General features: G+C 41.7%; 1 protein-coding gene across 5 annotated transcripts; it reads right to left on the reverse strand.

Annotated features, from left to right (window-relative positions):
• Positions 1 to 46,852: 46,852 nt before the first annotated feature.
• On the reverse strand, positions 46,853 to 117,192 carry Ppa2 (inorganic pyrophosphatase 2). Of its 5 annotated transcripts, none has more exons than XM_085677693.2 (12): positions 117,030 to 117,192; positions 105,493 to 105,557; positions 103,603 to 103,647; positions 99,646 to 99,699; positions 95,682 to 95,801; positions 84,289 to 84,375; positions 75,903 to 76,029; positions 60,035 to 60,162; positions 57,651 to 57,736; positions 52,503 to 52,572; positions 48,292 to 48,331; positions 46,853 to 47,039 (listed from the first exon to the last, which is right to left on the reverse strand). In XM_085677693.2, exons 1-12 carry the CDS (start codon positions 117,169 to 117,171, stop codon positions 47,014 to 47,016), a joined length of 990 nt encoding a protein of 329 aa, XP_085533819.2. In that variant the 5' UTR covers positions 117,172 to 117,192; the 3' UTR covers positions 46,853 to 47,013. The 5 variants fall into 5 exon arrangements, with proteins under 5 accessions (XP_085533819.2, XP_085533818.2, XP_085533823.2 ...); XM_085677692.2 differs by having other exon boundaries at positions 99,646 to 99,702; positions 117,030 to 117,191; XM_085677697.2 differs by lacking the exon at positions 99,646 to 99,699.
• Between the last annotated feature and the right edge of the window lie 26,987 nt (positions 117,193 to 144,179).

The raw sequence follows: 144,179 nt of genomic DNA on the forward strand, positions 1-144,179 counted from the left end.
AATGCTTTTGTTAATATAGCCTTTATTATGTTGAGATATGCTCATACTGAAACAATCTTGTATCCCTAAAACAAAAGCAATTGGGTCACGCTGTATGATTTTCTTAATGTGCTCTTGAACATGACTAGCAAGAATTTTATTGAGAATCTTCAAAAGTATGTTCAACAAGGAAATTTGTTTATAGTATTTTTTCTTTGTAATGAATTTCTGTATCAGAATAATACTGACTTCATGGAATGAGTTTGGTGGTGTCCTTTCCTTTTCAATTTTGATGGATATTGTTAGCTCTCCTTTAAAGGTTCAGGAGAATTCAGCAGTAAACCCATCAGGTCCTGGGATTCCTACCCCTCCTTTTTAAGGTGTATTTTATTTAAGTTATATGGTGGTTATGTGCATATAAGTGCAGTCCATGGAGTCCAGAAGTGTTAGATACCCCCAGAACTAAAATTCCATACAGTTGTGAACCTCCCAATTGGGAAGCAAGCTTGAGTTTTCCACAAGAGCAGTATGAGGTCTTAACTGATGAGCCATCTCTCCAGCTGCCTGGGCTCCTGTATGGAGCAATTTCATTACATTTTTGATTATTGCATATTATGGATCTGCTTATTTAGATATAATATATAATTATATAACATATATTATATCATAATTATATATAATATAATTATATATGATCATGATTTAACTTTGGTAGGCCACAAGTTTTCCTTTGTTGTAAAAAAGCTTTTTAGTTTCATGAGCTTCTATTTATCAGTTGTTGGTCTTATGTCCCATGCTATCAGAGTCCTATTCAGAATGTCTTTGCTTAACAAAAGCAGTCTAAAAATGTAATTCAACTTCATTCAAAATTCCAGGGTCATTCTTCACAGACACAGAGGAAACAATTCAAAAATGTATATGAAAGCACAAATGATGAAGGGTAGCCAAAAATAATGCTGAACAAATATTAAGCAAGTATCACCATATGTTATCTCAAGTTCTACTACAAAGCTATAGAAAGAACAGCAGATACTGGTACACAGACACACACACACACACATGTACATGCACACATGGACACATGGACACACACACATACATACACACCAGACAAACAGATCAACCAAACAGAATAGAGAACCCAGGGGCTGGAGAGATAGTTCAGAGGTTGACAGTGTTGGCTGCTCTTCCAGAGGACCTGGGTTCAAGTCCCAGTATCTACAAGGAAGCTCACATCCATCTACAACTCTGGTTCCGGGGATCTGACATACTCACACAGACATACATGCAGTAAAACACCAATGCACATAAAATAAAAATAAATAAATTTTAAAAAATAGATAACACATATATAAGCCCACTCAACTAAGGCTGACCTGGAAGCACATGCCTATAATATCAGCACTGGTGGTGGGGATGGGAAGTGTAGGTAAAGAGGTAGAGACTATAGACAAGCATACCATATCTCTGTAAATTCAAGGCCAATATGGTTTGTATACAGAGTTCTAGAACAGCCATAACTAACTAGAGATATCAAAAATCCACAATGGAGAAAAAGAGAGCATCTTCAACAAATAATGCTTGGAAAACTGGGTATCAACATGTAAAATGAAACTTAGCTCTCTCCTGCTTCCTTCTAATCTGAATACAGCCTCTTTGGTACCTCTGAAGCACCATATCTCTCTGTGTGTTTTCATGCTTCCTGTCATGACAATGGACTAAATCCCTGAACCTTCCCAGTGACCAGGAGCAGCATCCTCCCCACATGCACCAACCATCCCTGGTCACATCAGTGGCCACTGGAGGCACAGGCCTCATCTGCACAGATTGAAGGAAGAGAGATCTCTGGAGGCACAGGCTCCACCTGTACCAATTGGATAAAGAGATGGGTAGAGGGCAGTGTCAAAATACATCTAAAAATATAAAGAGCTATATGGCAGCACCAGAACCTAGTGGTTCTACAATAGTAAGACTTGAGCATCCCAACACAGATGAAGCAGAAGAAAACGACCTTAACAATAATTTTATGAAGATGATAGAGGCCATTAAAGAGGAAATAAAAAATTCCCTTAAAGAAATTAAGGAAAAGACCAAAAAATGCGAAAAAAAAACCCAATAAATTCCTTAAAGAAAACCAAGAAAAAAAACAAACTAGTGAAGGAAACATTCAAGAAGTGAAAATTGAAATAAAGACAATATAAAACCTAGGGAATTCTGGAAATGAACAATCTGGGTAAATGAGAAAGAACTACAGATTCAAATCTAATCAACAGAATGTAACAGATGGAGGAGAGAATCTCAAACATTGAAGATATGATCAAGGAAATAGAATCATCAGTCAAAAAATGCAAAATACAACAAATTATTAACACAAAAGATCCAGGAAATCTGAAACACCATGAAAAGACAAAACCCAAGAATAATAGGAATAGAAGGAGAAGAACTCCAACTCAAAGGCACAGAAAAATATGTTCAACAAAATCATAGAAGAAAAATTTCCCAACCTAAGTAAGAATATCCCTATGAAGGTACAAGAAGCTTACAGAACACCAAATAGACTGGACAGAAAAATAAACCTCCTCACCATATATATAGTAATGAAAACACTAAACATAAGGAATAAAGAAAGACTATTAGGAGCTGCCAAGCAAAAAGGCCAAGTAACATATAAGGTAGACCTATCAGAATTACACCTGACATCTCAATGGAAGCTCTGAAAGCCAGAAGATCTTGAACAGACGTTCTGGAGACACTAAGAGATCACAGATGCCGGCCCAGATTACTATACCCAAAAAGGCTTTAAGTAAAATAGATAGAGAAAACAAGATATTCCATGACAAAACCAGATTTAAACAATACATATCTACAAATCCAGCTCTTCAGAAAGTACTAGAAGGAAAACTCCAACCCGAGGAAGTTAGTTGCACCTACAAAAAGACAGGCAATAAATAACCTCACAGAAGCAAACAACAAAGAAGGGAAAAAGACAAAAGCTACCAACAACAACAACAAAACCACAAAAACAGGAATTAACAATCACTGCTCATTAATGTATCTTAATGTCAATGAACTCAATTCACCTCTAAAGAGATACATGGTAATAGGATGCATATGAAAAGAGGAACCATCCTTCTGTTACAGCAAGAAACACACCTCAACCACAAAGACAGATATTACCTCAGAATAAAGAGTTGGGAACAGATTTTCCAATCAAATGAACCAAAGAAACAAACTGGTGAAGCTATCCTAATATCTAATGAAATAGACTTCAAACTAAAATTAATCAAAAGAGATGGAGAAGAACATTACATATGCATCACAGGAAAATTCCATCAAGATGAAGTCCCAATTAGGAACATCTATGCCCCAAATACAAAGCACCCACATTTGTAAAAGAAACATTACTAAAGCTTAAATCACACATCAAACCTCACATACTAATAGTGGGAGACTTCAGCACCCCAACTCTCACCACTGGATGGGTCTATCAGACAGAAACATAACACAGGGAACTAACAGATGTTATTACTTAAATGTGATATGGGATGCCCCTCTGTATGTATGTATGTGAATATTTTATTGCCATTGGTTAATAAAGAAGCTGATTTCAGTACATGGCTTAACAGAATAGAGGTAGGTGGAAAAACTAAACTGAATGCTGGGAAAAAGAAGGCAAAGTCAGGAGGAAGCCATGCAGCCACCTTCAGGGACAGACTCCTCCACTAGAGCCCTCTGAAACTTTGCCAGTAGGTTGAAATTTGGTGGTGATACACAGATTAAAAGAAATGGGTTTTTAAGATATAAGAGCTAACCAGAAGTATGCTTAAGCCATTGGTCAAACAGTATTGCAAATAATATAGCTTCTGTGTGATTATTTGGGGACTGAGCAGCCAGGAACGAACTAATAGCCTTCCACCTACACAAATGGACTTAACAGACATCTATAGAACATTTACCTAAACACAAAAGAATATAGCTTCTTCTCAGCACCTCATGGAACCTTCTCTAAAATTAAACACAAACTCAGTAACTCAACAGATACGAAAAATTAGAATAACCACTTGTATCTTATCAAATCTCCATGACTTAAAGTAAGAATTCAACAGCAACACTAATTGCAGAAAGCTTACAAACTTATGGAAATTGAACAATGCTCAACTGAATCAACACTGGGTCAAGAAAGAAATAAATAAAGAAATTAAAGACTTCCTAGAATTCAATCATAATGAAAGCTCAACAAACCCAAACTTATGGGACACTATGAAAGCAGTGCTAAAAGGAAAATTCGTAGCATTAAGTGCCTATATAAAGGATTTGGAGAAATCTCACACGAGCAACTTAACAGCACACCTGAAAGCTCTAGAACAAAAGGAAACAAACTACTGCTGAAGTAGACAACAGGAAATAATCAAATTGAGGGCTGAAATCAATAAAATAGAAATAAAGAGAACAATACAAAGAATCAATGAAACAAAGAGTTTGTTCTTCAAGAAAATTAACACGATAGACAAACCCTTATTTAAACTAACTAAAAGGCAGAGAGAGAATATTCAAATTAACAAAATCAGATATAAAAAAGTGGGCCATAACAACAGACACTGAGGAAACCCAGAGAATCATTAGGTCATACTTCGAAAAGCTGTACTCTACAAAATTGGAAAACGTAAAATAGATAATTTTTTGGCTAGGTACCACATACCAAAATTAAATCAAGATCCAATAAATAATTTAAATAGACCTATAACCCCAAGAAAATAGAAGCAGTCATCAAAAGTCTCCCAACCAAAATAAGCCCAAGGACAGATGGCGTCAGCACAAATTTCTATCAGAATTTTAAAGAAGAGCAGGAAGAAAAACGGAGCCAAAATCTAGCAGAAAATCTAGCAGAAAATCTAGGTTAGCCGGTTCAGTGACTCTGTTTCAGGAACTAGCTGAAGATAAAGTTAGATTATAATCTTGAGAATAATCTTGAGAAACAGGGAAACACTTGTGATTATCACTGGTATTTTCGGAATTTTCCAATGACACCCTCCCTCCCCCCTTGGATTACTGGGCTGTGGTTTCTTCCCTTAAATACCCCTTCTCCCAACTACTTGGGGTTGAACTCTCTACTCCTGCATGGGAAATGAGTTTCAGCCCCAGTGCACTGGCTCCTGTCCTGTCAATAAACCTCCTGTGATTGCAGCAAGGACTGTCTCTCGTGAGTTCCTGGGGGGTCGTGTTATCCCGAGACTTGAGTGAGTCTCCCCGCACGGGGGTCTTTCAAGATTAGTGACTACCCTAATTGTCATCATAGAACTTACATTCAGAAACTGATAGAATCTGATGCACTGATCCACAGGCAAGAACTGGCCAAGCTCCTGGAGTTCAACTGAAGAGAAGGAGGAGCAATCACATGAGCAAGGAGCGGGGAGTCAAGATCATGATTGGGAAAACCCCAGAGACAGCTAGTGCGAGCTCACAGACTCTGGACACCTGGGGAACCTGCATGTAACCGAAGTAGGCACTCTGAATGTGGGTGACAGTTATGTGGCTGTATCTGTTGAAAAGGGACCTGTCAGTGGGACCAGGACTTATCCAGGGTGCATGAACTGGCTTTCTGGAGCCCATTCCCTAGGGTGGGATACCTTGCTCAGCCTTGATATAGGGGGAGGGGCTGCCTAACTTGGTAGACCAGACCTTTTTGATTCCCCAAGGGAGGCTTTATCCCCTCTGCAGAGTGGATGGGGGGTGGGATAGGAAGCAGGGGCAGGCAGGAGGAGGGGAGGGAAAGGGAACTGAGGTTGATGCGGAAAATGAAAAAATTTAAATAAAAAAGAACAAAACTAGATCTTTATCTCCAGTCTGCATGCAATTTCAAATGGGACCAAGGATCTAGTGAGTTCTTTTGTTGATTAAGATAGAGCCTCCTGTAGCCCAGGTTCTGTATTTTCTATGAGTCTAAAGTTACCATTGTATTCCTGAGCCTGTTTCTACCTCCTGAGTGTTGAGATAACATGTATCATGAGATACACCATGCCACATCTCATCTACTTTATTATTCTTAGAGGTATAAAAATTAATCAAGAACATATCTCTTGCTATGAATATTCAAAAGCTAGAAATTAGTTCCATCTGGGAAAATGTAATAGAAATCTAATCATGGGTATTAGACTTTGAGCACCAATTACAAGTAACAGAACTACCTATCTACTGTGGTTTAGTTGGATAGACCTCTCTCTGAGCACATATCTTTTAAAATATATACAAATATATTATTGTAAATGTACTGTAATATATGTGTGTATATGTATGTATATACATTTTACAAATGTATATGTATATGCATGTATATATATTTTACAAATTCTTTAACAACTATACATATATAACAATGTATTTGATTATATTTAACTCTAATTCTCTCTCTCTCAGTTTTCCAGAGTCCCAGTGTGCACCTTTTCCACCCTCATCTTCTTCTTTTTTTGTTTCTATTTTTTAAATAGTTTAGTGAATCAAATTTGCACTTATGCTTGAGTATGGGCAACACACCAGTGGCCACGTCTCTGGGGAAAAATGACTCTCCTCTCCCAGCGGCCATCAATTGCTAATAACTCCTGGCTAGGGGTGGAGTCTCATGATCAACTCCTCCACCAATGCTGGAATTATTAATTGGCTTGATCAGATGCAGATGTCATGCAGGAAGCCACAACTAGAGCATCCCATATTTGAGAGTCTCCTACACCTACCACCCTAGCATAGCTCAGAGACATTACTTTCTCTTCTCGTCTTGAAATGTTTTCTTCAAGAAAGGGAGAGAATTAAGGGACTATATAGCAAAAAGAACTCTTTGAAAGAAAGGAAGGTAGTTTTTAAATTATATATACGCACATTACCTCTCCTTCATCCTTCACACATGTGAAGACTTTATTTGTGACACCAGGAAAATGCTAGTAGATCAAAGGGAATCAATGAGCATTAATTAAGACACATTCAAAATTGCCCAGACATCTACTGATTTTTACATTTTAGACAGATGGATTAAATTCTCGGTAATTCAAACGCCCATGCCCTATGTTCCTTTAGGAAATTTATAGGATCCAAAGCATTTTATTAGTTATTTTCAATTGTACACACAGAGATCTGGTTGGTCTTATGAGTACAATCCCAGTTTGTGGTTTCTGACAAATTTCCCACATTATCCCCTTTCATCCTTTCCAGTTCATGCTTCCCTTGCTAGGAGAGAGTTTTGTTGTCAACGTCCAAGTCTGCTTATTGCACACAAAGGAAGCGAAGGATTTCTTGCCCCCACTTATCTTTCTCAGAGCATCTTCAGGCAGGGACAAACTGCACAACATTGTGGGACATGGTTTTCTTAGAGGGATAGGGAGTGCAGATTTAGTTTAGTAAACAAGAGAACTGTGCTTCGCCCTTGCTGTCCAGGATGAGCAAGGAAATGGGAGAATCCTCAGGGTATATAAAAGCAAGGAAGGAAAGCACAATTACTCCCTGAAGATGGCTCACCAGGCCAGTAATTGGACATTAATCACAATGATGAAGAACCAGCACTGCACTCACAGGACACATTCTGGAGTTAAGGACCTGGGTGATTTTGGAATTGATTTTCCATCATATAATCAATAGGATGCTTCATTACGACTCACCAAACCCCATAGACATTACCCGGAGACATGAGTGATGCCTTGCCTGAAACTCATTTCCACAAAACAGAGAATGCAATTGCATGATTTCACCATATACTATAAACCCAGAGACAAGAAAAAAAGAAACAAAAGTAACTCCTCATCCCAGTTAGTACTTCTTCTTTAGTATAGAAAAACATATTATTTATCATCTTTCTAAACATGACTTTCATTTAATGGATCATGCTCCATCATACGTACCTCCTTTAAATTTTGTTTTAAGTTTGGATCAAGTGGAAGAATCATCAACAAACAGAAAATCATGAAGTGTAGCTATGTTCGCTTACAGCACAAGGGGAGGAAACCAAACATGTCTGGTGCTTTAAACAGACTCTGCCTAGTTAAATCTCAAATATTACCCATACATGCTCACGAAGAGAATATGAATGTCATGCCAAAACACCAGAAGATATGCATAACACAGAAGGTAAGGCTTGTCATTCAAAAACATGAACATAAGAAAGGTAACTCAGATTACAGGCCAAAGCTTGTGGACTTGCATAGAAACAGAAAAACATGTTCTCCTATTGAGGAAAGGGCTAAAAATTAGGCCAGTCATGAATTCTATCACACTGAGTTGATTAACAAAAATTAGAATTGAACTCAGCGAAACAGAGTCACAAGAATATGTGGTGCAAAACTTATTGAATCAATATCATGGAGGTGAGAACAAGGATGGGAAGATGAACTGTGGAGAGCTGGACTCCATAGCATCACTGATTACTGATGAAATCATTTAAGCTCAAAAAAAAGATATTGAAAGAACAATTCTCAGTTTCATATTGAAAAACAAAAACAAACAAACAACAACAACAACAACAAAAAAAAAAAAAAACAACCCAGGCTACCTACCACAATCTTGACTAATAAGAGAACTGCTGGTGGTATCATCAGCCCTGGTTACAAATGGTTCTACAGAGCTATAGTAATGAGAACTGCATGGTATTGGCATATATTTTTTATATGTGAAGTAGAATTGAAGACCCAGACCTAAATCCACACACCGATAGATACCCGATCTTTGATAAAGAAGTCAGAAATATACAATGGAACAAAGAAAGCATCATCAATAAATGCCGTAGAACAAACTGGATATTTCCATGTAGAAGAATGCAAATAGATCCTTATTTATTTCCTTCAAACTCAAGTCCAAGTGGATCAAAGACCTCAACATAAAACCAGATACACTGAACCTGATAGATGAGAAATTGGGGAATAACCTTGAACTCACTGGCACAGGAGACAACTTCCTGGATAGAACACCAATAGTCCAGGAACTAAGACTGACAATTAATAAATGGGACCTCATAAAATTGAAAAGCTTCTGGAAGGCAAAGGACATTGCTGAAAGGACAAAACAGCAGCCTACAGAATGGGACAGTATTTTTACCAACTTCATATCTGACAGAGGTCTAATATCCAAAATATATTTCAAAAACTCAAGAAATTAGATATCAAACACTAAAATCCAATTAGAAATGGGGCACAGATCTAAGCAGAGAATTACCAATAGAGGAGTCTTAAATAATTAAGAAACACTCAAAGAAATGCTCAGCATCTTTAACCATCATGAAAATGCTAATCAAAACTACTGTGAGATTCTATCTTATATCTATCAGAATGGCTAATACCAAAACCACAAACTCATGATGGTGACGATGTAGAGTAAGGGGAACACTCCTCCATTGCTGGCAGAGGTGCAAACTTGTACAGCCACTATAGAAATAATATGGTGACTCCTCAGAAAATTGGGGATCAATCTACCCTAAGACCTAGCTATACCACTCTTGGGCATATACCCGAAGGTCATTCTATCCTACCACAAGGACATGTTTATTGAGGCTTTATTCATAATAGCCAGAAACTGGAAACCACCTAAATGTCCCTCAACCAAAGAAGGGATAAAGAAAAGGTGGTGTGTTTACACAATGGATATTACTCAGCTGTTTAAAAAATTATATAAAATTCACAGGCAAATAGACTGAACTGAAAAAAAAATCATCCTGAGTGAGGCAACCCAGGTCCAGAAAGACAAATATAGTATGTATTCACTTAAACCTGGACATTAGCTGTTAAGTAAAAGATAACCAAGCTACCCAGATATGTTAGATAAAGAAGAGGGCTCTAGTGGGGGGTGGGACATAGATCTCCTAGGGAAGGGGAAATAAAATAGATTTTGCAGGTAGACTAGGGGTAGGTGGGGGCAGGAGTGAAAAAAATCAGGTCAGGGGGAGATGGAAATGGAGGGAGAGACTGCAAAGAAAGACAGCTGGAATAGGGGTACATTTTGAGGACAATGTGAGAATCAAGGCAGTGAAAACTTCTTGGAATCCGTGAAGGTGATCCTAATGAAGACTCCTAGTAATGGAGGATATAGAGCTGCAAATGGACAGCTCTCTAGTCAGGTGAGGCTTCCAATGGTGCTATCTAGGTTGCATTAATTTGAGTTGTTGACTAAGGGGGTCCTTTGGGAGTCCTCAGACACCAAGGATGATGCTATGACAAAAGGTTGCTCTCCAAAAAACTAACAGACAGGCCCCAGTGCTAAGGACAAATCCACACAACTCATTGAACATGGAGAAGTCAAGCTGGTGCCTACCTGGGGCCTTCATCTCTGTGTTCTAGTCTTTTTGTTGTGGGAAGGTACTCAGCAGATAACAAAAAAAGAAATGTGAACAGCAACTCAGCCACAAAACCTTTCACTTACAATCTGTCCTGCCTGTAAAATATGCTAGGGCAATGTAGCACAGAACTTATGGGAATAGTCAACCAATGTCTGATTTGACTTGAGATCCACTCCACAAGAAGGAAACCCCTACTCAAACATTGCTTGGGTAATCAAAAGCCAAAGACTAGATATCCCAAAGACCCAGGATAAAACCAAACATGACTAGTCAAAAAGACGATAAAGAAGAAGGAGGAGGAGGAGAAAGAGGGGGAGGAGGGGGGGAAGAGGGGAAGGGGGAGGGAGAGAAGGAGAAGGGGAAGGGGAAGAGGAAGGGGAAGGGGAAGGAGAAGGAGGAGGAGGAGGAGAAGAGGAAGAAGAAGAAGAAGAAGAAGAAGAAGAAGAAGAAGAAGAAGAAGAAGAAGAAGAAGAAGAAGAAGAAGAAGAAGAAGAAGAAGAAGGTCCCTAATGATATTCTGCCATACTCATAGATCAGTACCTTATTCCGCCATCACCAAAAAAGATTTCTCTGGCAGCAGATGGGAACAGATGCCAATGCACACAGTCAGACATTATGCAGAGAGAGTATAAATGGGAAGTCTCCACCAAATCCCTCCTCTCAGAGCTCAGGGAACCCTGTGGAACAGGAGGCAGAAAGATTATGAGTCAGAGAGAATGGAGAACACCAGGAGAACAAGACCCTCTGAATCAATTAAGCAACACACATGAGCTTACAGAGACGGAAGCAGCAAGCACAGGGCCTACATGCATCTGCACCAGGTTTCTGTGTATAGTTTTAAATATAGCATTTTTATGAGATGCGTAACTGTGAGAACGGTAAGAGAGTCTCTGGCTCTTTTGCCTGCTTGTGGGACACTTCATTCTGTTGGGTTGCTGTGTCCAACTTCGATGAAACAAGGTTTTTTGCTTCATCTTATTTTAATTTATTTTCTCATGTTTGGTTGTCATCTTAGAAACCTGTTCTTTTCTAATGAGAGACAGAAAGGGAATAAATCCAGAAGGGAGAGGAAGTGAGGAGGAACTGGGAGGAGTGGGGTGGAGAACTATCACCAGGATATAGTATATAAGAAAAGCATCTACTTTCAATTAAAAAAAAAAAAGAAGCCATGATGAAAAGAACATGCAGACTTAAATAACAGAAGAAGCAGTTCCCTTTATAAAGGCTCAACTCTAGTTTCTCCGTGGCATTGCTTTGTTTTGTTTTCTATTTGGAAATGCCCATCTTCCACTTTAGCTTACAGAGACTTTAATTCACTGTATGTAATAATCCTTTGAGAACACCAGGCATAATCCACCCAATTATCAATGTGTTATCAGTGCACATGCAAAGGCATCTACATATCTGATGGATAAGAGACATACTAGAGAACTAGCAGTCACATGCTCTCGTGATGGGTATTTCTCTACTTAAACACATTAGAGAATAAAACATTTCCATCTCTTTTTTTTTTGCCAGTACTGGGGATTGAACCCAGACCTCACTCATACTAGGCATTTGCTCCAAAACTGAGCTGTATCTCAGTCCCATCTTCTCTCTATCACCCCTCAAACCATTGTGGGGATGTGCAAGTTCTAGACAAGAAAAATCCATATTGTGTCTGCAGACACCATCCCTGGATTAACCCCACTGTACTTAGTTTTGCTAGTTTGTCCTATTCAGTCTACACCAGTAATTCTGATGAAGTTTCTCAATTAAAAAGAAAAATCTCTTTTTCTGTTATTCACTTTATTCTCCTAGAACTTAGGACTCCTAACTAGTCTTAGTTCCCCCAAATTTATCAATTCTTACTAACATAGCACAAAAGTGACATCAGAAGAAATTTGGGGTGCAGTCAAGGTGAAGCATTATCAGGTATGGGAAAGAGTGATATTTTATTTTCCCTGGTGCGGGAGAATTATCTGTATTCTGTCAATCATGTATTTTAATAAAACGCTGATTGGCCAGGCAGGAAGTATAGGTGGGTCAACCAGACAGGAAGTAGAGGCGGGGCGATGAGAACAGGAATATTTTGGGAAGCAGGAAGCTCCCTCCGCCATTCCTGTGCAGACCACCGAAGAGGCAGCATGTAACTTGCCCAGCTGAGAAAGGTACTGAGCCATGTGGCTAATGTAGATAAGGATAATGGGGTAACATAAGTTATAAGAGCTAATAAGTAGCCTGACCTAATGGGCCAATTAGTTTATAATCTTATGGAGTCCTGTGTGTAATTTTCTTTGGGGCTTGCGGGCTGTGGGGTACCGGGTGGGACAGAAATCCCAACAAGCCAGCCCTCATGTTACATTTCCCACTTATTACAACATGTATTTCTGAGCAAGTTTCATCGCTATATTTAATCGATATGTGGTTCATTGTATTTTATAATGAGCTTCAGTCAATAGCTGTAAAATCTATATCTATATCTATAGAGTGCTAAGATATTTTCCTGCTTTTTGCAAAATTACTTTAATCGGATTCAGGTTCCTGTTTAATGCTTTATATTATCAGCAATATTGCATATATAAAGCAATTATTTATCCCTTACATTCAAGTTATTTATAAACTACTTTCTTAATTGAAAAAATTTAATAACATGACTCTTTATTGATTCTCTGGGAATTTTATATCATACACCCCAATCCTGCTCACCTCCTAGTTCCTCCATATATGCCCTATCCCTGACCCACTCTCCCAAAAGAAAATGCCTCAAAATTAATTAAAAACAAAATAAAACAAAAGACTCACCTTGCTCCTCTGTCTTTCCAGCACCTCTTCATTTATCCTAGTGGCACTGGAAGCTGTGGTATGTCACACAAAATACCCTTTTGTCCAATCAGCCCCCCCCCACAAAGTTTTCTTTATAGTGAGTCATTGCCCTGGTTTAAGGCCTTTGGCACACCATCCTCACTGGACCCTCATCAAAATGCCTCTCCAGTAGCCTGCTGTTGTCCCGAGTCATGGAGATCTGTGTGCTATTCTGCAGGACCGGTCCCTTCACATGCTCCAGCAGGTTATAGATGGAGTGGATGCTAGGGTTGGCCAACCCAAAGCCCAGAATGTGGGTCTGGGTTGTAGCTGAGCTGGTTAGTCTGGGCCACTGGAACTGCACACTTCAGGCAAGGGAGGAGGCAGCTCTCCTATGCCCATGGTAAGGGTTCGGGTCACCTCTCCTGAATGTAGGGCCAGCTCTCCCATCAGGGGCAAGGCCAGGTCTCCTGCTGCAGTGTCCAGCAAGGGGCAGGGCAAGTTATCCAAGGGCCAGGGAGGGGCAGGTTCAGCTCAGCATGGCCCTCAGATTTCAACACACATGGCTCTTATGACCCCCTGTAGTAATACAGGCCCTAGCCATCAACACAGACCCTGGCTACTGTAGGAAAATGGACCCAGACATAGCTCTCAGCAGCAGCCCTAGACTGAATGACACTATGGCCCCAGGTGACAGCACAGGCCACTCAGATCAGCAGGAACCTGGGAGCGGCTTGGCCTTTGGACACAATCATGGCTGCAGATTATGGCCTAGACACCAGGCATCTGTGTGGCCTTTGTTGGCATCATGGACCATGGATACCAACACAGATCCCTGCTGTGGTAGGACCATGGACCCAGACATGGTCCTTATATTTTGATCATGTTTTCCCCTCCTTCAGTTCCTCCCAGGTCCTCCTCAAGTCCTTATCCACCCACTTTATGCTCTTTTTTCCCTCTCTCAAAAAAAAGACCTAAGATACACTCAAGCAAAAATTATATTTTATAGTTAGCTCTTTCACTTATATTTTTACTGAACATTTCCAATTGATTAGTTACAAACAATAGCCATATTTTTTTTAATGTTTTATTTGTTGAGATGTATGGTTTGCCTTGAACTCATAGAACTCCACCTGTTTTTGTCTCCAAGTATGGGATGAAAGGAGTGTGCCACTACCACTACACCTGCCTGAATCTTGGCTTTTATTTAGCCACATTTAGGGTAGCCAAATAAGACAACTGAAAAGGATAGGTTCAGGTAGCCGAAAAACATTTTAATATAGTTTCTGTGCAATATTTTAAAATGTACCAATATTGAAAATATTTCTTGTTTATCTGATATACAAACTGAGTTTTTATAGGATATATCCGTCCACCCTATTTTTCAACTCTAACATTGCAAGGATCAAGCCAAATAATGACCCTGGTGATGCTATACTAGCTCATATTTTACTTGCAATTACTTTATGGAGTAACGTTCTGTAAATCAAATAAAACCAGAAATTATTGTAAGGGGAGTCCTAGAACAGCCTGACACACAGTATAAACTCAATGGCTATCAACTAAGTAAGCAGTTATGATTTATTAACAAAATTCCTTAAATTTTGACAAAATTATATTTCTTACATTGAGTTATTTTGGTAAAGTATGATGGATGTTTAACTCAATAGGAAAAATAAGATAAACAGATTTAAAGTAATATAGGAAGTTAATAGCAATGAGTCTAGATTGAGCTGGGCATGTACCTTGGTCTTAACTACTCAGGGAGCAGAGGCGGCAGAATCAATTCAGCCCAGACATTTAAGAGCAGCCTGGATAATGCAGTGACCTGTCTCAATGCATCAGTAGAATCCAACCATTTAGGTTCACATCGAGCCTCTACTTTCAAAAATGACTTTCTGCTTCTAGATGTTTCTGCTGAGTCTCACTTTCAACATCTATAAAATGAGAAAAATGATTGTGTCTACCTCACAAGGTTGCTATTGACCCTAATGGGGGCAGTTAGAGAATAGTTAGCACAAATACCCGGCATACAGCATTTTAGTAAATGATAGCTCCTCAGAGAACTCAAGATACCTGCTACTCACTGAACACTTGGTAAGAGTCCCAAGTATTTTTATATATTTTTAACACTGATAACACCATCCACCTCTTTTTCTCTACTTCAGAAAATCAAAATCAAGAAAATAATTAGACTTTTCCCTAGGTTTGTAAATTGGCAATGGCAGAGAACTTGAAGAGTTTTAATTAGGCAGTTATTTTCAAATTGGATGCCAAGAAGTTTCCCCAGGTGAGCGGATTTTCTGTTCCTGTCTGATCTTAACAGATCAACACAAGGACAAATGGCCTCAACAACACAAAGGATTACCTCCCAGCTTCCAGAAGTCACCTGGGCCTCTGCACAGCATCACCAGGCTGAAGTCCTTTGTGCGGAACAGTGCTCTTTTCCAGATGCTCAGGAGACGAATCCACATCCAAGCTCATTCGGGTCATCAGAGCTCCTTCACTCTTAAAGCCAAGGTCCCTGTCTCATTGAGTCCTAAGGGAGTCACTCTTGGCATCTAGGGCCAACTGTACGTCTTGGCTTGTCACCTTCTCCTCCATCTTCAACACCAGCAAAGCAAAGTGGCCCTTCCTCCTCTGTCACATCTCCCTGATCTATCCTCATCCTCTCCCTGACTGCCTTTCCTGCTTCTAAAGGCCTAGTGATGTCATTGGGCGCTTAATCTTATAGCCAGCCGATACATGCCTTAATGCCATTTGCAAAATCCCTTCATAGCAGCACTTAATTGGTGTTTAATACTTAATTATGGGTATTCTTGATAGGATATCTTTAAAATTCTGCCTGTTACATATGGAAACTTTCAGACATTCACTATCAATTATTATTAATTTTAGTGTTATTGGTGATGAGACTCAGTTGGATTTTTAATTGACACTAGTAAAAAGTTTTATTTTTTTAAAAAAATATTTATTTTTATTTAATGTGTGGATGTTTAGATCGCATGTGTGTCTCTGTACCACATGTGTATCTAGTGTCCACGTACAGACCAGGAGAGGGTAGCAGATCATCTAGAACTGGAGTTGCAGACAGTTGTGAGCTACCGTATGGGTCCTAAGAATCAAACTCTAGTCCTCTGGAAGAGCAGTGCATTTACCTCCAAATCATCTTTCCAGACCTCAGTTTTGCTTTTTAAAGCAAAAATAATTATATGTACCTTCTGCAAAAGGAGTCTAAGGAGTCATCCTTAATCATGAGCAACAACAACGAAAAAAGCACACTTCAGAATGCGTTGGCAGGGCTCAGGTGTTTAGCATGTTTAATTGACAAAGTGCCAGTTGTACAAGCATGAGGGTCTGAGTTCTAATCCCCAGCACTCACATAAAAGTCAGATATTTGGAGGGACAGAGGCAGGTGGGTACCCAGCACCCATATGTGACCCGTTTAGCCAGCTGGTGAGCTCCATATTCAGTGAAAGACCTGGTCTCAAGAAGTAAGGTGGGGAGTGATAGGGAGAGACACGTGCTGTTAACCCCGGGCATTCGAATGAACACAGCCACACAAGCATGTACACTGACCACACACACACACACACACACACACACACACACACACACACACACACACCAATAAACACATACACGTGAAGCCAGGTGTGGCTTTGCATGCTGGTCTACTGTCAACAGCTTTGGGAAGGTAAAGCACGGGGGTCAGGAGTTTGAGGCCAGTCTGAATTACTTAGCAAGATCCTGTCTCAAATGAAATGAGACAAAAAAACAAAACAAAACAAAACGAAAACCAGAAGTGCGCCTGAGGAAATCCATAGTGGAACCAGGATTCTCCTCCACGTCTAGTCAGCGGACAGCTCGGAAGGACTGAGCAGGGCCTTGGGCCCTGCCTGCGATGTTCATTCTTTGCCTCCTTCATTTGCCCTTTTGCTTCTCATGGCTCCAAGCATGTAAGTCTCAAGTGAAGTGGGATCCGTGTGAAAGACTGTGTGGTAAATAAGGGTCAAAAGGAGGAGCAACCACAGGAGGAGCTGGGGAAACAAATTGGAGTTCGTTTCCCATCTACCCCTACTACACACCGTAGGGTGCAAACTGCAGGCTGGAGGACTGCCTTCCTGCATACCCATTTGGATCCTTTGGTACCCCGGGACTGTATTAAGTGCTTTAAAGTCATTGCTACACAAAGAATAAGGAGGCATAACATGTTCTTGTGAATAGCAAAGCAGAATGCAGTTCTTCCAACCCACTGTCTAATTTGCTTCATCAGCTCGGTTAGATGAGCCATCTTCACTCAGTCTTGCCAATTATCCTTAAACTTTGAGCAGAGCGCTCACACTGGGTTATATATCTGATGTGGGAATCAAAGTTATCTCTCATATGCCTTACAGCCTCAGCAGAGTGTGGGCATATGGGTGACTCTTATCATCCTTCCTCCCAGAGGATCTGGATTTTAGATCACACACCAGATCCAACACATTGTCAGCCTTATTGGCCCACACTTTAGTTAAACCAGCCTATTGTCACGTTTGACTTTACTGAGGTTTTAAGACACTCGTTTGAGGTTAGATGATTATGAAAATTGCTTTTGGGTATAACTGTGGAGGGCATGTCCTTCCAATAAGTATTAAATATACCTCTACTGAAGCAACCTGGCCGCTAAAACTGTTCCTCGAGGCTAGTTTGAATAGCACCAAATGGTCTTTGCTAACCTTTTTCTCTACCTGTGTATTTCTGAAGCTAAAAGTTTTGTTTCTGTTTCAAGCCAGTGATGCACATCAGAGAAGGCTGTGTTAGGCCCCCAGCCTTGGACCTGGGTTACCCCTTTATCTGTTATTTACCCTAGAGGATCAGCGCCAGGGTGGGATGTCAGTAAGTTGTGAATCTCAGAGCAAAGGGCTATCAAAAACAATTTAGGCAACGGCAGTTAGCTCTCCAGAGGAGTCTCGGGTCTCCTCCGGAAGCTGCTGTATGTGAGAGGAGAAAATATGAAAAAGCCAGGACTCTTTGCGCAGAAATCTCCAGGTCTCATCGGGTCATGCTGGCTCGATTACCGGCTTTTTAGCTCAGTGGAAAGTCAAGCCCCTAACCTCTAGCCCCAGCCTGCGGTGCCCCAGGCGTTTTATTGGCTCATTAAACAGAGGCTTTTGCTTCACTGGCTAAGCCAAACCTGATGTGTTATCCAAACAGAAAGTATGATGAGACCTAAAATACCAGATGCCGGTGCTTCTCTTTCCCTTGTGTGAGCAGCTCAGGTCTCAAATGTCCCCTCTGATTACAGCTCAGGACCCCTTCAGAGAGGACCCGCGAGGCAAACCCTGCAGGCTGCCCCAGCTCATTCCTTTTCTTAGCAATGTTTCCACACCTGTGTCGCATAGATGGCTCTGTCACCGCAAATGACTGACAGAACAGATGACGGCGAAGAGGTGTAGAGGACTTAACCGACTGAGACAACCGCCTAGGACGGGTAGCAACTGCTCTCACTCAGAAGCCAGCGGTCAACAAACTGAGAAGCTGCTTGATAACCTCAAGGCAAGTTTAGAAATTTCCACCTCGGTTATCTGTCCAAGGAAGAGTACATTGGTCCCTGGATTGACCTTCTCTGTGAAAAACATTTGGCTGGAAGTCAGGACCGCGAGGGGTGCGTTCACCCACTGATACAAGGGGACTGGTCTGGTGGGAGCTCACCAGGGCCAGCTGGACTGGGACTGAACGAGCTTGTGATCGGGCCGGATTCTCTGAATGTGGCTGACATGGGGGCTGACTGGGAGGCCATTGACAATGGCGCTGGGTCTTGTTTCGTCTGCATATGCTGGCTTTCTGGGATCCTGGTCTGTTTGGATGCTCACCTTCCTGGACCTGGAGGGAGGGGGGAGGAACTTGGACTTCCAGAGGGGCAGGAGGCCCTGACTGCTCTTGGAACTGGAGAGGGAGGAGAAAAGGGAGTGGGAAGAATGGGAGGGTATTGGGAGGAGGGGAGAAAGTGGAAATTTTTTATAAATAAATAATAAAAAAACAAGAAAAAAAAACATTTGGCTCAGTTTATGCCGGTGGCTGACTCTTTTCACATATAACCAGGGACCAGCGGATGGAAAGGTTCCAAGTGAGCCTGGCACGATAGAGCTGGCGGCCCATCCCAGAAGGCCCGGATTTCCTTCCTGTACACCCAGATTCCTCCTTCCTTCTTTCAAAGTAGCAGTTTAGAAGAGGTGAGAAAACATATCTTAAAGCAACGGGCTCCAACATTTGGCATACACAAAATCCCACTGGGTTACTTAGAAATAATGAGTGCTAAAACGGTGTAACTACCGCAAGGACGGAAGAAAATGGAACACACGCACAGGCTACCGCAACCCTGTAGCATCGCACTGAAGGGCTGGAGCCCCAATAGCAAGAATGTGTCATCAACGAAAAGGATGTTTGTACATTTCACTGAGGGATTCCCATCTTGTGGAATCTGTCCAATAATAAGTAAATAAAAGAGAAAGCCATAGACTGAATTTTTGTAAGTGCTTGAAGGGCTGGGGAGATTGGCTCAGTGGAAAGAGTACTTACTGTCCTTAGAGAAGACCTGGTTTGGCGCTCAGCACCCACATAATGGCTCACAACCAAATGTAAGTTCCAAGGGATCCAATCCCTTAGTCTGGCCTCTGCAAGCTTTTGCATGTAATGTGGTGCACATAAACCTATATGGGCAGGCGCGCACACACACACAGAAACACACACACCCGTCATCATCATAACCACCATCATCATCATAATAAATTAAAAATTATTGAGCACTACTTCAGCCCTTTACTTCACATTCATCTTACAAATATGAAAAATAAAAGTATTTACTTACAAACTTCTACCCCTCCACTACCTAGTGAGGAAAGATAGAGACCTAAATAATCACACTATAATAAAGCAAACACCTTAATTATACAGGAGGTGGAAGAAGAAATAAAGGGTCATTTATTTATTCAATACAAGTAGCCTGGCAACTTTTGGGGGCTGTGCTGGGTTCAGAGAGGAGGAGAAGGAAGAGGCAAAGAAGGAGGAGGAAGAAGAAAAGGAGGAGGGGGAAAGCAAGACAGATGGTGGCTACACTCATGGTGTCCACGGTGATCTTGAGACAGGGATGCAGATGGTTACTGTGGAGGATCTAAATGTACACAGAATCTCTGGAGCCCACAGTCAAGGGTTAGCGCCAAAGGAGGAAAATGAGAAGAGAAGACCGCTGTAAGGGAACTTGTTGGCCACACACAGAAAAGCCTGCAAGTGGGGTCCAGCCTCTGAGTGTGGCACGGTCACAGAAGGATATGACATGTGAAGCAATGATGGAGGGTGATGGTTAATCTAATGGTCAACTTGACTGAATTTAGAATCACCATGGAAACATGCCTCTGTGTGTCTATGGCAGTGTTGACAGGAGAAAGAATCTGAACGCCCACCTTGAATGCGGGAGGCACCATGTTGTGGAATGGGGACCTGGAGTAAATACAAGGAGAAGGCAAACTGAAAATTTGCTTTGCTCCCTGAATGTGAATATAATGTGACTAGCTGCCTCATGCTCCTACCACCAGAAGGAATTATACTCCCGAGCTATGAGCTACACCAAGTTCTTCCTTCCTAAAATTGCTTTCATCAGGTTTTTCTCACAGCAGCAAAGTAACCAATACACGGAGACAGATCTGCATTTTAGATGGGGATTTTGTTACCAGTGTGAACAGAGAGAGAATCAGGTAAGCCTGGACAGAGGTGGGCAGTGAGAAAGGGGTCAACAAGACCCACTGAGAGTCTGCGACAGCAGTCCAGATGAGACACAAGGACTCGAAGCAGGTAACTGACAAAGGGGACAGGCAGAAGAGAAGTTACTGGAAAGTCTGATAAAGCAGATCTTCGGCTGTCACAGTGGACTTGCCCTGGCAAATCCTCATCCTAAAGAAGATGGCTGTGACTACAGCAGTGCCTTCCTTTCTCCCAAACACCTTTCCATTTAGAGAGCTCTGCCTGTGTCTGTCTGAAGCCATCAGTTAGGACGTCCTTTTGCACTTGAAAATTTTTAGCATTCTGTCACCGTGCTGATGTTGGTGACAGGCTTACCTGAACCGCTGTCAAATCTGACACCATGCTCTCCTGTGTACTCAGAGATGCTCTTCCAGGCACGCCAACCTGCAGCGTCCGGCCCTCACACACCATGGTACCCTGTGCAAAACTGTCAGCTTACTTAAAGCATTATGAAATTGTTGTGCATTTTTGCCAGGGACAATTGTGTCATCCTTGAGCCTGGAGTTTGCAGTTGGGGACATCATAGTGCAATGTCAAAAAGTTGTACACGGCTGTCTATTCTTCTGTCATTAACATCAGGTACCATGTAGTAAATTCTTTACAGGATCACATTTATTAAGAAATAAATGTTTCTTTTTGACATAAAGATTAGGACACATAAGCCACTGTAAGCCCTAGAGTAAGGGCAGGATGAGTGACACCGTCAAATTACCTGAAATAACAACCTAAAGAGAGGAATGTGTTGTAGCAGATTAATTTAAAATGTGTTACATTCATTTGTGCTGTGAAACATTTGTTTAATAATGCAAAGATGCATTACATTCTTTTTTTTCTTTCTTTCTTTCTTTCTTTCTTTCTTTTTTTTTGGTTTTTTGAGACAGGGTTTCTCTGTAGCTTTGGAGTCTGTCCTGGAACTAGCTCTTGTAGACCAACCTGGTCTCGAAATCACAGAGATCCACCTCCCTCTGCCTCCCAAGTGCTGGGATTAAAGGCGTGCACCACCACTGCCCAGCCACATTGCATTCTTTTATGTTGCATTTGTTTAACTCTGTAAAGCTATGTTACTGTGCCTGTCTAAAACACCAGATTGGTGTATAGACAATAATAAGGCAGGAAAAAGGATAGGCGGGGCTGGCAGGCAGAGAGAATAAATGGAAGGAGAAGAAGAGAGATCAAGGAGTAAGAAAAAAAAAGGGGCCAACCACCCAGTCACACATCCAGTCAAGGAGTAAGAAAAAAAAAGTGAAAGAAAAAAGAGAGAAAGTAATATATACAAAAGTAAGAAAAGGAAAAAGCCCAGAGGCAAAAGGTAGATGGGATAATTTAAGGAAAGCTTGCTAGAAATAAGTCAAGCAAAGGTCAGCCATTTGTAAGTAAGAATAACTTTCCGTGTGATTTATTTGGGAGTTGGGTGGCAGGTCCCCCAAAAGAGCAAAGAGCAAAAAAATAAAACAACCGATAGCAGGAATGGTTTAGTTTGATTTGCGGTTTCAGGAAGTCCAGCCTGTCATGGGCAGCTGCTTGAATCTATACCAGTAGTGAGCATTACAGCGGTGGGAACATGTGGCCAAAGCTACTGGCCTCATGGTGAACAGGAAGCAGAAAGAGGGACAGGAAAATGTTGGTGATAATAAGGCCCAGGGAGCCTGCTTCCTCCAGCAAGGGCCTACATCCGGAAGCTTCCGATATTTTCTAAAATATCACCATAAGCTGAGAACCAGGCAAGCATTCAGTTCAAGAGGTTATGGAGGGAACATTTCATGCTTAAATCATCATGCCACTATATTAAATTGTGTCCCAGGGTATAATGAGATTATGCTTATTAAAGCAGTTTGTAACAGTATATAGACAGCATTTGAGAACTATTAGTCATACAGAATAACTTAAAGCAATGCAGGTATCAGATTATTTATCTTCATTTTAATATTAATGAAACAATATATACATGTGGAACATGAAGAACCTCAGAACTACTGTAAAGTAAAAAGAAAAAGGTGAAGTCACACATACATATCATCTTTTTCACGTAAAGAAGTTCATGAATGGTTTTGCATAAGGAAAGCAAATTCTGCAGCTCCTGGGATATTTCTTTGCATTTTGAAAATCAGATGATGAAAAGAAGCTCAATTGTTCCAGGAAAACAAATGCATTATTTCCAGGATAACGCAGTTAATATCGCCTGACCTTTTCACTGTCCTTTGCTGGAAGTAAAAGCTCACATGCTAAGGGCAGCTAAGCATGAAACAACACGATTTTTCAGATGTTCGGAAGGTGTTTTCAGGTTGCTATCCTGCATATGTGGATTTCCGGGGTGAGTTTGTCTCCTTCTCTTCCTTCTCTTCATCTAACCTTTCAAAAGTTTACATGTCTACCAAAGGTCATTTAATGTCATGGGGATTCTTGCAAATTGAAGTTTTACCTCTGCTATGCAAATAAAGGTTATCACCTACCATGAACAAACAAGGATGGCTCACCTCTCTGAAAGGTTGCTTCACTTCCTTCATCATCACAATGTTGGGAATAATTGTTTTCTTAAAGGGCGAGATTTGAACCATCTCTCAGGAAGAAAAGTTTCAGGGCAAAGGATCCTTGAGATGCAGATTGAGATGAATGAGAACTCTTAAGCTAAAGCATCGCTCTGAAAACATGGTCTTGAGATAGGCAACATCGGAATCCATGGAGCTTGTTGGAAGCACAGAACACCAGTCTCCATGGAAGGTCAAGTGAGTGTGAGCCTGAGCCTGCATTCTAACAGATTGCATGGGGACTTCTAAGCACATTGAAGTTTGAGTCTAATTGCGCTTAAATCTATGGCATATTCCTATAGATTTTTTATTTATTACTTCCATTACTACTATGTAGACATTAATTTAACAATTTGAATATATATATATATATATATATAGCCTCTTTATGATAGAGTCTCACATAGTCAAGGCTGGCCTTAAGTTCAATAATTAGCCAGAGATGACCTTGGATTTCTGATTTTTCCACCTCCATCTCCAAAATGTTTCGTTTACAGATATGCCCTACCACGGCCAGTTTTATGGAGTGCTGGGAATTAAGCACATGGCATTTCATATGCTAGACAAGCTCTCTACCACATGAATTACATTCCATGCCATTCGAATGCATACTTCTATCATTGCTACTTTTCTTTTCATTTGTTTGCACATTCATATGTTCGCATATATTTTTAACAATGGGGGAAGCATAACTGCTGTGGTTTTGATTATGAAATGTCCCCCTTAGGCTCGTGTGTTTGAACACTTAAGCCTCACAGTCTTGTTGTTAGGGAAAGACATGGAATGTACAGGAAGTTGAGTCTTGCTGGAGGAAGTATCTTACTAGGAAGGGACTTCCTGTTTGTTTTCTGTGTCCCGAGTACTTATGAGATGGGATCAATAGCTTCTTGGCACTGTGTCTTCTCTACTGTGCTGTGCTCCATCACTCTGAGACTATAAGTCAAAATAAACACCTTCTTCTTTAATTTGCTTTCTTCATATTTCATCACAACAGTAGTAAGGAAATTAATACACTAACCATTGCTTGGATCAAGAGAGGAAAAAGCTGAGAAACACCGATGGCCTTTCTAGATGGTGAAGGAATAGTGCAAACCACACAGATTTGCAACAGGCACAACTGACATGGTCTAATGGCACTGGACACACAGGGAAATGGAGCAGGAATTACTACACATGACGAGGAGATTTCTGGCTCAGGCAGGAGAACCAAGCTGGAGCCCATGGAAGATACACAGTTTGGGAGGGAAAAGCTTTGAATTTCACAGCATAGATGCTGATTCCCATGTAGTTTGAAAGATAGCGGAAAACAAGGGTTGTGCTAAGGAGAGAAATTTGAATTGAAAAGATGATAAAATGGGTAATGAACTGATGCTTATGCAAGGCCCAAAGCAGCCTCCTCCAGTATCCGCAGTAAGGTTGTCATCATCATGTGATTTCTGCTCAACCCTTGCTACCCGGGAACTGGGCCCAGATGCTTAATGTCTATGCAACTGACAGACAGGTACATCTCAGTGAGAACTGATGTGTCCACCATGACTTCACAGCAGGAATAAAAGAAGATTTGGCCTCATTAAGGCAAATTTGGGCAATTTCATAAAGTCAGTAGCAGAGTTGATGGAATCCATGATGAATGAATACAGATCTTTGACACTATGCTAAGTGAGGCTGAAGACTAGAATTTCTCAGCTTTCAAATCTCAAATTTCAAAGTTGCCCCAGTTTTCAAACCTAGCAGTACAGGTTCTCAGTCAACTGCCCAAAACGCAAGAACACACCTTTCTTCTCATGGTGTCCCAATCAGGGCTTTTTCCGTGAGACACTGTCCAGCCACAGCACGAGTCTGCTTACTGCTAAAGCAAATACTAAAAGAAGAAGTTAGCCTCAAAGGGTAAAGTGTGAGAAGTTTCGAGAGCGAAAAGAGAGCTGTGCATTAGGTAATGTCTCCTACCTGAATATCTCCTACCTGTGTGAAATTAATAAAAAAAAAATCTTTCAGAGAGAAGTTCGCTTTTTGCCTTTAAAATTGAAATCTCCTAGCAAGCGAAGAAATTTCAAAAGCTACATATAGCAATACATCAAAATACCCAAAGAAAAACTATGTGGCATTTCTTTTTAAATTTCAAAGTCACCTGTATTTAATACAACTTTAGAACTGAGGCTTATTGGGATAATTCTTTCTTCTATAGACATTATCACTTCTAGAACAGCAACTCCCACAGCAAAAAAAACCCAAAGCTTTTCTCATGCCCGTTTCATCTTGTTCTTCTGACTAAATGGAAATATTTAAATTCTAAATATAGCTAGGCTTACAAAGAGATAACACTTCTTTGGTAGTAGCTTGGGTTTTACCTGTGCTTGGCTATATGAAGACCGTACTCCTCTCTTCTTGTCAGGTGCTTTTTCAAGGGCAGGCAAGAGGTGTTAAAAGTAAATATGACGTCATCACTAAAATTCGGATCTTCCATTATGCTCCCTAGTTCCTGATCCCAAGGAACTCATCAAAATCAATGAAAGAGGAAAACATTTTTATATTAAGAAACTGGTCAATAGCCATATGTCTTTTACATCAAGTTGAGGAAGTGACTCAAATGATTTGTGTAGTCGTTGTGCTAGGTAGATTTTCTTTTCTTTTTCTTTCTTTGTTTCCTTTGTAAAACATTTTTCTCATTTTACATACTAATCCCAGTTCCCTCTCCCTCTCCACATCCTGCTCCCCATACTTTCTCCCAACCCCACCCCATTCACTCCTCAGAGAGGGTAAGGCTTCTTATGGGTGTCAACAAAGTCTGACACATCACTTTGGGGCAGGACCAAGGCCTTCCCCTCCTATATCTAGGCTAAGCAAGGTATTCCTCCAAAGAGAATGGATTCCAAAGAGCCAGTTTAAGCACTAGGGATAAACAGACTGCTCAAGCCGCACAACTGTCACCCACATTCAGAGGGCCTAGTTTGGGTCGATGCAGGTTCCACCACTGTCAGTCCAGAGTCAGTGAGCTCCCACTAGCTCAGGTCAGGGGTTTCTGTGGGTTTCCCCATCATGGTCTTGACCCCTTTGCTCATATTATCGCTCCTCCCTCTCTTCGACAGGACTCTGGGAGCTCAGCCCAATGCTAGTGGTAGATCTCTGCTTCCATCAGTTGCTGGATGAAGTTTCTGTGATGACAATTAAGGTAGTCATCAGTCTGATTACAGGGGAAGGCCAGTGAGGCACCTCTGCACTGTTAGTTAGGGTCTTAGCAGGGGTCATCCTTGTGGATTCCTGGAATTTCCCTACTTCCAGGTACTGCTAGCCCCATGGTGGCCCCTCGATCAAAATATCTCTTCTCTTACTCTCTCCCTCTCAATCCTTTCTCCATCTCAACCATCCCATTCCCTCATGTTCTCCTTTCCCCTTCCCTTCAACTGTCCCGTTCCCCTTCTGCCCTCCCTTCTACCCGTCCCCCCCCATTCTCCCAATTTTCTCAGGAGTTCTTGTCTAATTCCCCTTCTCAGGGGGATCCATGTATGTCTCTATTAGGGTTCTCCTTGTTACTTAGCGTCTCCGGGGTCATGGACTATAGGCTGGTTATCTGTTGCTTTACGCCTATGAGTGAATACATACCATGTTTGTGTTTCTGGGCCTGGGTTACCTCACTCGGGATTTTTTTTCCTAGTTTCATCTATTTGCCTGCAAATTTCAAGATGTCATTGTTTTTTAAAGCTGAGTTGTACTCCATTGTGTAAATGTACCACATTTTCTTTATTTATTCTTCAGTTGAAGGGCACCTAGGTTGTTTCCAGGTTCTGGCTACTATGAATAATGCTGCTATGAACACAGTTGAGCAAATGTTCTTGTGCTATGAGTGTGCATCCTTTGGGAATATGCTCATGAGTGGTATTGCTAGGTCTTGAGGCAGACTGATTCTCAATTTTCTGAGAAACCATCATACTGATTTCCAAAGTGAAGAAGATATCAGAAAATGGAAAGATCTCCCATGCTCTTGGATCGATAGGATAAACACAATAAAAGTGGCAATCTTACCAAAAGCAATCTACAAATTCAATGCACTCTCCATCAAAATCTCAACACAATTCTTCACAGACCTCAAAAGAACATTACTCAACTTCATATGGAATAACAAAAAATCCAGGAGAGCCAAAACAATCCTATACAATAAAGGAACTTCCAGAGGCATCACCATCCCTGATGTCAAGCTCTATTAGAGAGCTAAAGTAATGAAATAGCTTGGTATTAGCATAAAAACAGACAGGTGGATCAATGGAATCAAAAACCCTGTTATTAATCTACATACCTATGAAAACCTGTTTTTTGACAAAGGAGCCAAAATTGTACAATGAAAAGATGAAAACATCTTCAACAAATGGTGTTGGCATAACTGGTTGACAAAATGTACAAGATTGCAAATAAATCCATATCTATCACCATGCACAAAACTCAAGTTGAAATGGATCAAAGGCCTCAGCATAAATCTAGCCACACTGAACCTCACAGAAGAGAAAGTGGGAAGTAACCTTGAACGTATGGGCACAGGGGACCACTGAGAACAACAATAAATTAATGGGATTTCCTGAAACTGAGAAGTTTCTGTAAGGCAAAGGACACAGTCAATAAGACAAAACAGCAGTCAACTGAATGGGAAAAGATCTTCACCAGTTCCATATCAGACAGAAGAATCATCTCCAAAATATATAAAGAACTCAAGAAACTAAACATCAAAATACCAATTTAAAATGGGGTACAAATCTAAACGAAGAATTCTCAACAGAAGACTCTCAAAAGGTTGAAAGACACTTAAGCAATTGCTCAACATCCTTAGCCATGCAGGAAATGCAAATCCAAACAACTCTGAGATACCATCTTACACCAATCAGAATGGCTAAAATCAATAACACTGAAGAAAGCTGATGCTGGAAAGGATGCAGAATAAGGGAAACACTCTTCCATTGCTGGGGGGAGTGGCAGCTAGATAGTTTTTCAAATCACCATCTGATTATTTACCCATAGACCAGGAAACCAGAATCCTGCTGTAAAGAATTGGGTAACAGAAACACCAGCTGCTGGAACACCTCTTTCACCTGTGGTCATTTTGGTCTCGAAGGGATGTTTAATAAATATCACATGATTGTTAGTTCTGTGACCACCCTTCTCTGACAGGTGCAGAAAAACTGGTTTCGAAGATGAAGTGGATGAGGACGTTTGCCTTGCCCATCAGCTACGTGATGCTGTGGGTCTCAGTAGTGAGCTATACAGACAGTGTTCTGGATTGTTTTCATGGACCAGGCAGGTGTTATTCAAGATGTTTTCTACACAGCATCTCATTGACACTCATCTTGGGTCAGCTCAGTTATAGGGACCCCTATCACCTTTCCTTTATCCCATTTGCATCACCCCAGGAAGGAGTAAAGTATCACATGATCAAAGCCTGATTCACCAAACCACAGTTAAGTAGATCAGAGAAGGACAGCTGAGGCCAGGTAAGCTATGGCAATGCCGTTTAAATTTGTTGGAATTAACACTTAGTTGTAGATAAAATATTAGAACCATCAAATACCCGAAGGGAGAAACCATGTGGGAGCCATTGGCAAGCCTCTACAGGGAACGAAGTTATTCAAAGTCCAAAGCTGACTTGGCTGTGCTGCAGGCTGACTCAGAGCTGCCATTCCTTCTCAGTTCCTGCACTCACTTGCTTCTGAGGCCACCACAGAACCTTTCTGCTTGGATTTCTAAGATATTCTGTGTCCTTACAGTGGGTTTTCCTTTCTTCTTAAATTGCCAGAAGCAGCCTAAAGGAAACTACTTAATCTATTCAGTACAGCACTATGGTCTCCAAGAACATGCTCTTATCCACATTTGTACTGACAAGCTTTTCAACACATGATGTCTGCTAAGGTCATCTCAGTCCTGCACGCTGCAAACCTTGTGATTTTCAGAAGTTATTACTATCTTCTTAGTTAGACTAAAGATCCAAAACAATTGTTCCCTGGCAACAGGCATCCAACATCTGTATTTGCAGTCTGAGACATGAAGCTTCCTGTTCTCCGGCTGAGTTGGCATAATTTCAAAAACTCTGAGTCTAATGGCTTCTACAGGGTCTTATCCATGTCTAGCTAGTTGGACTCATCTCTTCCCAAGGACAAATTTTGAGTTTTCCATTCAATTTTCTATGCATAATTTATCATCACCAGACCATCCCTATTGTTTATCTTCCTGGACTTTTCCCCAGAAGAAACCGATGTGTGCTCTTCTCTTCCTAAGTGGTCACAGGCCCAGAATAGCTCATGCAAGTCCCTAATTGCTCAGTTGGAGAGTTCAGCTTCCAGCCTTCCTTATGGAGGAAGCAAGCTCACTGATGTGATCCAGCGCTCATGGGTAAACTCTCTTGGATTTTGCCTTGGGATGTGAGGCCTTACCACTATATCCCACTATCTAACTACTTGATTCACATGAATCTGGATTTGGGCCACTCTGTTACATACACGGCTCAGCTAAGATGATTTCATTGTAATACAGGAAGTGAACTACCATTCTTTACATAAATCACATCGATTTTAGTAAATTTGTATATATTCATAACAATATATTATCAACAATAATTTATAAAACAACAACAAAAACGAAAAAAACATAGCCAGGTGATCTTTTGCTGATAGGGATTCCGCATGTACCCATCTTTCTTGGCAGAAATGTAGGCAGAAGATGAGGGGAGCTTTCTTCATAAATAGCATCCAAAGCAATAGAAAACTCTGCTGGGAATCACTGATGTGGCCCATCACACTGGGAACAATGCAGGCAGGCCATCAGGGACATGCAGCACAAGTTGGAGCTAGCATTGTATCTGGCTGCTCAAAATTGTATGTCTCCATGTTTTCACCGAATAGGCCCTAAATATCTTCTAGAGGAATCTATAGGCATTCTTTTCTTTTTTCTTTTTCCTGATGTCAGCTGAGACTCGGGAATACTGGCGGATCTTTCTGGTCCCAGGCATCTTATAGTTCTCTCAGAGAGCCCTTGGTACTTCTGGACCCAGGCATCTCTTGATAGCAATTTAAGCTCAGAGAAACATAAATCTGGGCAACCAAAAATCTACTTCTTATTTTTAGAACACACATACTTTTTGACACAGATATTTGTTTTCTTATAAAATGCAAATGCCATTTTCTTATAAAAGTCAAATGCATGGTGATCTGACAAGACACAGGTAGTTACTAATATTTTTTTGTATCTGTGGAAGTTTGCTTTGTTACCAAGTATGTGGTCAATTTTCGAGAGGGTTCCATGAGCTGCAGAGAAAAAGGTATATTCTTTCCTATTTGGGTGGAGTGTTCTATAGATGTCTGTTAAGTCCATTTGATTCAATACCTCCAATAGGTCTCTCAATTCTCTGTTTGGTTTCTGTCTGATTGACCTGTCCATTGGTGAGAGAGGAGTGTTGAAGTCTCCTACTATTAGTGTGTGTGGTTTGATGACAGCCTTGAGTTCTAGAAGAGTTTCTTTTACATATGTGGGTGCCTTTATATTAGGAGCATAGATATTCAGGATTGAGACTTCCTCCTGATGAATTGTTCCAGTTATGAGTATAGAATGTCCATCTCCATTTCTTCTGATTGATTTTAGTTTGAAGTCGATTTTGTTAGATATTAGAATGGCCACGCCCGCTTGTTTCTTAGGTCCATTTGCTTGGAAAACCTTTTCCCAACCCTTTACTCTGAGTAAGTGTCTGTCTTTGTGGTTGAGGTGTGTTTCTTGTAAACAGCAGAATGTTGGATCCTGTTTTCATATCCAATCTCTAAGTCTGTGCCTCTTTATAGGTGAATTGAGTCCATTGATATTAAGTGATATTAATGACCAGTGGTTGTTGACTCCAGTCATTTTTTTTTAGGTAGTAGAGTGTATGTGTTTTTCTTCTTTGATTTGTGCTTGTGAGTGGTCACTAGATGTTCGAGTTATTGTAGGTCGTGTTGGGAATGTTGGATTCCTTCGGTAGTGATTTTCCTTCTAATATTCTCTGTAAGGCTGGATTAGTAGCTACGTATTGTTTAAATTTGTTTTTATCCTGGGATATTTTGTTTTCTCCGTTGATAGTGAACAATAGCTTGGCTGGGTATATTAGTCTGGGTTTGCATCCATGGTCTCTTAGTTTCTGCAGTACCTCAACAACAATGCTCCCCCCAGGAAGCCAACAAACTCATGGAAACTGAACAGTCAACTACTAAATCACCCCTGGGTCAAGGAAGAAATAAAGAAAGAAATTAAACTCTTCCTTGAATTTAATGAAAACAAAGACACAACATACTCAAACCTATGGGACACTATGAAAGCAGTGCTAAGAGGAAAGTTCATAGCACTAAGTGCCCAATTAAAGAAAGCGGAGAAAGCACACATTGGAGACTTAACAGCACACTTGAAAGATCTAGAAAAAAAAGAAGCTGATTCACCCAGGAGGTCTAGAAGACTGGAAATAATCAAACTGAGGGCTGAAATCAACAAAATAGAAACAGAGAAAACAATCCAAAGAATCAATGAATCAAAAAGCTGGTTCTTGGAGAAAATCAACAAGATTGACAAACCCCTATCCAAGTTAATCAAACGGCAGAGAGAGAACATGCAAATTAATAAGATCAGAAATGAAAAGGGGGACATAACCACAGACACAGAGGAAATTCAGAGAATCATTAGATCTTACTATGAAAGTTTATATGCCACAAAGTTGGAAAATGTAAAAGAAATGGACATTTTTTTAGATAAGTACCATATACCAAAGTTTAACCAAGAACAGGTGAACAATCTAAATAGACCTGTTAGTCGCGAAGAATTAGAAGCTGTTATCAAAAACCTCCCTACCAAAAAAAGCCCAGGACCAGATGGTTTCAATGCAGAATTCTACCAGAACTTCCAGGAAGAGCTAATACCTATACTCCTTAACGTATTCCACAATATAGAAACAGAAGAGTCACTGCCTAACTCCTTTTATGAAGCTACAGTTACCCTAATACCAAAACCACACAAAGACACAACCAAGAAAGAGAATTACAGGCCAATCTCACTCATGAACATCGACGCGAAAATTCTCAATAAAATACTGGCAAACTGAATCCAAGAGCACATTAGAAAAATTATCCATTATGATCAAGTCGGCTTCATTCCAGAGATGCAGGGCTGGTTCAACATACGCAAATCTATCAATGTAATCCATCATATAAATAAACTGAAAGAAAAAAACCATATGATCATCTCACTAGATGCTGAAAAAGCATTTGACAAAATTCAACACCCATTTATGATAAAGGTGTTGGAGAGACTGGGGATACAAGGATCATACCTAAATATAATAAAAGCAATATACAGCAAGCCGACAGCTAACATCAAACTGAATGGAGAGAAACTCAAAGCCTTTCCACTAAAATCAGGAACGCGACAAGGCTGTCCACTCTCTCCATACCTCTTCAATATAGTGCTTGAAGTTCTAGCAATAGCAATAAGACAACATAAGGAGATCAAGGGGATTCGTATTGGAAAGGATGAAGTTAAACTTTCGTTATTTGCTGACGATATGATAGTTTACATAAGTGACCCCAAAAACTCTACCAAAGAACTCCTACAGCTGATAAACACCTTTAGTAACGTGGCAGGATACAAGATCAACTCCAAAAAATCAGTGGCCCTCCTATACACAAAGGATAGAGAAGCAGAGAGGGAAATCAGAGAAGCATCACCTTTCATGATAGCCACAAATAGCATAAAATATCTTGGGGTTACTCTAACCAAGGAAGTGAAAGACCTATTTGACAAAAACTTTAAGTCTTTGAAGAAAGAAATTGAGGAGGATACCAGAAAATGGAAAGACCTCCCCTGCTCTTGGATTGGGAGAATCAACATAGTAAAAATGGCAATTCTACCAAAAGCAATCTATAGATTCAATGCAATCCCCATCAAAATCCCATCAAACTTCTTTACAGACCTTGAGAGAACAATAATCAAGTTTATATGGCAAAACAAAAAACCCAGGATAGCCAAAACAATCTTATACAATAAAAGAACTTCTGGAGGCATTACCATCCCTGACTTCAAACTCTATTATAGAGCTACAGTATTGAAAACAGCTTGGTATTGGCATAAGAACAGAGAAGTCGACCTATGGAATCGAATAGAAGACCCAGATATTAACCCACAAACGTATGAACACCTAATTTTCGACAAGGGAGCTAAAGGTATACAATGGAAGAAGGAAAGCATCTTTAACAAATGGTGCTGGCATAACTGGATGTCAACCTGTAAAAAAATGAAAGTAGATCCATATCTATCACCATGCACAAAAATCAAGTCCAAATGGATTAAAGACATCAACATTAATCCGTCCACTTTGAACCTGATAGAAGAGAAAGTGGGAAGTAGTCTACAAGATTTAGGCACAGGAGGCCTCTTCCTAAGTAGGACCCCAGCAGCACAGACAATAAGAGAAACAATGAATAAATGGGATCTACTGAAACTGGGAAGCTTCTGTAAAGCAAAGGACACTGTCAGTAGGACAAAAAGGCTGCCTTCTGACTGGGAGAAGATCTTCACCAACCCCTCATCAGACAAAGGTCTGATCTCCAAAATATACAAAGAACTCAAGAAACTAGGCACTAAAACTCTAATTAACCCAATTAAAAAATGGGGTACTGAACTTAACAGAGAATTCACAACAGATGAACTTCGAATGGCCAGAAGACACTTAAGGACATGCTCAACCTCCTTAGCGATCAGGGAAATGCAAATCAAAACCACTTTGAGATACCATCTTACACCTGTCAGAATAGCTAAAGTCAAAAACACCAACGATAGCCTATGCTGGAGAGGATGTGGGGTGAGGGGAACACTCATCCATTGTTGGTGGGAATGCAAACTCGTGCAGCCACTGTGGAAGTCAGTGTGGCGATTTCTCAGGAAACTGGGAGTCAACCTCCCTCAGGACCCAGCAATACCACTCTTGGGAATATACCCTAAAGATTCCCTAACATACTACAAAAGCATTTGTTCTATTATGTTCATAGCAGCACTATTTGTAATAGCCAGAACCTGGAAACAGCCTAGGTGCCCCTCAATAGAAGAATGGTTAAAAAAGGTGTGGAACATATACACATTAGAGTTTTACTCAGCGGTAAAAAACAATGACATCTTGAATTTTGCATGCAAATGGATGGAAATAGAAAACGCTTTACTGAGTGAGGTAAGCCAGACCCAAAAAGAGGAACACGGTATGTATTCACTCATAAGTGGATTCTAACCATAATTAAAGGTCTTTGAGCCTATTATTCGTGATCCTAGAGAAGCTAAATAAGAAGATGAACCTGATGAAGATTATTTAGCTATCCACCAGGAGATCCTTCATCTGGCAAAGGACGGCGATACAGTCGGAGACCCACATTGGAGCACCGGACTGAGCCCCCCGAGGTCCAAATGAGGAGCAGAAGGAGGAAGAACATGAAAAACGAAATCAGTACTGCGAGGGATGCTATCACCCACTGATACAAGGGAACGGATCTGATGAGAGTTTACCAAGGCCAGTTGGACTGGGACTGAACGAGGACGTGATCTAACCAGATTCTCGGAATTTGGCCGGATTCTCTGACTGTGGCTGGCCCGAAGTCTTTCTGAAAAGCCATTGACTATGACACTGGGACCTGTTTCCTCTACATATACTGGATTTTGGGGATCCAGTCTGTTTGGACACTCACCTTCCTGGACCTGGAGGGAGGGGGAAGGAACTGGAACTTCCCACAGGGCAGGAAACCCTGACTGCCCTGGGGGACGAAGAGGGAGGAGGAGGGGGAATGGGGGGAGTGGGAGGGTATTGGGAGGGGGGGGGGCGGAAATGGAAACTTTTATAATTTAATAAAATTTACTTAAAAAAAAAAGTCAAATGCAAATACACTGCCTGCCCCTCAGAAAAACAAGACCAGCTAGCAGAAGTTGTTGGGTGGGGTGGATAAGGAGATAAGAGGGACCCAGGGTTTTCTATTGTGCTCCTCATCCTTCAGCCTTAAATTTCTAAATCAAGTTCAGGTGCATAAAAGCCCTGCCATCCCCTACTTTGTTACCGACCTTTCTAAAGCCACGGCCCACCCTGTGCACATGTTTAGAATATTTCTCGACTCTCAAAAAAGACCATTTCTGATGGAATGTCTTCTTGGGGCTTACTTCGTTCTGAGCTGGGCCCCCTCTCTGTGCCAAGTCCTTCCTATAGCAGCACAAAGACATTCTTGCTTTATATCATGACCACAATCAATTGTTGCTCAGGTATCTGGCTGGGATTCAGGGGCTAATAGTCACAATGATGTCACGCTCAACCGTTTCTGTGCCGTTTCCTACGCTCAAGACTAAGTGAATGATTCAGAGTTAGTCACCTCGCCATCAAGAGATTAGAGTAATTTTGAACCATAACTACCACAGATTTAATACAGCCGACACCTTTACCCAGCAGGTAAAAACTGACTATGGGCACGGACAACACCTGGCCAACAAACATTTACTAGGGAGGGGACTCTGTGTCAAGCTTCAGTGAAGCATTACCGATGGCAGTACAATTAGTCTATTGAGGACTGAAGACGTCTTTAAAGTCCCCCTTCGGACAACTCAAGTCACCTGATCTCAGCAAGCAAGCTCTCTCTTTGCCCTGTCCCATTCCTGACACCCATCCATACCTCCCATACCTCTCACTGTGCTGGCCTGTTCTCTTCACAGCTGCCACTGTCTCCTGATTCCCCAGGGCATTCACCACACCCAGGTGTGAGTGCTACAACCCTGAGGGAAGGTTTCTCCATGCAAGTGTTATAGCTCTGGAGGAAAAGTATGCTGGCCATCAGGAGCCAAGGAATATCACAAAGTCACACCGCACAACAGACCTCACACCAGAGAGTTATTGGGAAAGACACAGGACGGTGACTGCCTCTGCTCAGGCAAGAAGCAGCAATGACCTGAGCGGGAGACAGGGTTAGATAGGCTTTCTCAGGGGAGGAGTTTTCAGGGGATGGAGATTTCCATGGTGAGGATTGGTGGGATTTTTTTAGTCAAGCCCAGGGATTGGCAGAATTTCAAGCTCCAGGACTGGTGGGTTTTGTTAGGTTTTCAAACCTGGATGTGGGCTCAGATCTTTTGCCCTACACCAAGCACCTGCAATCCTCTGTATGTGTCTTCTTGGTGTTTCTTGGGACATACAAGTGATGGAAAATTAAGCTGAAGTAGGATGACTTCTATTACATTTAAAGAAAGAAGGCAAGGCTGAGCTTGAGTTTCCGATACACCCATACAGCACTCAAAACACTAAGGTTCTGCAACTTAATTTTTTTTCTGCACATTTCATTTTTTTTTATGTATACTTCGTTTTCCTTTGAATCGGCCTTCTTAAGTTTTTCTCTTTTGTTTTCTTGATACCATGAGACTTCAAACACTGGGCTTTGACTCTGCAAGGCAAGTGTCACATCCTGACTCCTAAATTCTAGGTTATTAACCAAGGACAGTGACCGGCTCAGCTAACACTCAGTCTTGAATACATCAGTTCTTCAGAGTGCTGGAATTATAGACATTTGGCACCACAGTCTGCTGTGTTCAGAGTTTTTTCCTAAAAAAAAAAAAGCAGGTGTAGTTCTAAATCACTCATTCCCGTGTATTTTATACTTATCTCATAACTCAAAAGAAACCTACAAAAATTCATGCTTTAGATGACATAACTCCTTACCAAATACCTTAGCTGTTCATAATTGCTCTGTGTTTTGGATGTAACATACTTCCCCTTGATTAGACAGTCTTTACCTTAAAAATATTCAGAGAAAAGCATTCCCTTTAATGTGTCTCAGTTTTGACTGGTGAATTCCACGAATTTTTATCAAAACACGGTAACTGACCTCTCACCAAACACAACCTTCGGCAGACCCACATAAATTCCCCTCAGAACAGGAACCTTACACTGGCGCCCGGAGCCCCTTGCCTTCTCGTCTCCAACCTTGTATGATTTCTTCCCTGGACTGTAGGTTAAACCTAGTGTTTTGTTTTTAAACAACAGAATATGAAGCAAAGCTGATAGGAGATCATGCCCACATTAGGATCCAAGGGCTGCATTTGCTCCCTTGCTGGGAGACTCTACCTTTTTTGGTTTTTACACTTCGGGAAAGCAAGCTGTTCCACGGTGGAGAGGACAGCATGACAGGGAAATGAACAACACAGAGGAATTCTCTTATTGGCCACCATGTAAGCCTGGGAGCTAAGGCCTTTGCCAGTCAAGCCTTGGTAGAACCTATAAAATATGGAAATCCATTAAGCTCAGCCTAGATCTGAGAGGAGTGTTGCTTAGAGTTCTCACATTTTGTCTTAGTTTGTTACTCCTCACTAGACGATACGGTGACAAAAATTTAAAGGTAAAGTTAATGCAATTTTTATTAGCAAATTACTCTATTTTTATATGAGTCGGACTATTTGTGTTAATCCTATAAGCAGTTCCAGTCACAAACTTCTAGTGTCCCGCACTAGGAAGGGAAAACGGGCCAATTCAAGCAGGGGACTTTTTTTCCTTTTATAAAACTTTTTAAAAAATGTGTATAAAGTGTTTTGTCTGCCATGTATATCTTTGAACCATATGTGTACCTGGAGCCCAGGGAGGCCAAAAGAGGGCTTCAAAATCAATCCCTGATTCTCTTCAGAAATAGTAAGCACCCTTAACCAATGAGTCATCTCTCCACCTAGTTTTCATTCTTAAACTTGTTACTTTTATATTTTGAAAGCTTCCTTCATTCATACGACATATTTTGGTCACATCAACGCCCCACTTCTTTCTTCCAGTTATGTTTCCCTGACTTATCTCCCATCTCCCCCTCCACTTCAAGCCCTGTGTTTGTTGTTTATCACACACTGAGTTCCACCTGTGTTGCCCATATAAGCAGGTGTATATGGTTATCCACTGGGCATGGCAACCTGCCAGTGGCTCTCCCTCCCTCCCTCCCTCTGCAGCCACCAATTGCTATTAGCGCCTCGGCTATGTGTGGGACATCAAGAGTCCCTCCCACCTCAGTGCTGGAAGTTTTTATTTTTTTTCAATTTTTTGTTCATTTTACATACCAACCACAGATCCCCCCTCTCTCCAAACCCACCCACCCCCATCCACTCATCCAAAAGGGTAAGGCCTCCCATGGGGAATCAACTGGCACATTAAGTTGAGGCAGGATCAAGCCCTTCTCCCCCGCATCAAGGCTGAACAAGGCATCCCGCCATAGCAAATGGGCTCCAAATAGCCAGCTCCTAGTGCTGGAATTTTTAACTGGTTTGATCTTGTATAGATCGTGTGCCAGTAAGCACAGGTGCTGTGAGTTCTTGTGTGTGCCAGCCACGTCATGTCCAGAAGACGGCCTTTTGCAGCATTCTTCCCTGGGCGCCGGCTTTTCCAGCCCTATCCCAAGCACGCACACGTATAAGCTATCAGGGCTGATAACGTGAGTTGGATGGTCTTTCTAGGGAAGTGAAAACGATGAGCGGCAAGTGCCATTGGCACATACAAATCGTCTCCTTCCTCCGAGTGTGAACACGCCTTTTAAAGCCATTTAACCAACGTTTTTGTCTGTTGATAAGTCAATTCTTTGTCAAGTCCACCTCAGTTATTCAACTGAAGACCAACTCCAGACACCTGATAGGCTCAGTAATAAAACTGCAAAAAGCTTGCGTGGAATGGACAAGAGGTCGGAGTGGATGAATCTACCACAGAGTACTTGGCTAACCCAGTTCAGCTCCCACATCCCTGCTCTCTCTGGAGCTCGGTCTGAAATCTTTCTTTCAGTATGCTCTAGGAAGAATGCACTAAGGAGTGGCAGGCTAACCTGTCGCACTTCTGGTTGTACACCATGGAAAAATACGCACACAAACAGTTGCTAAAATACCGGAATTGAATGTTCCTTCATTTGCTGAAAGTACCAACACACTATTAAAATGGCAACTCAGGGTCAACACTCACTTTCATTGTCCAGTTAGATGAAAGAGAGACACAGGCTGGCATACATCAATTTCCTTTTGCAGCATAGGATCCCGGGGACCATGGTAAGTGATCAGCAGATGAGCAGAGGGTCTATCAGACTAAGACAAAGAAACTAATGAATCCCCTTCCCATAAGTTGCTGAACCATTCACAATTAGTATCTCCCTTTGAAAATGTTAAGCCACACACAATATCCTTGGATTTACATCAGTCCTTAAACTCATAGTCACAATGACAGGAAATAGTACCAAACTGGTTCATATTAAAAATTAAATGTTGGACGAGAGCCTACCAAGAAATTTTCATTACAGAAAGGAGTCTCCAGATGAAGAATATCGCTTGATCCTAAGACAATCAGAGTTTTAAATAGATTTCAGTAGGGCCGAAACTAATAACAAGGACTAGAGAAAGATAAACGGTGTGGGTCCAAGCAGGCCTTGAGTTTATTATCATCTTCCTGTCTTAGCCTCTGCAGTAGCTGTGACTACAGATCACTACCACCACGCCTGGCGGAAAGACTGCGGAGTCCTGGCTGGTCTGGAACTTGTTGTGTATACAAGCTTATGGTGGTTCCCTTACCTCTGCCTCCAAAATGCTAGAATTCCATGCACTAGAATTAAATGTTAGAAATACTACCACACTCAGAATTTATGCTTTAAAAAAACTAAGTCTCAATGTATTGCCCACGCTAGCTATCAAGGTACCCTTCTGCCTCAGCCTTCTGGATAGTTTGTGGATAGGAACTGTAGGTAAATAATACTGCATCTGGCCACGACACGAAGCTGTTCACACACAGCACAAGGGGGAGGAATAATCAGATAATAAGCCAAGATTGGATTCAGAATGTCATGTTTCAAAGATCCGTCACTGAACGCATGGCTCTAGGCAACCAAGCGTTGTGCATCCTATATTTCTCTGCACACAAGCAAAATCCCTGTTTAAAAAGGTTCTATATCCCAAATCCTCTTTCAGATGCAGAAAAGCAGCCACAAGAGATGGGCCTAGTGGCACATGACTATAATAACAGCATTTAAGTGGAGGCCTGACGATCAAAGAATTCAAGGTCGTAGTCAGTCACTTAGTGAATTCAAAACCAGCCCGAGCTACGTGATGCCCTGTCTTCAAAAAGCAAGCAGAAAAGGCAACTTACAGTCTACAGCTCCTGGTTCTCTGCCTGCATGTGCATGAGCGCCCGTTCACGTGTGAGTGTGCTTCTCTGCACTACGGAGAAGATCTAACACCACAAACTTTAATGTTTAAATGCGTTCTAGAGACAATACTGATGGTATATTATTATAACTTTCATGGATAGGAGACTATTCTGAAAGGTGGAGGGTGTACAGACTGAAAAATGAAACGGCGGTTTGAGAGCCAAGCGCTCGGAAATATTCCTGGGTAGAACTTTTAAGTATTTCTGTAAACGGAACAAAGGTACCAGAGGAATGACATTTGATAGAGTGGGAAAGTGACTTTTCTGTGAGAAAAACATTTGTGGAACAGAGCAGCTTGGAATAAGTGGCTCTAAGTGGGGCAGATGCCCTTAAAAACGACTTTTATGGGAATCTATCAATTGAGCTATTTCTATTAGATCCACATGGATTATGTTCCTCTCATTTTTTTTTTTTTTTTTTTTTTTTTTTACTGTGAGTTATTCTTAGTGCTGTGCCAGTCACTCTCTTTGGTTACTCATAGCCTCCTATTAGCACACTGTTTATGTTATTTCTGATCTGGAAATCTCCTTCAAGGTCAGGGGGTCACATTTTAAACATGGAAGTAATTATTGGCAATTATACCCAAACTCATGAAGAAAGCCATTCTAGAAGAAGAATGTTGGCCTTTGAGCCTGAATCTATTTTTATTTGTCAAGCCTTGTGTGTGTATTTTTGTCCCATATACAAAAGGCAGCAGTAAGCATGTGATGATCAGGCTTGGACATTAGCTTTGTTCCCAGGGGGGTCCCCAGGAATCTTGTGTGCGGACTCTCAGAATGCCTTGACTGCGAGACAAATTCCTCCAGAGTCAAACCCCAGTGGGTGGCACCAACTGACCACCATGCACACAGTATAGGTTCTAGGTTGCATTAAGAAGGTCCAAGGGATATGTCAAGGATAAAGGGGCTGCTGCTGTCTGTTTTGGCACTAGGCAAGTGTTTATCATATTCCCTTAGGCTCCCCAGCAAAGGAGGTCGGTTAGAAAGGTCTTTAAACCAGTGAATCAGATTTCAGATGAGAATAAGGAAACTTGGGGGGGGGGAGAAATACAATATTTAGCACTGCATCTTGAGATTAATGAGCTTCCTGATTCTAGGGATGGAATCCATGCACCTTAAAATAAAACAGACTAACTTAAAGCAACTGGTACAGGGCTGGCAAGATGGTTCGGTGTGTAAAGATGCTTGCCACCAAGCCTGACAACCAGCATTTGATTACCCATCACACACACACACACACACACACACACACACACACACACACACACACAAATACAACTGAAAACCTTGACAAACTTAGACAGTTAAGCTTCCATTTTGAATGCATTCTTCTATTTCAAAATTCTAACATGGGCTTTTGGAATGGAGAGATTCTTCTCAATGCTTTAAATAGTGCCAAAGTACCAAGAGCCTGTGATTTCCAGCACCCCGCTTACCCTTTAGAAACTTAATATGATAAGTCAAACAGAAAAAGTATCCATCTTTCTCACAGGGCATCACAGCCATGCAATTCAACAAATATTAACTGCTAATGTATAAATCAAATGCTCGAAAAACTGTCATAATCAGTCTCAGTGACTTTATAATTCAGTAGGAGATGATATGAACAGTTCTCAAATGAGCCACAAGGACCTAAATACTACTCACCAATTATAGAGCAGAAGAAAACTGCTCTTCCCCCAGAACAGCTGAGGAAAAGGTCTCAGAAGAGGCCACATTTTAGTTGAGTTTAAGGATCAAAACCAGCTCAAGTGGCAACATGGAGACAGTACTATAAGCAGAGTTTTTCTGCCGCACAGCCACTCTCAAATAATGACTCAGAGGCTAATTATGAATTATAAGTGCTTGGCCAATAGCTCAGGCTTGTTACTAGCTAACCCTTATCCTTAAATTAACCAATTTCTATTAATCTATGTATTGCCATGTGGCTTGTGACTTTACCTGTCGTCTAGCGTGTCTTGCTTTCTGGGTGGCTGACTGGTATCTTCTGACTCTGTCCTTCTCCTTCCCATCATTCTCAGTTTGGCTTTCCCATGTAACTTTTTGCCCAGCTACCGGCCTATGAGCTTTTTATTAACCAATGAGAGTAATAGATATTCACAATGTGGAAAAGGGTTGTTACACAGCAGATGGTCTGTGTCTGCAATCAAAGCTCTGTTCCATGACACCACTAGGGAACCTCTTACATGGAGAGGCAGGGAGCAGTTTCTGCGCTGCACAGACCAGTGTGGATCTGACTGCAAGGGGAAGCATGCTCAGTTGACTTGCTGGCTCCCCAGTGTGCTTGGTTGGCTTTGTCCACTTGAAGATGGAGATACACAGATGCTGATGCACGAGGTTGGGATTTGACTCCCAGTTCTATGCTCTGCTCTACAACTGTGAACTCCTATGACAGGACGGTGACTCCTGACAGTCATCAAATACAGGACCACAGCTGAACATCCGCCACCCTGTGTCTGAGGCTTTAGCCAGTTCAGACTATATAGCATTCTTTGGTGGCCTCTTTCAAAACTATTCCCATCGATTTTATTTATTTGTTTGTTCGTTTTTCAAGACAGAGCTTCTCTGTGTTGCTTTGGAGCCTGTCCTGGAATTAGCTCTTGTAGACCAGGCTGGCCTTGAACTCAGAGAGATCCACCTGCCTCTGCCCCCCAAGAACTGGGATTAAAGGTGTGCAGCACCACCGCCTGGCTATTGTATTCACTTTTAATGTTGTGTCTCACTGAGAAGCGTTACAGCATTATCTCATCTCAAACTTTCAGCAGATGATGGGAAGGGATAACTTAGTCCTACAGCAGGCTCTCCCTCAATTGAGGTGTTCCACCAGCCAGTTCAGCACACAGTTTCAGAGCCCACATAGAAATTTGCTATTTGAAGGTGAGACTTGGATCTGGGTATTCAAATCTTAAAAGAAATCACAGAAACCAGTAACGGCATTAAGATCTAATAAAGAAGCAAAGAAAATAGTAGAGAAAATATCATCCATTATGAATAGTACTGATGAAATGAATGGTGATTCTGACAGAGAGCGCCGCAGACCCCACTGGCTATCACCAATCCATACTTTGGACAGAACACTGACGGAAGATGAGAATAACAGAGCCTAAAAGAACGTCTGCAATTGCTGTGTAATAACATGATAATGTAAGGCAAAGGGCTAGACATTAGGCATGCCCTGACCTAGCTCACTGTCCCAAACTCCTTTCTCAGGATAAAGCATCAAAAAATTAATGAGCATAATGACTCCTAAGAGCGTGTGCTCACGGTAAGGGGTAGACCCTTCTGGAGAACAACAGCGCCAATGGCAGCAGGCATGGGGCAGCCAGGAGCATGAGCCAACTGAACACAAGCTGTTAAAGCCCTGACATTTCCAGTTGGAGCAAGTTGGTGAGTCTTGACCTCCTGAGTCATCCATTCATGGGCACTGCCTTCAGGGTACTACCTAACAGCCCATCCGAGGGTCAATTTGGGTTTTCTAATCCATTTTAGATGGTTTTAATAATAACACACTCTGCTATTTTCCAGTGGTTTTCCTTTCTAAGTACTCAGTACAAAATTTATTCAATTTAATTGCCCCACAGGACCGGGCTGGAGAAGATTAAATAATCTACAAGACATTCTAAAGTAATTACAAACTCAACCCAACAAAATGTGATTGTCACCATAATAATAGTGACAATCAGGGTTGGTGTGGCCACCCTTTGCAGAAAGAACATAAGGGACCCCCCTGCTCCACAATAGTAAGATGATTTTTTTTTCAAGGCTGGGTCTTTCTTGTATCCCTGATTGTCCTGGAACTTGCTCTGTAGCCCAGAATGGTCTCGAAAACAGAGAGCCATTTGCCTCTGCCTCCTAAATTCTGGAATTAAAGGCACGCATCACCACTGTCCAGCATAACAATGATTTGATTCAATTTTATACATTATTTATGAAAAGAATTACGGTATGAAGCCAACTTAGATCAGTGAAGTGTCACCTCTTGGAAAAGTCTTGATAAGTAGGTGGCATCTGGGTACTGCCTGCCAGGGGAAAGGGAACCAGGCTCACCTAGATATGCTTCTTTCAACACAGAAAAAATATTCTGCTCTTACAATTTTATTAATCTAGTCCCTCCCTAAAAAATTCAGCTTATTTTTTCAAATTGCAAAGCTAAATGTTCTTTATTCTCCTTTTCCAAGCTTTATGTTCACAGGTCAAATCAGGGCCTTGTTAGGGTTTCTATCACTGTACTCAACACCAGAACCAAAAGCGACTTACAGAGGGGTATTTTAGCTCACAACTCTCAGGCCACACCCATCAGTCAGGGAAGTCAGGGCAGGAACTCATTCAGGGGCCCGCAGACGAACACTGCTCAATGGCTCACTCTCATGGGCCTGTTCAGCCTGCTTTCCTTTACTGGCCAGGACCACCTGCCAGGGGTAGTATTGTCCCCATGGGCTGTCACCTGCTGCCTCACCACCATCAACTAGCAAATTAAGAAAATGTACCACAGACTTGCCTGCTGACAATCGGATAGAGGCATTTTCTGAGGTTCCTTTTCCCATAGAATTCTAGCTTGTGTTAAGCTGACAAACAATAACAAAAAAACAACAAAACCCACAAAATCCACCAACCAAGACAGTCAGCGTGGTATTAGACATAAGTGCTCCCCTTGGGCTCTTGGTTGTCCATCAACAAAGTTTACATATTCCCAAAGACTTCAAGAAAACATTGCTGGGGCTGGGGAGACAATTATGTCAATAAAGTCCTTGCTGTGTGTCAGTGTGAGGACTCAAGTTCCATCTCCAGCACCCATGTAAAAAGCATAGCATGGTGGCATGTGATTGTAGTCCCAGAACTGGGGAGGCAGACACAGGAAGCTCCTGGGGCTCTTTGGCTCATTGAGTCCTGAGTCCCAGCAACAGATTTTGTCTCCAAGAAAATGGTTAACGATGCCCGTGGAGCAATGGTACTTGAGGTTGTTCTGTGACCTCCACATGTACTCCACACACATGCATAGAAAATATTTACTCATGGTCTAACCAATAAACTCTGTCTCATCTTCATCTGTAAAAGAAGGATGCTCTTTGCCTTCATTATAAGCGAGATGCATTATGCATAACAGGCTGGAAAATCCATGTAGAGCTTGAGAGTCAATAGTTCTAATCCTGGCCCTGAAATTTATTAGCTATGTAATGTTGGAAAAGTTACGGAAATATCTCAGGACTTCAAATACCAAGCAAGCAGTATCACTTTATAGTGTGTATGTAGTATGTTGCTTTCTAAAACGATTCCGATACACAAAAGGAGCTCAGTAAATGGAAAACAGTATTGTAATGCAAAACAGTGTTTGGCCAACCACAAAAACACATCAGGAAATACAATGATAATGAGACCAATAGAATGGCAAAGGAGAACAAGCTACAGCCAGAGGGTAGTCAGCCTAGAGAGTAACATAATTGTGGGGTGTGAAAATGCAGTCTGCAGAGTGTGGGTAGCAAGGTAGGGGAGAGAGAGGATGAATATTTGGAGAAAATGAGAATTTTGTTTTTATTCTCAGGAATACAAGAGATATTAAAAGCATTTTGAGAAAAACTAAAAAAAATAACTGCTGGGAAGTTATGGAAGATGAGACAGAAGCAAAGCCAGAGACAGAACAATCACTTGGTGAGGAGGCTTAAACATGAAGCTGAGTTAGAGCAATGTGGACAAGGCAGGGGCCCACAGAAGAGACTGGGGTGGGGATGGGGATGCCCAATGAATGAGGATAGTGAATGTGTATAAAGGGTTACAGAGGACATTTGTGAATAAAGTGGGGCTCATTGTGATTTCAAGAGAGAACTTAATTCCAGCAGTTTGGACAAGAGGGGCATGTAAAGAGATGTCTAAGCAGAGTTCTTCCTCTACGGATCTGAAATCTCCATGGAGATGAGTACTAAAAATCAAAGGGATGGAGCAGAAAGCTGGAAGGGGTAAGGGCCTCTGAAACAATAAATTAGAGGAAAGGGCTTTTGTACATATAACACATTTTTGTAGAAAATGCTAAGAGAGGAGAGCTTGGTTAAGAAAGCCTTTATCAGTGATGGACTTGAAAAGAGACAAGAAGATATGAAAATAATAGTAATAGTATTGTAAAACATTGTATGTGTTAAATTTTTAATTTTGACATTTAACCAATTAGACACAAAATCAAATAAAATCAACAGTCAAACAATGCCTTTAGATTCTGTTACAAAATTTAATCTTTTCTTTCTTGTATGAATAGATATCTAAATGAGAGAGAAGTTCAAAATGTCAGTGTTTATTTACAAGTTTATTCAAAAGTTTCAGAACAATGATGTTTTGACAGGAAGTCATCACATGGAAATCAGTGTGTGCCTCCAGAGCACTAAGGGGAAAGGAGCCTCGGGGTCCTCAGAGGCTGACACATTGGTGCAGAGCCTCCAGCGACCCCATCAGTCGAGGAAGTGCCACCGTTCTTCTGCTCACGTGGGGGGTGGAGGAGGAAGGAAGAACAAGACATGTTTAATCTAAATCTGTAGGAAGCATTAGGCATCAGCACTAGAGTTTTTAAAGTCTATAATCTTAGCATGCCATCTCTCCAACTTAGGCTTAGCCACTTTCTCCAGTTCTCCTATGTTCTCAGTCATACAATACTACACCAAAAATTCTAGAGCCTGCTCATGGTATTTTCTGGGCCCCTTTGGGAGCACTTTAGTTGCTAATGAACAGTGTAGAAGTTAGCCCTGCAATAATAGGAAAGGTTTAGAAAAACCTCTTTGCTGTAAAATTTGATGGTTCACTAAATACCCAAAAGGAGAGGTATGGCAAAGAAAGCCCGGCTGCCAGCAGATGGGAACCACACCTGCTCCCCCATAGGACCGAGTCTAGGGCCACCCTCCCTCCTAAACATTGCATCACACAGCTGTTCTCATTTTCCCTCCAAATTCATTAAGTTGAATACTCTAATATTTTTTATATTCAAAGGTCAAAAGCCTTGTCATATTTTGAAAAAGACATGGTATATGTATATGCTAACATTCTGAAATTGTTATTGAAGAACACTTTTACTTGCTTCTCAAAATGGCTTCAAATAATTAGAACCAAGGACATGGAACTTAATTTTAACCCTATGATACATTTTGGTTTTAAGGCTTTCAGTTAAAATAAATAACTTATAAAAAACCTAGAGTTAATAAAAGTAAATCAGACTCAGGTTTCTGGAGTCATTCTGTTTATCAGACTGGCTGGAATCTCTCGTTACTTTACTCACACAGAGAGTTGCAGTGTGAGAATCATTAAGAGGAAGCCACACTGCAGCACACTACGGCAGCAACGAGGAGGCCTAACCAAGGCCAATGGAGGTTGCTTAATCACCACATAACCGAATGATCTAGCCTCAAAATAACAAATGTGTTCCTCATTTCCTGAAGTTAGGGCAAATGATATTTTATCAGAGCAATTTAATTACTATCTGAAATCTACTTACTTAATTTACATAACTCTTAAACTAAGTTTGTTTATTTATTGGTTTCCACTACTATAAACAGATTTGTCCATTGCTCTGAAGAATTGTAACAAGGCCAGTGAGATGGCTCAGGGTGAAGGTACCCACTACCAAGCCTGACGACCTGAGTTCGACCCCAGAGTCCATGAAGGAAGGACAAAAAGTACAAAAACTCCCACATTCTCTCTTAAAACAACAAATAACTTTTAAAAGAAACATACTGTACCTTCTATATTGCCTTCTTTACTCATCGAAGGTGCTGGGACCTAAAGGATAAGAACAGAAAAGAGTTAATATATTTAATATTTATATATGGAAAGTGATCCTAGAAATACTTTTCATGTGATTATAGAATAAAACTGACATATAACTAAACTCTAAACTTCAAAAAAGTAAAGATTCCTTCTGCTTTGTTGGGCTGTTCATTCTTTCTAAGGCACAAGCCCCAGATGTAATGTTAGATAAAAGAAAGCATGCTCTGAAATATTTTCTATCAGTGGCCCAGGTGGCCGACTGAGCACCCTGTGGCTGAGAGTGTGAAGACATTTTCTTTAGAGCCACACTCAGACAAGAGCACACAGGAAACACGTCTAAGCAGTGGGTACTGCCACCTCACCCACACTCAGACAAAAGCACACAGGAACCACCTCTAAGCAGTGTGTACTGCCACTCTCACCAACATTCAATATGTTCACCATCTCTGTGATGGCACTACCCAAGCAAGGCTCTTGACCCTTCTAGAATTCCATCAGTGTTAAAGTAGGGCCAGACCAAAGGTCTTCTTCAGGTAGCAAGCCTTAAAAGTAGCTACAATTCCCTGGTCTGTTGGATGGGGTCTGGGGGCAGAAACAACACTTTGATATTGGGATGAATATCACTAATGAACGTATGGGAGAGGATCACCTACAGTAAGGGCAGTCTTGGCAGTTGTGCCAGCCCCGCTGCACTTCAGCACACAGCTTTGCAGGGGCACCCTGGGACAGGATGTACCCTCTCCCTGGCTTGCTCAGGCCTCCTCGCTGGGGCTACAGTACACTACAGCATGTGCCTACTCACATGGCGGCGCTTACTCTGCAACTCACAAGGGTTTCAGCCTGTGGCCTACAACACTGTTCTACTTTGTTGGTAGCACTAAGATACTGAGAATTTGAGAATGGCCTGTACTGAATATGAAGGGGGTTCGGAGTGCCAGAATCAGGCAGAGAAGTATATCCCTGTATGCACTGCAACGACCACAGCCAAAGCCAAGCTTGTGACGTTGAGAGAAGGGGCCGGACTTGATGAAGTTAGTGGCAGTCAGGTTTAAACAGTTCCAGAGTTGTTCTTTACACAAACGTGGAAGTGGGGAGCCTGTAAGTACTGATGTGGGGCCACTGGAGAATCTGTGGAACAGTGGGTGAGTGAAGGCAGAGGAAAACCTCTTGCCACAGAAAATCTTTACTATGGCTAAAATTCCTACCCTTGAACCAGATGCCTGGGAGGCTGTGATGCCAGGTCTGGGATGTTTAGGGAATGGGAAGTGCTGACTGAGAAAGCAGCTGCAGGCACTCTGTCCCCGTCTGTCAGAACTGCAGCTGCAGTCGAATGGGGCAAACCTGGCTGGTACGTAACAACTGATTTTCAACCTGGTAACTTTAACCACTTGCACTCCACTCCAGTCAATCATTGGGTACGGCTGCTCAGTGGCAACATCAGCAGTAGATCTGATCTCATTAGGGGCCACGATAAAGCGAGAGAGCAAAACAAGTCCAAGAGAAATAATGGACATAAAAGATTAACAACTAGGGTGTGTGAGGCTGTTGCCAGTGTAACACAGTGCACTGTTTATAGGGAACTCTTCAAAAAATAAGAGTATATTCTACAATGCAAAAAAGCACACATTATGATGTAGCACCATATGAAGCAGTAATGACGTAATCAATTATCATCACTGTCAAGTACAACGTACTGATGTAACTATATGTGCGACACTTTTAAAGGCCTGGAAGAGCAATAGCTTTGGTTAAGCCAACCTCACTTACATTTCTGAGCTCTAAGATGCAATTATAAAACCATGATCATGTTCATGGTCTATAACAGGCAAAGGGTGGCATGAACGTAGATGCGACCCACTGGTTCTGCTCCTCTGAAGATCCCTAATACGCTCCCCCAGATCATAAGTGGTTTGGTTATTTTTCCTTAAAGTATGTAGAAAAGGAGGAGCAGGCAGAGGATTATTCTTACTACTTACTACAGCTTCTTCCCTCACACAAAACACTCTTAACTGAGCTGCTCTTGGGAGTAGCAGGGGAATAGTAACAGCAATGGGCACACATCTCCTACGCAGATGAGCATTTAAGACTTGATGGCAGTATTTATCCACACAGATTACAACCTTCTCACATTTGGACATTGTTCTATCTTTTTAAGTTGTACAATACATTTTACAAAGTGCTTTGGAAAATTCACTGGTCAAATTTCCTGTCTAAAATTAGTATCTGCTTTTAACTGGCACTGCCAAATATTTCAGAGAAAGAAAATGAAGGTTGCATGCACGCACACACACACACACACACACACACACATACACACACACACACACACCACACACACACACATACACATACACACACACATACACACACACACATACACACACACACATACACACACACACACACACCACACACACACACACACACATACACACACACACACACAAAACAAAACAATTGAGCAATCTGTTAGCCTAAACCCCCCCCCCCCAAAAAAATGGGCAATCAAGTTCTCTTAAAACATATATCATGACATTACTTTAAAAAATAATCTCAAGAATGTTATTTCTTTTTTTTCATTGTTAGGACAGATTTCTTGCTTGGTTGAATATATCCAGAACACATTAGCCCCTACTTAGAAGAGAACCACCACTACGAGAAGCCAGATAATGGCACAGAGTTTTGTCACGGGTAAGAAACATCTTTCTCACATTAGTGAAGAGAGTGATATTTAAACCTGAGAGCGACAGCAGCGGCCGCACACAACGCAGCAGATATTCACCTTGTCACTGCTGGCGATGACTGCCTGCTACCCTCCTCGCTCATCCAACCGCACACCTGTCTGTCCGGATTTAGAAACATGACAAGCACACTAATGCACAAGTACAGCTTATTCCCTGACTTCATCAACTGATACCCAGCTTCCAACTTTCCCTCCATAGGAATTACTTACCATTCTTTGAAGTGATCATAACAATTTATATTGCCAAGCTAATCATCGACTATGGGGCTTGAAAACATCGAGTATTGTCAGACTCTTTAAACTGTTGGCAATCTGCGAGCTATGAAACTGCACTGTATCTTGTTATTTATTGGTTTTGTGAGACACGGTCTCATTCCCTAGCCCAGGCTGCCTTGGAACTCAGTATGTGGCTTGAGTTAGTCCCACATTCCCAGCAATCCTCAGGGTCCCTGGCTGGGACACGGCATCCTTCTGCCTTGGGCCTGGAAGGCTCTCCCTTCAGCTGTGCCGTCCTGCGCTCCTGTGGGGCTGACCTGGACCACTGCTTAATGACCGCAATCCCCACCCTCCTGCAGCTGTATCCGCTCTTCCTGCTCACTCTTCATCACAGTATTGATTATCTCTTCAAAGTCTACTTCACTTCGACATTTATTATTTATCTTCCCAACTAAAATGTAACTTTCAAAAGGACATACGTTTTTGTATCTTTTTTAGTATGCACTCCAGCACTGATAAATTATGGCAGAGCAGGCTATAATTGAATAACTGATGAATTAGTGGTGGGAAAACCCAACAAATTAAAAGCCGCCATAATTTTAGTTGTTCATAAAGGCCTAAATTTACTAGTTTCTACTTCATAATTAGTTGAAAGCCCTTAATTTCTAAGGGGGATTTTAAAGCCTGAGATCTCTAGTAAATACACTTTATATACCTAATTATACAAATATTAACTTTCATAATTAAGAATTAATATAGTTATATTAATATACAATAAATACAGTTGCCTACATGCAGCATTATCAATAAGACAGAGAGCTCCTCTTAAAGAAAATCTTGTGAGGTAGGTGATCCACAACAAAATGACAAGAGGGCTTAGGTACTTCAAACTCTTGAGCCAAAATGTACCTGCTCTATGAAGATAACGTGAAGGACCAGCTACTGGGAGAGAAGAACTCAGAGAACAAATATACACAGATGGCAGCAGACTGGGAACAGGAGGACAATCTCAACACCAAATTTCAGAAATAAACTAGAAGGTTTTAATTGTCTCTGATTTAAATTGCCCAGCTTAAAAAAAATAATGCTAACTTCAATAGAATTACTTCATTATATGCTCCCCAAAGGTCTTGACACGTTTCGTTGCTAGATATTTCAGAACCACTGTCAGTGTTCTCAGGAGATCCGCATGATTAAAGGATGCCTCGGACACTGGCTCCTTACCGATTCAACTAATGATCTTGCTTCCTCTGGTGTGCAACGGAAAGGGCTATCACACACATGCACATTTGTGCTGCAGAAGAAAAGAGAATGTTAGTTAACACAGCCAAAAATGAAGCTATTGACAAAAGAAAAACCAACCGCAAACTGTCCACACCTGCTATATGACGTCAGCCAACAAATGAAGAACAGAACAAATGAGAACACCTAAAGCTACTGCACATACAGATATGGAGTAATAGACAACACCGCACTCTTCACAATTAAAACAAGTTGAAATGATATACTATCAAAACCATTTCCTGTTGTATACACACACATCACAACTATACTAAACCTTTATTAGGAGTCAAATCCAACATACAGAACGAGAACTGGAATTGGAAGACAGAGATTCTCCTTCTGAGGGAGATAATGAAGATTAAGGATAGGAAGAAATAACACAGTAACTTTTCTTATAAGTGGGACAGCCCAGAAAGGCCTGTTCTCCAATGACTGAGGGCTTGGAAACTCACACTCTTTTTTGTTTGACAGACCCCAAAGCATGCTACCACCGCCCTTCAGCTGACAGTAGAGACTGCCAACACTCTTACACAGAGTAAGGCCAATCTCTGATAACTTCACAGAAAGGCTGGTAGCTTGAAATGGATGTAGAGAAGGGAGCTAAGACCTTTTCAGTCAAAGGGAAAAGTGACTAGCGATGGCTGTCCCCTATGAGGAGAATGGGACAAACACAATCACTTATTTTCTCTCAAACAGGCCTGACAGATATACATTATCAAACTTATCTTCACAATTGCTTTGTGAAATATGTCCTAAGGAGATCTATTTGTGTGTTTATTTCACAGGCTCAACCTGTCTGTAACTGGTAACATTGTTTACAGAAGGTTTTCATTCTGGTTACCATCCTAACTTGGTGTGGGACTTACTTTCATTTGTCCATGAATGACATTTAATTTTTAAAATGTCTATACATTTTTGAATGACATTATTTACTTTGGTGTTTACTTGTGTGTCTATTTATTTATTCACTTGTGTGTGTGTACTCTTGCCACAGCATGCCTGTGAACATCAGAGGATAATTTCCAGGAGTCACTCCTCTCCGTTTTACCATACGGATCCCAGGCCTGACGGTAAGTGCCTTTACCTGCTCAGCCACTGCGCTGGTCCAAAGCTGATTTTTATATCTGTCTCTTGCTATGTGCCCCATGTTGGGACACAACTTGCAATCCCCCTTCCTCAGCCTTTTCCACTCCGGGATTATAGGTGTGCACATCACACACAGCAATGTGTGAAAAGACTTGGTGATGAGTGGCAGCTGTATTTTAAGACATAACTTCTTTACATTTTCTTCTTCATAACTCAGGTTTGAATAGGTTGGAAATTGAAATCAGTAGAGTCTGAGGTCAGCTGTTTCTCTAACAATCGTAAAAATATTAATAAGAGGACTGAAGAGATGGCTTAATGGCTAAGAGCACTGGCTGCTCTTCCAGAGGACCAGGATTTGATTCACAGCACATACCATGAGGCTCATAACCACTGAACTCCAGTTTGGGGGGAATCCAATGCCCTCTGCTGGCCTCCATGGGCAATGCATGCATATGGTGCAGAGATAAACATGGAGTCAAAACATACATACACATGAAAAGAATATAAAAAAACATAAAACAAAAGGCAGCAGACAAAACAATTAGATCCTGCAAGGTCTTAAGTGCTAGCTGTTCAAAGAAAGCAAGGCGTGGTCTAAGTCCACTCTACAAAACTGTTTACTATGACAATGTCAAACGCCTTCCTTGCAACTGCGGGGCAAATGGAAGTGAGGGCAGACAGACCAGCTTCCCTAAGTAGGGCTGCCAGGCAAAATGCAGAATATACAACTACATTTGAACTTCACAGGACTTTAGTTTATTTTCAAAAATAGAGCATATATTATTTTAAAAACCAGTTCTAAAATTTAAAATGAATTGCATACATTTTTAATTTGTTGAATCTGATACTCCCATTTGTAAAGTAACCCTCCACCCCTATAACAAAAACAGGAACATTAGAAAAGAACAACATTAAAACCAGCATTTGGACATTTTAAAACACTGAATATTTTTATAAATTTCCAAATAAATATTTTGACAAGTAGCTGCTAGAAGCCAACTGACTCTGCTGCTTTTTCAGTATGCATTTTAGTCAATAAAGAGGCATCTGGCACAGGGGTTCTCAACCGTCCTGATGTGGGGACCCTTTATCACAGTGCCTCAGGCTGAAAATTATTTTCATTGTTACTTCATAACTGTAATTTTGCTGCTTTTAAGAATTGTAATGTAAATATCTGTGTTTTCCAATGGTCTTAGGTGACCCCTGTGAAACGGTCAAAACCCACAAGTTGAGAACCACTGATCTAGAGTATAAAAACACAAGTGTGTATGTGTGTGTGTGTGTGTGTGTGTGTGTGTGTGTGAGAGAGAGAGAGAGAGAGAGAGAGAGAGAGAGAGAGAGAGGGAGAGAGAGAGAGAGAATATTTTTCCTCTACCAGGATTTTATAAAGTATATGGGAATCCTTGAAGGTATAACATGTGTCACTGAACTGTTCCATGCTTGTTTAGCTGGGCTTGGTGGTTTAGTGGACCTGTAATTCCATCTCCCAGGGAAGTTGAGAAAGGAAGGCAATTTCCAGGTCTGTCCAGGGCAGAGAAGCCCCAGGACAACATGTGCAATGAGAAAAGAAAGGAAAAGGCTATACAGTTCTGATGTAGATCTATTTGCAAGCTCAATAGTTTACTGTGCGTCAAGCGCTTTTCCAGTTGCTGGGAATAAACACTGAGCCAGTGAGTCCTCACATAACTTGAAATCTCAACTCTTTTAGCTCTCAAACTGGCAATGCCCAGTGGAGAAGCTGATAATGTGGAGAAGCTGATAATCACTAGACGGCTAACTAGGGTGCAGGTACCTACTGCAAAAAATGTGACTAAAAATAGCACACAAGAATGTGCTTTTGTTCTCTTTTAAATTTTGAGGCACTAAATACTTTGTCCTAAATTTATAAATGTCCTAGCACCACAAAACTAAACAAAGAGACAATTTATAAATGTCGAATGGTACATGCACAATCTCACTGACCAAGCCACAACGACAGGATATTGAACTTAAAAAAAAAAATCACCATTATCAAAAATACTGTACATGACAAAAACTATACTTAGAAATCAAAAAATACATTAAAAGTAGATTAACAGTATAAAACAACTGATTAAATAAAAAAATGATCATCTGAAAATAATAGACACAAAAGAAAATTTATAAAGTCAAGAATATGGAATTTCAGTCCAAGGAAAATTAGTTTCTTCAAGTCAGTCCTGAGTCTAGCAAAAGCTCACAGTCATGATCAAAGTCAGTGTCCAGGGTACACTGTCAAGGCTTTTCACTTTAAAGTAACACAACCAAGAGTAAAGGGGGAGATAACACAAAGTGTGAGGCTGCTGATAACTTCAGATTATGGCCTCTAGAGTTTGCAAAAGAAAATGGCACTGGGGCAAATGTATGCAGAACTAAGTAGACCTGGTACTACAGACTGGTGTGTGTGTGTGTGTGTGTGTGTGTGTGTGTGTGTGTGTGTGTGTGTGCGCGCGCGCGCGCGCGCATGCGCGTGCCATCACATGAGACCTTACTCCTGTGCATGAAAGCCAGGTGGGGCGGTGCATGCATGCCACAGTGCATGTGCAGAGGCCAGCAGGCAACTCTGCAGCTGCTTCTCTCCTCTATTTCACGTGGGCCCTGGGGATTGAGATCAGGTCACGAGGCTTCCAAAGGAAGCGTTGTTGACTGCTAAATCATTTATTTCATTGGTGCTACAAAGGGATTTCCAATGAATTCGATACACCTTATTTCAGGAAGTTGAAAATCAAAGCATAACAACATCAAGACATAAATTTGGGATAATTGAAAATCTATTTATTTGGTCAAGACCACCTTCTGTGCCGTGTCCTGCGAATCTGAGCTACAGCTCAGATTCAGTACACAGTGTGGCAACTGACCCTCTAGCTGCCCACCAGGGAAGACATAGCAGTGGGCGAGAGCCCAGGGGACCTGAAGCCCAGAGGTGTTGTTTAAGATGCTTCTGGAATGGAGACATTGACCACAGGAAGATAGCTGGCAGTGGGAGACAGATCATGAGGCTGGAGAAGCAGACATCCTGGGGTTGAAGAGCTGGGTTAAACCCCACAACTGAAGGGACCCACGAGAAGGCATTCTCAAGCATCAATATGACAAAGTCACACTTACACTCTTTGAAAGGTACTTCTGTTTAGTACTCGAGAAGATGGGAGGATTCAGATTTCAAGATCTTTATTTTATATTTCACACAATGCTAGTAGATATAAGGAAAAATCCACACGGAATCTATGCAGAAAAGGTCTTAGCCCTATATAGCCAAGGCTTCGTAAATGAGCATATATTTAGATGTTTCAAATTAAAATGGAATGTATGCATGTTGCTACTGTTTGATTCCTCCTAATAATTTAATGGTCCAGGTCATGTTGGACATGACAATGACCTGAGTTCCATCCCCTGATTCTACAAGGCGGAAAGAGAGAAATGACTCTTGCGAGCTGTCCTCTGACGGCCACATCTGTGCCATGCATGCACACAGACAGATGCACACAGAAAAATACAGGTAAAAAGGGGAACAATAACAGCTTTTACTGTTTATCAGAAATGATGTGGTAGATTTAAAGTAAACAAAGTAACCACATTCTTACATCTTGGAAACTGCTGTTCTTACCCTGCCTTTGCATCTATCACAGTGGATTGCATTAAGCATTTGCTGACATGTCAGAATGCCTTAGTGAAATAAAAATCATTTGGAAAAAATGAACCACGCTGGATTCCTAGCTGCATACTGATAGACAGCACTCAACAATGACCATTAAATACATGCTCCATAAACTAGGCGGTGGTGTCACATGCCTTTAATCCCAGAACTCTGGGAGTTCAAGGCCAGTTTGTTCTACAGAGTGAGTTCCAGGACAGCCAGAGCTACACAGAGAAACCTTGCCTTGAAAAACCAAAAAAAATGACATGTTTTTTTGAAACTCTGGGGTTTGGATGCTGAGTAGAAACTGACAACAATTAACATTGTAACTGCATAAGATAGGCTCTTACCAGTTGATAGCTCCGTGGTCACATTTCTTCATGAGCATTGCTTTCCAACATTCATGTGCGTTGTTAACAACTTCAAGAGCGAAAGCCTAATTCCAACCAAAAACAGACAGAGGGAGTTGCAACCTAGCTCCCACCCGAAGCAGTGTTCCGCCCACACGGGACCAGTGAGGGTTAAGAGCTTGAGCTCAGGGATGGGGCAAACCCGAGCAGAAAGCCTTCCTTAGTTACCGGCTGTGGTGTAGAAAGAGCATATAATGGGGTTTGGGGGGGGGGCAATCTATATAAGGGACAGGCACACGAAAGTCTGTGGGTCAAATACAGGCTGCCACCTGTCTTTGGCCCGTGGATGCTTTAACTGAATGGCAGTGTTGAGAAGGTATTTGGGAACCATACCCTGTGTCGTAAGGCAATAAACATTTACTATTTGTCCTGTACAGACACAGTCCGCCCATCTCAGATCTAAACTACAGAGCTAATGGATAAACAAAGAAAACGCTGCACAGGAAAGGGCTTAAAGCATATATTCATTTCACCATTGCCACGAGGGCACACAGTCTGACTGTAAGTTTGGACACTCGCTGTCTGAAAGCAATACATCTTCTTAGAACAGCCCAACTTTTTCTTGGTACTAATTCATAAAACACCTAAAACTGCATAATCAGGAATAAACATCCGGCTAGGTATGCATCTAGAGACACTACCTAACAAAAATCTTCTTTAGTCTTCAAAGGAGAAAATTATTTTCACTTCTTTCTTCAGACTAGTTTATGTGTAGGTGTGTGTGTGTGTGTATGTGCGTGCGCATGTGTATCACATGTGTGTATGAGCGCTGGAGGTCAGAGAGGCAATCAGATGCCCTGGAAGGGAGCTACAGGTAGATGTGAGCCACCGTGTGGATGCTGGAAGCCAAACCAGACTTCCCTGCAAAAACAGTAACTAAGTTTTTCTCCCCTTTCTTTAAGGAGATCCTTATTTATTAGCTAATTCTTACTAGCTTTATTCTCCTCAATTACAACTAGTTATTATCATACTGAAGAAATAAAGACTCTTGGGCTCTGAGGTAGAATTGTAATGGAAAATTTAACTTGTGAAAGAAAAGTTCTCTCAAGACTACAGAGGGCTGAGCAATGAGAACGACTCCATTCTCAATGAGGTGGTACTGGGGACACTGCTGTGACAGAGGATAGAAATGGAAATTATTCTGTGAACAATACAAGGGAGGACTTTTAGATAAAATTACTCAGGTCATTCTGTTTGTAATAAATTCGAGTGCCTGCTTAATGACATGGGCAGGGAAACTCTAGAATTAAAAACGCGAGCCATTTTCAGCCACAGAAAAGAGGCACAGCTAAATGTTCTCGAGATAGGCTCTGTATTTTAATGGCAATGGTAAGAACCAATGCATAAAATGATTATTTTTGGAAGTGTTACAAGAATGACCCAGTAATCACATAGAAGAAAATGGATGTCCATCAAAAGTCACCAGAACACAGAAGACCCCTGACACTATGAATTCAAAACTCACCAGGCTGCCTTTGAGTCAAAAAAGAAATGGGGGGGGGTGAGAGATTTGCATAGTTTCAAATGATGAAATATAAAATATATTTTGAAAGAAAAGATAAGAATAATTTATTTCAAAAACATCCAGCATTCCATTCCTAAGACAAACCTAAAATACTTTAAATCTCTAAACATAGCCCTGTGGCACCAATAATTCCTTTAACGAGCCTTTCAAGAAAACACCGAGTCTAGCAATCAATTCTTGCAGAGAAATACTTGCTGTCTGTTTTGAGCTTTGTTTCAGTTATAGAGCATACTTTCTGTATCCTCTTAGAAGCTGGCTAAGAGTGTGCAATTTATTTAGTGGTAACAGCTTTTAAAAAATATTCCAAGTTTAGACTTCAGCTCCTTAGCTGATTGTCTGCATTTGTGTCGTATTAGATTAGAGCCATTTTATGGAAGCTTTGTGGTACTCTAATGGGAAAATCCTCCATCAGGAGGATAACTCAAGAGTTCTTTTAATTGTTAAGCAACTTCATTTGGTCTGGAAAAATTCAGTCAGGAGGGAATCCTGGGAGGATTTACATGGAGGGAAAGCAGCCTCCTCAAACCAGGAAATGGAGCAATTTTCTTCACACACAATTTGTAAAGTTTAAACTAATTGCAGAATCCCCTTACTCTCTGGGATGAGCTATATGTAGGCTGACCTTGTTGATTCACTTAAGTATCTGGAAAAATGTTAGCACTAATGTCCTTAAATGTGGAAGCCAGTAAAGGGCACCTTGTCTTCCTTCTACATATGGATGTTCACATCAGACTGTCTACGTGAACCATGCCACCAGATACTGAGAGGTACATTTTCAAATATAGATCCTCATCTTTACCTTGTTTTTGAATTCTCCATTAAAAGCAAACTTGTTTTCTGGTTTTCCGTCTGGTACCTTATAACATCTCAACCAATTAACAGTGGCTTCCAGGTAACCTGGTTTGAACTTCTTAACATCATCAATATCTGTGAAGGGAGAAACAAAAACGTATTGTTTAAAAAACCATATATACTAAGCAATACCGTCAGTTGTGGTCTGAGGAAGGCAGGCAATGTAGGCCAGCTCCAGATCAGATCATTGCCAAATGTGCTAGCGATGCATGACATGTCTCTTATCACAAGCAGACTTCTGATGTAGAAAAAAAAGCAGACTTCCCTATGTAAAACACTGCTCCTTCATTCCACAAACATCTACTGAGTCCCTTCGGGACACAAGTTTCTTTCTGCCTGGAAGTTCACAGGGCCACGCAGCACAGGAAACAGACAGATAGTAAATGGTGATAAAGTAATTGAGGTTATCACACACAGAAGAGGATGGTGATATCAGATAAGGGAGTGCAAGAAAGCACCACAGAAGAGGGAGTCCAGCCAGCAGTCAGAGAGAAGTAGAGAGAAGGGCACAGAGGAACAAGACAATAAAACAGGCTAGGACCGGTGTGTTCGGAGAGAGTGAACTCTGAGAAGGAAGGGCCACTGAGCAGCGCGCACCATGACAGATATTGGCATCTTCTGACAGGCAATGGGAGGGTTTAAACCTGTAAAATCACAGCATCGGGATTCATGCTTTTAGAAGCACTGGTCTAAAAAGAACAAGAGCGGTGCCTGAAAACAGGGCCCTGACGCTGGCCGAGAAGGCTGTGTGATTTCATCTTTTATCCAGTGGTGAGATAAGCAGAACAGATGCCTGCGACTGTCATGGCTGACATTGTTGGAAGAAGCAGACAGCAAAGAAACAAACGTGTTCACCGGCAAAAGTCCTATAAAGAAAAGTGAAGTCGAATGAGGAAAACAAAAATGAGTCGGGGGATTTAAACAGGGTAGTTCCGAAATAGCACAAAAAAATCTTATCGTAATCCAGCCACAGGTCTCAGGATGTGCTTTTGATGACACTCGCTAGAATATACTCGGAAATAAAGTTACTGTATTGAGATTGATAAATCCCTTGTTCAATGAGGTTCCCAGGGAAGCAGCCTTTCTAATATACAATTTAAAAGTATAATAAATCCTTGCCAGAATACTGTAACTAACGGAGAAGTTTAGAATCATCCTGTTATGTACAATATCTCACAGCAAAGAACACACAGACTCGGTCAAACTTGAAAGATTAGAAAGTTCTAACTAAAAACCAGGAGACGGTGTAAACACAGGATAGTCCAGAAACTACCTGGCTCTACATCTTGTCGAAAACCCCCATCCTCTCACTGACAGGGAAAGGCCAGGGTCATACACATAAGCATCATTCCCTTGCTTTTCCCCACTTGCTCCTCCAGGGCTGGAGGCTTCATATAAGTGAGATGAATTTATTGGGATAGAACCCAGGGCAAGGGCAAGGTTCAGTTTGCTGCCAAACGGTCCTCTGATTTAAAGTCTGAAATGCTACCGAAGGACACAAATATCCAAAATATTTTGGGAAAAAAAAGCATCTATGTTACAATTACTCAAAGGCAAAAAAGAGAGACTTGCTTGAAAGGGAACACAGGTTACAGCTGCTTCATTAACAAGAGTCAATATATACTTACTGAGCAGTTGTAACTGACGGTAGATCTTAAGAAAGGGAATTCCACAGAGTGCACCCTTTAAGGAACGCACACTGTGTTTGGGTTATACAATCCTTTGTAATGCCCCAAACTCCAGAATCCAATAAACCCTTCACCTAACACAGCACTGTTTCCTCCTCAAACTCTATTTCCTTTCATATTTTTCTGCTTCTCTGGGAGGTTATTTCTAAGGTGAATTTTCCATTGATCATTTTCTTATATCCTCCTGTTCCTACAAAGTATTCCTTTAAACTAACTAACTCCAGTTTTTCCAACTTAATGTTACCTTATTCACTTGGGAAAATATTTTAGTATACTAAATTCCAATAATTAGAAATATACTTTAATTTCCAAAATAATTTCTTATACTTCAATCTGATTGATGACTCTATCCCTGTACCTTACCCAATCTACTGGTCTTTACTTCACTGTGTAAAACATTTGTGATGAGGGATTGCCCTCTATATGCCTTAATTACCACTAAAGAACTGCTTTGAGCCTATAGCAGAGCAGGGCAGGGCGGAGCAGAGTTATGTAGGGAGGACTGGACTGAATGCTGGGAAAAAGAAGGGCAGAGTCAGAGAGAAGCCATGTAGCCAGGCCGCTGGAGACAGATACTGGAAACTTTACCTGGTAAGCCACAGCCACGTGGCATTACACAGATTAATGAAGATGGGTTAAATTAATATGTAAGAGTTAGCCAATAAGCAGCTAGAGCTAATAGGCCAAGCAGTGATTTAATTAATACAGTTTCTGTGTGATTATTTCAGGGCTGAACAGCCAGGAACAAACAAGCGGCCTCCTTACTACACATTTGTTTGGTTATCTTTATTTGACTCACCAACTTCAAAGAAAGACACTAATTATCCAATACCCTTTTCAGCCTAGGAAGCTCTTTGCTCAGAATTCATGGAGGGGACCTTTAAGATACCAGGGATTAAAAATGTCAAACATTTAATAATGCCAAAAAGAAGCACAAACCTCTAGTAGAAGCTAACCTTGCCAATTCTCAATTAATTACATCCCAGGAGAAAACAGCTGCATTTTTATAAACAACAAAAAACTCAGACAAAATGAGAAGCAAGAAATTTTAACATTTTAAAAACCTCAATAGTAAATGTCCAACCAGAAACCCAAGTTAATGAACTACATTTCTGAAAGCAGGAAACACTGCACCGACAATTGGTGAACTGAGCCACGGTTTACAGAATACATGAGTTAAACGTAGGAAACTATAGCAAAGAGAGCATAACATGTTGGCTAAAATGATGGCAGAGCAGCATGATAAAAACCATGAGATGTTTAATCTTTAACCTGTTTTTCTTCTTGTTGCTTTGTTACACTGTCCAGCCAAAGGTGTTAAAAACAAAGGCAGGTGTGTTTATACCTTTTCTTCCACTGCAGCAAAAATCTGCACAGCGTAGTGCTGTCCCCTGTAGTCACTTGGCGACGTAACTCAGTGATGCTGTGCTCATCTATAATGTCTGACTGGCACCACTACCCATCCGCAGCACGTCTGTCACCGCATCTCTGCAATTTATGCCATTTTTAAAAAAAGAAAAGTAGCAGTTTCCTGGCATCCATTTACTCTCACTCTTAGGGTTCTATGTGAAACTTTATAATGCAGACAATTATGGCATTTAGTGCAAAGATGGACCACTCCATCAATACGTGAGGAGAACCTGAAGTACCTATTTATAAGATCCAGCTGAATATATCTCAGTTTCTCTTCTGGACCAATTATGCCCTTTTAATTGAACTTCAACTTATCACTTTACTGAGCTATTAACACAGGTTCTGTGATGTGTAAAGCATTCTGAGTGCAGTGTGTGCTGAGTCCGGTGGACCCTCTAGAAGGAGGCATGCACCTCACCCACCATCGGCTGGGTTTTATCTTTGCCAAGCGTCAGGTGTCCTCATTCCCAAGGTATTCTGCAATGGCATCAGTTTGGGATTTAACTAAATACCATGTAAGCAGGTGAATTTATTAATACGAAAGTGTTGGCTGCGGTGAAATTAATTTTGAATGTTCGGAAAGAATCCAATAAAACTGGTTCCTGAAAACATCTGTCATCAATTTAGGGCTGGGTAATAAAACAGCTGAGTTAGAGGAAAAATTAAGCATCTCCAGCACAGGCAGATTTCTGTGCCAGTGAAGTGGGAAAGCATCTTACATAACAGGAGTTGAGCTCACTTAAAATGCACTTCAGTGAACTCCTTTTTAAAAAGATTTTTAATTTTCAATTTTATTTTAGGTGATAAGTGTTTATCCACATGTGCACTATATGCAAGCCTGGTGCCTGTGGCGGCAAGAAAAGGAGATTTTGGGTCCCCTGGAACTGGGGATGCAAATGGTTGTGAGCTGCCATGCGGGTGCTGGGACTTGAACCATGGTCCCCTTGCAGAGCATCCAGTGCTCTTACCCACTGAGTCACATCTTCAGCCCCTTCAGGAGTCTCGTAAGAACTGTAGGAACAACTCTCCAGACTTCTTCCATTAATGTTTTTCAGGGGGAAGACAGAAAGGAAAAATGCCTTGAGATCTAAGTGTGCCTTAATATTTGAGGATGGGAAGAACAAAGTCCATGGCTAGAACTCAGTGAACAATGGAGCTCGTGAGAAGGAAGGGGCAGCCACATACTTGTCACAGTGAAATGGTGCAGGGCAGGGCATACATGTTGAAGGGAAACCTCTTCACATGCCCAATGGAGAAACAACCACCCTATACAAAGGAGAAAATGAAGCTAAAGGCCCAGTAAGATACTTAAAAGGCGGGGTATGGTGGAGCACACATTTAATCCCAGCAGTAGTGAGGCAGAGACAGAGGCAGGTGGATCTCTGTGAGTTGGAGGCCAGCCTGATCTACATGGTGAGTTCTAAGAGGGTTTGGACTACTTAGAGAGACTTTGCCTTAAAAAAAGAGAGAGGGAGAGGAGGAGAGAGAGACAGACAAACAGACTTATAAGAATGTCTAAAACCATTTAAGAAAGAAACTGAAGAAGATACCAGAAGATGGAAAGATCTCCCATGCTCACTGACAGGTAGAGAGCAAGCAAGTAGGTGAGAGGGGAGGATCTCTCTAAGAGAGGGAAATAGAATAGTCAAAATATCAAAACTCCATAACATTAAGTAATAATCTAAAATACAGAAAAGCAAAAAGAGTTACCAAAGAGGTTTTTGCTTGTTTGTCTTCTGTTTTGTTTTGTTTTGTTTTTGAGGTAGGGTCTTTCTATGTAGCCCCAGCTAACCTGAAATTCATTATGTAGATCAAGCTGTACTTGAACTTAATGTCTGCCTCTGCCTCCTGAGTGCTGGGGTTAAAGGCCTGAGCCAGCATGCCTGGCTCACCCCAGGTTTTTAAACACAGTTTTCATAGGATGTCATAATTTTTAACAGTCTAAAACTATAATTATTTTATAACAGAGATATGTCCAAATTTAAAACTTTAATAAGTAACGTCCTTGTAGAATTTTTACACTATAATTATAAACCAATGATTTCCAAAGGTCCACACAATCTACATAAAGTAAAAAGACTGCAGAATGTTTCAAGACGCCAGCTAAAAGGCAGAGAAGACAATGACAACCGTAATGACAGAGCCAAAGTTATTCCTTCTGAGTCCAAGTTCTTCATTTTATTTTCCTAACTTGATTTATGTTTTTACAAAAACAAAGAAATAAATCTAAAATACCTCAATTAAAATCTACCATTCTATCTTTGCAGACAACAGAGAATAAGAAATGAGCTTTCCTCTTGGGGAGGGCTGTTATTTATCAGCTTCTGTACTGATTTAAGTTTTTTTAAAACAAAAAAATATGTCAGTTGCCAAATATGAATTATCATCTCTTCAACATCCTAAAATTTTACCCATGAATGCAGCCATATTCAGAGGAAAATCTATAGACTTCTACTTTGTTATCTTTTGAAATAAGAAGATGAATTAATGATTTAGAAAGAAATAATAAACATTTTAACTAATATTAACAGTTATTTCATTCAGTCTACAATGCTACTGAGAAATCAATGTAGCTAGGCACTGGTCTAAAAATAGGCTAAAAATAACACATATAAAAGGGATGTGGGCACACATAACACACATACGCGTGCATATAGTTATTTAAAATGTTTTTTATAAACATGGTTTTACTTGTTGACACTGAAGAATAGACACAAAATGAATTTTTAAGCTAAAAAGATAGTGCTGGAGACTGAACCGAGGACCTCCTGTACACATGCTAGACAGGTACTCTATCACCAAGGGAGATCCAATGAACTATAAGTTAATTTCTTACTTTATCATTAACTATGTGTGTGTGCGCACATGCCACAGTGGCAGATATATGGAAGAAGATGACAGCTAATGAGTCACTGATCTCCTTCCTCGTGGCCATGAGGATTGAATTCAGGTCACCAAGCTTTCTGGGGAAGCACCTTCACCCTGAGTCATCTCACTGGCTCCAATTTAGTTCTTATAACTTTTTCTTTGCATGCGTCTGAATTAAACAAGCATCTAAAACACACATTTAGAACACAAAATTTATCTTTTTATATAAGTAAAGCAGATAAGACGTTCAGTCAGTTCCAGTACTTGAACTAAACTGCCAGCAATTACGAACATCTTCACTGAGAACTGAAAAGATTCTGAAAGCATGTCTGAACGCATTGCCGCAGTGAGTTCAGAGGACAACCACAACGTGTGAGAAGAGAAAGCCAAACCAACAAGCAAACAGTAGCAAAGACATGGCGTCCTCCAGAACTCAGTCTAACAGAAACAAAACAATGGAGCACACCTCATGCCTGTAACTAGATTCAGGGCTCTACTGTACACATTGGAAGATTTCTGAGGTCTGCATCAAGTAAAAAGCAGCAGGCAGAAACTAATCCTAAAATGACCCACATAATCTGTCACCATAGTAAATCCACCCACTGTGGAACCTGTGGTCTCCAGAACCCCCATCCATCCCAAATGCTTTAGTTACCTATTGTTTTAAAATATTAGGTCGTTACTAGGAATATGTTCAAGGACCTTCGGGAAATAAGATAATACTGATGAATGCAAAGAAATCTTAGCTGAGGAAAAGGAACTATAAAGCAATAAAAATAAAGAAGAACCAGGTTGAGAGAGAATCTGAAACGAAAACCCAGTTCTTGATAAACTTAGATATGAGGAAATAAGTGTCAGGGGCCCACTGGACATAGCAGTAGAAAAGGCCTGGTCTGAGAAACAGCAGAGACAAAAGTTGATGTAATGAAAATGGCTTCAGTCGTCTGGGAAATGGTAGAAAGTAATGTAAAGTACAAGTGTCACAAGGCTCAGGTAAGAGAATGGGCGAAAAAGCTGTAAACGGAGAGCAGTATAAATTTCTCAAAGCCAACAAGACCCGGCAAGTTCAGTACAGCCTAAGCAAGGGAACCACAGACAAAAGGACACTGAAGCAGAGCACAGGAAAAACATGCTGGATTCCAAAAGCGAGAAGAAAGCCTTTAAATCAATCTGAGAAAAACAATACAAATAGAATACAAATGGCTATTGACAGGTTAGAAACATCAGAGAGAAGAAACAGACAGAACTGGGGAAGGAAGGCACATGTTTATGGAACTTAAAAATTATTACTATATCCACTGAAACTACACTTCAAAAATAAACAATAATGTAAATTTAGATAAATTAAGATGAAGAAAGTTTACCACCAGCAACACTGGGCTCTGAGAAACTGAAGGGAAATGAGATAGGATGGGGATTGGACCTGAGGAACCTTCCAGAAGGGAGTGAGTAGGTAAGGAAATGGAAACTATGTGGATACAAAATAGTCCTTACATATGTGCATATTTCTCCTAATTTATTATCAGCATCAGCATCATCATTATTATTGGTTTTTCAGGACAGAGTTTCTCTGTGTAGCTCTGGGCATGCACCACCCACCATCTGGCAGGTCTCCTAATTTTTAAAAGCTATTTTATTATTTTTAGAGCCATATAACAAAAGTACACTTGCTCTTTCATATGTGGTGGAAAAGCATTGGTACAACTGGTCGGACAGCTGGAAGGGCAAATGGACAGACAGCTAGACAGACAGCAAAACAGCAACTTATTATACTTGTCTTATAATCACAACTGACCCAACAGACTACCTGCATATTTCCTCATAGGAAATAAAAACGAAGTTTCCATCAAGATTTCAATGTCCATATCAGTCCCCAAAAAGGACTCACTGGCTACACACAGGGAAAGGGGAATTTGTGGGTATTCGGACAAACATATATCATTGTCAGAACCCCTTCAACTCCATACTTAAAGTGCAGTGACTACATGTAAATATATGTAGTGCTATGGATACAGCTCAACTACTCACCCAGCACGCACAAGCCAGCTTGAGTTTCATAAACGGGGTGTGGTAGTGAACTCCTATAATCCTGGCATTTGGGAGGGAGAAGCCAGAGGACCACAAGTTCAAGGTCATCCTCAGCTACATAGCAAGTTTGAGGCTGCCTGGGGATACATGGGACCTGTCTCAAGTAACCAAAGAAAGCAAATGACAGTCCTACCCTTCAAGGAGTTCACGATTTCAAAAGGTGGGAAGACACAGAAACAAATTACAAAAGTAAAACCAAACGTTCCACTGAATTGAACAAAATGGTATTTGTGGGGGAAAGACCATGCTTGCCTTACAGAATTAAAGTCACGTGGAGGGAGATAACCTTTATTTAGACTGACGCTTGAAAGATAAGGTGTTTCCAGGTAGACAAAGCACATTTCAGTGACAGGGATACACCTTCTAAGTCACGAGCTAGAGAAGAGCCTGGCACACCCAGATGGGAGATGACAGGTGTTGTGGGGACTTCACAGAGTAAAGGTCAGGCAAGAGTGGAAAGTTAGCAAGTGACTTTTACCGAGGTAGAGGATTCAGATGTCTTTGTAAAGAGAGAGTGGGAAGATTTTCTGCCTTCCTTCAAAGTTAAGATTTCTCTATAATCAGTTTGATAAACAATGCAGAAGACAAATTTTGGTTTCAGGATTCTGAGCCAAGAGAAATGTTAACACTGCTTCAACAGAAAAGCAAGACAGGGCTGTTCAAGGCAATGCAAAGGCAAGAATAGATTCCACACACTTCTGAGGTTAAAATGAGAAAATGAGTAATAGATTGTACGTTGGTGACTAAAGTTTACAAATGTCACAGATATAAAAACAAGCTATATATACATGACACTAAAGAAAGAACTATAAGTCAGGTGGTGGTGGTGCAGGCCTTTATTCCAGCACTTGGTAGGCAGAGGCAGACAGATCTCTGTGAGTTCAAGGCCAGCCTCGTCTACAAGAGCTAGTTCCAGGATAGACTCCAAAGCTACAGAGAAACCTGGTCTTGAAAAACAAAACAAAAAGAACTATAATCAGTTATTATGTTAAAAATCCAAGTATAAAATGAATGTTTTTCTGTTGAAAATTATCTATTTTGAAGATATTTTCAGATTTCACTCAAAATGTCCAAATGTCTATTTTTGTTTCTTCATACATATCCATCCCCTTATATATCAATTCAAAAATTAAGAAATTTAGTACTTATGCTATAGCGGACAGTACACACACAGAGGCAGCGACAGAATGCAACACCCAATCTTACTGCTCACCCTCACCAACTAAGAACCACCTGCAGTTCCAGGGGCTTCAAGTGGAAACCATGCTGCTTTTCTCTGGATTATTGACACCAAACCTTAACACGCAGAGACGAAGGCATATATCCCACTGAGGAATTTTCATAGTTAGACAAAACCTAGCCCTGTAAGTGTAATGCCATCTCTTTGTTTCTGTTATGTAAAAGAAAGGATTTTAAAAAGAGAGAGAGAGAGACATCAGGAAATTGAGCTAGACATGTGTACAACCAGTCCCTCTAAACAAAATCCACGGGAGGCGAGAACATATGTTTTTAATGCTGCTCATGAATATTCACTAGGAACACCAGCCAGTCCCTAATAAACACGGCCTCTTCTACAACACAAGTAGAGGTTCCTACTCAAGGAATGATTCCTTAGCTGTCCCTGCTTACCCAGGACCTTCGAAGATGCTCCTGTTGCCAGGCCTTTCTACACGCTTACGTCTAATGTACACGGCTATGTGCGATGCCATCACCGGGCTTTCCTCTCATTCTCCATTCTCCTCCCTGCCCCACAAATTCGCCTCTCGCCAAGTCAAAACTTATACTAAAAAAAATACACTTACCCCATGGAAATAGAAATTAATACCATCCCAAGTCTCTCCATAAATCTAAATATACTAAAAAACAATCTCAAAAAGTTAATAAAATTTTTCCAGAAATATAAATATTCATTACTAGTTAATAAGAAACTTTGCATGACCCCGCAAATGAAAACCATACCAGGGCCTTGTGCAAGGACATTTAAATGCTTTTCTAATATAACTTTATTAGAAGCATATTGCGAAGTGGCTACAAGGACGGGCAGGCATGGTACCGAGATTGCCCCTGAACCTGCCATTCTTACGCGTAAGAGTCTCCCTGAGACGGATTAAAAGTGTTTTGTGTTCCCAAGAAATCGCTCAGGATCCCATAGTAGAAGCTATAATTCTGCAATGTAAAAACCCCACAGCAAACACCATTGGTGCATTTAATTGATACAACTGCTGATAATTACAGCGAACTTCCCTTTAGCAGTAACCCTGAGGATGCTGTTTGCCTCGCAGGAAGGAAGGCAGGTGATGGGTACTGCTGGGAAGGAACTTAGAAATCAACCCACAGCTGTGGAATGGAGGCACTAGGGCTTGGGGGAGGGGCAGCACACGACTTCTCCATGCAAATGGAGACATTTTAGAATGCAGGCCTCCCCTATGTTACGGTATAATCCACCATAGGAATATGACTAAAGCCCTAAAAGCTACAGGGGTCAGTGTTCAAAAAAGAAGCAACAGAGTCCCAGTAATTAATTCCTAATGATGTGCACCACACCCTCTCCCCCCACACCCAAGTCTCTACACCATTAATGAAATCACAAGGACAGACATCAAAAGCGCAGGCTTCTAATTATCACCAGTTCATTACCACCCGGGGGAAAATGGTCACCCCTCCTCCACAGGTTACAAGCACGCTTGCCTAACTCCATGCTTCAGAAGAGCAGAGACACAGCAGTGAAGTTCCTGGGGTGTGGAGGGAAACTGGATTTGAATGGCTGAAGCTTTATTTTGTTTAAACTACTAATTCTCCCTTCCCCTGGCACGCCAGTTTCCTCATCGAAAAAAAAAGGACAAGGTTGGGAGGACATAACACTACACACACACACACACACACACACACACACGTGCGCACACACACATTGATTGAGGCTGTAAAAGTGTAAAAGAAGTGCTTGGCATTGTTCCTAGACACATGGTGATTCAGCTCTGCACACACTAGGGCTTCAGAAACACAACAGGGATGTGATGTCCCTTCCCATGTCCCTTCCTGAGCCAGGGAGCACACTCCATTGTCTTTCCACATTGTGGAGAGGAGACAGAGCATTGCCTCTGGCTACCACAGTTGGCAGAGACATTCTGCCTAGGACTGCTATACTAAGTCTCCCCCCACCCTTCTACTTTGTCTTCCAATGACCATAGTAAATTATGCTCTAGGAAGACAACATTCAAACAGATAATAATTTCATTGTTTTTTAAATAGTAGGGCACTAGAGATGTTTACATAGAAAGTGAAATTATAGCCAAACGGATGAACTTTCCACATTTTCTCTCTTGTCCTGAAAGACAATAAAAGGGCCTAGGAAGTTTACTATGTTTAAGTTTTCCTAAATGTATGCCCAAATTCAACACATTTGAAACACTTCAAAACTCTTAGTTTTAGGATAATCTTGATGATGGCCTTTGAAAATGTGCCAACTTCCTATTGCAAAATACGTTCCTTGTCACTCAGCTCATGTAAATTACCCATTCAGAAAGGACTAAAAATCAATATAATTATTCTGATTTTAAGTTTTGGTTTTTAAGCTTTCATTTTTCAAAAGTATAAAATCACCTCACAGGCAAAAGCTCTCACAGGACAAAGGACAAGAGTTTTCATTTGGTTAAAGACAAAACTGGAAGCAAGGTGCGGCTGCCAAGTGCAGAGACCTCCATTACCTAGGCCACTAAGACCCTCGCATGGACAAGCCAACCAAGAGAAGAATGCCGAAGCCCGCACTTCAGGCTTCTTAAGAAGCTCTGAACTTGGTTATTTCTTAACCCAGCACTATTATCTTTAATGGCCCAATCATCTCCAGTACAATTAGGTGCCCAGGGAGCCTTATTAACTCTTTCGGGCCATTAGAGTACCATTAGGAAGCATTAAGGACTAGAAACTAATTACAGTTGATTAAATGGTCTCAGTGCTCCCCAAGTACTAAAGAGCCAAAAAAAAAAAAAAAAAAGAATAATTTTCTATCAGGAAGCACAGGGTATTTCATTACAAACTTTATTTAGCCTTCAAAAAATTTCAGTGTCCCATACATCTACAGAATGTGAAACTTGACAGTAAGGTCAATTTTTAAAATGTTTTGACCACTGTGTAGTCCATGTTGACCGGAACTCACAGTGATGCTCTGTTTCAGTCTCTCAAGTCCAGCCAGGAGCAATAGATTTTGCTAAGGGAAACATGTTCTCTCATGCAATGGTTCCTTCCAGATCAGGCATGTCAAAGCTAAAATCTATAAACACAAAATGGCCCACTGTAGCCTATCAGAGTCTGCACATGTTTTTCACTGGATAAAATAAAAGAAGCAATTTCATTATAACTCCAAAATTTCCTTAGAAAGCCCACAAACATGTCTATATTAATATAGTAAGAGATATATGGATAAATACATTGTGGTCAGGTTGCAGTTTTAAATTACTCTGGGTTGTACGGGGCAATAGTTTTCAGGCTGCCTCTTCGACTAATGAACCCAATTTACAATGCAGCACTTGGCTCCACTGTGAGAGCCAGAGCTAAGGCAAATGATTCTTTGTCGTCATCCTACAGGGAATCCACCGGTGCCTGTCCAGCACACAGCACAAGGCACAGAAAGGTCAACTTACACCAGTAAAAAGTGCCACTATTGGTCATCTGGTGGGAGTGTCAGCCACTGTGCAAATTATAATAGAAGTCCTTCTAAGAACTACAAATAGAACTAGCAAATCCCCAAGATACCCTCCTTCCCCCCAAATGAGAAACCTGGCTCACGAACTTATCAAACACTAGAACAAAGGATGCAGAAATCTCACGTTGGTCATATAGAAGATATTATATAACAACAAATGCTGACCCATCATTAGACAAATGGGTGAGAAGAGCACAGGACGGTCCAAAACTCTCCCTGCCAATGATTCCATGTGCTGTGATGATGTCCTGGTTGGATGTAGCCCATTGAAACTGCAGCGAGCCACATCCGCAGACAGCTCTGTCTGGAATTGCGTTCCTTTAAGTTACCATCTGACCACCTGCAATGACTGCACCTGTATTAGCTCCCTGCCTTTGCCTTGATAGGTAAAGAAAATGGAGGATATTTTAAAAGCTTCCAGATAATTAACCTTTCCTAATTAAAAAAAAATTTCCTCTTATTTTTGTCTATGAAAAGTTCCAAGAACTCACAAAAGACCAAGGATAGTCAAGCAACCCTGAACAAAAAGAATTCTACAGAAGTTATCAGCAAACTTGGTTTCAACCTGTCTCAGAGCTACAGTAACTAAACACAGACCCACAGATTAAGGAAGTAGAATTGAGTACCCAGATTAAGTCACCAATCAGATGTCAAAAACACATGTTAGAGAAAAGACTGTATCTTAATAAACGGTGCTGGCAAATAAGACGTCAAACTACTGAAAGATGGAACCAGATCCTCATCTCTCACTCAGCTACAAATGGATCAAAGGGAAGTGTGGTGTCTGAAGGAGAAATGGATCCTCGGAGTCTTACCCACATCTGAAATGTCTGAAATGCTTTTCTTTTTAACATGTCTCTAAAATGTGTAGTGCAGTGTTGAGATATAAATTACCATATAGAGTTGAATTTTCCCAATTTCTATCACAAAGAAGGAAGTAGGGGTTTTTTTGGCAATTTAAATAATGTCATCAATATTTTTAGCTTTTTGTTTTTCTTTTTCCTTTTTATTCTAAGAGAATTTCTTTCATGTATACATGATAAAATCCCCTTTCTACCTGTCCTATCCACCTCAGATGTGGGTAAGACTCCGAGGATCCATATCATACACAATTTCCTATAGAACATTTTAGAAAATATATAGTAACCAACAATGAAAATAAAAAATATATAATAAAAAATACAATGGAAGACTATAGCCTAAGACATCATAGGAGGACACTAGAGAGATGTCTACGATGCTGTCATCAGGCTCACAGAAGAGCCCATGCAGAACTGATCACGTAATAGATCTTATCAATTAACTGACAATTTAATGTTACACAGTAACATTATAAATTCCACTTAGTTTTAAATTTTAAAATTTAATCAAAAGAAAAAGCAAGAACAAGTAATACTTAAAGAATATAAAGACTGCATTTTTTTTCCTGTTATCACAAAACTTCCAGAAACATGCTAAGCATGCAGTACACATCTACAGACAAATGGTAAGGCTGTCAGGAGCTAGGATGTAAATGTGGGTGAGAAAGATAAAGAAATTTCAAAACCCTAAGTTCTACTTGGGGCAGACCAGAGTCATTGCTTGAAGTCAGCGAAGTGACCAATCTTATATATTATAGTGTGTAGGTCGGAGCATAACAGTGGTCGCCTGCATCAGTGCAGTTGGGAGTACTTGTGGGGGAATTCTTAGGACCAGGACCTGGTGATGCTCTCTCACTGAAGGAAGACGGCAGAGATGACTATCAGACCCTTTGTCCCTCTCGCCTGCCCTTCCCAGTACTGTGTATAATTCTGCCTTCACTGCACTTATTATACCCTTGTTGCCCTTGTGGTCTCAAGAGGGGCTAGAGTATACAGACTGTGGAAGGTTACCTAAAGAGGGCATCCCATCTATATGGACGTCACCATCCATACAGGGATGGCTTCCTGCTACTGATGTCACCTATGCTCCTGTAAACAACCCTCACCCACACTCTGAAAGAAGCTCACTGGCTTCCTGAATAAACTCACTGGCTCCCCAAGGTGAATTTTGGTGGATGATGTGGGATAACCCTTCTGTATTCTGTGAATATATGTTGCTCTCACTGACTGATAATGAACGTTGAATTGGTCTTTAGTCAGGCAGAATACACCTAGGTGGCAAAGTCAAATCGAGATACAGAGAAGAGAAGGGTATAGCTGAGAGATGCCAGCCAGCCACCAGAGGGACAAGATGTACTAAGCACAGGTAAAGCCACGAGACACATGGCAAAACATAGATTAATAAAAATGGGTTAATTTAGAAGGAAAAGCTAGTTAGCAGTAAGCCTAAGCTATTTGGTCAAGCATTTTGTAATTAATTTTAAGACTCTAAGTGATTATTTAGAAGTGGCTGTGAAATGGGGCGGTACAGAGAAATCTCCATTTACAGGTGGGATATTCTTAGGTTTGTTACTGCCCTGGAAGAAAGAAGCAAATGCCTCTTCACATCTCCCAAAAGAAAGAGTTTCTCCAACGTGAACACAGTTTGTGATGTGATACCCAGAATTATTAGGATAACTGAGGAAGAAACATAAAATATTAAAAAGAAATAGAGAAGAATCAAGAAATTTTGAAGTTCCTATCTTTCTAAGTGCCAACTCAAGTCAATAAAGAAAGTACACAAATTAAGAACTAGCTGTATAAACACGTTGCTTACAGAACAAAAGCAGCTACTCAAAGAACTAAGAACACATGGGTAAGAAGAACTAAGGAGCAGGAAGTGGGAAGACAAGACGGGAGGAAAGGAAGGAGAGGGGAGGGGACAGCAGTAGGCAGGAATACACAGAGCAAATCTCTTTGTACCCATACAAAATATCATTTGTCTGTCTAATATTCTTTTGCCTTTTTCCTTCTAGCGATCTGACACAGTTCACACAAAAATATAGTAAACTGACCTCTGTGGTCTATAGAAAAAGAGTTTTAAAATGTTGCTTAACACCCAAATAAACAAATTGTGTTTTACATTGTTTACCTTTTCAGCTTTAAGAATTCCAATGCTACGGTGAGTTACTTCGGTTTTCTGGAAAGATCCAGACTTACCATGAAATTTTTCGGCTTCAGGATCATTCACATTGATAGTAATGATTTTCCAATCTGTGGCGTCCTCATCAATAAGTGCCAAAACCCCAAGGATCTTCACCTGGACCACATCTCCACGGGAAAAAACCTTCACAGAGAAAAGGCGTGGTCATTTGCAAGGCTTAGGAGGGTTTAACCATAAAAAAACCACATTCACATGACGGAAGTGTAACAGTGTTAGTAACTATAAACCATGTGAAAATGGTCAGAAAGCCTGCCTTGCAGTCTCTTTCCTAGGAATGAGAAGATTTGTACTTCCACCCATGAAAGGATTGCTTGTTAAATAACCAAAACAAACAAACAAACAAAAAAGCCTTATATTAAACAACAGACAGTGTAGGACCTTGACTCAAGAGGGAAGTTACCCAAGCAGGAGGGTTGGGCTTCCTGCCCAGTGAGCAGAGGTCACAGAAGGGGAGGCCAGCAGGTGCCCCCCGACCTTCACATCTGTTCATGGCAGGAGCACCTGTGCATGAGCTCACACATGTGGTGCATGTGCACACACACAAACTAAACAAAAAACAAATAAAACACAGGTTTAAAAAGAAGAAAAACCACCACCGCCACCAGGGAGGTCGAGGCAGCTACAGTCATTGCATCATTGACTGGAGACAAGAGTTTACTCCGGATGTACACACAGGGTACAAGAGGCTGAAAGTATCCTCAAGGAAAGGTTACTTCAGAGCAGCCCCATCCAACATTACGTTTTTATGCCTAAGGACTATCAAAAGGATTGTCTTAGGAGGACAGTGAGTGAGAATGAAACAGTTGTTAACGCTAGACAGAGACAAAGCAGGTTCTGTAAGATGCTCAAGAGGACGTTTAGGATAAAATAAATAAGAAGCTGGGCTAGGGAAATGGTTCAGTTCCACAGCCCTTGCTGTGTGAGCATCCCAAAGCTCTCTTCAAAAGCTGGGTGTAGGGTTCATAACCCCAAGCAATCAGAAGCAGGGGGGCCCTAAGTCTCTCTGATCACTAAGCCAAATCAGCAAGATTTCCTGAGGTCCGTGAAAAACTGCTTCAAAAACAGTAATGGCACCTGAGGAGGAATGACACCAGAGGTTGACCTCTGGCCCCCACATCACGCGACATGTATGCAATGCCCTCTCCCTCGTACACACACATCTACACACAGACACATACACACACTACATCACAAGTTGACACCGATGTTCTACTGCTTGGGAAAGTGATTTCAGTGCCTTGGGTTGCCAGCGCCTCAAACCTTTCTACACTCTTTTCTTTTCACAGGTTTAGGAGGCTAACGAATTCCCCTGTAAGCCACACTCTAAACACATTTCAGAAAACAAACTGCCTCTTGGTACAAAATGCAGCTTTACATTTAGAAAATAAGGTATGCAAAACAAAGTCATTTATGTGCCCCCAAAGTGCTTAGAGAAAATGATGTTAAACCATAAAATCAAGTAAATTCATTCAAAACATGTGCAAAATGGCAAGACTTAATCTAAGCGGACGTGAAGTGGTTATCACCTGACAGATTGGTATGGGACTGCATGAACGACACTGGAGGAGCCTCGTGTGTGAAGCCATTAGGGTCTCCTGTGGCTTCTCTATTATCTAGTAAAACCTGCTTCTGCGTTAGCACTATGAAGGAAAGGATGAAAGTGGGTGGGGTAGGGATGGGGGAAGGAGAAGGAGAACGAGAACATGGCGGGTGGGGGGATAATCTCTGTATGCAAAGGCTCAAGACCTTGTCTGGGACTCTTAGTGCAGGTGAGGACAGAAAAACAAGACAAGGCAGTAGATCTCATCTCACATCTCAACCATTGTGACAGCACGGCCCAACCAGCAATTGTATAGGACAGGGATGGGATGAATGCGGATGAATGCGGATGCATGGGGATGGATGGGACGGATGCGGATGCACGGGGACGGGATGGATGCATATGCACGGGGATGCGATGGATGCGGATGCACGGGGAAGGATGGGATGGATGCGGATGCACAGGGATGGGATGGACGGGGATGAACGGGGACGGGATGGATGCGTATGCACGGGGATGGGATGGACGCGGATGCACGGGGATGTCATGGATGGGGATGTACGGGGACTGGATGGATGCAGATGCATGGGGATGCGAAGGACGCGGATGCATGGGGAAGGATGGGATGGACGCGGATGCACGGGGATAGCATGGATGGGGATGCACGGGGACTGGATGGACGCGGATGCACGGGGACTGGATGGACGCGGATGCACGGGGATGGCATGGATGCGGATGCACGGGGAAGGATGGGATGGATGCGGATGCACGGGGATGGGATGGACGCGGATGAACGGGGACTGGATGGATGCGGATGCATGGGGACTAAATGGATGCGGATGCACGGGGATGGCATGGATGCGGATGCATGGGGAAGGATGGGATGGACGCGGATGCACGGGGACGGGCTGGACGCAGATGCATGGGGAAGGATGGGATGGACACGGATGCACGGGGATGGCATGATGTGGATGCACGGGGACTGGATGGATGCAGATGCATGGGGATGGGATGGATGTGGATGCACGGGGACTGGATGGATGCAGATGCACGGGGACTGGATGGATGCAGATGCACGGGGACTGGATGGATGCGGATGCACGGGGATGGCATGGATGTGGATATGCATCAGTCTTTACAAGCACCAGCCCTGGAGGCAGAACCCTGTGGAAGCCAGAAACAGCCTCCGGAATCACATGTCGAGACTTGATCCTACTCTGACAATCTCCAGTCATGGGAGGCAAAAGTGAGACAAAGTGAGAGGTCTTGGGTAGTTTTCGACCTATAGTTTTCCCTAGTCATCAACAAGAAATTGTGGGTTCCTAAAGGAAGTTATAATTTATTTCCTCCTCATTTATAGCATGTAAAAATGTTATGGAGGATTTAAAAAAAACTGGTAAGAAAAAAAAATAAAAGTTTGTCCGTTAAGTCTATCCAAAACACAAGGATCTAAGTGGTATGCAATGTTACTTCGTACAATATGAAGTTTAATTCTACAAAGAGTGTGTATCTACCATTCTTGCTTCCTTAAGGAAATACTCAAACTCCAGATTTCGCCTCCTCTTTTATAAGAAGAAGCCCATCTTCAGTCACAAAACTTGAGTTTCTTCCACTCTAACATCAGATTCCCAACCAAACCCACGAAGCCCGTGGAAAGCTTTGGGATGCCCAGGAAGCTCTTGGTCCTAGGGCTAGGCAAAGGGAGACAGGCTTAACCAGAGGCCTCAATGATCTGACCTTGCCGTTTGGTCAGCGCCGCTGCTTTTCAGAAGCCTGTAGGGCTAAAAGCATCCCGGTCTGCGAAGGAAACACAGGAGCAATCTTATGCTCCCTTCTACAGTTCACCTGCCGACTGGATGTTGCTTCTTCCTGCCCCAGCTCCACCACGAATTTTCCCTAGCTGTAAATTTCCAAGGACTTCAGGTACTTATCCTCAGGTCTAAACTGTTGTTTCTTAAGTTCTCGATCCCCAAGTCCGAAAGGAAGATGTATAGATACTTAAGAGAGGGTGGTGATAGTTACAACTCCGAGCGTGCTTGCTTTCAAACCTGAAGAAGCACTTCACAGAGAGACTGCAGCTGGTGGGTAAGGCTAACACAGGCCGGGTCCTTTGTGCTCACTGGCGGTGGTCCTCCATTCTAAAGAGGAGGTGGACAGAGAAGAGCTGAAGAACAGAAACAGGTAGAATGATCGAGGACACTGTCAGGAGAAGCCTTTACAGCATCTAGAGTACAAAGCCTTGAGGACAAGACTTCAGGAAGACACGTTCCACAAGACCAAAGGAATTGTAAGGTCTTCAAAAAATATCTTGAGTTTGAAGTTACTGTGCAGTTGTGCTGGGTAACTCATGCACACACTGATTGAGTGGCTCTCAATCAAGGCACTTTTAACCTCTAGGAGACACTTTTGGTTTACTAGCATCTCCATGGAAGAGGGCGGGCATGTTCCTGAGGCATATCGCGCTAGCAAAGATTTAGCCATCTCAAATATCAGCTGTGCTGCAGAAGTGGGCAGCAGAGAAGTTCTTGAGAACTTCTATTATCAACTATTTTGTTTTCTTACTTATAAAACTTATTTCCCAACAACATAACAACCATAGAGTCTATTCGGTAGACTTTGAGGCTAGCAGGAAGCAAGTTCGGCCGACTGTCAAGTTTCATCAGATGAAACACAGCTTTTGATCTCAGAAAACCAAAGGGAGGTGAGCCTTATTGCAAACCATTGCTTGGCGGTAATACCTTCAAAACAGAGAGGAAATCTCAAACCCCAAACTGTAAAGGATGCTTAGGAACAAATGGTAAAATCCTCATGAAGCTGCTACACTCCAGGTTAAAGCAATTCAACAAATTTCTGCTGACTGGACGTGTAGTCTTCTCATAAACACCAAAGAATAATACACAATCCCTTAAGAAACTCACAAATGTTCAACACTGTCTGTAGCCCTCAGCCTAGTAGCAACTTACAGACATTGTTTCTTTGCTTGACCCATGAGCTATGTGTGTTCAAAGACTTCCCAGTGCCGTTTCTCTTACAACCGACTTAAGGTCACTAATCAAACACGGCTTTGTTCGAGGGTGACTGTATTTCCTTCTCATTTAGAATGCCCTGCCACAGCTCATGCTGGCTACAGGAATCAGCTGCTTTAGCTGTCAGAGGACTTCTACTTTCCCAGCAGGAAAAGTAGGAGTGTCACTCCGCCCTTCCAAGGGATTGACTCAATGCAGGAGATGTGACCACTTCTGTGGAAGCAACACAATTCAGTATGTAAACTACGCTGAGATTCTCAAGTCAGAGCTTGAGAATTATTTGTCCCCAGGTTTCAGGGAATACCAGACAGCGGCCTTCCAAGCTGCTGTGGGGACACTGCAAAAGGCAGGTCATAAATGGTCAGTCATAAATGATGGGTTGAATTTGTTGTCCATAATCCCGAGAAGATGTTAGGCAAGTTACTTCATACAGTGCTTTAGGTTTTAGTTTCCCAATCATAAAGGGAAGATGATTTATTAGTTCCCCACACTGTTGAAGAGTCAAGCAAAACTAGATCTATGATGTCCTCTATTGAGAGTATTTGCCTCTCTGGGATCTACATGGACTTGTTAAACTATACCTACCAAGTGCTTAATTCTCAGGCAACTGGAATAAGTGTATGTAAGAGGGGCCTATAAACGTAGGCCCTGTGCTGACTGAGTTCTGAGGGAGGCAAACTTTAGCCACGCACAGGTAACAACAGAAAATAATGGGAAGTATGGTGTTTAAAGCATATTAACTTGTGAATTGGGCTTCCTGCTGTTGTGTAGTAAGTTATTGCAACTTAAAGGCTTAAATGTATAAGTTTTCATGAACCAAGAACAGTCCCTGTCAAGCGTGGGTGAATTTTCTGCCTAGGGTTTAAACAGCAGTCAGGCTTACAATACTGCAAATTCTAGAACAAATTAGCAACTATAACAATAATTAGTTAATATACTCTTCAGCAATTACACATTAAAAATAATTCTGCAAATTTTAACCCTCTAGATTATGGAGTTTTCTTAGTTATCCTTGGCTTACAATGAGTGTGACTGTGTCACGACGTTAATCAGCCACAAATGTCACTGACATTTCTTCCAGCCACAGCCTCACTAATTACATGTTCAATGACATGTCACATGGGTCAAAAGAAAATGCCTTTGTTTAAGCTTCTTACCCATGCCAGGTTTAAACTGACTGAATATTTTGCACCAAATATGAACTGACTACTCTCTAAGATACTCTCCAAGAACAAGAGAGTTGTTTTAAACACATAATCTTCCCAGCAACGGGAAGTCACTTCACTTAGCTGTCTTTACTTGTTATGAAATGAGATATGGGCAGGAAACCAAAGAGCCTAGCATGGAACCTAGCCATAGCAAGAATTCATTCAGACACTTTATTCCTTTTTTTTTTCTTGTGGCCTATTTAATTTTACAGACATTATTTAATCCCTCTTAGAAGAAACTATTTTTTAAAAAAGTTTGGAAAATTAGAGCTTAAATTTGATAAAAGTTACAATTTGTTCATTATTTCTGTTGAAGACATCTATAACAGCATCACACCCATGAATTCTAACAAATCTGCGTAAAAAATCAGAATTGTGAGGTAGAGTAAGGATTCATCACCTCCCAAAACGAGGAAGGATGAGGGGCAGAAGGACAGGAGGGGGAGAGAGAGAAATGACACGGGGGCGGGGGGTGCTGAAGGCAGAAAGGGGAAAGAAAGTAAAAATTCAGGAAGGGAAAATGACAGGAAATATTAAGAGGGGAAGTCAAAATGATGATTAACATTAAAAATGAGAAGAGAAAACCATAAACAGATATAAAAAATAAATAGAGATAACTATACCTGAAGATGCTAACGTAAGCTTCTAAGGACTGATTTCAACTATGTCAGAGGAACACAAGGACTGGCCAGGAGAGGGGGCAGGAGCCAGGTCCCAAAGGGAGCGTGGCTGCAGAGCTGGCAGGGATGGCAGCTCAGCGAGGAGACTAGTAGTGGAAGGGATACGCCAGGCGAGACATTAACGGTGAACTAGATAGAGCTACTGGCAGCAAGAAGGGAAAATAATTAGTTTTGAAAGCTCTTTTGGACACAAAATCAATATTGCATCATTAACAGGTGAAGAGAAGCAAGCAGTCGAGATGACCCCTCTGTTCCCAGTGGCCTAGCACTTTCTGTTACTCTCCTCTCCCATAACCCCCCAACACACACACACACACACACACAGCAACACTGAGAGCTGAGAATTAGCAAAAAGGAAAAAGTGAATATAGCTTGGGACACAAACTTGAGAGGCCTGAGAGATCTCTGAGTACAGATGCAGGAGCTGAAAGCAAGGGTGTGAGCTGATGTTGTCAGTTATAAGAAAACCAGAGACCCCCGGGACTGGCTCACTGGGCGGGAGAGCACAGGAGCACAGGAACTGACAAGGGCGCATCCTCCTGCTCCCTGGGACTAAGAAGTAGGCAGGAGGAAAAGCGCTAACAAATGAAACCATGGGGAGGGAGCCGGACTGCTTGGGCGGGAAAGCCGACTAGCATGATGTAATTGACTGGTGCCTCAAACGAGGAAGAGGGAATGACAGGTACTGAAGGGAAGGCAAAGGCCTCTGCTGCAGCCTCGGGAACCCCATGATGGCAGGCTTACTGCAATGATGGTGGAGGGGAAGAAGCAACCTCACAATGGACTGACGAGGATGGGAGCAGGGGACGGAGATGGGTACTATGTGGAGAGGGTGCCTGCGGTAAGACATCAACAATGACAGAGAACAACTACAGAGAAAGGCAAAGAAAATACCCCTCACAAGTAGGAAGTGTGACCTCTAGAGCAGTTGTGGGGGGTGACACAGACCCCTTACACAGTTCTGGGGGCAATAATGAGGGAGCTGGCCCCTGCTGAGATCTACGAGAGATTTACCTCAGAGACTGGAGGCTTTTCTGGGAAAATACATAGCTCTTGATATGAACAGAACGGAACAAGCTTGTAGGAACGGAGCAGACGGGAGAGTTACCAGCAGTACCAGCCCGTAGGCTCGTGAACTTTCCCTCCCTCCACAGGGCATGGCAGCCTGGAAGCAGATATGCGAAGAAAAAGGAGGAGGGTTTTCTGTCTCGTGATTTCAAGTGTGTGCACACCTGTATACACACATGTGTGAGGGCAGGCATCCATGTGTGTGGTCAGAGGATAATCTCTTCTTATTTGAGACAGGGTCTTCCAGCCGCCTGAACTTCACCAAACTGGCCCAGCTAGCTAGCCAGCAACGGCCAGGCATCTGCTTGTCTTTGCCTCCCTAGAACTGGCATTACAAGTGTGTGTCACTGTGCTAGGCTTCCCTTCCCCGGGTTCTGGGGATTCAAACTCAGATTATCACACTCTCTAGGCCATGCATTTTAGCACCGAAGCCACTTCTTCAGCCCCGGCAGGTGGTTCCCATCAGTACTCAAGTTTTTGTCTAGATAATGGCAAGGAATCTAAAGACCGGGCTTGGCAAACCTCCACTAAAGGGTCAGGTGGCACATATTTTAGGCCTTGCAGTCCCTGTTACAAGTCCTCAGCTCTGCTGCTGTGGTGTAAAAGCAGCCCTACACAAGGCACACATGAGTGCAGCTGTATTGTGTATGAAAATCCAAAGCAGGCGGTGGCTGGACTCCAGCTGCCATGGTTCCTCAAGCCTAGACTTAGGACAAAGTAAAGATCTCTAAAAAGTCTGACTATCAGAGGGATGGATACGCTCCAGCTCTGAAGAGTGAACAAACAGGAGGCCAAAGCAGATTTTAAGACGTGAATAAACCAGAATACGTGTGAGGATCAGCGCAGTCTACAGAACAAACCTTGGAGCCGATTTCACAAACGTCAACAGGGTCGTTATCTCCACAGCAGTTTGTGCACTTATCCTTCTGGTACGGATCTTCCCAGGTCTAAAACACAAAACAAAAACAAAGTCAAAAACTGAGGCAGAAATGTAGGGTAACACTCACTGCGGTACACGTTAATCTTTCCCCATGATCATGAAGTTTTATAGCTAGCCACGATTCAAAGGAAAAATTACCCCAAGTCACGCAGGCTCTGGGCTAACACGCCAGCACACAGTACACCCACAAGCACCGTAATAATTAAAAGGGATTTACAGCACTTCCTCCTTCTGTCTCTAATTTGTCTGTCCTCACATCTGAAAGTGGGCGGAATTTTCAGAATATTCATCCTCCAAGCTTAGTCAGAGGCTGAATTCACACTCACAAATTTCAGAGTTTCACTGTTTCTCTCTCTACCCGACTGTCTCGTCTGTGGCTCCGGTCACTCGCCGCTCCATCTGACAGGGTGGCAGCCTCTCAGCCTAGCTTTTCCTGTCTGAAATGAACTTCCTATTGGTTAAATGTCTCCACTGCTAGAAAGAGCTTTCCCCCCAGAAACAAAGGACAAGGTATGATTTACTCCAATGAAGAAAAACCCATTTTTTTTTTTTTTGTCTCATTTCCCGCCCTTAAAAATCTTCGCTGCCTTTGTCACTAAATTTCAGGTTCCTGACAAAAATCACACAAATAAGTCAACTCTTCTGTCTACTGGGAAGATGATAACCCATTGGCTACAAAATATATGTTACAGTTTTGGCGATGAATAATGTAATTGGAATTTGCCATCAATGTAAAAGTCTCTCCCAGGCACCGCCTCCCTCCAGGAGCTCCTTAACTGCTTGACTCTGAATCAAATTACAGAAACTGACTGAAATGATTCTTCTTAAATTGACATTAGAAGGGATGAGAAACTGCCAACTCAAGATTCAACCACCACCGCTATTATCCTGGCATTTACATTATCCGAGTTTACTTTCTCTATGTTGTGTAGGTAACCAAAAATGCGTACTTATTTATAAGCAACCTCAGAAAAACTTAAGACTTTTAGCCTTAATTATAATACATCTATTGATCCATCCTTATTTTAAAATAAACAAAAAACAACAACAAAAAATCAGGTCCAGCAAGTATGCCCCAAGACTAAAACTACTAAAAAACAAGAATAAAAACCATTACAATTGTTAACCTTATACACTGGGCATAGGTGACAGATACTTTCTAGCACATGTGTGCATGTGTGTGCGCACACACACACACATGCAAACACATACACAGCTTGTGAGGGGTACATCATTATTCACCCCATTGTACAAATAAACTGAAGTGGTCTATAGTTTCAAAGCTCACCGAGTTTCTAAGTACCAGAGGCAGGGTTAGACTCCATAATGTGAGCCAGAACTTAAGATGCTCACACTTCAGTGGTCACAGCAAATTCTGGCTCCTAGTTCCCCTCTTGCCACGCTGTTCCTTACTCTCAGAATGGCTGTGCATTTCTGCACGTTGCACATTTGTGCAATCCTGCAGCATCTCCGTTCTCTCCCGGTCCTCCCATCAACACCGCTCCTCTCCTATCGCTGACTACCAGGCATTGGCATCCACTCACAAGGCTGGATACTGAGTATCCACTGTGGGCCAGGAGCAGCCATGAATAAGGCAGGCTCCATAACCAAGAGAGGGCTGCTAATAAATGGAGGAACATTTGTCTCAATGTGTGGGGGAACCAACACGGGACCAAACTAAAACCCACAATCTAGACCATAAAGTCGGAAATACCCATGAGTTTCCTCTTCCCTAAGGCATGAGTCCCACTTCCATTCAGTCAGACTGGCCGAAAGCAGACAGCTACATACCAGTCCTGCCTCAGCCACAACGACTTTGACTGAGTTCCTTCAACTATATAAGGAATGCCACAAGTAAGATAATGCTTGGATACATCCTGGACCTAGTCCTGATGTCTACTGCCAGTGACTAGGAAGCTCATATTCAAGGGATAACTTAGCCCATACTGAGCAACATTAATTTTAAGAAACTCTTTCCTTACATTGTCATCTTGGTTGTGAGCTGGGCCTGTAGCAGCCGAGCCATCTCTAGCCCTTGTCCCTTAGACTGAGGCAAAAGTGTCTTCTCATAACATGCACACGATATGGCTCTGGAGAATTTTTTCTTATATTTTTAGACTTATTAGTTAATGTGTATGAATATTTGCATGCACATACATTTGTGCACCACACTTGTGCCTGGTGGCTGTGGTGGCCAGAAGAGGGCACTGGATCCCTTAGAACTGGAGTTACAGATGACTGCAAACCATCGTGTGGATGCTGGGAAGTGAACCTGGGTCCTCTGCAAGAGCAACTGTGCTCCTAATCACTGCCATCTCTCCAGCCCTTTGGTGAATCTATTTGTTGACTGGCTGACTGAATTTACCCTCGCTTCCAATATTATCTCTCAATTTAGTTTCTAATGCCGAGGAATTAAAATATAATGAAACAGTCTTAAGCCATTCAATACTGTGACTTTTCGGGCCACTTCTTCTTCTTCATGATGTTCTGTACCAGCAAAAAAACAAACAAACTCCAAACACAGACTAGTTCCTTTCCCATTTTCTGCCTTTAGCATTTCACCTCTTCAGGCTTCAGTTGCATTCCAAGGTTTGTACATTAAGTAATGTCACTTTTAACTTGAAAATACAGAGTAATTTCAACAGGCGAGGAAACCTTGAACCATGTAAACATTTGAGAATGCCCTCTAGTGGAAGTTTAGGTGAATAACAGGGCAGAGAAAAGAAAAAGCTCAGACCAGCGAAGAAGGATCAAGAAGAGAACGTTCAAACTCAACTAAGAAAAAAGGCAACCGGGACAAATGGGTTAAACACACAAACAGGTAACTGGAGGACAAAAAAATAAATACAGATGATTTATACATTTAAGAAAAGTCATTTGATTTGAGAACCACAAATTAAAAGTACATTTCAACACAATTTCTCTAAGAATTTAGAGATCTGATAACCCAAAATAGTAGACAGGCTACAGGCCACCTGGATCCCTATGTAATGCTCGTAAGAGTGTGAAGGGTTATAACTTCTAATATGACTAACTGGAGAATATTTAATAAAGCAGGATGGGTATATAACTCACAATCTGACTCATAAATGTCTCTCTACTACAGTGGTTCTCAACCCTCCTAATGCTGTGATCCTTCAATGCAGCTCCTCATGCTATGGGGACCCCCAACCATAAAATTAGCTTTGTTGCTACTTCATAACTTAATATTGCTATTGTTATGAATTATAATGTTAATATCCATGTTTTCTGATGGCCTTAGGTGACCTCTGTGAAAGGGTTGTTTGGCCCTCAAAGGGGTCGCAACCTGTAAGTTGAGAACCACTGCCTGATCCAGTAGATAATCTAAAAATAAAAAATCTTAGTATGGAACCAAGAAAAGGATAAGGGAAAGCTACAAACAACCTATCAAAAAATGATTATAAACCTATGAATATGAAATCAGAATAAATATTGACATGGCCTAATACAAATCTTAGCTTTGTACGGGAATTGGAGATCATTACTTTACAATCTATATCAACCAATATGCTTATAATCACCACACTCTGGCCCTTGGGTCTCCTAGAAAATCACTGAAAATGAGAAGAAACAGCTGTCCCCATGGGCGGGTGTTAACAAGTTCTTGCTGATCACCTAGGGTTCTTAGTTCCAAATTAGAGGGAGTGCGAGCTACCCATCCCAATCTGCATCAAAACAGATCAAACCACCTGACAGTCTGCCGCCTTTATCCTCAGCAGCTACCATCAGCGGCAACATCCACACTGATAGCTAATAGTACTGGGAACTAACTACAGAGCTTACCTTAGACCACCTCCTTTATTACAGCAGCCTTTCCAGGTAGGAGCCAAGACCATACAGATGAATAAACAGGCCTCTTGTCTCAGGCTCTAAAACTAACAAATAACACCATCTAATGCTTGTGGCCAATGACTCAAATTTGTAATGAAGTTTAAAATAATAAACATGCCAATATTGTGTTCAGACTGAAGGCTGAATTGTAAAGTGAGACTAATTCCTTAATATTATTTAGGCAAGTGTTCTAAATATGCTCTCAGAAAGGGATTGCTGGAATGACCCCGTTAAATGTGGGTAAACGTAAATATAAGTGGAAAGATGATTTTTTTATTGAAGTCAAAGTCAGAGGAAAGCCCTGTGTGGGAGAACACAGACACTAAAGGTCTGAGATGATGGTGTCATACTGATGAGCTCGTGACTCTTCGATGACTCATCAATGAGTCACAAGCTCATCAATATGATTTCTACTTAGCGTTCTGCTGCTTAAATGTCCTTCCAAGCAGTTGGCTTGGTAATTGTTCTTAACAAATTTCCTGCTTGATCAAGATAAAATATTGGTGACCAAGATAAAATATTGGTGACCAAATCCATATCCATCCATATGTGCTGGATTGGCTGGTTTTCTATGTCAGCTTGACCCAAGCTAAAGTCATTTGGAAATGCCTCCATGAGATGCAGCTGTCAGGCATTTTCTCAACACTGATGAATGGAGGTTGGTGGACCCAGCCCACGGTGAGTTGTGCCATCCCTGGGCTAGTAGGCCCGGGTTCTATAAAAAAGCTAGCTGAACCTGTGGCCACAGTGTGGTGTTGTCAGGGCCTGGGTTGCTGCCAAGGGCCAAGACTGCAGTCCGGGTTGGTGTCCGTGGCTCCAGTTACCACTGAAGACAGCGAGGATAAGCGAGGGTAAGCGAGGGTAGGGCTGCACAGAGTTGGCTCTGCCCCTCCCTGGCTATAGCACTAGGGAGAACTGGCCTTCCCTTCACCAGCTGTGCAGCACTCAGGAGAGTGGACCCTGCACCTCACCTGGGCAAAACAGTAGAGCTGTCCCTGTGGGCAGGGGTGTGGATGAGCCAGCCCTGAAGGCGAGAGAGCGGGAGAACTGGCCCGCTGTCTGTCATGTGGTGGCACAGGCAAGGGAGACACTGCCCTCCCCCATCACCACCTACTACAGGTGGCAAAAGCTAGTCTCAGGGTAACAAGAACAGGAGAGCTGAGTGCCCCTCCTGGCTGCGGCACTTGGGAGAGGGAGCCCCATATGTCACACAAATGGCACAATAGGGCTGAGCCTTGGCCCAACAATCAGTGCATGGAAATCTGGCCCCATCCCTCATCTGTCAGATGGTAGAGTGGGTGAAAGAAAGAAGACCTCCCCGTTCCTCACTCCTCATCACCTGTGGTGGGTGGGAGAGCAAGTCCTGCATCTCACCCAGGCAGCAAAGTAGAGCTGACCCTGTTGGTGGGTGAGAGCACCCTGCTGGTTGAGCCATCCCTGAGCATGTGAGAGCAGGAGACTTGATACCTCGCCATATCTCCCCTACAGCAATTGGGAGCACAGGCCCTGTGTTGGCCCTGGTGCTGTTAGTGCACTCCTAGCACTTGGGAAGACTGAGGAAGGCGTTTTCGGGGAGCCACACAAAATTATTGATCACTAACTCAGTATGTCAAGAATCAAATTGGTCCACTGGAATATAACCACCAAGAGAACAGAATTCCTGAGCTAATAAAGCCTGCATTCTAACTTCAAGAATCTAACAGTAAACAAGATAAATTATAGTCAGTTATAATTTGGTAGTATTTAGAAAAAGGAGTAACGAGTGGAAAGAATGGTGCTCACAAGGCAAGGTGAAAGATTCACAGGAAGCTTGAGAGATATCACAAAGACGTGGATGCAAGCATTTCAGTCAGGCACTGTGCATACCGGAAAGGGAGTCAGCTGGAGGGTGGGTCGGGGATGAGGAAGAGGGAGGAAAAAGAAGGGTGTGATGGAGACAGCATCACAAAGGGAACCAGAAATTGGCTTTCATTCTAAATCTGTCTGATCAATAATCAGGCGAACAAAAAAAAGATATTATGTAGGATTATCCCTTACCATCAGCAGTCTCTGCTCTCTGTAATTTTAGCGTTAAAATCTATTCCATTAAGTTTTAATAAAATAATTTTATAAAAAAGTAAAATACTATTTTTACATGGGCGATAACTCACATATACCATCTTCAGTGAGGCTGTACATAGATGTCCACACACAGACACATACAGACACACTCACTTGACGAAATCAGTTTGGGTTTATCCGGTTGAGAAGGGAAGCAAGGGCAGATGGGGTCTGCTACTCTCCTTCATGTGCAGCCTCCTCTCACCGAACCCTTCTTGTTACTTGGACACACTCAGCCTACACCAACGCGGGCCCATTACATGCATAGCTTCACACTGCTGCACCCTGCCTCTGAATGCCCACTCCACTTTTGCCCTTGCTTCTTTCAGGTCTTTATTCAGAGTGACATTTCATAGGGATCTTCATGTCTAAATGGAAACCCTCTCTTCACCAACCCCTCATCAGACAAAGGTCTGATCTCCAAAATATACAAAGAATTCAAGAAACTAGACACTAAATCTCTAATTAACCCAATTAAAAAATGGGGTACTGAACTGAACAGAGAATTCACAACAGAAGAACTTCGAATGGCCAGCAGACACTTAAGGACCTGCTCAACCTCCTTAGCGATCAGGGAAATGCAAATCAAAACCACTTTGAGATACCATCTTACACCTGTCAAAATAGCTAAACTCAAAAACACCAATGATAGCCTATGCTGGAGATGATGTGGAGTGAGGGGAACACTCATCCATTGTTGGTGGGAATGCAAACTTGTACAGCCACTGTGGAAATCAGTGTGGCGGTTTCTCAGGAAACTGGGAGTCAACCTCCCTCAGGACCCAGCATTTCCACTCTTGGGAATATACCCAAGAGATGCCCTATCATACTACAAAAGTATTTGTTCAACTATGTTCATAGCTGCACTATTTGTAATAGCCAGAACCTGGAAACAACCTAGGTGCCCCTCAATAGAAGAATGGTTTAAAAAGGTGTGGAACATATACACATTAGAGTTCTACTCAGCGGTAAAAAACAATGACATCTTGAATTTTGCATGCAAATGGATGGAAATAGAAAACGCTTTACTGAGTGAGGTAACCCAGACCCAAAAAGAGGAATATGGTATGTACTCACTCATAAGTGGATTTTAGCCATAGTTAAAGGTCTGTGAGTCTATAATTTGTAATCCTAGAGAAGCTAAATAAGGTGAACCTGAAGAAAATCATATAGTTATCCTCCTGGATATTAGAACTAGGCAAGATTGCCAGGCAAACTCGGGTGCATGGGGGGTGGGGGGGTGGAAGTAGGGGAAGATGGTTAGGGAGAGGGGAGTGGGGGAGGATTGGGGATGGCTTGGGGGAATGGGAGGGGGGAGGGAGGAAGGATGGCTATGGGAGCAGGGAAGTTTATATCTCAACTAAGGGAGCCATTTTAGGGTTTAAGAGACTTGATTCTGGAGGGGTTCCCAGACCCAAGGAGAGGTCCCCAGATTGTTCCCTGGGCAGCAGAGGAGAGGGTGCCTGAACTGGCCTTGGCCCATAACCATACTGACGAATATTTTGCATGTCACCACAGAACCTTCATATGGCGATGGATGGAGATAGAGACAGAGACACATATTGGAACACTGGACTTAACTCCCTAGGTCCAAATGAGAAGCAGAGGGAGGGAGATCGTGAGCAAGGAAAGCAAAATCAGAGGGGGCCTTCATCCGACAATGGATGGAGATAGAGACGGAGACCCACATTGGAGCACTGGAAGTCAGGACCGCAAAGGGTGCGTTCACCCACTGATACAGGGGACTAATCGAATGAGAGCTCACCAAGGCCAGCTGGACTGGGACTGAACGAGCATTTGATCAAACCGGATTCTCTGAATGTGGCTGACATGGGGGCTGACTCAGCCCCCAAGGTCCAAATGAAGACTGAGAAGCCATTGACAATGGCACTGGGTCTTGTTTCGTCTGCATGGACTGGCTTTTTGGGATCCTGGCCTGTTTGGATGCTCACCTTCCTGGACCCGGAGGGAGGGGGGAGGAACTTAGATTCCCCACAGGACAGGAAACCCTGACTGCTCTTGGGATTGGTGAGGGAGGAGGAGAGGGAGTGGGGGAAGCGGGAGGGTATTGGGAGGAGGGGAGGAAGTGGAAAGAGTGTTTTTGGATACTTGAATAAACAAACAAATAAAAAAAAACATAAAGCAAAAAAAAAAAAATAATTGGAAACCCTCCTTACATGTCCCATAGCCCCAGACAGTGACATTTCATAGAGATCTTCCCAATGTCTAAATGGAAACCCTCCTTACATGTCCAATAGCCAAATTCCCTGTTTTATTTTTCTCTCACATTATTTTTTCAAAATGAATTCTATTTGTTTATGTGTATGAGTGTTTTGTCTACATGTATGTATGTGTAGACATGCACATGTGTGGCTAGTGCCCCAGGAGGCCAAAAGAGGGCACTGGATCCCCTGGGACATGGGAGTTACAGACAGTTGTGAGATGCCATGTGGATGCTGAAAATTGAACCCAGATCCTCTGGAAGAGCAGCCAGTGCTCTAACCACTGACCCATCTTTCCAGCCCCATCTTTCATATCCTGAAGCATGTGACATTTCACTGTATTGTTTACTGTCTGACTTCGTGTCTGGAAAAAAAGTTCCCAAGGAATTTTATCACTTTTAACCCTATGCTCAGAACAAGAACAGTCCCTGGCAAGTATCAAGCAGCAATGAGTGTGTGCTGAGTGAAGAGGCACTGGGGAGGCCAGAGATCAGAAAACTGGACAACCTGCAGGAAGGAGGAGGAAGGAGGGGGTGCAGAGATCAGACCACTGGACAACCTGCAGGGGGAAGGGGGAGGGGGAAGGGGGAAGGAGAAGGGGAAGGGGCTTCCAATGAGTCTTAGGATCGCGAGGACAAGGAGTGGGCTAAGAACTTCAGACTTTACTCTCTTTCCAATATGGAACCACCGAAAGGTTCTTGTATGGGAAAAACGTTACCAGGCTTTGTTGTAGAGATGGCTGTCCCACAACTCCTTATTGTAGACCAGGCTGGCCTCAAACTTACAGATTCCCTTGTCTCTGCCTCCTAAGAGCTGGCCAGATTTTTATTTTTAAAACATCATTTTAGATGTTGATTGGAGTGTGAAAATTAGGTAATGTAGAAGGCACAGTACACAATAAATTATGAGATGGCTCCAGTTTAATTCAGTTGAATTAAGAAAGAGCATGCCTTTAGTTCCAGCCATTAGTCGAGAGGCAGAGGCTGATGGATGTGTAAGTTTAAGGCCAGCCTGGTCTACAGAGGAAGTTCCAGGATAGTCTGGCCTACAGAGAAAAACCCTGTCCCAAAACCAGCCCGAGAGAGAGAGAGAGAGAGAGAGAGAGAGAGAGAGAACACAACTGTACCTCACTGACCAAGCCTAGGCAGGTAGGAACACCCTGAAACTCACACACACCCAGAGCGGCGCAAAAATGCACCTGGTTCTTACATAGAAAACCACAGAGGTCCTTTCATTTTCGGTCATCATCACACACCCCTTCCCTTCTCATTAGCAGATCTCTATTTGGTTCATTTGCTAATTTTAGCTGGGGTGGGCGGGGGTGTAAGGTTGAGATGGGGCCTTACTATATATAACCTGGGCCGGCTCAAACTGGCAATAATCCTCTTGCCTCAGCCTCCCAAATGCTGAGATGACAGGTATGGGCTACCATGCCCAGCTTTGCTTTATTATTATTTTAAATAAAATAAATAGAATCAGTAAGAGTTAATAGTGTTATTTGTGCTACATTGTAACCAGTGGCTTAGTCATCAGTTCCTCTAATCCAATGGTTCTCACCCGAGGATTGGGCCCCCTTGAAAAACCTCTTATCTCCAAAAATATTTACATTATGATTCATAGCAGTAGCAAAATTATATGAAGTAGCAACAGAAATAATTTTATGGTTGGGGGTCACCACAGCACGAGGAACTGTAGTGTCCCAAGTATTAGGCAGGTTGAAACTATTGTGCCAAGCACTGATCACCAAGGTAAAGTCACTGCTATGGCTAACAGTGTTGCCCATCACACGCTTGTCTAATGGACCAGTTCCGTGCACCTCAGCTCAGCAACATGCAGGAGAGATCCATGTCCATGTTCACTACAGGTGACGAGAGAGGCAGACACACAAAGGACCCTGGTCAAGGTCACACTGCTGGTGTGACAGCCAGGCTCTCAGGGCTACCCACTCAGTCACCCATCACTCTGCTGGGCCACCTCACGCCTACTTCTCCTCTTTTCACACCCATGAGTCCTAGCACGTCACCCCTAAGAAGTGGCTCGAGAAAGGAAGAGTAGTTTACTCCCAAACTGCTCAACTCGGCCCATCTCTACTTCTGCCTCTGACTGGTAGCTTCTCTGGCCTCCTTTCACCCACACATCAATCCTCTCCACAATCCCCTAAACTCAACAAAACTGTTTCTAATCTTTCCCTGTGAAGCCCAGAATCATCTACGTAGGCATCTAAGAAGTTCAGACAATGCCTTGACGGCTTGAGCATACACTCTCGCTTCTAGCTGTCATTTCAAGAAGGCCAGATTTAACTAAGAGTGCACCCCAGTGGGCGGTCTAGCGATGTCAAAGGGAAACTGGCTCTCAACAGAACAACTTTCCTCTTTCTTTTCATGTGAGGGTTTATCTAACCGGACATCTGTGTTTCTCGGCTGTCCTTTCCTCCATGTAAATTTTCACATAATTAAAAATTAACACATAAAATTACAAATATTAAATTTCCGCGCCGCTGATGACTAAATGGGGTTTATGATCATAAAGAAAAGCATGCTTCTCTAGGCCTTCAAAACCCAGACTTTGGGTCAGACATACTGAGTTTTACTCATTAAACAACCAGGAAGAGCGTGAGGGAACTGAGAGCCAAGGACAAAGGGGCGAGGATGGCGGTGTGGTTCTTCCTCAGGAACGAGGACTGCCTTCACACAGGCCTTGACCTCCTTGTTTGTCCCGTCACAATGCCAGACTTCCAACAGTGAGTTCCGTAAGCAATGTAATTCAACTTACCTGTTAGATTTATTAAAAATAAAACACATCCTGTCATATAGAAACATATATATAAGCTCATGAAAGGACTGGTGAGAGAAAGATTTGCTGAGGGTCTTTCAGACAATGGCTAAGCCCACAAAGAGATGCGCTCAAAGTCAACTGTCAGCCTTCTACATGCCTGGCTCTAAGAACCTGAATAATGACTACATACATGGTTTGAAGTGAAGTTTACTGAAACAACTGAATGCCACATTAAAGGATTTAAATTCACAAATCTCGAAACTGGTATGTTCTAGGAACTAATTTAAATCCGGGGAGTTCGCAGGATTTACCAGGTGATTTCTTTAGAAGACATAAAAGGTGAGCATTGTAACAGGAATGTTACCTGAGGGAAGGCCCCGTAATTCCACATATAGCCCTTGTGAGGGAAGATATTTGGTATAAAGCGTAGCTTTCCGCTCTTTACATCTTGCTTAATGGGATTCAGTGGCTCCTCGGTGGCAATCTAGGCAGATCACAAGGGAAGGCGGGGAGGGGGCGAAATGATTAGCCCTGTGTACAAAGAACAGATTTTACATCTACCATAGTACGACCAAACATTCACATCCCAACTTAACAACCAAAGGCTTTAACGTGAGTTAAGTCAATTCTTATTACCAATGAATAAGTATCATGTAAGAAAAAAGGTCTGGGAAGAAAATACCCGATTACATATTTAGGCTCAAATTATTTGCGCACTGCATTGTTTCTAACAAAAACAGTAAGATGGGTGGAAAGACAGAAGGGTAAAAGTTAATATTTTTGTTGGCATTGCTGCCAATCTTGGGGCTTTTACTGCCAACAGTCTTATGACATTGTTGCTAACTCAAAGGTGTTTACTTAGAGGGTGAATATCTAGAAAGACAGCCTCCAGGTTAAGAGAGCTTGCTCTCCAAGTCTATGAACCAGAGTTCAGATACCAAGCCATGCAACAAGCCAGTTATCTGTGCAAACACTGAGAACCCAACTCTGCGTGCAGTGGAGACAGGAAGACCAGTAGGGTTCACTGACTCCCAGTGTAAAGGAGAGACCACCTCAGGGCACACGTGGGAAACGATAGAACAGTACACCCAACACCCTCTCTGCCCTCTGTAGCTCCTGCACTCCAACACGCAAGGATACGAACACACACACACACACACACACACACACACACACACACACAGGAACGCACGTGCATATGCATCCTCAGAGGCACGCATGCAAACAAGACGGAAAGCTTTTTGGATAGACCTGACATGAGTCAAGGATTGTGGTCTTGCCACCTTGATTCAGCATAATGTTGGAGGTCCTTGCCAGAGTAGTTAGGCAAGGGGAAGGAAGAAAAAGGAATCCAAACAGGAAAAGGAGGACAAAAGTCGTCAGTGCTTAATGAGAATACGAATAATACAAATATGTATGTAGAAAGCACTGAAGGTTTTACACATACATACAGAGAGAGAGAGCGATTATTAAATGAATATAGTAAATTTGCAGGATATAAAACTAACAGAGAAACCCCACAATATTTCTGTATACCACCAATGAACTGTTCAAAGCAGAAATAGAGACTATCTTATTTACAACAAAACAATATAACTCAGAACACTTGGGAATAAACTTAATGGAGGAAGAAAAAGATTTGTTTCTACTGAAAACTGTAAGTTGATGATGGAAAAAAAATCAAAGGAGACACAAATAAAGGGAAAGACATTCAGCACTGGACTCAAGGAGCATGATTCAGGGTCACCGCAATCCACAGTGAAGGCCCAAAGTCATTTAAAAAGAACAGAAATAGGAAGAGCAAACCTTGAGGTTTCCATGGAAACACACACACACACACACACACACACACACACACACATCATAAACAGCTATGGCAAATATGAACAAAAAGAAAAAAAAGCACATTATTGATTCCCAACCACACTGGAAAGCCACAGTAATACAGTCAGACGGAATTTGCAAAAGCCAAGCTCACACACACAGACAGGAGAGACCGAGTTCAAGCAATTTTTCAGCAGAGGAGCCAGTCACACACGACAGGAAAAGAGCACTCTCCTTAAGAATCTGTCCTGAGCAAGCAGCACAACAATGGACTCCTAAAATACAAGGCAGAAGCTGCAAAACCACTACCAAAAAGCAGGAGAAAAGGACAAACTGGACAACTTTGGGGATCTGACCACAAAACCACAGGCAATAAAAGCAAAAAGAGACAAATGGGATTATATCACATTATATGGCTTCTGGGGCATGGGAAACAACAGAACAAAGACACAATATACATCATGGGAGAAAATGTGTTTTAAATTGTGTATCTGACAAGGGTTTAAAAGTCAAAATATATCAGAAACTAAATATAATAGCTAAACAGAAAAACAAAAACTACAATTAAATGGGCAGTAGACTTATTTATCAAGAAGATAAATAAATGATCGACGAGAATAAGAAAAAGAAACACAGTCAACATAACTATCAGGAACAGTCTAGTCCAAACAATAATGAGGAGGTCAGCAAGACGGGTCAGACTGCAAAGGCATGTGATGCTAGAGCCTAAGCCTGGGTACCAGGCACATCACCGTGGAGAGAAAGAACCAACTCCCAGAGGTTGTCTAACCATTTACACACACATGAATGCTTAATAACAACAACAAAATACCACAGTGGGGGTTCACCTCACTCTAGTAAGAAAGACTATTACCAAAAAGACTGCAGATGCTAAGTGCTAGTAGAGAAACGGAGAAGGAAAGCCTTGTACACTGTTGAGGGAGTCTAGTCTGGCACACTGTTGAGGGAATAGAAATTAGAACAACCTTATCTTGGAAAACAGCATAAAAGTTATCTGGGAAACTGAAAACAGAACGGACCGAGCAAGCATTCCAAATACACAGCCGAAGGAGAGGATGTCAGTAGGCTAACTTGGCACCTCGCTGTTCACAACAGCCAAGGGATGAACACAGGGCTCACCAACTGATGAATGGACAAAGAAAACAGGCTCCGCAGTTGATCTCCGAGAGCTGGAGAGCCAAACAGTGGTTACCAAAGGCGCGCGAGAGAGCAAGAGGCGAGAAAGGATGGAGAAGCTTGGCCTGTGGGTAGAGGAGCTAGAGGCTCTGGTGCCAGCTGCAGTATGGGGACAACTGCCAACAACAGCGTGTGTTTCAAAAGGTAGAAGGGACCTGGACAGTGGCCACTGTGGAAATAATGCACTTTTGCATAACATGGGTTTAACATGATTCAAACATATATCTATCTACTTAAGCATAGCATGCTGTCATGTTTATGTTTTTATGTTATAGTTAATAATTAAATAGAATTAAAATAAATTTTAAAAACAGAACAAAATAATGATGAGGATCAAAGATAGACAAGTTTTAGACAATAGTTTGTTGTGTTTTGTCTTGAGACCTGCTGTGTAAGGCGGTGAACACACTTACCAGTGTATTATACATTTCAGAACTGCGAAGAAAGTAAAGCTTTCATATGACCTCACCAGAGATTTCAGATTATATGTTCACTTGACTTAATTTTTTATGTTATATTCATAAATCACTTTTGTACTCTACAAATATATATTGTTCATTTACAGTAATTTTTTTTAAAAAAATCAAGCTCAGATCTTTGTCAAGTAACTCCATTTTACAGCAATTTTCTATCAAACATATATTCACATTAGTATTGAAAAAGGACAAAAATCAATCTGATACAAAATAAACAAACTAAACAATGAAGTAAAGAAACCAAGTACCCACTTGAGAATTCACTCCAAACTGTAAAGGATCCATCTGAAGGGAGAAGACAGCGAGCAAGGACGAGAAGAGGGATTCTCGACAGCTTTGTCTTCCATGGAAATGATTAAAATAAAGCTTTTTAAAAAGACTTAACAAGGGCAGAAGCAGGTGCTCTCAGATAAGATCCACAAACTTGGGAGAAGGCACTGTTCCCAGGCAACGTAAAACTCTAAAGGGCTAAGTCCCCAGAAACTGAAATTGCCACCAGCACCAGACAAAGTGTTTCGTTTGTGTCTGTGAACTAAAAACAGAGCGGAGTCTGAGTGAGACTTGAAAGTGTTCGCCATCATGTCAAGGAAGGGCAGAGAAAATTACATGAATGCGTGCCTAAAAAATGGGGAAATACTCTTTAAAGTGAATCTGCAGTTCAAACCATTTTCTTCTTAAAATTAAGGTCTGTCTGAGTTCACAAGAATATTTTAAATTATCTCCTACAAAGAGAAGTCTTTCAACCCTCCTCCCAATACACCAAGCTGGAAAAGATGCCTTCATGTAATTAAGTTAGCATTTCAATTTTGCACAAATAGAGTATATCTGTACCTCCATTTTGGCATTTGTCCATCGAGGTATTTCCACAACCATATTAAACAAACTCTGCTGAAAAAAAAAACCAGAATATTAACATATTTATTCACCTTTTATTTTCTTTTCACGTGGCACTGGGGGACTGCATGCTTGTGTGTTAAATGAAAATCAGTACAGCCTCTAATGGAAGCACAAGCTTCCATTCCACAGAAAAAGTGTTTAGTGCCTGCCTTCTATATCCACCCATCCACCCTTGCTATAAACCCCTTCCTACAGTTAGAGAGACCACCTAACCCTCAGAGGGGCCACGCATATGGCCACCACTGCACAGCACAGAAGGACACTCAACATCTGGAAGCACTTTTCAGAGCGGTGACGATACTGGGAGTCAGGAGACAAGCCTCTCTCATTTATTTGTTTTGAGGCCGAGACTTACCATGTGACTCTGGCTAGCCTAGAACTTGCTATCCAGGCTGGCCTTAAATAGACAGGGATCTACCTGTCTCTGTCACTGAAGTATGAGGATTAACAGCATTCACCACCACACCCGGCAGAAAGTGAGTTTCGATAGTTACTGTCCAGCTAAAATAGTATAACTCACCTCTTCTGCTCTACTCACGGCAATGTGGTTAAAATATTGTTATGTGATTTACAGGAATGCATACAGAAAGTTAAGTAGTCAAAATGTTGAAAATGATTAAAAGAATATTTGTATCTATGCTATGATCATAACATAAAAATCAAAGATGTCTCTATAGGCAGTTAGAAAGTATACAAGGAGTTAGACAAGCCAGGAGGCTAGTGGTTTCAGATTCCTTAATGTTACAAAGGACCATGGTTTCTTTTTCTCACTTCTATACTTTGTAGACGGCTTAACTAGGTCAGTGGTAGGTAAATACAGTTCCCACTGCTTGCCTCACAAAGAGAAAGTCTTAATGTTTAAAGATGGCTTACAAAAAGGTAAGGATACTATGTTTACATCAATAATGAATCATGGTTCCTGGGGAAACAATGGTTTAAAACACCGCTAGTCAAGGCATGGCCCAAGTCCCAGACCAGCCTGCGACTTTTAGCCCATCATTTAGACACACGTGTAGTTAACTGACAGTAATTTGTAGATCTACTGAATCTAATAATAAAAAAGTGGCTATTGTAAATGTGTCTCTCTACAAGATACTCCCACATCCCACACCGAAGGCTCGGGGACAGCTGCAGATGAGCGAACAGGAAGACTGGAAGCAGCAGAGAATCAGGGAGCTTGCTGTGTGATGGTGTCTCCTACTAACGTTAGAAGCTACGCACATATAAAGTCTCACAACATAACCACCCAAACCTGAGCTGAACGAGAGCTACACCAATAGATATAGCGAAGAGGCGTGGGGGACAGGGAAGGGGGTGCCACATGGCCTCAACCCTACACAAAGAACTATAGGCAAACGAGAAAAGCTGGGGACAGGACAGGTGTCCCTTCACAGGGAAGAGCACACCAATTGTTTGTCCAATGCCAAATGATCAGTCCTGAAAACAAACATACATGTAATATTAGATGGACAGAACAGGTTATATTTAGAATTATGCATGGATATACATATTCACAGATGTATACAATAGCAATTAATGAAAGAAGAGGCCATAACTTTGAAGTGGAGTGTGGAATAGATTAAGAGAGGGTTTGGGGGAAGAAAAGGGGAGGAAGAAATGTAACTATACTCTCAAAAATTAACAACAGGGTAAAAATAATTAGAGCTTGAATTATATATCTCCTCACTCATTTTGAGTGTGTTTTTTAAAAGTATCCAGTTACAATGGATACAAACAAAAATAGTCTTGTACCACAGAATATTAGGAAAGTAAAAATTTAATATACCTCCACACACATATAAAAATCACTGGCCGAGCTTTAACAAACAAACCCACAAAAACCAAAACCATGAAAGATTCCTTAGGGCCCTACTGCCCACCTTTTCAATTCAACTGGCCTTGGGTGAAGACAGGGAATTGCTAACTTTTAAAAGTTCTCTGAGGAATTTTAATACAAAGTCCTAGCGGGCTTAAAGCACTGCTTGCCCAATTCTGGGACTTTCTTGGCGAAACTCAGGCACTTCTAACTCAAAGAATGGCACTTAGCAGCCACGGCTTTTTTGTTACAATTTTCTAGAGAAGACAAGGTTTAGAAAGGTAAGCGTGAGGTAAGCAAAGCTGAGCAGAACACCTCACACCTGCAGGACACCTCACACCTGCAGGACGACCTCACACAGCTCTGCTGCTGCTTCATCCCCTAAGCTCCTTTGTGAGAGACCTGTGGACCTGTTTAAACATGTCTGAGAAGGCGTGAACGAGGAAAACTTAAGTATATGGCAGATGTTTACACAATTCATTCGTCTTTGAAAGCCTGGCTATAGGAGAACAAACGCAGATGGACGAATACATGGTGATGACAGAGGGGACCACGCTTGTTAGCGGCTGCACAGCGACACCTGCCAAAGCCTCTTGCACAGAACTGAACCGGGCCCAAGGAGCAAAAGATGAGGAACTGGTGTGAAACCTCAGCTTGAAAGCCACGCTCTCGGTCACCATTTGCACTTGACAATCAGGGGCTCACGCTCCCTCTTCCTTCTCTCCCGCTGCAACATGCTCTGGCTGGAACTGACCAAAGCCAGTATCAGTCTTATTTTCCTAAGAATAGCTTTAGTAATATGTCAACAATTTCCTACCAGCATTCATCAGAAAATCAAAGAAATATATTTCAAATCAGAAAAATGGCAAGAAAATCTAACCCCTCTTAGTCCTTTTCTTTTTATTTTTCCCCTTGGGGGGGGGGATAAGATAACAGATAAATATAACTCAGTCCCCAACATACAATCTTTGTTACAAGCATTAAATTTTGAGATGACACTCAGAACTTGGAATATATCTTTCCCCATTGAAAAGGGGGTTTTCAGACTAAAATACCACGTCTCTGGGAACTACAAAGTAGCGCATGCCCGCGTGCCCTTCCCACAGAGAGCAGGGGTTCTTCCTCACACTGGAACTGTGCTTGCAAAAACAGGCTGACCAAGCCCCATCGAGCAGAGACTCTGATCAGCAGAGACAGAGAAAGATCCAGAATCTAAATTCCCAGGGAGGAGCACCGCAGGGGGTTCCGGAGTGGACAGTTCATCCGACAGCTGTTTTTAGGAAAACAAACAGGACGGCAGGCCATCACTATAGGAATTTACCAGCCTTCACAGCTACGCGCGGAAGTAGACCCAAAGGCTGGGGACAATAATCTCAGCTATTGGAAAAGACCACAGAGGCGGAGGGTAGCAGGGAATCCGTTACCCGGAGCAGGAGATGGGCAAAGAGCCAATCAAATGCTTTGGTCCTAAGTGGTAGAATACAGCTGCTGGAACTTGTTCTTCTGTGACTCTTTGCCTTAATTCTAAAACTCTCTGAAGCTACCGTCTCTGTTCTGATCTAAAGAATAAACAAACTGGGGCAGGAAAGACGGCTCACTGGGAAAGAGCACACTTACATGTTAGAAAGGGATAAAAAAGTAAATTTTATGTTATGAATAGTTTAACACAATAAAAAGGGTTAAATAATGATATTGCCCCAGATGCCTTAAAGAGATGTGAGAAGAGAAACAGCAGGATCTACATGAAAGCCATGCAGGAGGAGAATTAGAAGCAGTTTAGAAACACAAACTATCACCAAGGTCATTAACAGACAGTTTGAAAGTGACTCCAGAGACCGGAGAAATGATTCTGTGGTTAAAAGTGCTTGCTTTAACAGAGGACCCAAGTGGGGTTCCGAGCACCCAAGCCAGATGGCTCACAGCCACCTGCAGTGCCAGCTGAAGGGGATCTGACATCCTCTCTGGCCCCTACGTGTATCCACCTGCATGCATGTGCACCTACAGACACAAACAGGCACACATACACAAAATAAAATTTTAAAAATGATTCCGGCAATGAAAACTTCAAAAGATACCTTATATTCATCATTTCGTGCTTTCTTTCTGGGAATGCCATTTTCCTGGAAGAGCAAAGATGGTAATTATGATTGGAACATCTCATCAAAGAATGCAGGGTGCAGAGCACAGCAACAAAAACCTGCCTACTGCCTACACGTCCTGCTTGCTGCTGTCCAGAAATCGGACTGAGCAGACAACCTGCCAGTAACCCTGTCCCTCAGCACGCCAAGCCTCTAGTGAACAGAGGATCAAAGTGTTTTTAACAATAATTTATCAGAAAATCCGGAGCTCTTTGACGGCGCTTCCCAAGTCTGCCTGATGCAAGCACAGGCCCTGTAGAGTGTGTAGGGAGAACCTGACGGGTTCCAGTGACTGCGCCTCCAACAGTCATTTCATTATGGGAATGAAACTCCTGGGAGCTTGACTAACAAGCTGTGAAAGTGCTTGGCTGTACCTCCTGCCTGTGAATTCTATCAAGGTGTGATTACCAGGCCCCCACTAAGCACTTCCGAGTTAAGCCAGACTGCATAGTGGGAAGAAAGACTATGCCGTTCACAAACGTTCACTGGGTGTATGCAACACACGCCAAGATGACCGCAAAGGAAGAAACACAATAAAGAGACAATGATGATTCCGAGTCACACTGTCCTGAAACATTCTTCTCGTTCTGGAAACTCTACATCCCAAGATACAAGGTGCAAAAATCCTAATCGTGACTGGCTCCAAAGTAGGGAAACCTGGGTGTCTCCATCTTTGCCCCTCTGGAGCTCACTGGCCTTTGGCCCTACACTGAACATCACAGCCACAGATGTGTGGTATTGTTGTGAGACACACACATTTGCTATGGTGAACCCCAGATGAGACTACACATCGGCCATTCCTCTTCCTCCGTTCTCCTTTACAGTATCAAACACTATCGGACTGACCTCTTCTGTGGCTGTGTGTGTCCTCCCACTGGGACCTACATCTGACTTCTTCACCATTGCACACCCAGGGCCACAGACAGAATGTGGCAGAGAATAAGCGTGTAAGGCTTATATTTATCAAACGGATGAACAAACACAAGCACACCTTTGGTCAAAAGTAAGGCGCTGGGAAGGCAAGAGGGATTTGATCGTTCACAACTCCTTGAACTTCTGATGTGCACTGAAGCAACAGGCTGAACACTAGATCTAAACTTACGCCCATTTCACAACAGTCACATTTGAGACCAAGGAACCTCCGGGCGCCATCAGAATTACTTGCCTAGAGGCACCCGAACTTCAGGCCCCTCACCTCCCCCTTCAGCAGTGGTTCTCACAGCCCTACTTCACCAACATCCTTCTGACTCTCAAGTGGTTTTCCAGAGAAAAGCTCATGAAACACGAGGTTTTTTCCAGATTTACAGTTCTGTCTCATGGAGTGGTAATGGGTAGGACCTCTGTGGTCTGGAAGGCCAGATCCAGACTTGGTCTGGCACCTGCCAGCAGTGTGCTGCTATGTCAACCAATGCAAAGCCTGCTGCCTCACGGCCCTTGGACGGCTTCTGGCAACTTAGTATGGGTTAAAGAAAATAAAACGCTCACATAGCGGCTAGCACACAGAAGTCACCCGCAAACATTAACTGTTTTATGATTCAAAATAAGCAGGTTAATTTCCCACATCACTACTCTTGAATCTTCGGTTCCACCAAAGTCTAAACTTCATAGACCGCAAATAGCCCCTTTTTCCTAGCTTCTCACAAAGTTTAATTCACAAAAGAAGCTTCCAGCCCTGTTCCAGCTCCTTGGTTTCTCCTCCTGCCAGCCCAGCAAATCTCTACTTTCAGGACATTTCTCCATGGGAATTTTCAGGCCAAAAGTGGAGCATCATTTTCATCCTATCAAGTACAAGAAGTTTTCCAACCCCCAAACAAGTAAAAATGATACCTTAGGAGAATCCACCTTCAGAGGAATGTCATGGAAAGGGGAAATGTAGTGACCAGCTACATTCTCTGCAAGGGAAAAGCAATACAATTACAGCCGTGCACACCTGCTCTGCAGAGCAGTAAGGTCCTGATCTACTGTGGAACTTGTACGCTTTTAGCAATGCTAACTTTACACCTTAAAATTTTAAGTCAACTTTGAAAACTTGGTCCAGCCTGAAGAGAAACATAAATGCCAATTACCCACACTCGGTTGCTGAAATCAATTAATTCAATATTGTGCTTGGCTTCAAAGACCTGGTGTAGAAAATATCTAAGGTAGACTAACACTCCAAGTAGGAGAAATCTGACTTTGGAAAAGAGACTCGATATTAAGTGAATTAGCCTAAACTGATAATCATTTCCTTAGGAGAAAACTAATGGAATAATCCACAGTTCCCACCTACAGCCCATAGGAAGAAAGGTCAAGCCAGAGCTGGCAAGACGCTGAATTGAAAGGCCAAAATAACGATGAATAAAATGATCACAAAACAGCCGACTGAATAACAAGTACTGAATAACAAGTAGTTAAGCTCCGAGTTCAGCTCACTAAAAGCAGAGGTGAACAACTTAGCAATGATGCTATCGTATTGAACTGCGACTCCCGCCTCTGCCCTCCAGGCCGGGAGCACTTAGCACCCGTTGGCTCTTGGTTTTGTCTGTTTTGTTATACTTTCTAGCATCTAGCTGACATTCAGCAGTTATCAAATAAAAAACTCATTACTGTTCCACTTCCCCCTCCCCCTTTCCAAGAGCTTAATTTCCTTTCCCTACCCTGGCACCAGGGGTACCTCCTGCAAGACATGTGACGCGGTGTGGGCAAAGCTGGGGAAGAGCGGGACAGGAAAGAGAACACTCATCAGTGTTTGCTTGGGGTTGTGTTATTTTTACTTTTCTGACACTGGTATTTTGCGTGCAGTACATATGTATACCATGTGCGTTCTTGGTGCCTGCAGAGCCCAGTAGAGGGCGTCGGATTCCCTGAACTGGAATTTTGGATACTTGTGAGCTACTAAATGAGTTTTGAGAAGTAAACCTGGGTCCTCTGCAAGAGCAACAAGTGTTTTTAACCAATGAGCCATCTCCCCACCACCCCATTAATGTGAAAATAGTCAAATTCTCATCTTTCTGATTTCTGCTTTTCCTATTTACTAGGTCTCCTTACATTAATTCATTTGGTAATTACTCACAGAACACATGTGCTTTTCCAAACACTATGTGCCAGGAACACATACTCTAATCTCCTGGTCTTGTGCACATTATATCCTAGCGGGAGACAGACGTGATGAATATGTATAAGCTACAGCAGGAAGGGTAAGCACTAGAAGGCACATCAGGAAAGGAAAGAGAGGATGCTGGTGACTCTGGATGGCCAGGACGAGTCTCTCACACGGGCAGGGTGCCAGCAGCAGCCTGGAGGACGCAGGGAAGAGGGTCCTCTTCCTCCAGGAAGTGGAAGGTGACGAGGAGAACATCACAGATGAGGTGATGAGAAACACCAAGGAAGCCAGCCAGGCAGGAATGCGACAATCAAAGGCAAAAGGGCAGTGGGCAGTGTAGGAAGGGGCAACAGCTGTGGTCACTAATGTTCTCATCTGATTAGAAAGACCAAAGGGATGGAATCAGGAGGCTTCTGCAACCGACCAGCTGCAGTGGATGGTGACGGGGTGATGTGGCAAGGACAGAGGTGATCAGGAAAAAAAACATGTATTCTAGGTGCATTTCAAAAGTTGAGCTGAATATGTCCCAAGTGGATGTGATGTGATTGCCCCAGACATGGGACAAAGGTAAGAGAGGGGACAAGCGGGTTATAGGGGAAGGAGAGCGGAGAGGTAAGCTAAAGACACATCACTGCAGTCACACCAGGCACCACAGAACACTAGTGACCACAGAACACTAGTGACCACAGCTAAGAAAATGAACCACATACTTTCCGACTGCTAGACAAGAGGCTTCCAATGTTCTTGCTACAAGCGAATAATAAATATTTGAGGCAATGGATATGCTAATTCCATTTACTTGAGCAAAACAGATAAACATGTTAAGCATAGGCAAGTGGATAAGATTTCATGTGTGGCGAATGTAATATGCTCTGTAGTAAAGGAGAAATATAGGGTGTGAAGCTGGCCGTGGGAATCCTGTCTTCAAAACTTGAGACAAATGGTGCAAGCCTAGGACTTACAGATGACCCCAACACTGAGGCACATAGTAGGTCCGCCCAGAGCCATAGCATAGTCCGTTGACTCTGGCTGCCAATGGCCGGGTGCCAAAACAGTGCTGAGCAGTTATGACAGAGATGGATAGTTTACGTGGCCTAAAATAGCTCCCTCTGGTCCTTTACCAACTCCTGGGGAGAGAGACAGTGTAGAGACATGGGCTAAGCATTGACTCCTGAGGCTTTCACAGGTTAGTTCAGAAATAAGAGAAGGGTCACACAAAGAACAATATAAAGAAAGTTATCAAAATACTTGCTACCAGTTTTGAGAGTCACATTCACCCCCCCCCCCCCACCTATCTCAGTGTGCCCACAGTGTCCAAAGCTCTACAAAGCGGCATAGCATCCTCCTAACTCCGTCCCCTCTGACATGGTCACTTAAGCTACTTCACCACTGACACACTTCTCTGGGGAACAACGTTGTACACTCTAGAGCTCTCGTGGCTTCTCTGTTGTCCACCGGCTGCTCTTTCTTGCTATGACTTTAACATGGTGTTTATGAGGAAGCCGACAAGATAAATGGCCACGGCCACCACATTTTGTCTTGGTGTAGGGCAGGCTGCAGCATCTCATCGGGCTCATCCAACGTGTGCCAGGCCTCACAACTTCCCCTTCAATGGCTTTAAAACTACTGTTCATCTATCATTCTGGAAGTTTCTACAGTTTTGCTGTCTACCAGTTGTATTTGCAATTGAGAAAATCAAACAGACTGTGGGACCCTGACCTGATATTGATAACATTATGATATCATATATTATATAACACAATGTTCTATAGAATTATGTAATATGTTATATCTGGCTTATAGTTAAATATCATAACATTATACTATATTATAACATTTATACACCAAATAGCTGTACTCGTACCAAACACCAACAAACACAATATCACTGACCCAGTTGCAGAGATTCTCACTGGAAGCTTAATAAAAAATAAAACAAAAATGAGTTTTGCATTGCTTTTAATAAGATTAAAAAATTTGAAGGATGAGTTTCAATGAAAATAGACCCTCTTTTTCATATAAATTGCACGATTTCTATTTTACAGCTCTGAATTCAGAAAAACTGAACTGTTTTAAGGTTCTAAAGACTTAACGTCAAATAAATATAACTTTTAAATGTTTACCTAGAAGCTATTATTATTATTATTGATTCAAGTTTACAGGAACTTATTCGTAGGAAGTTTTCCCAAGCTCTAACATGTGACCACCCACTACTCAGATGTAATAAGAAATGTACAGTAATTTCAGTCCTTATTTACGAAAAAGAAAGAAAGAAATTACATTAACAAACATCTGTATGACTCGATCCCAGAATAAATAAAAGTAACTTGAATTACACACAATGTTGTTTCCTAAAGTGAATCGCCTTCTACCATATGCCAACAAGAGTCCAAATTACGGAAAGTATGGGTTTTCCCCTGTTCTTTTAGAAAAACTTCAAATCTAAAATAAGTAACTTTCAAGTTACCACTGACAACAAAAGCCACCCGCAGTATCAAAGGGAGCAGACAGGCAGGGCTACATTTGTAAATCCTGTGTAAGCAAGCTGACCTGTTATCGTCAAAGGTTAGTGCGAGACTGCAAGGCTACATGACAATCTGAAAGCTCCAAGTTTCCAAATATTCAGTCTTATCATTCTATTACTCCATAGAATATAACAGAAAGAATGTGTCCCTCATCCCTCTGCGGGACAATGTGCTGTCGGGTGTGGTGCCACCCACTCACAATACTGCTTCCTTCAGTATCGCTTCAATTAGTCAGGGTCTTTGTGTCTCCCCACAAATTTTTGGATTTTTTTTCTAAGTCCGGTGGAGAATAACATTGGAATACTGACTGGAATGACACTAAATCTGTAGTTTGCTTTTGGTAGGGTGGTTATTTTCACAGTATCTTTTACTGCTAATCCATGAGCATAGGCTGCCTTTCCGTCTTCTTGTGGCTCAATTTCCTTCTTCGGTGTCCTAAAATTTTCACTACAGAGGCCTTTTGCCTCCTTGGTTAGGTTAATTTTCAGGTGTGTGTGTGTGCGCGCGCACATGCATGTGTGTTTGTGTGTCTACTGCAAACAGAACTGTGTCTCTAATTGTTTTTCTTTTTTGGTATGTTTGTCATTGTTAAATAAGAAGGCTCCTTATTTTTGTGTGTTAATTTTGTTTCTAGCCACTTTGCTAAAATTATTTATTAGCTCTTAAAAATTTTCAAATTAAGAGCAGCATGGCACTGACCCAAAGACAGACAAACGGATTAAGGGGATGGAATCGAGGGCTCAGATATAAGTACACACAACTACCTTTACCTGATTTTTGAGAAAGATGCCAACAATACGCATGGGGCAAATGCAAGATCTTCACTAATGATGCTAGGGAAACTGGATTTAACATGCAGAAAGATGAAACTAGATCCATATCTCTCATCATGCACAAGGGACGATGACCTCGGCATTCAGACCTGAAACTGCTGCAGCAAAAAGTCGGGGGTGAACCTCACAGGCACAGAGGGGGACTTGCTGAAGGCAATTTCGGCAGCACAAAAGAATAAGACTACTAGGAAATGGAATCAAATGAACTGTCTATCACCAGATGAATGGATTTAAAAAAAAACATGGTGCGCATACACAATGGAATATTACTTAGTTGTGAAGTGTCTAAAATATAAAAAATGAAATTTGCATATAAATGAATGAGACTGGAAAAACTTTACACATAGTGAGGTCAGGGCCAATACCACAAGCTCTGCATTTTCCCTCTCAAGTGGGGATTCTGGCTTCTAACCTCTGTGTTCAATGTGGAGCACAGGTGCAAGCCAGCAAGCAAGGCCTTTGGGGGCAGGCATGTTCCAGTAGGGTAACAGATTACAAGTAAATCCATGAATGCAGTGAGGTGGAATACAGGGGTCAAATGGCTGAAGGAGAGAGGAGCTCCAGAGGGAAGGGCTAACTTAAATGGTGTGTGAAAAAAGCCATAGGAAAACCCACTATTCCTCAGCTTATTTGAAAAAATATAACTGGAGGGATGGTCAAATACTTGGGCTATGAAAGAAGACGAAGATGGGGAAGTAACAGGTTAGGTGACGTTCAGAAACGAAGTCACAAACGTCCACTAAGTCACCAAGCAAGGCCACAAGGCAGGGAGGAGCTGGCTGACCGAGATGTGCCTGCCTAGTATCACTGAGTATCACTCAGTTTCGTGTCTACTTCTACAAAGTTCAGCACCAATTCTTAAAAAGCATTTCATCAATCAATTATCCTCACTAATTATGATGGGGGCAAAGAAAACCCACCGAAGTTCAAAACTGTCCTGTGGCTATGTGTCAAATGCGGGCAGTGCTTCCACTGTAACAATGCTGAGGGAGGATTCTCAGACCATAACTAACTCCCTTGAACTTCTCATCTGCAGCCGGGACTGCCTAAGTCCAGGCTGGGACCCTCTTGTCTGGATATTACAATGGATTACTATAGTATCAAATGTATCCAGGAGCTAGCATTACCATCTTGCGTGACCCATCCCTTCAAACTCTCTGACAATCACTGTGACAATCTGGATAGAAAGCGACATGTTCCTCATGTCCCTGTCCTCAGCTCACCCTCAAGTAGATTCCCATCATTTCATCCTGCCCTTGCAGGAAGGAGAAAACAGTCCTGGGCCACGGGTGCCATCTGGTGGTAGGTGAGGGAACTGTTAAACTCAACTTTTCAGTAAGAGTCAAACTATTCAGCTTTTATTCAGATTCTTGTCATTTATTTCAGTAAAAACCTTTTGTTTTTCCTTCTTCTCTTCTACCCTATTTACTCAACCAAATGAAAATAAATTTCACTTATGGCATCCAAGTTCCAAAATAATCTTAAGTACATTTGATGGAAAAAAAAAAAACTGTCTAGCCGCAGAGATAACCTGCCACAGACCTTTACTTGAACTGCTATTACGAATGCATTCGGTGCCTCGAAGGAATGGTAGAACCTGAAGGACACTGAGTGAGGATCATGGCAGGGTCTACTGATCCCTTTCAAGGCAGAAGTGTCCCAGAAGAAACACGCCACCACCTGCCCAGCAGCACACAACACGAGGACCAAGATCAAGACCCAGGCCTCCTCACTCCAAATCCAGTGCTTGGGCCAGCTGTGCTGTCTTTACAATCTTCACAATTACTGTGAGAGCGGGCTATGCGACTACATCCCCATACCATGCCCACTCCACTGCTCAGCACAGCTTCCGTTGTCTATTACTCTGCTGAGACTAGAGTGCGTCCAGCTCTAGGGGCTATCTCACTGTATATCATTGTAATAGCAGCTGGACTAGAGTGTGCCAAGATGGAGGAGGGTCATAAGTCGATGTGTTACTTTCATTGGTTAATAAAGAAACTGCTTGGCCTGATAGGTCAGAACATAGGTGGGTGGAGTAGACGGAACAGAATGCTGGGAAGAAGGCAGTGAGGCAGTCGCCAGGACTCTCCTCTCGGAGACAGCCACAGGTTAGAATCCTCCTGGTAAGCCACCACCTCGTGGTGCTACACAGATTATTAGAAATGGGTTAGATCAATATGTAAGAGTTAGCCAACAAGAGGCTACAGATAATGGGCCAGGCAGTGTTTTAAAAGAATGCAGTTTCCATGTAATTATTTCAGGTAAAGCTAGCCGGGCGGGCGGCGGGAAGCGGCCCGCCTTTCCTTTTACAGTGCCCAGGTCTAGGGGCTATCTCACTGTATCTCATTATAACAGGAGCTGGACTAGAATGAGCCCAGGTCTAGGGGCTATCTCACTGTATCTCACTGTAATAGCAGCTGGACTAGAGTGTGCCCAGGTCTAGGGGCTATCTCACTGTATCTCATTATAACAGGAGCTGGACTAGAATGAGCCCAGGTCTAGGGGCTATCTCACTGTATCTCACTGTAATAGCAGCTGGACTAGAGTGTGCCCAGGTCTAGGGGCTATCTCACTGTATCTCATTATAACAGGAGCTGGACTAGAATGAGCCCAGGTCTAGGGGCTATCTCACTGTATCTCATTATAACAGGAGCTGGACTAGAATGAGCCCAGGTCTAGGGGCTATCTCACTGTATCAGCAGCTGGACTAGAGTGTGCCCAGGTCTAGGGGCTATCTCACTGTATCTCATTGTAACAGGAGATGGACTAGAGAGTGCCCAAGTCTAGGCTATATCTCACTCTATCTAGTTGTAACAGTATTTTTTCAGCTGTGCTGCACCCTGAGAAACCTCATTTTACAAGCAGAATTTGACTCCATTTTTGAGCACAAATGCAGAGGCAGGAGGACTCTGCACCTTGGCGGACATATAAACAACACTCCCTGGACAGCACCACCAGCAGAGATAAACAAACAAACAAACAAATGAAAGAATGAATGAATGAACAAATGCATGCTATAGGTGAAGGATATGTAAGCAACACTCCACGGACAGTATTAACAGCATAGACAAACAAACAAACAAACAAACAAATAAGCAATGATACAAAGAAATAGATCATCCCCCAAACATCCACAGAGTAATATTCTATCAAATTATCCAAGTAAATTGGGACGAAATGAGCATGTGGCATATTAAATCTTATCAAGCACTGGTGACACAGCTCAGTGCCTAAAGGCACTTGCTGCCCAACCCAATGACCTGCATTTGATCTCCAGGACCCACGTGTTAAAGGGAGAGAACCAACTCTCCCATGTAGCTGGCACCTGTGCGCATGCATACACACACACACACACACACACACACACACACACACTCAATATTCACAAATATAATAAAATCCTATCAGGAAAGCCAGGCCCAAGAACTTATCAAACAAAACAAATGAATAAAAATTTATAGCATCCTCACCTAGACGCCGTACAGAAAAGCATGTTCCCAGAAACTGTGGGGAGCCCCACACTGGGAACCACCTATTACTGGGCAAATTAGGGTTTCCTCTTTGGGGTTCCTTGTCTTATTAGTAAAAGAATTTAGAAACAGACTTGAAAGGAAGGGTGACACCATTTTTATCAGAAATAGAAAAAATCTTCAGTGGTTGTGGCAGCTATCTGGAAGAAGACTGCGAAGAAGAAAGAACGCCATAGTCTGTAAGCAGACACATGGTGAAGGGGGCAGGCTTAGCTTCAGAGACTGAGAAAGCCCAGAGAATCAGGAAAGTCATGTTTAAGCTTTGGAAAAAGGAAAGCTGTTTTCTAAGTAACTCAGAAAAGAGGGCAAGGTCAGCTTCTATAAGTTAGAAGCTCTGCAAGTGTCTATGCTTAGGGTGGGGTTTCTGGGGAGGAAACATACATTATCATTATTACTTATTAAAGGGATTGTTATTCTTCCCTTCTCCTTAGTGTAGCTTTAGGTGGAGCAGGTGTATCCCTCTTGGTAAGTTGATTGACAGGCCCAGATGGATTAACTGTTGAGGGAGGAGACAACGCTAAGTAAGGTTCTAATCCTTGGAGCAGTCAGATTGTCTTGTCTCCACAGGTAGATTCTTTTGGCCAGGACAAAATTGCTTCCCCTTACCGAGTCTCAACAGAGCTTTATATCCACCTTCAATGGTTTCCAACACTACTATGACACCCTCCCCCCGCCACCCCAACAATCTCTAAAATGATTTGGAAAGTGGGCAGAGACTAGGGAATAGAAATAGGTCATCTTCACCATGAAATTCGTCATGAAAATCTAGAGAGTCAGAAGGGATCAGTGTGTGCACTGGACTTTCAATCACACCTTCATACACACCTCCTAGGAGAAGAGACAAGGACCCAGAGCTCCCTAGGGCACTCCTGGCACCTGGTCTGGACAGAACCCAGGGCGTTTACACTAAGCTGCCTGTTCTATTTCTATCTCCTGTCTTCGGCTAGGACGCCCAACACTGAAGGGTTATGATGATGGCCGACCTGCCATCTAATCATCAGCTGAGTCAAAGGACCAGTAGACAGAGAGCTCCAGAATTCTCCTGGCCTGCTCCTCTGACTGGACCTGGGTCTCTTGCCAGTTTCCATAGTCCCCACAAGAAAATGGTCAACTTGTCTTAAGGCTGAAGCTCAGCTCAACTCTGACCCTGCAGCTCCAGGCCAGATTCACACCTCTGGCTTATCCAATTTCCCAGCGCCTTAAACAAACACCTACAGGGATGCTCCAGGCATCTGCACCAGCCTGTTTTCAGGAAGGCATCTGGGACTCCTCGAAGAGCTACAACCTCTTCAGCACTTCGGCCATCATTCTGAAACCTACACATATGGATGTACGTACAGCATGGCATGTATGGGGTGATCTCCCAGTCGACAGTAACTAAGATGGGAATTAAAGAGCCTGTTTGAGTTGGGGAGCTAGCTACGCTGGCTGCGTAAGCATTACGGATCCGAGTTAGCTCCCCGGAACCCATGTAAGAAAGCCAGGCATGGTAGACCATGTTTGTCATCGCAGTGCTGGGAAGGCAGAGGCGGATCTCTGTGGCTCATCGTCCATTCAGCCTCATCTATCTCCAGACCACTGAGACTGCCTCCAAAACTATAGCAGACAGCACCCAGGGAACAATTTAAGACCTCTGGTCTCCACACACGTGTGCAGGCACCTGTGCACAAAGAACCTGTTTGCCTGGGCCAGCAATCAGGGAAAGCTGAAACTACTTGGCAAAGGGGAGCCCCCACAAAATCCGTCTTGCTTCTAAATGCACTGTACTTCAATCAATTCTGACCTGTGGAAAGACTAATGTGTCTGTTTCTGACAGAACACATTCACTACATGTTACTGTTCTTACTGAAAACCTAGGACATTTTCACCATATTATACATAAAGGCTTTTCTGCTTAGGAAGCTATTTGCCATAATATAACAGTTTCTTCAGGGAGAACACCACCAGTAACTGTTACATTGTAACTTTGGGGATACACTATATTCAGCAATGGGTCTACTTACTAAGGGTTTCCCCTTGGATTTTTTGGTTTGTTTGTATTCTTGTTGTGTGCACAGGCCCTCTTTTAAAAAAAGACCTAGTCAGTCTTGCCTAAACAAAACAAAATAGGATGGGAAAACTGTGGGCAGAAACTAATTTTGAGAAAACTATTTAGTACCAGATGCATTACAACTATGGGAGTTTGCCAGCTGAAGAGACCCATGTGCTCAATCCAAGACACAGAGGCAAACTCTGTCTCAAAAAAAAAAAAAGAAAGAAAAGAAAAGAAAGAAAGAAAGAAAGAAAAGAGAAAAAAAGAGTTTAAGTTAGCTTTGCTCCTTTATCATAAAACAATCCTCAAACTTAAGTTCCAGAAAGGTAGCTATAAACATCAAAGTATAGTTATTAATGATTACAAGTTACACTGTAAGTCAGGTGACTACTTTGCACACAGAGCAATTTCTGCAGCCCTATTTTACAAAGCTTAAAAAACAAAACAAAACAAAACAAAAACAAAAAACCCTAATGCTTAACAAGTTAAGAAATTAGCCCAGGATGGGGTGTCGGAGCACAAACTATGAACTTCCAAGATTCTAGCTTCACCCCTTCCAGGTGGAACCTCCTAACAGGTGTGCACAAGACTTTAGTCGCTACAGCTCTCCTCGGGGCTCTGAAGTTAACGGGGCATGAAGGTAACTCGACCTATGTGGCTACTTCACGTCGCTGATTTAAAAGAGAAAAATTTACACAGTGAAAATAAAAAGGGAGTAGCCAGGAGCTTTTCTGACTTTGGTGGCCCGCTCAGGGTAGCACCAGACACCTTCCTCTCAATGTTTGCTCAATGTGCAAGGCAAGCGGTGGTGCCACCATCTTGCTAGAACGCCAGTCAGTCTCCTGTTTGTGGATGGCACTCGGGGTGCAAACTTTTAGGTATAAACTCAGTTTATTATCGTTTTATATTTTTTTAAGTTACCCTAGAAAATAACAGGGTTCATTAGGGTATTTGCCCACAAGCCTATCGCAGTAGCTGGCTCACTCTCCCCTCCCGCTTCTTCCCTCCAAAAACGCAGGCGCTCGCAGTCCGATCGCAACCAAACTCGGGGTTAGGACAGAAGCCCGGGGTCCCCAAAGTTCTGCGTCCGCCCGGAGGGGGATGGGCTTAGCTGCTTCCGAGAGGGCGGCGCGGGAGGACAGCGGGCCACGCCGCGGAGGTCAGCGGGTGGAGCGCGGCGCCGCGGGCCGCCTGCGGTCGCTGCAGAGGGCGGTTGGCCCCGCGCCGCCCTGCGTGTCCGCGCTGCGTGCCGACACCCGTCCCCCGTCACCCCGGGCTGGGCGCGGGCTGCGGACCCCGCCGGGCAGAGCCCGGCGGCGCGGCTGCTCCTCGGGCCGGCGCGGAACTCGGCGAGCCACTTACTGAAGAACAGGCGGTAGTCCTGCGAGTGGGGATGGCCGCGCTCCTCCGTGCGGTACAGGGACATGACGCGACGCGGAGGGCGGGCGGCGGCCCCCACGCGCCACCCTCGGCCGACGCTCAGCAGCGGTAGCAGCGCGCGCATGGCGGACGGACTGTGCCGGGCGGCGGCTCGGTACTGGGGCCGGCGCGGCCGCACGACGGCGCCCCCTGCCGCTCGGAGCCGGCACTGCCTCCCTCCCGGTTAGCCTCAAATCCCACCCTCTTCGGATTCCCTGGGACTGCCCTGCTTGACCTTCCTCCTAGGGCCCTCAGACCCTTGCCCCAGGAATTCATCATGGGCACTCATTCATACACTGTCAATATCTACGATCACACTTTCATTTCATTAAAGTAGTATTGGTTGCATGGCTCTGGAAGCTGCTAAATACTGTCCAGAGACGAGAGCGTGCGCCCACACACACACACACACACACACACACACACACACACACACACACGAATGTAACACATGATCCAGCCTCCTACTGAAGACCTTTGACACAGACTTAGTCCAAATCTGTAATTCCCTCAAATGCCACTTCCTCCTTAAGGCCCTTTAATATTTAACCCAAGTAGAGGTAATTCCAATGTCCCAGCAATCATATATATCACAAGCGTTTATATCTAGTCTAGTGGCTACAACTAGTTACAGTAGCAGCCTTTATGCCGAGGTCTTTGGTCCAGCTACCAGTGGGCGCCATGGTAGAGCAGAAGGAGCAAGTGACAGGACCACAAATGGGATTTTCCTGCTCTGTGGACCAGTGTTTCGGGGGAATCCTCATTGGAAAGATCTTCGACATCTCTACCAGCATCTTCTCAACTGTGAGCAGGGTTCTCATCCTCACCTACTGGGCACTTTTACTCAGGTCCCAGAAAGAACCTCTTAATTGACTATTTAATCAAAATAAATTCCTGCTGAATTTGTAAGCTGTTTGATGGTCTACATTATTAAAACTAACATCAGACTCTCCAAATATGTGATTTAGGGACATATTTATTACTTCATGGCATTAAAAGAAATTACTTGTTTCTGAAACACATAAATTTCCATCTTTTGTGTTCTATATTTTATTGAAATTCGTATGTATCAAAATTCATACCATATGATATGTGGTATGAAAACAGATTGGATTACTGGATAACTTTACAAAACAAATTTCTGCGGCTGTTTATTGTATAACACTTACCTATTTCAAATGTAGACATTCGGAACCTTCGTTGGAAATCTCTTCCATGTGAAATTCATTGAATTTCCTCCATGGATATTCTTTCATTATCGTGTAGCAAGTATGAGTCTTAATCCTTAATTCTAGGACCTTACAATATGGAGGATAAAGACAAGTGTTCAAAAGTTCTTGAATATCTCCAGAATTTACAAATAAAATATAAAACTTGAAGAGTTTGAATGGTTGGTTGTGGTTTTTTGAGACCTCCCCTCTCCTAAGATGCGTCTAGTAGAGAGCCAAGATTAGTTACCGTACTGATTTTTTATCTGAGAATAGTGAGACATCCAAGTCAATCCAATGTGGATCCCAGGAGACAAACATGGAAAGTTCAGGACTCTGAATAAAACACTTCACAATAAGCAAAATGACCAGACTGTTAACATCAAAGTCGAACTTTAAGGTTTTTAGATTTTCAGTTAATTAGCTTTGCTTTTCCTAGAGTAGATGTAAGCCAGCTGCTGTTGGTTTTCCAACTAAAAGCAAGCGAAGAAGTTTCAAGTAAGAGGTCATAGGTGCTTTAGGGTGTAGAGCTCGGTGGGCAGGGTTATACAGCACCCCACACAAGGCCTAGATGATTCTGTCATAAACCCCAGCTGCCAGATAGGGAGCTGCAAAATTTTGTAATTACCTTACTGGGTTTAGGTCTCGGTATGGTCCCATCATTCCTAACTATGACCTTATTTCTCTCTTTTGGACTTTGTGTCTTTATATTTTGGAAATACGTAACTGTTTTTTACATGGTCTGATAAGAGATAAGCTGAACCTCAGTGGAGACATTGTGCTTAGGCTTTCGAACACTACTGGAACTTTGTGTACTCTATGAAATGTAATAAATACATTTTCACATTATAAAATGAACATGAGATTTATCTGGAATAGAGGTGGCTTATCATGATTTGAAAGTGCAGTATGGCTGACATATTGACAGAGTTGGCTTGTGATTGTTAATCTGCACTGTGGTGATATTTCGTTTGTGTTTTAACAAATAAAACTTGCCTGAAGATCAGAGTGCAGGACTAAACCACTAGAGGGCAGGGAGTGATGGCACACACCTTTACTCCCAGAACTCAGGAGACAGAGGCAGAAGGCAGAGGGATCTCTGTTAGTTCAAAGCCACCCTGGGCTACATGAGACTGAATTTTCTAATAGAGAAACAGAGCTCACACACAGGTGAACCCAACAGTTGGCATTCCATGCCTTTAACTCCAGTGCTAGGGAGGTGGATATAGCAGTAATGTGGCTGGGGAGAGAGGGGAATATAAGGCGGGAGGAGACAGGAGCTCAGTGTAGTCTGAGGAACAGGGCAGTCTGAGGCAGTCTGAGAATGCAGTCTGAAGAGACAGTCTGGGAACAGGATCGCCCCTTTGGTCTGAGCATTGGTAGAGATAATCGCTCTCTCGTGGCTAGCTACTTTGCTTCTCTGACCTTCAGCTATAACCCCTATATCTGACTCTGGGTTTTTATTACTAATATGAATAAGAATTTGTGCTACACTGCACTGTCAACTAGATTTTGGGTAACCTAAGAGACACAACTCTAATCATGACTGTGAGGTTGTTTCCAGAGAGGTTTAACTAGAGAGGGAAAAGCGTAGGATGAATGTGGATGACCTGGGGTCCTGGGATGAATAAAAAGAACAAGAAGCAAGCGAGCCGAGCATCATCATCCTTTGTGCCTGCTGACGCAATATGAGCAGACGCCTCGCAGTCCTGAAACCCTGCCTTCCCCACCATGATCAACTGCACCCTAAGTGGCTTTTGTCGCATATTTTTTTTTCTACAGCACCAAGAAATGTGTCTAATTGTTGTGGGATAATCCTCTTGTGCACTGTGAAGACGTGTCTTTGACAAGGCTGAATGACCAAAGCTAGGCAGGAAGAGCTTAGGCAGGGACTTCTGGGCAGAGAAAGAAGATGAGGAGATGAATTCAGGTGTGAGAGAATGCCAGAGGACACAGAGAGGAGATAGGAGGTGCAAGACGGAAGAGAGGTAAAATGTCATAGGTAATATGAATGGGTTAATTTAGGTTAAAAGAGCTAGCGGGACAAGTTTAAGCAATAGGTCAAGCTTTCATAATTAATAATGTCTCCATGTTGTTAATTGTGACTGGGCAACCCAAAGAAAGATGTTTCCACATCTAATATACAATCAAAATCTCTGCATGTTCTGCTCAATATTCCTGTGCACCCAAAACTGCTCTTTTTAAATGCCCATTCTAAAGAAAGTCGTACAACTACACAAGAATAGTAAAAGACATAACTCGGAATTAGAGAATCATTTTTCTCTTCCTACCCTTCCACATCTTTCTTTTCCTTCTGCTGATTCAAACAGGGCCTCACTATGTAGCCTAGCTGACCTTCTTGATTATCAATGGCAAATACAGAAATTTACATTTAGAATGTCTCATTCTTTCTCCGTTATTAGTTGCTATGCCTTGCATTATCATTTAGTAAGCACCATTCTTGCAGCTTCCGAACTAATAGCTCCTGTCACTGTCAGACGGCTGCTGCTGACCACGAACATTTGCTTTCAACTCAGATGGGCTTTCTCAAGCAACAGTGTGTGTGTGTGTGTGTGTTTGTGTGTGTGTATACATATATGCTAAAAGAACCATTACCCCCTTGAATGTTAAATGCAGCAGCTATGTAGTTACAAGGCGCTTCCATTTATTGAGAAATTTTAACACACTGTTCTTTTTCTAGTAGTAATATCATTTTGTTTGCTTTTATTTTTAAGCAATTACTTTTTATTTTCATTTCATAGATCTTTATTCATCTCTTTAATCATCCACACCGCTCCTAACTTGATGAATAAAGTTTAAGTTTGCAAAACCCCCTTTGAACACCTGCTTTAAAATAACAAAATTATTTTAAAAACATAAGAGCTATTATATAGCATCTCATTGTAGCTCCAATTTTTCAGCATTTAAATATAAATAGGGTGTTTCTGAATGAAGTGGTACTTCATTGGTAATTTTGTGTGTATTTCCTATGTCTCATAAGTTTCAGGTTCATGAAAATTCTTGGAAAGGTGGTTGCTGTGGGATAATCCTTCTGTACACTGTGAATATTTGTTACTCTCATTGGTTAATAAAGAACTGACTGACTGGTAGCCAGGCAGGAAGTATAGGCAGGACAACCCAACTGCTGATGCTGAGTCAGAGGAGACTCCTGAAGATACATAAGAAGTAGGATGTGTAGAAATGAGGTAACAAGCCACATTGCAAGGCATGGATAAGAAATAAGGGTTAAGTGTAAGAGTTAGATAGTAACAAGTCTGAGCTATCAGCTGAACTTAATATTATAATTAATATTAAGTTTCTGAATAGTCATTTGGGAACGCTACAGGGATAGACAAACCCTGCCTACATATGGCATTCCAATGTGGGGCCAGAATTTCCACATAAAACCTGACAAAGGATTCTGAACACACAAAAGCGGAGGCAAGCACAGCTTCATGGTAACTGCCTTTTCTCTTTAGGATCTATTTTCTAAGAGGCAAGCAAAAAAGTGGCTTCCTGACTCAGGGCCAGTGGTGAAAAACCATGTTGCTCTTTTAGGAGGACCTGCTACCAAACACATAAATGGGCTTTTCAGGCAGCAGGTGATGCACTGCTCAGTGGCAGCATGGACCTAAAATCTCCCCAGAGTTGGGGCAGTAAACGTGGTTCTCAAGCTTGTACCTCTGCCATAAAGCTAGGCTTTCAGGAAACCAAGTGGGGTGGAGGCAGTCACCAAAGGAGAGGCTTTGGTCCAACCTACTCTACATCACAGTTTAAAGACTTACGTGGCCAAAAAAAGTTTCCGATACACAATAAAGAAAAATTCAGACAAAAAAAATAACTCTAATTGGATTATAGTGTGTTTTAAAATATACATAGACGTGAGAGAGAAAAGAGAAAGTATAGAGAGTGTGGGAGACCACAGCAATGGACCAATTACACCTTGATTGAAGACCAGAGAGTTCAGACTTAATCTGTTCCTTCAAGGTTATATGGAAGGTTTGACCCGAGGTGTGGTCACTGCCAGGATGTTTTGACGTAGGGTGTGATTACTTGACGCTTTGGGTATTAAGAAAGGTAACTGCTTTGTCTATTTTTTGTGTCTTAGTAAAGAAGCCTCTTGCCTTCCCCCTCCTCTTTGGATTGGGGTAGATAAAGCCAATGAGAAATGAACACGGGGTAGAATCCCAGGATTTGCTAGATGCCTTTCCAATTCTATCCTGTGTCTCTGGTTTTTCTTTGTATTTTTGTTTTTTCTCCCTGCCATTTCTTAATCTTCATGCTTCCCTCCAAGCCCAGAAGAATAAGCCAGGTGGGACCCAGCTGATCTTGTCACCTGGATGCAGGGTATGGAAAATGGCACCCAATATGAGACAGGACAGATGACACTTCGGACATGGGACTTGGATGTGGAAGTAACCTGGTGAATGCTACACATGAATAAAGACACCACAGGTGTAGAAGTGAAAAGTGAGCACTTGGATAAATAGTAAATGGGGGGAAATTGTGAGTTTTTATTGGGAATAAAATTGTAAATAAAATTTATAGATACGGGACAAGGAAATCATATTCTACTGTCCATAAATTTACTTGGGTATATTTTAAAAGCCAGAAGAACTGGGGTACAGCATCAACAAGTACCGAAATTCTTAGAGTTAGTAATAGTTTAAACTTTCCGCTCCCTCCCCACACTGGTGGCCCAGCTGCCACTGTTTTTGAACTGCTCCAGGATTGGGGACGTGAGAGTGCAATCCCACCCATATCCTCAGCATGACCTGCAGGGGCTGTGGTCTGAGCCACTACCTCTACTGAGCAAGCAAGGGAGCGGGTAAGGGAGTAAAATACACAGAGGCTCTGGATACTGTAGGTTATTGTGTTTGAAATTTTTGACATCTGAGAAGCAATAGCTGCTAAGAGACATTTGATTATAAATACTGCTGTATTAAAAACAACCTATATACTTTTAAAATTTCTAGACTTTAATATGGAAGTCAAAAGATATGTTACTTTGGAAAAGATTCTGTATTTTATTTCCACAGAAAATAAAAAGGCTGTGGCTTCAGTCGAAGTTGAAGATGATCAGGTTTGATCAAGGAAGACCCAGAAAATCCTGGCTACAAACATGAAGAAATAAACCTAGAAAAACTACAAGACATGTGTTGTGTATTTTACCTGCTAAAACATGAAACAAAAATCATCTTTGGCTGACTTGAGTACAGTGCACAGCCTATACTTGTATTAATGCAGATATGTACGCTACCTTTTAAAGTTTATGTATTTTCAGAACAAGGGGACGAGACACCAATAAAAATGAATAGAATAAGTGATCCAGCATCCAGAACAGCTTCAAGGCTGCTGACAGAGATGATCCAGCCTACAGAACACCACAGCCAAGAATTAATTAATTTTTTTAATTAATTAAAATTAATTAATTAATTTAATTAATTAATGAGAAACTTAATTAAATTTTCTCAGGGTCCAAAGATTACCAGCACCCCCAAACAACACAAAATCATCTTGAGAATGATTCCCACATTCCTGAAATGTTGGTTATCAATGTTTGTTATCATTTAAGTGGATTTGGTTACAAATTGTTGTTGATAATGGTAAAAAATTAAACAAAGGTGATTAGATCTCAGGAATCTCATTCTGAAAAGAAAAGTGTGGGGTTATAGAAATGGTAGGATAAAAGGGTAGACTGTTGAAGCTATTTTGAAATTAAAAAATACAGAAAAACAAAAAACTACTAGTCTTAAATATTTCACATTGGTATGGGTTTTGGTTTATTGATACAAACTTGCAGCTAATTTTGTTATTCTGTATGTATATTTATACTCTAGGGTATTGTGTTTGTCTAGCACTTTTAAAAATGTAATGTATAATTAAGAAATACAAATTAATAGTCATCTTCAATAGTCAAACTCATAGTCATGTGAGGTATGTTTTCAAGGTCATAAACATATATTTAGATAGATAAAAGGTCTTCAAACACTTTAAAGATCTACGGAATATGGCATTTAATACATTTAATAGCTTAAAGATTTTTATGACAGTGAGATGCATCTACTTTTGGCAGTATCAATCTATTTCAGAGAATATAATAGGAACCAAAGAAACTCTATAGAGAGTTTGTTTTCTTTGTGGAAAAATTTTCCATTTGGGAAAAAACTGTCCTTGCCTCAACTGTTGACAATATACTATCCAAACTGGATTAGCAGGACACACACAAAAAATGTGACTGAAAAACTTTGTCAGATGTCCCTGTCATTAGGTAACATTTTACCTTTCTGGGGTCTTTGATGAATTTGAAGACCAGATAGTCATAGTTTAAGTGTTTTTTTAGTTATGATAAAAGGTAAATTAGATATAACACTTTAGAGTTCCAAAAATAAGATAAATAATAGAGTATTTTCTCTAAATATACCAAACGCAAATGGATTGGATATTATAACTGCAATTCTCAATAATTGTTTTGTTATATATAGTTTTACTATGTTGAGAGTAAAACCTTTCTTTTTAATTTTACAAAAAGGGAGAAATGGTGTGGAATAATCCTTCTATATACACTGTGAATATGTATTACTCACAATGGTTAATAAACAGCTGACAGGCTGTTAGCCAGATAGGAAGTACACATGAGACAAGCAAACTAAGGATGCTGGGATAAAGAAGGGAGGACTCAGAGGAGATACTAGCCAGATGCTAAGGAAGCAGGATGTGTAGAAAATGGGGGTAACAAGCCATGAGCCATATGGCAGAAGGTGAATCAGAAATATGGGTTAATTTAATGTGTAAGACTTAGCCATAACAGGCCTGATCTACCAGCCAATCATCTATAATTCATATTAAGTCTCCATGTTGGTTATTTGAGAGCAGTTTACAAGAAAAAAAATTTCAGCCTACAAATGGCTCAACTCAGTTGTGAAATGTTTTCATGTGATTGATGTAATAAAAAGCTGAACAGCCAATAGCTAGGCAGGAGGTATAGGTAGAACTTCAGGGTGGAGAGAGAACTCTGGGAAGAAGAAGGTGAAGGTGTCAGCCAGATGTGGAAGAAGCAGCATGAGCAGTTTGGAAAGATGAGGTAACAAGCCATGTGATAGAATGTAGGTTAAAATAAATGGATTAATTTAATGGTTAATTTATGAGAGCTAGTTAAGCCTAAGATGAGGCTGAACTTTCATAATAAGATTGTGTCATTATTTGAGGGCCAGTGGTACAGAGAAAGATTCATTACATAGCTCTGGGTACCCTGAAATATACATATAAATTTTGGTCCAGACGAAAAGGAAAATTCCAGTGGGTTTGAAGCTTCTAGCTTTCTAACTACCTGAGAGACAAAAGAATAAACAATGTGATAATGATATTCCATTCATAATGCCGACAATAATCATAGGAATCACTTATACGGCAATAAACTTGCTTGCCTCCTTTTGTAAATGCTACATTTTCATAAAAGCTAATGAAAATAAATATGAATTCTTTTTCAAGTCTAAGTTCAATGTCCAACCCCCTAGAATTGAAAACACCAGCAACTGGAATGGGGCATAGACTCCTCCTCCACATCCAAAGTACTTTGGTAAGAGTGGTCAAGAACTCAGTAGAGAATAGCCAAGAAATAAAAGCAAACCTATTGATATTTTGATTTCTTCCTAAAAAAAATGTCATGATGCAGTATCAAATGCTATTTGCTTTGGTTATCTTTTATAAATGTCTTCCCTTTCGCTAAATAGAATTTTGATGTAACTCTCCTGAGACAACTGGCCCAAGAAGCAGACCAATTCAGCAAATAGAAACAGGTTGAAGGATGAGAGATTAGGTTAATTCTTTCTGTCTGGGGAAAGAAAAGGAATTGTTAGCATGTTGAAATTCTTGCTAGAGTGATTTCAGCAGGATAAAAACAAGTCTATATCCGGAGGCTCTTAAAAATCTAAGGAGAACAGATAGGTTACTTTTACACACGTCTCAGTGATTTGCAGAATGTACTTGGTATTAAGCACTCAGCCTTTCTGACTCCTCACTAAATTGGACATAATAACATTTATCCATCACACAAGAGTCACATATGAGCTAAGTACAAACTATTAAATGGCATGAGGAAAACAGAAAGTTTTCCATGATTAAGTATTATGAATGCTTTTAGACTAAAATAAGCTTGAGATATTTCAGCCTCAATGACACATTATAAATTCTTTATAATATTATAAATACATAAACCATAGTGATACTCTAATCCAATTCAAGGGTTGAGTCAGTAGATTGGTAATAATAGGTTCTGAACAAAATGTAATGAGACAGCCCATCTTCTCTGCTCACTTTAGGGATTTTTCTCCTTTAGGCCTTGAGCAATGAGAATTAACTTTGTTTTTTAAGTGATTTAGCTATAGAATTTCTATTTTTTCCTTATACATATTCTCATTACATGACTTTCAAATTGGATTCAAAATAACCCTGATTTGTAAAGGTAGTTCTTGTAAATAAATTGTTATGTAATCCATTACCAGAAAAATATGCACAGGATTAATTTATAACAGACCTCATTCTGACCCCAAAAGAATCTCAGCCTAAAATGGTTTGAGATGGCTTAAGAATTTCAATTGCTAATTTTTAGCAATGAGAAGGCTTAAAAATCATGTAGCTGATTAAAAAACCTTTTTCTTCAAAAATTCACTTTCTTTCTTCCTTTCTGTATTCAAACCTTCATTCATTTGACTAACATTTATTAAAAAAAAATACTATTGGTCAGAAGTACAACAGCAACTGCATATAAAACAGTGGGAAGATAAGAAAGGGAGGAGGAAGAAGAGGAAGAGGAAGAAGAGGAAGAAGAAGAAGAAGAAAAAGAAGAAGAAGAAGAAGAAGAAGAAGAAGGAGGAGGAGGAGGAGGAGGAGGAGGAGGAGGAGGAGGAGGAGGAGGAGGAGGAGGAGAAAAAGAAAAAGAAGAAGAAGAGAAGAATTATTTCTGCTCACTGGTGATCAAAGGTGATTCAGGCACTAAACATATATCCACTTTGGCCTATAGATAGAATTAAAACTGAGGTAAATGTCACTGTGGAAAGTACCTGAGTTGTGCCATAATGGCCGACAGACTCAGTTTAGGCTAAAGATGATCTCATGCCCAACACAATACTCAAATTTATAGAAGGCTTTTACAAGTAAGCAGGAAATAAACCAATAATACAATAGACAACAACAGTATAGAATTTGCACATTAGAATAATCACAGATTATCAACAAATAAATACTAAATTTGTTCACTGTTGGCAATAAGGAAGATAAAAGTTGGGAGAAATGTCTTTTGTGGTTTAGTTTCATCTTTTGTGTATTGCCTTGGCAACAGCATTTCTGTTCATTGTACGATAGTTGATGACAGTCTCTCTGGATATGGCATACTTCTTTGGGGAAGGGGTATCCCCAAAGATGGTTCATTAGAATATACTGTAACCAGGAGAAATTCCCACAATGTGTGTGGGCAGAATATAATACTATTAATTGATAAATACATGTGACTAAGTAAATTGGAAAGCAACCAAAATTCTTTAACCTTTTACAAGTGTTCATCAGAAATGCATCTCAAATTATATACATCTATATACATATATATACATATATGTATATGTACACACACATACACAGCAGGTGGCCATTAAGGTTTGATGAGAAATGGTTGGGACTATCAGTTGTCTCTAGTGATCATCTTAGAAGAGTTGGAATCAGCTAGAACATTGGTACAATGAACACATATAAAAATTCTGACCTAATTCTAAGGTACATGCTTACAAAATATGACTAGCATATACACCATAAAGTATGTGAAATATTTATTGTATATCATCTTAGGTTTTCATTTTCCTCCTTAAAACTTTTGCATTAAACTTTACTCCAATGTAAATTGTATTAATCTTCTATAACTTGTCATTCCGCAGACCTTTCCAGGGTAAATTTGAAGAGGAAGGAGGTGACAGAACTGAATTGTTTTGTTTTGTTTTGTTTTGTTTTTTGTAAACTTTAGAAATCAATCGCTGGCCCTTGGATGCAATTATTCTACTTTTCTAATCACCACTGTTGACTAATCCCTGTAAAAATTTAGCTTTTCCCACTCTTTAAACGATGCTTGATTTTCCCTCCTCCCCAGACACTGGATACGGGAGAAGACAGCAGCACAATTTTGTTTTCAAATGAACATCACACAAGCAGGTGTGCCTTTGTTGAATATAGTGACAAGGCTATCTCAGTCATCCTCATTTTTCTCAGAACATTTTTTCTAGTATTTTCCTGGAAATGTCTCCCAGGCTAGATTGTCAGTTACCTCAAGAGTTTCTGAAGCCGGAGGCAGAAGAGATGGTTCAGCAGTTGAGAACATCTGTCTCATGTTCAGAGGACTGAGTTCAGTTTCCAGCACCCATGTCAGGCAGTCACAACTGCTTGCAGCTCCAACTCCAGGGAACCCAGTGACTACTCTTGGCTTCCATAGGCACTGGACTTGAGTGCACAAACCCATTAATAGACACACACTGAAAAATAAAAAGAAAATCTTTAAAAAAGAATTTTCATAAATTCTTATAGGCAACATGATGGAGCAGAACATTAGGCCTGTTTTGTGATCCAGGCAACATAGTATCTGATCTGTCAATGTTAGCTCCTAGTAAGCATCACATAAACATATATTAAATAAACAAAAGAGTGGTTGAATCAATGTCTTCAGGTTTCAATTTCTTTCTTTGTAATAAACTAATAACATATGAAGAATAAAGGAGTTGAGAGGCTTTAAATTTCTTTGAAAACTTGAAATTGTAAGCATTTATGAAAATTCTTTTTTAAGATTTAGTAATATTTGCAATTTATTATTTGGGATTTTTATATACTATATACAAACATATGTAGTTTTTTTAGTTATACAGAATATATATGCAAATTTTATTTGTATTTTATAATACATACATACACACATACATACATATATATGTGTACACACACACATACACACATGTGTGTAGATTTTGGAGCATAGCCCTGGCTATCCTGGGACTCACTCTGTAGACCAGCATGGCTTTGAACTCACTGAGATCTGCCTACTATTGCTGAGATTAAAGGTGTGCACCAGTATTACCCAGCTTATACAATATATTTTCATCATATTCATCCCAGTATGTTTCCTAACTCCTCCAAGATCTGCTCCCATCTCCATGACCCGCCCCCCCCCAATTTAGTGTCCTTAAAAAATTATCCATTAAAAAAATAAGCCATCAACTCCAGCTAGTAGGACGCGTTAACTCCTAGGTGTGAGGTCATCCACTGGAACAAGGCTGACCTATCTCCTCCCTGCTAAAGTCATCAGATGTTCATAGATCCTCAGTTAGGGGTGGGGGCATGTGAACTCCTTCCTACTCTGTGCTGGGAGGTTGACTACCTTGATCACATGCACCAACCACAGCTACTGTGATTCAAGAATGCCCTGGCCTTGTTTTTCTTTAATGCCTCCCCAACCTGTTGCTCTTACAGTCTTTCTGTCACCTCTTCCACAGTGGTCCCTGAGCCACGGAGACAGGTGTGATACAGTTGTGGTTGATCACACCACTGCTGTGTATTCTTCGCACTTTGAGCAGTTGTGAGCTTTGGCATTAATCACCACTAACTACCACTGACTGCACAAAGAAACTTCTCTGATGAAGCCCAAGAGTTGCAATAGTCTAGGGGGGAGAGAGAGACATGAATATAGACTGCAGTTTGATAAGGCTATTTAAATGAGAAGAAAAGAAGTAGATTCTACTCCCTGCAGATTCTCACCCCTGGGAGTGAGAAATTCTCCAACCATGGGTTCTTGGCTAAATTTGAAGGGTTTCCTCCTAGAAGGAGAGCCTTAAATCCAATCATTAAGTAACTGGCTACTGTCCTGATGGATTTTTTTTTCCACTCCATCTCCTCTGTTAGGGGTGGCGGCACAAGCTTGAGTTATCTTGGAAGAGGAACTTTAACAGAAACAAGTTCATCGTCAGGTTGCCTGAAGGCAAGTCTGTAGTGTCTTTTCTTGATTAACAGTTGAGGTGGGAGGGCCCAGCCCATGGTGAGTGGTACCAACCGTAGGAATGTAGTCCTGGCTTGTATGAGAAAGTAGGCTGAGCAAGTCATGGAATAAGCCACTAAGTAGCACTCCTGCATAGTTTCAGCTTCAGTTCCTGCCTGCAGATTCCTGGTTTGAAATTCTGCCCTGACTTCTCTCAGCGCATGACCTGAGAGTGGTAAGCAAAAACAAACTCTTTCCTTCCCAATTTGATTTGCTCATGGTGTTTTATCACAGAAATAGAAAACAAATCAAGAGAGTTACCCCCATAACGTTTATGCTACTACTGTACCCATGGTGCATCTTACCATGTCAGTCATTACTGCCGTGAACAGCGGGATGAGGCTGTTGGTGATTCTCTCCTCACTCCAGTAGCTTGCACAGAACCTTCTAGTAGAATGAGAGCAGCAGCGGGAGGAAGCTTCCTGGTCAGCTTGATATTTATCCATGCCCTATCACCAATTGTGTGTGGTGTCTTCAGCAATAGGGTCACTCTATGTAGTCCTGGCTGTCCTAGGACTCAAGATGAAGATCAAGCTAGTCTTGAACTCTCAGAGATCTGCCTGCCTCTGTCTCCTGAGTGCTGGGATTAAAAGAGTAGGAAAGCAATGGCAGAGTCATTGTGTGGTTAGGGAGAAACCTGGTGCTAGGGAAATTCCCCATAATCCACAAGGATGACCCCAGCAAAGACTTCTAGCAATAGTGGAGAGGGTGCCTGAACTGCCCTTCCCCCGTAATCAGATCAGTGAATAACCCAAGTATCATCCTAGTGCCTTCATCCAATAACTGATGGAGCCAGATGCAGAAATCCACAGTCAAGTACCAGGTTGTGCTCTGAGAATCCAGCTAAAGAGATAAAGGAGCGAATATATGAGCAAGGGAGGTCAAGATCATGATGGAGAAATCTACAGAGACAGCTGAAACAAGCTGGTGGAAAACCATGAATTCTAGACTGACACTATGGAGCCTCCATAGGCCCTCCATATGTGGGAGACAGTAGTAAAGCTTGGAATATCTGAGGGGCCCCTGGCAGTAGGACCAGGATCCATCCCTGGTGCATGAGCTAGCTTGTTGAAGCCCATTCCCTATGGTGGGATGTCATGCTTAGCCCTATGCAGGAGGAGGGACTTGGTCCTACCACAACCTAATGAGCCAGACTTTGTTGACTCCCGTGGGAACCCTTACCCACTGGGAGCAGTGAATGGGAGGTGGAGTGCGGGGAGGCAAGTGGGAGCAGGAGGAGGGGTGGGAATGAGAACTGTGCTTGGAATGTAAATGAAATTTAAAAGAATAAATTATATCCAGGCGGTGGCAGCACATGTCTTTAATCCCAGCACTTGAGAGGCAGAGGCACACAGATCGCTGTGAGTTCCAGGCCAGCCTGGTCTACAAGAGCTAGTTCTAGGACAGGTTCCAAAGCTACAAAGAAACCCTATCCCCAAAAAAAATCCAAAAAAATAAACAAACAAATAAATAATAATAATAATAATAATAATAATAATAATAATAATAATAATAATAAAGTGTGCCACTAACCCAGCCAGAAATAGGGGCCTTACCATCAAGTTCTTGTGGGCAACCAAGAACAACAACCATAGCCTGTATTTGTTTTGGGGGTACTTGGGGCAGCCCTGACCAGCAACTCAGAAAGTATCCCACGCCTGGCACTAAGATTTTTATATGCCAACCTACGTAAAGCCGTGCTATGTAAAGCCTATGTAAAGCAGTGCACATGCTTGACTTGTTAGGGTACCGTTTCTGTGAGCGCTCACCCTCAGCCACATGGAAATATCGCAGTGGAAAGCAATGAGAGCAAGATGCCTGAAGGTCCCTACCTGCTTCTGCACTACTCTGGGCAGCTTCAGCCATCACCTGGCTACAGCTACCAACCTTGAGCTTGAACCCTGCAGGCCAGCCTTTCGATGTCCCAAGCCAAAGCAAGTTAACCAGGACAGCATGGTAAAGAAAATCCCCAAATATATTTGTGAACTGCATCAACCAATAAATTTCGTTCTTCTGTATCCCAACTTTTCCCACGTATCTTTGCAGTTCCCAGCGTGTTTGGCTGTCCCTTGACAATGAGTCCAGCAACGTGACTTAGACCAAAGGACATGAGTGGACGTACTACAAAGGGAAAGTGTAAAGAAGATCTGGGCTTGCCCTCTGTAGTATTCTCATATCCACGGGAAGAGTGAGGCTTAGCTATGATCAGTCGGCTGATCCAAGCAATTCATGAGTAACACACGTCTTCCCCAGGTGACCATAACCTAGAAGTGTAAATACCCGGCCAACCTGTACTTGCTTTAGAAGTAATGTTGTTATTGTGGATGGATATGGGGTGATTTGGTTTTCAGTAATGGTTAAATGATTACAATAATCATCTTTTAAAATACACATGTACGCATTGCATGTGGTACAGATATACATACAGGCGAAATGTTCTTAAACATAACCTAAAATAATAAATGTGAAAAATTAAAAGCATATGTCTACTAAAGATAAACAAAATGGCATGTATTAATATATGGAAACTAATTTTTTAACCTTGAAATATCAGACTTTTTATAGTCATAATTTATTCATCAGTGAATTTACTTTGGAAAGTATGATTGCATTTAGCCAGGGTGTAACACCTACCTTGCATTGACCACAGTGAGCTTTGAATCTAATTCATTTAGTTTCTTTACAAAGTTAGTAAGAATACTTTTGTTACAAGCAACAGAAGTGCAAAACAAGCTAACCTAAGCAAAATCAGAAATTAACTGAAAATAACAATCTGATATAATTGAAGAAAATGTTTTTTAAAAAGTGAGCTAAGAAGATAGTGCCAGTCATTAAAAATACTTGAAACCCAAGTCATTAAATAACTCAGCATCTCTTTTCCGTTTATTCTTTTTACAGATCTATCTATGCCCCACCATCATCCTCTGTGTGTGTGTACTTGTTTATATTTGTGTGTCTGTGTGCATATGTGTACATATGTGTGCATGCATGTATGCCTCTGTGTATGTGTACATGCGTGCCTGTGTATGCAAGTGTGTGTGCATGAGTGTGTGTGTGTGTGTGTGTGTGTGTGTGTGAGAGAGAGAGAGAGAGAGAGAGAGAGAGAGAGAGAGGGAGAGAGAGAGAGAGAGAATGTCTTCTTTGATTGCTCCCCACCTTACTTTTTGAGACCAGGTCTCTCATTGAATCTGAAGGTCCTTGATTCAGGTAGACCAGCTGACCGAAGAGCTCCAGGCTTCATCTACCTCTGCTCTCCTTCCCTCCAACCCCCAGAGCTAGTTTACAGGTTTGTATCACAGTGCTTGGCTTCTACATGGTGCTAGGAGTGTGAACTTGTCTTCATGCTTGCATAGCAAGCAGTTTACCGACTGAGCCATCTCCCAAGGTTCCTTTCTCCAATTCTGTCTTAAAAGTTGATTTCTCTCAAAGTGTCAGTTTTATTCTTCTTCAGCAACTTCCTCAGCGATGTAGGACCTAAGTTTCTCACTGCTCCTGGTGCTGACACCTTGTCCTTGCTATTATAACCATCACGTTCTTTCCAGCTGTAATCTCAGTTTTCGGTGAAGGACTGGAATTGGCTATGTTTGTGTTGGGCACCTTCTTTTGAACCAATCATGTCCAGAGGTCTGAAAGCAGCAGCACATGATGAAGGGTGGCCGTGGTGGCATTGCAGTAGGCCTTATTGGAAAGGGGCTCCACACCTCACAAGGTAAGCACAGTGTTGTAGTGGCAAAGTAGATGGCCGGCATAAGAGCATGCTATCAAGCACAGCAACTAATTTGTGATAAACGTGCAATGTGCTATAACATTTATCATAATTACTAAACACATTATCTAAACAGCATGTAACCATATGACTCATTCATAAACTCACGACGGCAGAGCCGTCTAAAAGCATAATCTACTGACACTCATTTTGAACCCATGTATTATGCAACATACCAACAGACCTTTCCTGGCTGCACATGATTTGGACAAGTCAGTAAAATGTTGGGACTTTTGGTTTTCTGAGAACTTCTAATCAAAATCTCCTTTGTAATCCTCAGCCCTTTTATCATGTAATGAGAGTTATGCTTAAGTTAATAACACCAATATCTCCATGTCCCCATCTCAGAGAGTAAATTATATATCTGAAATAAAATAGGTCAATCATGTAAGACACGTCTCACACACATAAACTTTAAAAATAAATGTTCCTTTTTGTTTCTTAAAAATTGTGGGGTAGAGCCAGTGAGACGGCTCAGTAGGTAACATCACTTGCTAACAAATGTGATGCCCTGAGTTTGATCCCTGAAACCAATATGGCAGAAGGAAAGAGTGAACTCTGGCAAGTTGTCCTCTGATCTCTTTGTGAACAGTGGCACATGAGAAATATGGAGAAAAAATTTAATTTATAAGCTCCTATACGCTCAACCATCAAAGTAGAGAGCAATTAAAAAGACTTTAAGCTACCAGACTGTACACATGCCCTATTCATCTCTTAGGAGAGTAGTGGGCGTTACAGATCATAAGCAGCCTTTACATCACATCATCCCCTGAGAAGAAATGTGTCACCCTGGCTGCCCTTTCAAGGTGAGCAAAGAATACATAATTCTCTGGTCATGTCACTGGTGACCCAAGAGCCAATTTCTCACACTGGCATTCTCACTGTGAGATGGGTAGGACTGTCTTCTGAAAGTGGAGTTGCCATAGATACGGCTCTGTTTATAGAACCTCTAGCAAGGCTTTAAGTAGCTAAGACTGTGTGCTATCAATTTCTGTATTTAGAGTTATGTCAGCCCTATAGGACTTGACAGTAGGCTAATCTCATTTCCCCCCTGAGCATCTCAAAGCAGCAATGGAGGTAATGAAGACTTGAGTCCAGGGTTACATGAAGCCATGTTCCACCCATCACAGAAGGAAGAGATCTAAGAATGTCTTAAGGGCATCCAAGTGCTTGGTTTCAGTTATCAAAATCCCAGGAGCTGGTCAGATGTGGTGGTGCACACCTCTAATCTCAGCACTTGGGAGGCAGAGGCAGGTGAATCTTATGAATTCTGGGACAGCCAAGGCTACATAGGGAAACCCTGTCTTAAATAAATAAAAATTAAATGAAATCTTTAAAAAATCCCAGGATCAGCCCTTACCTTGCCTTCCTACCAGGAGATCTTGGCCCTGCTCTGGGATGTCTACTTGTCCTCCGCACACCCACTTTACCCCTTAACCTTACCTGTCTTCCTGCTGCCTGCAATAGAGCCTCCTCATTTCCCAAGAAACAAATCACTTCCTTTGACTCAAGGCACCGTGAAGGTACAGACGAGTCAGCTCCAGCGGGTGTCCCCTGCCACACTGAGTCCCAGGAACTGTCCCACACATGACTGCTCGAGATTGAATCCTAACGCACCTGACCGCAGTCACCCTTCATTCCAGGGTGATCTGCTGAGTTTTGGGACTTTGTTGGCATTTATTTAGCTCACTAAAAGCACTAGGCTCATCCTTCATTTCCCTTCCTTCTCTCTTTTCTTCTTAGATGACCTTGGTTTTGGAGAGAAGTTCTTAAGATCCTAACTCTTCCACACTTTAACAACCATTTTTCAAACTAAAGACTAACGGCCAAGCATTTTCTTCCCAGAGACCTAAGGAATACACACACACACCACACCTAAGGAATACACACACACACGCTCGTGCACACACACATACCTAAATACATATACATATATGCATTATTTTTCTGTTAAGTGAGAAGGAAATGAATAGTTAATACTCTCTCTGGAGCCCAAGTCTTTTCCGGGACAAACTGAACAAGGATAAAGCAACTCCAAAAAGTTTCTGCCTCTGTCAAATTTAGGTTCTGAGTTCTATTAAGGGTGGATATCAAGTAACAGGAAAACGTTCCCAAGCCATGGGAAATGACTTAAAGGCTAATTCATGTTCAGACTGTCTCATGAATTCTTCCCAGCCTACTGTCAAGATTCAATTTAATTAAATGTTCCTTCAGTCAATCTATTGAAAAAGGAAAGGCATGCATTGTAAAAAAAAAAATCAATACTTCCTTCCCATATATTTTCATTCCTTGTCCAAATGTAGAAGATATCTGTCATATTTCTCTTTCTACACTGGATGTCTACCAACACGTTTGGTATTAGTGAGTTTAAGAGCATCTTACCATCTGACTCTGGGCATTAACATATGCTGTATTTGTTTGCTGGTTTTGCTTTTGAAGAGCAAGATAAGGTCTCTATCACAAGCGATTTTGTAGCGGAAAATCCCTTAGCAACCCACAATACTGCCTTTCTCCTTCCTTTACTTGTTTCAATTACAGCTAATAGCCTCAATCAGCACTTTCAAACTCCTGTCTAAAGTTACACTTGATAGCTCTGCTTCCTGATGATTTAAAAAACCATACAGAGTTACAGGAACATGAGCTCAGGGCTAAAAGTTCAGGGTATTATTAACCAGACACTGTAGATTCACAAATGAAAGCAGAGCAACTCCGAGAGACAGAGAAATTAGTACCACATTACCAAGCCCGCCATAACTCACACAAGGAGGTTTACACTTAATCCATTTCACGCCAATCTCTCTCTCTACTCAGTAGAGAAGGTAGAAGAATGCTTGGCAACTTACTGATAGTTTACTAAACTGGTGGTGTCGCAGGATTAATAAAAACTCAGAGACAGATATTGGGGTTCAACCTGAAGACAGAAAACCAAAGCAGTCAACAAGCCAACATCCCATGATGGGGAAGTTCAGCCAATCACACTCTGTTTAGGGTGTGGTCCCCTGAGGTCAAAAAAAAAAAGGATAAAAGCATCCAGGTGCACTCACCTCTCTCTCTTTTTGTTCTCTCTGCGCTCCTGGTGTTCGCTGGATCCTTGGTTGTGTAAGTGTTCCTTTTCCCCAATTATTAAATCTTTTGTATTAAACTGGTCTGGTTAATTGTAACTTATCAATTGACCACACCCATCAATCCCACATCATGGTGGTGGTAGATTCTCTTCTCTGATCCATAATTTCACCAGTCCCGGGTAGTTGGCTAGAGTTTCAGTACCAGACATGATTTTCATTTTATTGAACAGATCTCAAATCCAACTAGAGAAGAGTTGGTTACTGCCAAGGTATGTATGCCACTATTGCTTACATAGGATTATTGTGCCATCCTGGTCACTGTTGTGGTTCTTAGGCATCATAGCTCAGTCAGACAGTTGGTTGCTTCCTTCCTGTGGAAGCTTATGTGGCATCTTCTGATACCACAAAAGCTGGGCCTCAGTGAAGAGACATTCAGGTTTCTTCCAGCTCTTCTCATGCTAGGCGTTGGGGTTTTTGTTAGATGATCATTGCCTCTTGGAGGGACCATCGTCAACATAGATGAGAAAATTTTGTTTAAACCATGTACGCATATTTATTGTCAGACTTACATGCATTTTAGTTTTTTAAAAACATAGACAGTTAAAAGTATGATTCCTTGTAACTTATCCAGACATCTTTAGTGTTATCTTACCCTCTAATGTTTTCTAAAACTATTCCTTATTCTTAAAAATGTATAATATTTTGGTTAGGGTATTATTGCTATGAAGAGACACCATGACCATGGAAACTCTTATAAAGGAAAGCATTTAATTGAGGGTGGCTTCCTTATGGTTTCAGAAGTTTAGTCCACTATCATCACGGCGAGGAGCACAATGCACACAGGTAAATGTGGTGCTGAAGCTGAGAATCCTACATCTTGCAAGCAACATGAAGTCAACTGGGCATAGCAAACCTTAAATCCTGACCCCACAGTGACACACTTCCTCCAATAAGGCCATACCCACTCCAATAAAGTCACACCTTCTCATAGTGCCACTCCCTATGATTATGGTGGGCAATTATATTCAAACTACCACACATATATTAAAAGTTAAACAATAATTGGAGTGCACGAAGAATCATAATATAAAACTGTGACCATAAAGAGCTAAATTTTATTAGTTTAAATAAACATACACTATTAATGTATAGACATTTGTCTGTTCAAAGTGTAAAGCTATACCAGAAAAACTGGTCCCAAAACAAAGTGAGACATATCGATGGCTAATTGGTTTTCAATAAAGTTACAGAGGGATCCAGTGGGGTGAACTATTGTTTTTCCTTTTAAATGGCACCCATAGCCAACAGACACACATAGAAAAATAAAACCAAATTAGAGACTTCTTTCAAAAAGTTAAGACTAAGCATCAACCCGAACTTGTGAGACACGGTGGAAGGATACCACAAACATGAACCATTAAAGGAAGTGATTATCAAGTGTATCAAGTAAAATATGCCAGTGCAGTATCATTAAAGTGAACAGGCAAGACAGAGACTGGAGACTATATGCACATTGCCTGGGTTTGCCAAAGAACTGAATTTTAATGGAGAATTTTAAAACAAGTTATGAATCAAGAGTGATTACTACCTCTGGAAATATTATTTAAGTATAATGCTATTAAAACTTTAGTAAATATTGAATTAAGATGAGCAAAACAATGTAACAATATGATAAATATTGAATGCATAAAGCAAATCTCTACTGTTCATATTAAAGAATATTAGTCTCTACAGTAAGTATTATGATATTTTTTCTCTGGTATATTTTATCAGCTATTAAAGATGTTTAGTAACATTGTAAAATTGCATTTATTTATTTACTTATTATTTATTATTTATTTATTCACTTACTCATTTATTTACTTTGAAACAGAGACTAACTATGTAATCCAGTCTGGCCTTGACTTACAGAGTGCATGTTCCTCCTGTTTTTGCTTACCAAGAACTGGGATTAAAGGCATGAGTCACCATGCCCACCCTACTGGAATTGCTTTTATATTTTAAAATATATTTATTTATCCATGCTTATTTCTAGTTTAAATGCATGAATTTAGAAAGTTCAGTACATGAATTAAGATGGTAAAATAAATCAAGATACTTTCAATTGTTTTAATTATAGAGATACAGAGAAAGACACTTCATATTAAAAGGCATTCTATAAACTACAACCATGGAAGCCTAACTCACCATACTCTCAAGGCTGAATACCTATCTTCTGGTACAGAGCAGTAGGAAGTTAATAAACATTTCTTAAATGGTTGTTGCAAGGTCAACTATGGAAAGGAAAATGAACAACACAGCGTGAGGTCTACAAGGGATGACATGAATTACAAAAGTATAATTTTGAATGGCAACACAGACCTATGATATAAAGGAAGCAAACTGAGAATGTTCATTATAAACGATGAATACGTAACTAAAGCACAAAGTGGCTAGACACTATAGGATCAGCCACAAGTTAGTTCTAATAATAGTTAGTAATGTCTAATTTAGAGATAGGGAGCTGGAGAGATGGCTCAGTGGTTAAGAGCACTGGCTATTCTCTCTGAGGACCCCGGTTTAGTTCCCAGAACCCACACGGCAGCTCACAACTCTCTGTAACTCCAAGATCAAACACCCTCACACTGACACACAGGCGGACAAAACACCAATACACATAAAACGAAAACAAATGAGTTATTAAAAATATCTAGAGATGGTTGTTTTTCCATGGGAAAACTACATGTAAGATTCCTGATACCAAATCCAACACTTGAGACGCTAAATAGAACGTGAAATTTTTAAATTGGAAAACAAAAGAGTCACCAGGATTGCTTGAAAATAATTGAGAACACCAACAGGCTACATTTTTCCACACAGTTATAAATTTGTTTTCTATTTTAGGAACCGGGAACAACAATGAATGAAAGTTTTAAGCTGAAGATTATTTTCTTCACACGATGATGACCCGAGCACTGCGTGGAGTTTTGACTTTGGAAAGTATGCAATTTTCTGAGATAGTTTTATGGTTCAAGAAATAAAAGCTGTCATAAGAAATATAGTATTTTTGCATTTTGGACAATAACACCTTGATAAATGTGTAGTCACCAAAATATCAGTTACTAAGTTTATTTTTTCCCAAAAGCTTATTTCTTGAATCCAGGCCTTGAACATAGGAAGGCGTTAATGGTTATTAGTAGGGCTGAACTTTGCTTCCTTGCGAGCTGGCAAGCTCTGCTGTCAGGGATGAGAGCGACAACCACAATCCAACAGTTAGGCACACCAGATTTGTGTGTGTGTGTGTGTGTGTGTGTGTGCTTATTTGGGTCAATAAAAAAAAAACTCATTTCCGTCATTTAGTAGGGCTCCAGAATTAGCTAATGTTCCTAAAGTTGCTGGACCGTCAGGTTTTGATATTTTTGTGTCTTTGGCCTTTTCTCTCTTGACTTATTTAAGTGACCTTCTCTTTACCGTGGTTATTTATTTCATTTCATTTTTTTTTTAGAGTTCTTCAACACGTACTTTTAAAGAAAGTTTTATACTTATATAAGCAAATGTTTCATTGAATCCAAATAGAGATAATATGGATAGGTTTCAGTACAGAGGCTGTAGAGGAGGCAGCTCTGCCAGGCAGACCCAGCCTTACCCATCTCTCCCATTTCCTCCTCCCACATTCTCAGGCTCTTTCATTGATTTATTTTAATAAGGTGCTACCTGCCTGAATAGACATCTCTTATGTGGTCTGTTTAATTACTACACTAATCACTTATTTTAATTGTTTTTATGGAAGCCATTTCATGGTTGGATGTCAGGTGTTCCTCATTGGTAGCCAGCTGTAACATCTTTTCACGTGTTTCTTGGTAACCTGAACATTCCCTGTGCAGTTGCTCTTTATAACATCTGTCCATTTTAATTTCAAAATAATTCTTGTAATAATTCCTAGAATAGCATCAATGAATTTGTTGATCACAGGAATAACATTAAGTACAACTTTATTGTTTCTATTTCTGTCTTCTATATATTTTCATGTCGTCTATTTTAATTTCTAAACCATTGTCCTTTTCTTGAAAGTTTGTGGCTTTTATGTTATGTACAAATAGAATTTTACCAACTATGGTGCAAATTATTACCGTATATTTCCCCCTGTATCTTATTCTTTTATTTTGCCCTTATTGTACATTTATTTTCAATTAAATATGTAATATATCATTTTGTATGTCAGAATAGAGAAATACTTAAAAGCCACTAAAACTAATCTCAGACAAAAAAAAAACAAGGTACAAATTTTAAAGTTGAATTAGTGGGTGTTTTCTGCTTCCTAGTACGCATGAAAATAAAGCTGTTTTGCTCCTACCGACACTGAGCTCTTTTGTATTCTGCTAAGAACGCTGACTCGGGTCAGCTAAAGGTCCCCACATTGATTGCTTCAGGGAATGTTAACAGTGAAAAAGCCTTGTGAAAGGCAGGTTAGCAGGGGCTTTTGAAGAAAGAAGTGCCACTTCTTCTTCCAAGAATCCTTCTCATGCCCACTTTTCTGATCCTAATAGCAAAAACACTTGAGAATTTGGTGACCGTCTCAACACAAGGGGGCGCCAACAACAGACGGAAATTGAGCTGACCCCTCAGGGATGGCTGAACCAAGAAAAAGGATTTTGTTTTGGTTTTGGGTTTTTGGTTTTTCGTTTGTTTGTGTTTTCTCTTTGAGAGGGGGAAACGTGAATGAGACACATTCTGATCTATCTACAGTTATAAAATTTATTTGGATGGATAAATCTTTGAATTTGCTTTAGGTAGCATCTTTTACCAACACTAAAACACATGAGCCTACACAACGACCTTAAAGAACCGTGAGGATGGCGTACTTCTATTTATTGGTGCCTTTCTCTTATATTTGAATCATTTCACTTGCCTTTGATGTTAGAAGCGGTTATGTCTATCTTGTGTGCCTGCCAGTACAATGCCCCCTGGAAACTAGACATCGGAGCTATTTGCTGAATGTATAAAATTTAAGAAATATGATCAATGATTCTCATATTATTCGAGTTAACTTTTATTTTTTTGCCCATCATTCTTTATAAAAACATATTCTCTTTTTAAAGTAAAAACATAGGAAAATATCACATAGAGTCACACAATGAAGAAATGTTTACAGCACACAGCCAGTTGAAAACTCCAATTATAATTGCTTCTTTAAAAAAGAAAAGTCCCATCATAAATACCATTGACCTGGTAGCAGGCCATGGTTTTTATAGGAGTACTATTTTGAGTGGCTTCCAAACTGCAGCCAAAACATATTACAACACATTTTATATTTGGTAACCTATTTTATACACTCAAAGTATTCTTGACATTTATTAATTTTACCACTTATGAACTAGCAGACATTTTTCAACTTTTCACTGTTACAAACAAAGCTCCTGTATGTTTGTGCCTAATAGCTTTCCTACAATAGTAGGGTATACTAGTCCGTTTTCTCTTGCTATATTAAGAGATATGGAACTGAGCATTTCATAAAGAAAAGAAAGTAACCTAGGTCAGTTTTTCAGTGTGGAAACTCAGCATCAGGTGACTTGTGTTTAGCCTCAGGAGAGGGGCCTCTTGGCTGCATCATGATGTTGAAAATGGCATCATAGTAAAAGAGGATGTGAAGTGGAGGTACCACAACCAGGTATCCACGGAGGGGAAGAGGGGACTCTCCCTCTAGAGAACTGCCTTACACTGGGAGCCCCACACTAATCCCTCCTAAGCATAGCAACCCAAACACTTCTCTTAGCTCCTGTTAGGATGTTTCTTAAAGGCTCTATTAACTTTTGATGCAGTCACACTGAGGACCAAGATTTCAACAGAGGAGCACATTAGAACAGACTCGGGCCATAGTGTAGGACTGAACAAAAGATTCACAGCTAGTTAGGATATTGCCAAGTTCCCTTCTTCCAAAAATGGCAGTGAATTTAATATTATGTATTCATACCAACTTTTAATTCTACCAGCAGCCCAAGGACTGCTCATTTATCTCACCTGCTTTGTGTTTGGTATTAACGTTTCACACTTTGCTAGTCTGTTAAATGTGAATATTGTTCATTAGTTTTAAAATTGTACCGTGTTTGCTGAGACACTGCTATCTGTCTTTGGAGTCCTTAAGCTTTCTGGATTGCCTGTTTGTGTCCATTGCTGGGCTTATTGTAGTTGCAAGGAAGTTTCTAAAATTTAAACAATTTTATTACACTTTTGCTCACATGTCCATGTGTATGTTTAGCACATATGTGTGCTGTGAAGGTCAGAGGACAACTTTAGTTGGTTCTCTCCTTTAATACCGATGTGCTTTTGCATGTCAATTTGGCAAAGAATCAATTGTGCCGGTTAGTCTTGTCAACTTGGCATAAACCAGAGTCACCTGAGAAGCAGGAGCTCACCTGAGGAATTGCCTAGCTCTTGCTTGAGGTCCTGCCTTGGCTTCCCTCAGTGATGGTGTCTTAGTTAGTTCCTATTGCTGTGAAGAGGCACCATGACCACAGCGACTCTTACAAAGGAAAAAAAATTAATTGGGGTGGCCCACTTAATTCAGAGGTTCAATCCATTATTATCATGGTGGGACAAGGCACCATGCAGGCGAAGATGGTGCTTTAGATGTAGCTGAGAGTTGTACATTTTGCACACAACAGGAAGCTGTATGTCTTAAAGGGCGTAGCTTGAGCATAAATGAGACCTCAAAGCCTGCCTCCACAGTGACACGCTTTCCCCCATAAGACCACACCAACTCCAAGAAGCCCTGCTTCCTAAGAGTGCCACTCCCTTTGGGAGTCATTTTCTTTCAAACTATCACATTCCGCTCCCTGGCCCCCAAGGGCTTGTAGCCATATCATATTGCAAAAATTCATCCAGTCCAACTTCAAAAGTCCCCATAGTCTATAATAATATCACTAATTTAAATTCCAAAGTTCAAAATCCCTTCTGAGATTCATGCAATCTCTTAACTATAATTCCCCTAAAACCAAAATAAAAAAGAAAATC

Source organism: Myodes glareolus, chromosome 17 (genome assembly GCF_982192425.1).
Source record: "Myodes glareolus chromosome 17, mMyoGla1.1, whole genome shotgun sequence".
Lineage (NCBI taxonomy): Eukaryota > Metazoa > Chordata > Mammalia > Rodentia > Cricetidae > Myodes > Myodes glareolus.

Bases quoted from the DNA above. Each gene is read 5' to 3' on its own strand.
- Ppa2 (XM_085677692.2), bottom strand. From the start codon at position 117,171: ATGCGCGCGCTGCTACCGCTGCTGAGCGTCGGCCGAGGGTGGCGCGTG. The intron at 103,648-105,492 runs GTATCATTTTTA...TTGCTCTTCCAG, and splicing joins TGAAGGTGGATTCTCCTAAG to GAAAATGGCATTCCCAGAAA. The intron at 60,163-75,902 runs GTAAGTCTGGAT...CTCCCTTCACAG, and splicing joins TGAAGCCGAAAAATTTCATG to ATATTGATGATGTTAAGAAG.